Source organism: Lutra lutra, chromosome 5, assembly GCF_902655055.1.
Source record: "Lutra lutra chromosome 5, mLutLut1.2, whole genome shotgun sequence".
Taxonomy (NCBI): Eukaryota; Metazoa; Chordata; class Mammalia; order Carnivora; family Mustelidae; genus Lutra; species Lutra lutra.
Window position 1 is genome coordinate 83,159,233 of NC_062282.1, and position 144,179 is coordinate 83,303,411.

At 39.4% G+C, this 144,179-nt stretch overlaps 1 pseudogene; it reads right to left on the reverse strand.

The window, feature by feature from the left end:
* Positions 1-30,162: 30,162 nt before the first annotated feature.
* On the reverse strand, positions 30,163-96,217 carry LOC125101167 (nicotinamide phosphoribosyltransferase-like; annotated as a pseudogene).
* Between the last annotated feature and the right edge of the window lie 47,962 nt (positions 96,218-144,179).

The following is a 144,179-nucleotide window of genomic DNA, read 5'->3' on the forward strand; positions in this document are numbered from 1 at the left end:
TCTGTTGAATGATTATACGATTTTTATCCTTTCTCTTGTTAATGTGATGTATCATGTTGATTGATTTGTGACTCTATAGAACTACTCTTGCATTCCTGGAATAAATCCCACTTGATCGTGGTGGTGAATGATCCTTTTAATGTATTGTTGAATTTGGTTTGCTAATATTTTGTTGAGGATTTCCGCTTCTATGTTCATTGGGTATATTGGCCTGTAGTTTTCTCTTTTTGTAATATCTTTGTCTGCTCTCACTGTCAGTGTAATGCTGGTGTCACAGAATGAATTTGAAAATTTTCCTTCCTTTTCCATTTTTTTGAATAGTTTGAGAGAAATAAGTATTCACTCTTTTCTAAACATTTGGTAGAATTCACTAGTAAAGTATTCTGTTCCTGGACTTTTGTTTGTTGGGAGTGTTTTGATTACCAATTCAAATTTTGCGCTATTAATAGATCTGTTCAAATTTTCTATTTCTCTCTTATTTCATGGTTAGTATATTCAAATAACAGTAAAGTCAGTATTTGTGAGTTCTTTTGGTATAGGAGTTACCTATTTTTATTCATTCATTCCTGGATATAGGAATGGACCAGGTAATAAAGATAAGCTTGACTTAATCAAGCTTATATTCCAATTTGGGGAAATTACTAATTAAATTCAACTTTTATGATGTAGCCGCAAAGTAAGAATCGATCGGTCACCCCAATTTAATAGGAATTTAAAGCTAAGAAGGTTGTTACCATACTCTAATTGATTAATACCTGTCATCTCGATGAATCAGGACATGTCAGAGGAATTATTATTTGCAGCTTTAGGCATATATCTCTTTATTGTAAAAGGAAAAGGGAGAGAGGACAGGGACTTTCTCACATTTGAGACCATTTGCATGGGCACCAAAAGACCTAGATTCAGATGTTCTCTTGGCCATTAATACGTGCTGTCGTCTTGAGCAGATTCTTTCCTTTTCTGAGTTTCAGTTTCATAGAAACAAAGTGAGGCAGTTGGACTAGATCACTTGTTCTCAAAATGTAGTCATTAGATAAGCAACCTTACCACTACCTGGGAATTTATTTGTAATGCAAATTATCATGGTAAATCCCATATCTACTGAATCAGAAATTCTGGGTGGGGCCCAGCAATTGGTATTTTAACAGGTCCCCCAAGTGATTCTGATATACTAAATTTGAGGACCACTGGACTGGAGATAAAATATAAGGATTAAAATTTAAGAGCCAAACAAACCTGGATATGATCCAAGCTCACTACCACTAGCTCCATGAGTATTGGAAAGTCACCGAACCACTGGGAGCCTCTGTTTTCTGAACCATCAAATGGGAGCAATAATAGCATCTTTCCTTTTTTTTTTTTTTTAAGATTTTATTTATTCATTTGACAGAGATCACAAGTAGGCAGAGAGGCAGGCAGAGAGAAAGGGGGAAGCAGGCTCCCTGCTGAGCGGAGAGCCCGATGGGGAACTTGATCCCAGGACTCTGAGATCATGACCTGAGCAGAAGGCAGAGGCTTTAACCCACTTAGCCACCCAGGTGCCCCTAGTATCTTTCCTATTGGTCTGTTATGAATGAGATAACACATGTAAACTACACCAGGAAATGCTTGACATTTAAGTGACAATCAACATTATCACTTTTGTGATATTCAACATTTTGACACTAATATTCTAAGATTCTGTCATATTTGAAGATGACATCAAGGATACTGACTAGTCCAAAATAATGCCCAGATGATTAAAAAAAAAAAAGAAAAAGTTCCCTTTTTAATAATCTAAGTGTAGACTAAAACTGTCAAATTGCAGCTACAAATGATTCTGCTGCAAGAGGTAGTAAGCATTATTATAAACAGATGTTTCATTTTGCATCCAGAGCATTAGCAAGCCATGTCTGTCTGTGTCAAAGCAGCCTGCTCAAATCAGGAGATCCATTGGCTTGCTATCTAGACAAATGGAACCTTGGATGTAAATCCAGACATGTATTAGGCTGGTGATGATAAAATGAAATGAACAGAAGGAGAAGAATATCAATCCAGTCAGCAGATAGAAACTGAAGGAGAGATGCCAGTTGAAATGTGTGGATGTGGCACCCTCCTCTCCCCTACTACCATTCCCTTGTGTCCCCTGAACTCTGCAGGCAGCAAGATCTAAAAGAGAACTTTAGGTTCTTCACAGAAGATGTTAAGCCACTGGAGAATGGGAAGAGGTGAATGGTGACCTGCCACCCACAAGTAATTGAAAGGTGGGTTTAATATGGTATAAATCCACCTACCCCCAATAAAGGAGTCAAGTTGAAGTTTAAGTCCAGGAGAAGTGAATTCTCCAAGGTATTTTATTTTCTGAGCAAGCCTAATTACAGTAGCTCTGGACAACCAATAATTTTAGAGATGATACACAGCAGTGACTAAGATCTTAGTCCTTGGAGTTAGATAGCCAAGCACTGAATCTCAACTCTGCCATTTACAAGCTGGATGATCTTGGGCAAGTTTCTTAATAATTCTCAGCCTCATTTTTTCCTACTTCAGTTTTGATGAAATCTTTGTCTATCTATGGGTTGTAAATGAAACTGTACTGAGCCAACATGTGGATTTACTAGTTCACAGGACTGAAAAGTCCTGAAGTAGATGGTAATTTCAGGTATGGCTGGCTTCAAAGCTCAGACAATAGCTTCAGGTCTTGAATTCTGCCATGATAGTTTTAAGCTTGGTCCCCAAGAATAGGCAAGATGTCTACAGGACCCCCACATCGATGTAACTCTCACTATAGCAGAAGACAAACCACTTCTTGCAGTGGGTCTAGGGGGTCCTGTGCTTTTCTCTGATTGGTACAAGCTGTCCAAAGCAGGTCCAATGATCACACACAGCAGGAATCTGGTATGTTGATTGGCTTGGTGTTATAACACATGATCACCCCATGGGTGGCAGGCAGTGCCACCAGGGACCAGGGTCCCAGAGTGAGGGATGGGTGAATGGGCACTAGAAAAATTGGCATTATTGCAGTGGCGGAAAATAATACGTAGAGAATCCATTCCTCTGCCCCCCCCCCTTTTTTAAACTCAGTTCTTTTGTTCTGCATGCATGTTTAGTCCCTGGCTTCAAGGCATTACTGAACTCCAGATAAGTTTTTCATAAAATGTTGCTAGTGGACAACTTAAATCAGAATTTTCCATAGTGTTGTTAAAATGAACCCGCCACCTGAGAATTATGTCCACACGTCTGCATTTTTAATAAGTTCCAAAGTGATTCTTAAAAATACTAAAGTTTGAGAATCATTGAAACAGATAATGAAGATAATTTCTCCTGTAACAAAGCATTGATTTAATATATTATATTTTACTGTCACTTCCTTATGTCTGTCTATAAAGTAAAGACAATAATATATGACCTCAGCAATCTCAAAGAGCTCTTTGAGGACCAATAATTTCTTTAATGTAATTTTTTTTTCTGGTTCCTTAGAAATAGTGGTAAAATAAGTTTTATTAATTTAGCATGCTAATGATACTAAAATGATCTCTTAAATAGAGAAGTAATGCATGTCATTTTTTAAAATTATGATATTGAGTTGATAAAATCTGTGTCTAAGTTTATTCATCCATAGAGAGGGAAAAATATCAGATTTTAATGAGAATAAAATAATTCACATAAAATCCTTGGGATTTTGACCCATAGTAATGGCTCAATTGATAGTTACTCCTACTAGTCCCTTACCGTGTATTTTCTCACTTAATCCTCATAAATCCTGGTATTTATTACTGAATCTATTTACAAATGAGACTGAAGGCTCCAAGATGTTAGTTCACTTGTTCAAGATCACAGAGCTGGTATGGCAATTAAGTCAAAATAGAATTGAAATTCACAAGTATTTAGTGGATGCCTTTTAAAAACTACTCCTGATAAATTCATGATTTCTGAGTCATTTAAGGGTGTTTCAATTTTATTGTGTGGAAGGACCAACCAATAGAGTACTCTAGTTGGAATGTAGACCATAAGTCTTTATTACATCTGAGCATATAATAATACTACTGTTACTTTCCATTGTCCATCCTACCCGACTAAGAAAATAATACTGAAACTTCTGATACATAATCTTGACAGGGTATCCATGAGAATTACTTTCTTGAAGACTTCGCTCTCTGAGTTAGGGAGTGAAAGTTACCTAAATTACTCCTAAAGACTCATTTACACAACAGGAAAATTAAGCTCAATATGTTGTTTATTTTTTGCAGGGGAGTTTGTTTATTCTCAGTTGTATTTTTTGTCAAGATTTATTTGTAGACTGTTTCCATTTTTTATCTAACCAAAATTACTGGCCCAGCTATATTTAAAATATAAGAAATGTGAGCACTTGATAAGCCTGAGATAACATCTACTCTTAAGAGTAGGGATTTTTTGTGTGTGTGCCTGCTCCCCATCTTGCCCCTGTGTGCTCAGATAATCACGGATTCCATCTCACCATAACGTGTCATCTTTAACCATGCCGGTCTCCTCACAGTCTTCCACACTAGTTCACTTTACTTGTAAACTTGCCCACGCTGCTCCTCCTCCTGGAACGCTGGTCCTCCTCTGCTGCCCACAGCTCAGCCCCTCCCTCCTGGCTCTGCTCGGGTCTGACCTTCTGTAGGAAGCTTTTCTTGACTGCTCCACCCTAAAGTGATCATTCTTCTTTCTCTTACCTTTACTTTCACTTTTTCATAATTTGTGGTTCTCCTGAGAAATTGCTTGGAATTGAGCTGGAAGACACTGTGCATTGGGAGAATAAACAGGTTGTTTCCTTTGAATTGCCTGCTAGGAAGCTTAGAACAACTCTCAGGGCTGCCCAGAGTAAGGGAAAAGCCTTCAGAGTAAGCATTCTTACCTGAGCTTGGTTTCTGGCTCTGTTTCACATCCACGTGTTTTCCCTTCACACACACACACACACACACACACACACACACACACACACCCCTGACCCTTTCTTAATCATATTGGCTAATCTCTGTTTCATTTTTGTATTCTGTGTAATTTACTAAGCCTCCTTATGTAATTGTTCCAGGGTGAGCACAAATTGAAATACAAATGAACAGCTACAAGAGAGATGTCAGAAGTGTTTGTGTTGCAAGTCACAAAACATTACCCATCTTAAACTGGCTCAGCTGATAAAGAAAATTTGTTGGTTCATCTAGAAAAAAAAAATCTAGAGGCTTTAGCTGAAATTTGATCTAGAAGTTCAAATTTTGTTATTCAGTGCCTGGCCACCTTGTGAGATATTGATCTCTGCTTCCTGCAGCATGGGCTTTCTTTTCAGACCTCACCATCATGGTGCTGGGATGTTCCAACCTCTCTCTCCCCTGGGGAGCAAAATGAAACTAAGCATCCCAAACATCCAAACCTCTAAATTCATAGGCGGAAGGAAGGTTTCTTAGGATTATTTCTGTAGGATAGATAAGATGATTTTCTCTTAAGAAATGAAGGTGTCTTATCTCCTCATTTCAGATTGGGACATTTATCTTTTCTTGAGCAAATCATTTACTTCCAAGAGTATATAGGAAGTGTTACAATCACTGATTGAAAGAAATCTTGTTTAAAGTGGGGGAAGGGTGACCTTAAAAAGAAATTTGGGGGGGTTGCCTAGGTGGCCCAGTGGGTTAAAGCCTCTGCCTTCAACTCAGGTTATGATCCCAGGGTCCTGGCATTGAGCCTCGCTTCGGGCTCTCCGCTCGGCGAGCCTGCTTCCTCCTCTCTCTCTGCCTGCCTCTCTGCCTACTTGTGATCTCTGTCTGTCAAATAAATAAATAAAATCTTAAAAAAAAATAAAATAAAAAGGAATTTTGAGGTACTGCCAGGAAGTTGGAGTTAGAAGCCTGGGGGCCAGAAACTTGACAAATACTCTCTACATAAAATGTTTTGGAGTTTTCCCCATAATTGTTTTAATCATGTCTAGGTGCTAAGCATGTCTTCTGCAAGGTGATGGCAGGATCCTTAAGTGTGGGGACGGTCTTGGGCTTTTCTCATAGTTTTCATAGTAGCCAGCATAAAATCAAGCTTCCAGCTGGTACCCAGCCCACCTGCCTGTGGCCTTAGGTAAATTTATATTGTAGTTCACTTGCACAGCTGGGCTCTACACTGTATCTCATCACCATGAAAAGAGAGCTAGAGAAATTCTCCTTGGGGATGAATTTATGCCGTGGGGGAACTTCCAGGCCCAATACAATGCTGACTGTCCCAGGGACCTTTCTGTACTTGGCAGTTCTGGGCTGAGATATAATTCATTAGAGCTTGGATGGAAGATAAACAGTGTTCTCCTTGTACTTTGTCATAATTTCACGAGGAATATTTTCTCTTTTCTCTCTCTCTCTATCCAGAACCGTGAACTCAGGGATGGGGGATCGAACAACTGAGACGAGGAATGAATTAAGGCCTCTTCCTGCTTTCCCCGTGCAGATATCCTGCACAGCATCAGAAACAGGTAATGTTGCCAGATTTAGCACACCCCGTTGCATTTGAATTTCGGATAAACCACAAATTAATGTTTTTAATACAAGTGTGGCCCTTGCAATATTTATAGCAGCGATACTAGTAGTGCTAAATCAGGCAGTTTAGTCAAGACTGCCACTGAGTTTTGATGTATCTCACTTGCACGATGGCTAGCAGCTTTCCTGGTACATCAGTGTTTGTGCGAATCAGGTGTGGGGTGGAGTTCTGTTTCCATTGCTTACAGGCTACATTACCTTATGTAAATTTCCTAAGTTCTTTGCACTACAGCTTTATTATCCCCAAAATAGAGAAAATAATTGCCCCTACCTCCCAGAGTGGTTGTGAGGATTAAGTACCTTGGAATATGTAAAAGTTCAATTTAGGGCCTGGCATACAGTCAGCCCTCTGTAAGTAATAGGCAGCCAGTGTGAAGGTGTGTGTTTGCGTCGCTTATATAAACCTTTTAAATTCTGCGTAGTAATTCATTTCCCTGCCGGTGCAACGTGGAACAAAAGGATATTGATGCTTAAAGAGGAAACGTTTAACTCGTGCTGTGTTACTCACTCCACGAGTATTCATTTAGGGCTCACTTAGGACACAGCAAGCATGACGGCATGCTGGTAATAGGGGTAAAAGTGTGCACCCGGCCACTGTTCTCATGCAGCTTTGGTTCATGGGGAGGGAATATACAGAAAGATAGGCCGTGCCTGTGGGATTTAAAGATTTCAGATGGAGAGTGAGTTCACATAAACTTTCACAGATGATCTGCCTCCAAATAAACTGGTACCTTCTGAGAGAGCATTTTCTCTTCAGTGGCTTTCACTACACATGGCATATAGAGGGATTCAATAAATATTTGCTAAAACAGAAGTAGTATTAAATGAGAATGGTTTTCCATCCCTTGGTAGGCAGGGGAAAGATTGTGTAGCTTCCAAAGCAAGTAGAAATCCAGAGAATTGGCGTCTGCCTCCTATTAAAAGGTGGCCCACATCATTTTTCATCCAAATGGAAACCCTTCTAGAAAAGTGAAATAGGATGCTGGTAACAACTGGACAGAAACAACCAGCATAATAGTGGGGCTTTCACAGGCAAGGAAGAATATATGTTCACCCTACTACAAACATCACCTAGCAGCCAGTGGCTGAAAAATGTGAAGGGTTTCAGGTAAAAAATATGTATTCTCCCTTTGAACAAATACATAATTCTGATATGAACAGAGAATGTGGTTTCCCAGGTATATTTTTTTGCCATGGTCTAAGCCATGCCTAGAATTGATATTTAATTGCTTAACTTTTTTTCTGGTTGAGAATCACTAAATCATCTTCAGATAATGTACTGGGACTGCGACATATAATCTTCAGCCATCATTTCTGGAAAGAGCCTAGAGGTCACATGATCTCATGGTTCCCAAGGATATAGTAGCAAGGGTGAAGCAGCTGGGATAGAGTGAAAAGAATACCGGACTTTATCAAAGAACTGTTTTCAGTATTTGTCAATTATACCTTTAAAAAGCTGAAGGAAAAACAAAAAAGACAGCATATAAATCTGTCGGCATATAAATTTATAAATCGTATAAAGTCTCTGATCCAAGTGCTAAACTCTGGCCCAAGAGACAAATGCTGCCCAGTACTTGTAACTAGAATCTAATCGGAACACACCCACTCATCTTTGTATTATAGGTGGCTACTTGATTAGACGACAATGGCAGAATTGAGTATTTGAGAGAGAACCAAAAAACCTACAATATTTACATTTACTATCCGACCTTTTACACTAAACGTGTGTAACTCCCTGCCCTAATCTGATGATAGTGGTCCGTTTCTTCTACATCATTGTCTTCTGATTCCTCCTCCTCTTCCTTTTAGCCGCTAGTCATTGAATGCCGCACACCAAACAGCAGACTAAATGCCCCACATGCATGCATGGGTTCGCTAAATTGCTCCAAACTCCTGAAAGGGTAGAGCTATGCCTGGTAGTTGTTAGCACAGACTCTTGAAGCTGACCGTGTGCTTTGCATCCCAGTTCCATCACCAGCCAGCTCCAAGAACTTTATCTGGTTATTTAATCTGCCCACATCCTCATTGATTTTCATCTTAAACATCTAAAAAGTATGTTCCCTAATTAGCCCGTATTTCACAGCTGAGGACATTGAGGCTCCCTGAGGTTGTTTCAGAGCCTCACTGAACCTCCAAGCAGTCTGGCTTCAGAACATAAGCTTTTGAACCATGTTATACTGTCAACATAAAGCTAAAAGAATACACTAGACATTAAACGCCATTTCAAAACACAACTAACAGTGCCAACATGAGAAGCACACTGTGGTTATTCCTTCATAATTATTATTGTTCTACACTCTACAATTAGGGAAGTCCCACATCTTGGGATTGATTCCCAGCCAAATTAACTCATGATCTTGGGTCATTGTTCATTGTTGCTCAATATCAAGTATTGATGACAATAATGGTAATTGGTGTGACTTGCGTCTAGCTCATACTTTTCTTCCTGTCGACCTAATTTGGTTATGTACTTTTCAAGTTGGTTTTCCATCTGCATCTCTTTGCTCTGCCATGAGCCCCTTCCTTGCCTGACTTGGATTTATTTCACCAAGTAGAAAAAATAATCTTACTTGCATTGCTTCAGATTAGCTTCGCGCAGCGTTTGGATAACACTAATTGGTACAATTATTTATAATAAGAATGGATGTGGAGAAGCCGCTGAATTTGTTTACCTGTTGGAGAATAATTATGTCATTTACCTTCCCTTAGACCACACTTTCTAAATAATAGATATCTTGGTTTTAATGATACCCTCTTTTTACTAAATAGATCTTGGTATTTGGGGCAGGGAATTGTAGTTTACGCTGGAAGTAAATCACTAGACGCTTTGATCAATCACTTTCCCCCTGGGTGCGTAAGAGTAGCTTCCCTTAATTGCAATATGCTTGCACACCTGAGGTGGAGGCTACATATTGCTCGCCTTCTGCCAGCAATCATCACCGAAATTAAAAATGGAAAAGAACCATGCCATGCCTAATCATTTCATCTATCCTCTTGTTGAAACAACATGTTTCTGGAGGCCAGTCTTCTGTTTCTTCTCGGATAAAGGAAACTACCAATTCAGTGGGAAAATAAAATTGTTGAGCTTATGAAAACATTGAGCAATTGAGTAAATTTTATAGTTTTCAACTCATCATTTTGGGTCAAGTACCTACAACCCAAGGTTGAATCATCATTATGACAAATAATTTGTAAATAGAGAAGCATGTAGAGTGTTACTAAAAACCAGTTTTTCAGCTGGACTTTAAACTTGCATGCCTTATACTTAGTAAAAGATACAAGAGTATGCAGATATATGCCACTTTGTTCTTACCCACCGATCTCTCCCTTGAAGCCTCAGCCTCTTTGAAAGTTTACTTCTTCGTCCTTAATTTAGTAACGCATCTCTGCTCTGCTTAGAATGCCTCTCCCTACATAAGGGTCAGGAAAAATGGTTCTAAGAAGTTATCTGGGGTCCTCAAAAGGCTCATTTTATGTGTTGACCTTATTTTAAGGAATTCCTAATGGCTAATATTTTAGAACAGTTACTTCATATATATTGTCCACTTTTTAAACTCTTTATGGTAGAAAGATAAAAAAAAACAAACAAACCAAAGTTCAGTATCCCTCATAAGTATAGATCCAGAGACAGTTAACAAAACATTAGCAAATTAAGGTCACCAATATGTGCAAAAAGTATTACATCATGGCCAAAAAAATTATCCCTAGAATGCATGGTTGGTTTAACACACAAAAGTCCCTCAGTGTAGCTGACCATATTAAGGGGATAACAGAGAAAAATATATGATAACATTTAATATCTTTTTATTATGAAAAAATTCTCAGCTAATTAGGAACTGAAAGCACTTCCTCAGTCTGATAAAGGACAACTCAAAAAATCTAATACTATACTTTATGGTTAAAACAGGGAAGGTTGCCAGTACTCCTCACTTCTATCGAAATGTTATTGGATGCCCCAGACAAAACAGTAAGACAAGGGGAAAATTATTGTATGTGTGTGTATGTATATATATATATATATATATATATATATATATATGATAGATATATAATAAGTATTTAAATATTAGCATACATTAGTTAAAATGTATATAATTAAGATATATCTTAGATAGACAGATAGGACAGACATGGAGCTTGTGACCATGGCTGAGTGTATACTTAGTGATACATGATTATCTCACTTAGAGGCAATAAAGTGCAAGAGAAAAATGCAGAGAAACAAAATGAGAGAGGATTTTGAAGAATTCCCATAGTTGGCAGGATATGCCCACTCTAGAAAACTGGAAGTAATCATTGCCTCTTCCTCTTGTTTCAGGCATATAACTAATTACAATAGCAGGGTCCTGGCAATACAATTTTTTTTTCCCATGGCAATACCATTTTTAAATTGTCCTAATTTGTTAACTTTTCTCCATCCCCACTGCAGTCTCCCCATTTGGAATTTCCATCTTCTTTTGCCTTGAGAATTGGAACAGTAGTCTTCAGTATGATGCCATTCCCACATTCACATTATCTGTTACGTATAATTCAGCCTAATCACTCTTTCTAAAAGAAAATATAATCCTATTAATTCATTTTAAGCCCTTTAATAATTCTCACTTCCCTTTAAGTAACACCAAACACCTCTGTAACTTTTAGAGCTCTTCAGAACTTGATCTTATTCTTAAGCTCATCCCATATCTCTTGCCCCTTTCCTGCTAGCACATTACTCCCCACTTACTCTTAGCTCTTTCAATTCCTTCATAGTGCCCTGCACTCCAAAGAGCACTCTCCCTCAAATCCTGTCATCCATCCAGTTTACTTTCCAAATTTATCCTAACCATTGTAATATCAGCTTAGTATGAGTTCCTCTGAGACACCATCCCTGATCGCTGAAGTATGGGGCAGGTTTCCTATCCTGTGTTCTTATAACATTCTGTAGACTTCCCTCCTCCTTCAAAGGTACTTTTTGCACCATGACTGATTGTTTCATTGATACTTTCTACACTGCCACTGAAAACAGGCATTGTCTTTCTTGTTCAGCACAGTGCTTGGTACAGAGAATATACTAGTTAAGTAAATGTTAACAGTTGAGAGAATAAACGGGAAGAGAAGTTAGTGAAGGAGTGTTTGGAAAACGAGACCCTAAATCAGGGAAGTAAAAGAACTGGCCCTTTATAACATTCGTATTTGTGAAATTCTTTAAAAGCATATAAATTGCTTTTCCATGCTTCTTTTTTGATTTGCAGAACATTTTCATGCTATGAAGTGTCTAGTGTTTACTGTCTCCAGTATACAAATGTTGGAAATAGTGTCTTATCATAACCTATGCCTAGATGTGGTATACCTCAGATTAGAAACACATTTTGATTCTAAATTCATGTGTTCTAGCGAGGGTAAGAAACGCTAGTTGCTGTAACAAACAACTCAGAAGTATAGTGCTTTATACAATAAAGGTTTCTTTCTTTTAATGTTAAAGAATCAAGTGTAGGTGGAGGTACAGGAGGGCTCTGTGACATACATGCTTCAGGGACCTAGACTTTCCATGCTGTGCCTTTTCCATTTCAGGAAATGACTTCAGTAATTTGATGATATATAGGCGTCATCCATTTGGCAGGGTTAAGAGAAAGGTAAGAGACAAGAGCAAAGGATAGGTAAATTGATCATAGCTACTTAAACCATACTGTAAAGTAGCTTTTCCATTTATATGCCATTGATGAGAACTAGTCATATGAACCCCTAAAAGCCAGCAAGGTTGGGAAGTGAAGAGTGTGTAGTTGGGAAGGGAAGATGGGTTTTAGGAGTATCTAGTTAAAAAAAAAAAATATCTAGTCAGTTGCAGCCAAAATATATACATAAGATAATTAGTTCATTTATTTTTTCACACACACACACATATATATTTTATCATTAAAATATGGAATTGTTTCAAAATATGGAGAAATGTTGGTGAAGAAAACATAATCTCAAACCTCTTGAAGCTTGTATCCTAATGAAGATATACGGACTTAAAAAAAAAAAGGAAAAAATATTTTCTTTAGAGAAAAGCAGTATACAAGGAGGGAGGTATTATTTATACAGAATAGCCATACAAAGTTTATCTCTTAGTAGCTGATATTTGCAAGCGAAGCTGAAGGAAGTAAAGGAACAAGGAAGGTGGTTATAGGAAGATAAGCATCTTGGCAGAGAACAGGAATTGCAAAGGCCCCTTGGTGCTGGGTATGTTCGAAGATCAGTAAGGTGGCTCCTCTGGCTAGAGGCATGAAAGAAGGAGAGGGTGGTAGAAGATGAGGTCAGCAAAGCACTGGTTTTGCAGTTCAGGTAGGTTCTATAGACCTGAGCTGGTAAGACCTTGGAGGACTAAAATGATAGGACACATTTTCATAGTGTCACTTGGAGGAAAATAATTAGGTAGCTAGAGAACAGCCTAATAGTTCTTTGAACTGTAGTGGCTTCTAATCTCTCACCTTTTTTACTTAAAAAAAAAAAAATCAACATATAATGTACATAGAGGAATAGTCATTGTTTTTGGAGTAGAGTTCTGTGAATTTGGACGAGCACACCTAGTCATGTAACCACCACTACAATCATTACCCACCCACCCCACCCCCCCAATTCCCTTATAGAAAACTCCTCCTCCATCCCCATGGCCTAGCAATCATGGATTTATTTTGTGTCCCTGTGGTGTCATCTTTTCCAGAAAATCCTCTCAGTGGGATCAAGTGTGCAATCTTTTGAGCCCGACTTCTTTATTTAGCATTATGTGTTTAAAATTCATCTCTGCTATTGTGTGTTTCAATATTTTGTTCCTTTCCATTGCTCTGTAGCATGCTAATAAATGGAGGTACCACAGTTTGTTTTCCCACTCACCAGAATTTTTGTTTTAGTGTTGAGCAGTTATAAGTAAATCCTCTAAAAACATTAATTTTTTTGTGTGTTAATGTAAGTTTTCATTTGCCTTGGGTAAACATCAAAGTTAGGGTAATTTACTTTTAAAGATTTAGTATAACTAAGCATTAAACTACACAATAAAGTCATTCATTAGTTAACTGAATGCATATGAAGGACGTTCCTGCACAAAGTATGAAAGCTACCACAGTGATGATGCCAGGCGAAGTCCCCTTCTCTGCATAATATGGAGACACGGATATTCCTCTTACAATATATCAGACATTGTTCTAGGCACTAGAAACACAACAAAGGACAAAACTGAATTACCTTTTTCTGTCATATGAGCAAACTAATAATCAAGAGAAGAACAAGCCGTGATAGGTACCAAAAACTTAAATTTAAATTGGTAGTGGGGAAGAGGGTACCTTTATCAGAGGAGATGTCTCTGAGAAAGGCACATGTAGATAGATGCTGGAAAGATAAGGAAGAGCCATCAGTCCTAAGATCTGGAACAAGAGTATTTAGGAGAGTGGAACAGTTAGGACAGAGACCTTAGTGTGGGAACAGGCAATGGATATTTAAGAATTGGAATAATTGACAGGTATTAAGCAACCGGATGTCCGTCAAAATGCTAAGTTATTAACTTGTGTTCCAAGTTTTAGCGTAGGCTTCATTTGAATAGAAAACCTGAATTGCTGGTAAAAATGTTAACCTGTAAAATACAGAGTAATAATTAGACCTCATAAGGAAGAACGTCCAGGTATCCACGTATCAAGTCTCTCCTAGCATGGGCATCACCACTGCTCTTCTATGCTAGAAATAAAGCTGAATGAGGTAGTAGGAGGAAGCCTGCTACATGGCCGTCTGCACATACAGTGGGTATAATTTAACAGTGGTGCCTCAGTGCCTTTCACAATGGCATCTCACTTACTCTAAAAAAAAAAAAAAAAAAAGAAAAAGAAAAGAAAATGGAATAGATAGCAAGCCAGAGGTCTCAAGCAGTATGTCAAGATACTTTATAGAGCCAAAGAAAAGCTGTAAAACAAAGCAAACCAACAACCAAAAATTCACTGACAGCTAAAAGAAATAGGCTGCTTCAAGCTGCATTTTCTCCGGTTCTGTGATTCAATGTCCTTCCTTCCGCAATGTACATTTTTTTTTTCTGAGATATTAAAGCCTCATGGAGAAGATGCATGGCATTTTCATTTCAGCACAACTTTGTACCAGACTTCATGATATTTCATTATGTCTATTTGTTGTTAGTTTATATCGATGTGGCGATTGTGGGTATAACTTTATAATAGTAGGTTAGAAAAGTCCATCCAGAATGAGAACTTACTTTGGATCAGTCCCATTATCTAAGTGCTCGGAGACATAAGTGACCACAACTCAAAACACTTGTCTAAACATTGCCACCTATTTTCTGCCATTTAACTACGTGAAGATCAGAATGAAGATTCTATCTGATACATAGTGATATTTCAGAGTTGCAATCAACCTGAGAACAGAGTAATCAAATATAGGGTTAGGACTAAGGCCAGGAGTATCTTTAAATTTATGGATGTTGGTAGGTTTAGAGGTTGGTGTATATATGTATATATATTGTGAATGGGGAGATATATTGAAATTTGGACATGGGACTTTAGACTGCTAACAGGGATTTATAATCGCATGTTTAATCTTCTCAGTTACTGAACATGTGAATGGATGATGTAGAATTGGATTAAAGGAGCTCTGGTCAAGTGAGGCAGATTGAGTCTACATGTATGTTTATGCTCGTTACCTCTCAAAACACCAGGGGGAAAAAAGTAGAAGTTAAAAGACAAATAAAGATAAAAGTCTACAAAGAAAAACTGAGAGTGACAGAGAAGAGCCTGGACGAAAGAAAATTGGCCACAATTCAGTGTTAGCCCCAGAACCTCAGAAACGTTCCAGATTTGGAGCTGTGGTATAATTCTCCAGGAAAGGAGAGGCAGGAGGCTGAATTGCAAGGACTGAGAAACGATGTGAAATAGAGTTAGCTCCCCGTTTTGCCCCCCGCCCCATAGGCTCCTCCCTCCATCCTCACACACAGGCCGCCACTCTTGGCTCATCCTCAGAGGATAAGGGTTTCATTTGCTGAGTAAGTTGAACCAGATACCTTTGGATTGGCATCAGACCACATGACTACAACTTTCTGTCACATTTATTTGTGTATATTTATTTGTTTTCATGGCTGCTGATTATAATGCTACACAGATGAACCATATTTATCTTTTTTTCAGTGTTATGAAGATAGTTACCTTAAGATTTTAAATATTTGTTTATAATTGAGAACTAAGGGCAAACTTTCTTTGAAGTAATTATTAGAGTTTCTCTCTCATTTTACAGCTTTCCTCAACATAAGCACTTACTCTTGGGGTTGTCATGAGTGTTAAATGAGAAAATGTGAACAGTGTACGTAAAGTCACAGCAAATGCTACGTAACTACTTGTGTCTATTGTTTCTTTTAAATTTTCTTCCTTCTCCCTTATAATGGGCATCTTATTTTATGCTTACAGTATCTAGTCCCCCATTTTATGGTAAAAATACCCATAATTTTCTTATGTGTATCTCTCTACTTAATTGGTAATACCTGTGGTTTGAAAAGCACAGACTTTATGCAGCCACCAAGAGGTAGAGCTAAGACCTAAATCTAGCTATTCTACCCCCACAGTAAATGGTTACTGAGCTATACACAGCACAGGCCAAGCTGATCAGAGCCAATACATAGAGTTTACAAGAACTATTGAGGAAGAGAAGTCCCTTCCACAAGCATTGCTAGACAATGAGAGGCAAGCCTAGAGTCACTGGTGACCACCATGACTGGGGAGCTTGACTGAAATTGAAGCCAACAAGGAGACTGCAGAACTGGGAGTTAGAGCTTAACTGAAACCAAATGATGGCATAAATCACCCTGATGGAGCTATGCCTGAACTTTGCAGTTAGGTTAGCTAAGAAATCCCCTCTTCTTTCCTAATTCAGGTTGAATTGAGCATATGGCACTTCAAATGGAAGCATGGGACATAATTGCATTCTCACATCCACTCTGTCCTTTTAAGATACACTTGTCTATTAAATCTCTTTCCTTGCCCTTTGTACATTTTTCACTGCCCTCCTGCTTTTTTACTGAATTGTATATTTTATTCAGTTATTATTTGCCATATTTAAAGTTTTCCATTTCTGTATCCCTATACACTGTTAAATACAGCTGATAAGGGTAAGGAAATGACTAGTACTGTGACAAATCTTAGTTGTATGATTTGGGGAAATTCTTAATCATTCATAAATCCACTCTAATTAGAATTATCATTACAATGAAAGTTCTCTTGTCAAGGTTGCCGATGCCATCCACATTGTTACAGTCAATGCACAATTCCCAGGTTTGACAAATCTCATCACTTCCTCCTCATTGAAAGTGTTTCTTTCACCTGGCATCCAAGAATCCACAATTCCTGGTTTTCCTTCTGTGTCTCTGGCTGCTCCATGTCAGTCTCTTTTGTTGGTGACTCATCTTCTGGTTGTGAATGTTGGAGGGCTTAGTTCTTATACCACTTCCCCATTTTCATTTACTCCCTTGGTACTCTTTGCTTGTCTAATGGCTGTTAGTGCATCCATCCTTGCACATTCATTACCTTCTCTAAACCCAGAGTTGGGGGACACCTGGGTGGCTCCGTCGGTTAAACATCTGCCTTCGGCTCAGGTCTTGATCCCAGGGTCCTGGAACTGACTCCTGCATCAGGCTCCTGGCTCACCAGGGAGCCTGCTTCTCCCTCTGCCTACTGCTCTCTCTCAAATGCTGACAAAATCTAAAAAATAAAAATAAAACAATAATAAATAAACCAAAAAAATGAACCCAGACACCTGGGTGGCTCATTGGTTAAGTGTCTGACTTTAGCTCAGGTCATGATCCCAGGGTCCTGGGATTGAGCCCACTGTTGGGCTCCCTGCTAAGCAGGAGTATGTTTCTCCCTCTGCCCCTCCCTCTGCTCATGCTCTCTCTCTCTCTCTCTCTCTCAAATAAATAAATAAATAAATAAATAAATAAAATCTTAAAAAAAAAACCAAAAACGACTTTATCTAAGCCCAGACTTAGCTCTCTAACTGGCTACTTGGTATATCCTCTGAACATCTAATAAATTTCTTAAACTTGCCCTGTTTGAAAATGAATTCCTGACTTTCCCATAAAATGGATATAACCTACATCTTTCCCATTTCAGATTATAGAAACTCTTTCAGTTACTAAGCAAAATTAAAGTTCTCCCATACTCCTTTCTCACTCACATAAGCACTCTCCCACCCCAAGGTCTTCGTACTTGCTCTTCCTCTACTGGAAATGTCATTTTCTTTTTTTTTTTTTTAAAGATTTTATTTATTTATTTGTCATAGAGAGAGAAGCGAGAGTGAGCACAGGCAGACAGAGTGGCAGGCAGAGGCAGAGGGAGAAGCAGGCTCGCTGCCAAGCAAGGAGCCCGATGTGGGACTCGATCCCAGGACGCTGGGATCATGACCTGAGCCGAAGGCAGCTGCTTAACCAACTGAGCCACCCAGGCGTCCTGTGGAAATGATATTTTCACAGATACCTGCATGCCTCACATTTTTGCATTGTTGAAGTCTCTGTTCACAGGTCAACTATGCAAGATTGTCTTTCCTGACCATGATACTGAATACGCAGTCTCTGGAGCCACACAGCCCAGATTTGGATGGTAGCTCTGCCATTTCTTCACAGACGATGAAACCACCACACTCAGGGGCTCTGCCCAGAGGTACATTTCTGATAATGGAGAGTGCCTGTTCTTTCCTTCCAATTCAGCAATCGAGGAATTACTCCTACAGGAAAAAGATAAAATCAGAATGATCTTATGATATGCAGCACAGGTGACAACAGTTTCGTTTTCATCTTATAGAAATAGCTGCTGTAATTAAGGAAAGCTCTGCCATGAAAGTGAGCTACCCAAGATGCACACATTATTTATTTAAGGTATAATTTTCTGTCTGTTTCACAAGGAAACATGCCATGCTGCTTCTTAGTGACATGGGAGCCGTATCTTTAAAACACCAAAGTAATTCCTGACAAAAGTACACCAGTGGATTTTATCTCGCAACCAACCAAACAGTGGCTTAGGCAATTTCTATTCACAATGTTGATTAAATAAATTTGGCTCTATTCTCTTTTATTTTCCTATTTGGCATTGTAGAACTAAAAGAGGGGAAGGAAAGGGCAAACTTCCAAATAACCCTGAGTTTCTATTTTCTTTATTTTTAAAAATAATTTTAACACACACAGACATGCATTTGGAAAACTGTATAGAGAGTTCATCATGAAAACATAATCTTGAAAGCTGAATTGTTTTTATTATTTATTAACTATGTAATAGGGGTTAGGGACAATTTTGATGAAAAATGGATATCAAACCAGAGCAGAAGCCAATTTTGTGATTTTAATGTTGAACACAACGGGAGGATGGAGCCATGTGGAAAGATGAGGGAACAGCTCCAACTGCAAATTTGCATCATTCATAATGTCCATCTATTTGACACAGTTGTGTTTATTTTATTTAGTGTGTGCGTGGTATCATGCTGCAGAGAAATTAGTGGTTTTTCTAGCTCCTTTCTAAGCCAGGCAGGCCATATCCTGCTCTAAATGCATTATTTACCCAGGAACTCCCCCCACCTATAGATTCCAAAACCACTGACCTCCTTAGACCTGTCAGAGAGTAATCTCCTTTGCTGAGCAGTGCCATTTTGTAAAAAATAGAAACTATCATTTATTTAATGGCTTTCATTTATTATTTAAAACATAGATGAAAAGTTTCCTAAATAAGAAAATAGCCCTTTCTATAGAATGTTTCATTTTAACCTTCTTTGTCTCTTGGCATTTCATTCAGTTCTTTAAAATTGTAAATATTACTTTTCCACCTAGAGATGACGAAACTTAGACACAAGTAACTCAATAGTGACTAATTATTTTTTTAAGAGAGAAAGAGGGCTGGGGTGAGGGTGGGCCAAAGGGAGAGGGAGAGAGAGAGAATCTCAAGTAGGCTCCATGCTCACTGCAGAGCCCCATGTGGGAATCAGTCTCGTGACCCCGAGATCATGACCTGAGCCAAAATCAAGAGTCAGACTCAACTAAGTCACCCAGGCGCCCCAATAGTGACGAATTCTTAAAGCCAAACTCTGAGGCGTGTACTGTTGTATCTCAATATTTGTCCTTAGAAAAAAGTTTTAATTTAAAAATCCTGTCTTAGAGGGTTTGAACCTGCTTTATGTAGTTCCCATTGAAAGTTCACCCCTATATCTGGCCTTGTTGTTGATGTTGGTTATAGTGCGTTTCGATACTGACTTTTTATTCTGTTATATAACAGATGCTTTGAACATCAACTTTGCTTCCCCAGAAGTTTGAACATCAACTTTGCACAAGACACTGTACTCAACATCAAGAGGGCTTTTTATAAAGCAGTAAAACATGGGCCCTTATTAGCTCTTTCCCTTCTGGTGGTTTTATACTATGTATGTGTTCAAATAGGGAGACTCTGTTTGATCTAGGTTCTGTTTAAACCCCTTAGAATAATAAGCTGGGATCGTGGGTTGTACAGACCTAGAAGGCAGGCTACATACTATGTATCCATTCATTTAATACATAGTTCAGAGTACCTGCTATGTGCCATACAGTGTCCTAGACACTGAGAATGCACAGATAAAGCCCTAAAATGCCTTGCGGAATTCACATCACAGTTCATATTAGCATCTGCTCCAAACGGACCTGACAGGTGGGTTCTGACCTGCAGTCTACACAGATGCCATAGATAAACATTCTCAAACTAGGAAGCTGAATAAAGCTCAGCTCCTTTCACTCCAGTTTATGAACTCAAATGTACTTAAAGAGCAGAGTCTGGGGGCGCCTGGGTGGCTCAGTGGGTTAAAGCCTCTGCCTTCGGCTCAGGTCATGATCCCAGGGTCCTGGGATCGAGCCCCACATCAGGTTCTCTGCTCAGTGGGGAGCCTGCTTCCTCCTCTCTCTGCCTGCCTCTCTGCTTACTTATGATCTCTCGCTGTCAAATAAATAAATAAATAAAATCTTAAAAAAAAAAAAGAGCAGTCTGCAGTTGGAAAGCTTAATAGCTTCCAAAGTAATGGTAAAAAATAATCAAGATCTCGACTAGAATTTAACTAATCAGTTATGCCTGAGTATTGACTTTTAAAACATTTTCTCTTCTGTCTTAAACATCAGGTAGTATGATATTCTATTGGATCTATTTTTACTACACAATTTTTTGTCTTTACTCCAGAACTTCTCAAATAGTTAGTAAAGGTGGTAGCAGTGGAATTCACGCATGTTAATGTTTTTCTTTCATTAGTAGAATGGTAATTATGTTTGCTCAAGTCACAAACTGGGCTTTGTTGAAGCAGTGAAGTGTGGAAGACCTTACAAACAGGTGTTGAAACTCTGCCATATGTGCAGAAGGAGACTTGGTAATGTTTCAACATGATACCATTACATCACCAGAATAAATGATGTTTGGTCGGGTTGCCTGAGTTGCTCAGTCGGTTAAGCATCTGCCTTTGGCTCAGGTCATGATCCCAGGGTCCTGGGATTGAGCCCTGCATTGGGCTCCCTGCTCAGTGGGGAGTCTGCTTCTCCCTTTCCCTGTATCCTTCCTCTTCCCTTATGTGCTTTCTCTCCTCTCTCTCTCTTTCAAATACATAAAATCTTTAAAAAAAACTTTTTTTTTTAAATTTAAAAGAGAATTATGTTAGGTGGATTCTATTTTTAAATTCTGTTTTATAGGGGCATCTGAGTGGTGCAGTCTGTTTAGGGTCCAGTTCTTGGTTTCAGCTCAGGCTGTGATCTCAGGGTCATGGGATCAAGCCACCTGTCAGGCTCCATGCTCAGTGGGGATCCGCTTGAGTTTCTCTCTCCTTCCACCCCATCCTCCTCCACTCTCACACATGCTTGCATGCTCTCATTCTCTCAAATAAAAAAATCTTAAAAAGTTCTATTTTATAAATAAAAAAGATTGATTAGGTGACATTATCAAAGTCCCAAATGCTCAAAATGGAAAGGCCAGATCCAGTCCTGCACCTTTCTAAAATTAATCACGATAAGCATTTCCTGAGCACTTATTATATGCTTAGCGCAGAGATGAGATGCTTTTTATTAATGAACTTCATTCTCCCTCTAATAGTTTAGGAAAATTAACATACCTCTCCCAGTTTATATTCTTAGAATCTGAAACTCAAAGAGATTAACTAATTTTCATAATCTTACAGATCTGATGAAAAGTAGGGGGAATTTAAACTCAGGGAGTCTGATGCAGAAGTCCTTGCTTTCAAACATTATGATATATTGATCCCGATAACCACTGAGAAATATATCTGGGCCCAGTACTTAATAGCCTGTGGTCCCAGACAGCTATAAATAGTGGTACTACAAATTGAGAGTAGGGTTTTGTTTTTGTTTACTATAGAGCAGTGCTCGTGAGATAGCAAAGGAAGAGAACCAGTTTGAGGGGGAAGGAGATTATGTACTCATTCTGGGATGTGATGACCGAGAAGTAGCTGTGACACTTAGGAAAAATGTTGGATAGGAAGTTGGACAGATGGAATACAACCCAGAGGAGGGGAGAAATGTGAGAGATGTCCTTAGAAGTGAAGCCAAGGTCATAAGTGGTACCACGTAGGAAAAGAATAGGGAGTAAGAAAAGAAGAGTCAGGACCAAACCTTAAGGAGTCCACCTTTAAAGTCCTGGAGAGGAAGCTGAACAAGCAGTGCCTCTGGGTACTGTCATGGATATTGGTTCCCATTTAAATAAAACGGAAGGGATGTTTGGCTAACCATGCAAGTATTATTCCTATTTTTAAGATAAGACAGTGGAGGCTCTGAGAGTTGAAGTTATTTTCCTGAAGGAAGAACTAATAACTGGTACAGCTAGATTTGTGATCCAGCCCATTTATGTCTAAAGCATATACTATTCCTAATAAATCATGCAGAAAGAGCTGATATTTGTAAAAGTGCTTTGTAAGCTGTCAAAAGCTACACAAATACAGATCGCAGTTACAGTAAATTAGTTATTTTAACCATAGCCTATAAAGTTGATGTTATCTTTACTTCCCGACTATAATGTTAAAATGGAAGTCTGATGTAACAGTGAAGCAAAATTAACTGCACACACTAGCTTAGCAAATAGATCTTGTTTGCTAAATCCTGGGTACATCTTTTACCATAACCCACTGAGAATTTTCCCTTCTTGCCAATTAATAGGCTTTTGATGAGACCATTTTAGATACATCCAGAGACGTATTATAAATTTTAATTTGTTCTATTTATTTAATGAAAGTTACTGAGACTAATTCTCATTTTCTCGCAAGTGAAAACAAAAAAAGATTTCCGTTTAATTAAAATTAATGACGTTACATTAACAAAGATTCTTGAGTTCAGAGATGAGATTTAAGATTTAGTGTAAAAGGGTTTCCCAGCACAAGTGTAATAAATTGGAAGCCCATTTTGGCAGTATGATGATAATTTTCTTGGCAAATTTCCCTAGAAGCAGTGAGGAGAGACTGCAGTGTGCTAACACAGAATATGGGACTCTTTGTAGCCAGTGACACTGCTTTGGTTTTGGTCTCCTGCCTCATTTATGCCCAACCATAATATATTACTTATTTTGAAATCTTCACCTTAATGTGAATGGGTAAAAAAGGAGGGGAATATGGAATTTAAATACCATAAAATCCACCCTTAATATTGTGTCATTTTGCGCACAGTCAAGCTTTGGATATTAATGGGAAAATTCGATTAAAGGTTTTAACATAAAACCAGAAGATTAAGCAAACAGCAAAATATATTTTCTTGTGCATGCCTATTGAGTATACCCCTCGTGTAAAGCCTCCCTGGAATCCTTAAAGCTCTATGTATAATTTATTAGAAAAGCAAAAGTAAAATCTCCTCAGTGCTAAATTGCAGAAATTACTTTTCCTTAAAGTCAATGGACACAGTAAGATTTTTATTTATTTATTTATTTATTATTTTTTTTTTTAAGATAGCTGAGATTCCAGGACAAATCCGTTTAAGACTCTCTTCTAATCTAAGGTCAAATTTCACTTCACAGATACCATAAAAATTAAAAGGCAAACAAGTGAGAGCAAGCCACTGTTTTTTTGTTTTTGTTTTTGTGTTTTCCCTAAAATAAGAGGTCAGCTGGTTTGGCAGGCTGCAAGACAGGCCTCAGTCTATGTTCCAGTCCAATACAGCAATTTTGTTTGTAAAGAAATACTCTGCCTAGAAGTGGCAGATGAGGGAAAATACCCACAACGTGAAGTCAGAGACCATATTTCCCAAGAACTTCATCCACTTGGTCTTAGGTGATTTGAAAATAAGAATTAAAAAAAAAAGGAAAGTTACTGCAATGCAGGAAGAAGAATGGGTTGAGGTGGTCTGTTGAAGAAATATAATACCCGTTCAGTCAGGAAATACTGCTTTAAGGGGACTCTCTGGGGAAGTCCCCTGGGAGGAGTGGGTGATTTCTTGCTCCAGAGCGCAGAAAGAGGGAAAGGGGCAGTTTCTGTTCTCACTTGTCTGTTGGGCACGGTATTTGAGCCTCATTTTCATGGTGGTGGTGTTGGACCAGGACACAGAAAGGTGGGTTGGCCCAAGGCTGACTGGTTTTATTCACAAGCAGCAAGTTTTATTTAAAAGAATTTTTTTTTTTTAAGAACGTCTGAGATAACGCCTCCGGGTGTGTGGGGGTGGGCGGTGGGGGAGGGCTTTGCTAAGAGTAATCACACACCAAAGCTTGCCAAAGCTGCCAACATTTAGGGAGCTCTGCGACAGGGATGACAAGTCGACAACAGTATCCAGGCTTGTTTTGATCTTCCAGGACTCATCAGGCTTCGCAGCTGTGCTTTCTCAGAAGCCCTCGGACAGGAAGAGAATAATTAATTTACCCTGAGCACACGAGTCAGGTTCAGAAAGCAACAGTGGGAAGGCTAAGGGCAGGGCTTCTGGGTTGCTGGTTCCTCCCATGCTGCCCTAGGGGCCCCTTCGAAAGCAGGAAAACCGCAGGTGGTGTTGCCGTGTGTGCTCAGAGTGACTATGGAAAGAAGAGGCTCACTTGCTATGAAAGCTCTAGTTCATATTCATGTAGTTCTTAATCCAGACTTTTCCTGGAGGACAGAATGAGGAGTGTGTAATTATTTCTTTGGAAAAAAGAAACCATTTACTTCACATCTGCTCGGCACCAGGCACTGTGCTAGGCTTGTGAGAAATAGCAAAAAAACAAATGCGTAGAGTCCTTGCCCTTGATAAGATTAATTTAGGGTATTCTGCAAGGCATCAGACAATGACATGCCTGGCCGTGTCAGTAAACACAAAATATGATAGGGCCTCTGAACGAAAAGTACGAGTGCAGTGACTGATGATAGCAGGGACACTTGATTTAGCTGAGGAAGGGTCCTTTCGGCAGAGACGGAAACATAAGGAAGAATCAACAAGGCCCAGGCTATACAGAGTAGCCCAGGTAATATGAGGAGCCTAAGGAGAGGGGAGACCTCATGACCTCTAGAACCAGGAGGAAACAGAAATGATGTAAGAACAAGAAGTTAAAAGGAAAGGTGAAAGGTGTTAGCATGGCTTATGGGAACTAATAAGCGGAGGACGGAAGGGAGTTGCCTTGTGAGGAATTAATAATCCCATTTATAACTGTACCAAAAAGAATAAAATACCTAGAAATAAATTTAACCAAGGTGGTGAAAGGCCTGTCTTCTGAAAACTATAAACCACTGATGAAGGAAATTGAAGATGATACAAATAAATGGAAAATTTCTCTGTGCCCTAATTGACCTTAAGGCATCACAGTTAATCAGTAGTCATATTTCTAATACATGTGTCTTCATCTTGGACCTATTTATCCTGAATCACCTGGACACATCTCACAGTTGACTGGTTGAGAGACTTGGCACAAATGACCCTTTTGAGACACAAATCAAGTAGAACTTACCTGTTATTGTGATTACTTAATTGATACATTCGCTCTAGAGCATAGTATAGAATGTTAGAACAAGCAATACGCAAGGTATCTGGAGTTTCCCAGCTCTTCACAGAACATGCTTTTGATAATCTGTCTGTCTAGAGTGAAGTCCTGCCAGGAAGCTCTAAGACTTACCAAGCCTCTACTACCATCTGGCAATGGTATTTCAAAACTCACCTTTCACATGGTATTAAGTAGATCTCATACCTGGGGTCTTGGTAAAGTTCCTTAGGAGCACAAATGTGTTTTTGACATGTTTTTGAGCATTACACAAGTCCAGTTCCATAGCAGTAGACTGCAGACTGGTGTAGTCAGCTCTCCATAAGACCTGAGAAGGGCTGAATATGGTAGACCAGGATGGGGCTTGCCATAGTCACTTCTTATGGGAACAGACAGAAAAGTGTACTCAGCCAGCTTTTCAAAAAGTCTTTGTCGCTCTCCTAGTTGAAAAACATGCAAACTGGTATAGGTATTGCTTGATTCTGAACTCAAACCACATGTCTCAATTAATGTTTCCTCTAATTTCCTCGCCTTCTGGTAGGAAAAGGACTATAGCAGTTTCAAACCTCCTGTCAGCCATCTGCAAAGCCCTGAAGAAAATAAGGAAGGTTTCTTTTTAACCCCTACATTATGGTAAAGAAGAATTTTTCTTTCTCAGGATTTTTAGTGTTTCTTTTAACATTTTTAGGCGTGCCTGGGTGGCACAGTCAGTTAAGCATCTGTCTTTGGCTCAGGTCCTGATCCCAGGGTCATGGGATTGAGCCCTGCAATGGTCTCCCTGCTCAGCTGGGAATCTGCTTCTCCTTCTCCCTCTGCCTCCTTCCCTCGTTCATGCTGTCTCTGTCTCTCTCAAATAAATAAATGAAATCTCAAAGAAGAGGGAAAGAAAGCAAGTATTTTGATAGATGGGGAAAAAATAAGAAGAAGAAATGAAAGAAAGAAATGCTGGAGAAGCAATGAAAAAATGTCTGCTTCACTCCCATTTTAACTCTGTCAAAGAAGGAGGTTGATTTCTTGTTTGTTATTTCTGAGGGGATGAAGTGTAGCAGAGATGCTAAATGGAATAAAAGTCATTCTGCCGCTTCCTAGTTTGGAATTTGGGCTACCTTACTTGTTACCTCTTCTCTCTCTCTGCCCCCATAGTCTTCTCCGTCTTGGATACGTGGCCTCCAGAATTCAGCCAAAAAAGGAAATAGGAAGTTAGGGTCCCCATTAGCAGGAGGACATGTGAATCTACTTCCTGATCCTGGTCAGAATTCCATAAATCCACTTGTATGACACAGGCTAGCTAGAGATACCCATTCAATATGGCTGCCAGTCTTTTTTTCCATTGGATGGTCTGGGTAGGAAATTAAGTAATAGATCGGCAGGACTGTGAGGTGTAAGGGCTTTCTAGCCATAGCGATTGCCCTGGCAGACCTAAGAGTACACAGGGAGATTCAGAAGGAGAGAGATGACACTAAGAAGCAGTACTTTCTAAGGCAGTAACTTCCTTCTTATCTCCTATAATGCATGTCTTCTACTGGGACATTCTTAAGGACTGTGGACAAAGACTTTTCTCTGGTTATAAAATCCAGTAATTAAACCAAGGGATGGATAAATATCTAGAGCTTCTATAATTTGTCCCAAGGTTATCTTCTGGTGATTGCTGATACAATACCAACTTGTCTCCTCAAAAGATGTCCTACAATATTGTAAAATCTCTGCATGAACATTTCCCCCCTCCATAACTACCATCTTTAAGTACCTATTTTCAACTAGTTTTTCAAGAGTAAAATCATTTTCTCCTTCCTTCTAGAATCCTGTTGATAATACTGAATCTCTTCTTATGGAAAGAGATTGGGGGCGCCTTGGTGGCTCAGTCGGTTAAGTGTCTGACCATTGATTTCAGCTTAGGTCATGATCTCAGGGTCACGGAATCAAACCCCTTGTCAGGCTCTATGCTCAGCAGGAAGTCTGCCTGAGATTCTCTTTCCCTAACCCTCTACCCCTTTCCCTGATCTGGTGCATGTGCTGTCTCTCTCAAATAAATAAATCAGTCTATAAAAAAAGAAAGAGAAAAGAAACTAGTCTAGACAGTGTATAGCAGAATAGTTTAAATTTCAAACTCTGCTACCAGACCATGGTTCTGGTCTTTCTTAGCAACTTGCAAGGTCATATCCTTAAGCAAGTTACTTAATGTTCCTGAGTGTTAGCTTTTTTTTTTCTCTTTTGGTAGTGTTAGTTTTTTTACCCATAAATAAAAATAATTATAAGCTCATAACCAAAGGACTGTTGTGAGAGTTTAAAAAGATTTGTGTAGCTTCTAGTCTGTGATATATGCTCAAAATATGTTAGCTGTTATTAACTTTGTGTCTTCAGTGGCAGCAAGCACAGGACCAGAAAAATAAATATGTATTTGATTGTATAGAATCAAGTAAGAGATCTGCAGCTGTCTAGGTATTTAGAACACAATGCAAGGAAAGCATCAAGAAGCAGGTAAACCACTGCACTCAGACACCATGTTTTAAAAAAGATGTGTCCCTAGAGAAACTTTCACATCTTCAACTAGTCGTGAAGAAGTGTGGTCTTTCCTTCGGCCATTCCCTTGACTAGCTCCTTTTCCTCATCTGCACTGGTTTCTGTGAATGCTTAGGAAATCTCTAGACATTTTCTTTTCCTGTATAAATGTGCTAAATTTCTTTGAATAAAATCCATTCTCTTTTGTCTGTTTCCTTACGTTTTACAGAAAAACCTATAGGATTTTGTGGCTCAACCACGGTATCTGTTTAATTTGGGAGGGGAGGGATGTATTTTATTTCTGTCATGGCTTATTAGAATGATGAAAGGGTGCTAAGTGTGGATTGCACATCCTTTATTCCCTAATTCCTAGAGAGAAAACAGTTAAGGACAAGCAGAAAATTTCCTTAGACTCACCTTGCTCAGAATCCACACGGGTTTCATGCCCTTGTGCTCACTGTTGTGGGGGATGACGAGCGTCATCAGCCAGCCTTTGACCATGGTCCTAGCCTGTTCAGTCAGTCACCAACTTTACAAAATGATAGGAAACAATAAAGTCAAATTAGAGGAGAGGAAGAGAGAGAAAGGGAGAGAGACAGGAACAGAGACAGGGAGGGAGGGGGGAGAGAGAGAGAGTGACACACAAATCCAGCAAACTTTTATTCCCACATTTTGTCTACTCTTGAAGCTTATTTTATTTGGACTTCAGTTGCATCAATCTTCATTTTTAATTACTTTGTAGAAGATAGTCAATTTTTTTTTTCATGGTCCAGGTGATAAATCTTCACAGTCTGTTGGGTTTTGCAAAGTTGTAAATGGCTAATTTATTTTACATTTATTTTTCTGCCAGGGTTGAAGGGCCATATCTGACTTTGCATTTGGCACGAACTTTTAGCGCCTTTTCTGCGACAGCATTTATTCTCCTCACTGACGTTGACTCCCTCAGAAAGCTCATGAATATTAAAAGCTAGCATCTGGTAGTTGACTTTATCTTCTTGTTGTGTCATATGTGCAGAGGTACACCTCCCCAGCCCTCTGTGAGAACTGAGGAGCTTCCCCCAGATGCTGAGGATATTGGTGGCTCACGGCACTTAGCAGAATCCCTCTGTGAGTGATGTTAGCAGCCAGAGTTTCTTCCAAGGGGAGGTCAAGCCCTCTGTCTACCATCTGGACACACCCTACCCTGATCAGCACAGGCTTATGGAAGCCAGGCCCTTTGCCTCAAAGGGAATGCTTTAGAAGAACATCCCATTTCTGTGGGGTTGACTGAGGCCTTTCTTGGGACTAAATATTTCTATCTCTTTTTCAAATGTGTTGATCTTGAGAGCATTTTCAAGGAACTACTGTCTTTATAGGTTTTGTTATTATTTAGGTGTGAAGGAGATGATTGCCACTGAGAAGATAGTTACTCAGTTCTCAAGAAGAGGGGCCCCACTACACAATGGTGGGCAGCACAGGGAGGCACTGGGGTCAGTCAGGAGGCAGTGGGAGAGGGAGGTCCTATGAGCAAGAAGGGTTAATGGGATTTTCAAGCAAAGGGACAAATGAGGCAAGTTTTGTAAAAAAAAAAAAAAAAAAAAAAAATGTCTACTCACTGCTACAGAGGCTGCCCTTACTTGCCCGGTACCTGGCCCTGGGGTGGTGAGGACAGGTGGTTGGAGGTGTAAACTCTGGATTGTTAGGTTTGCTTTTAAAAAGCACACTTATGGGGACACCTGGGTGGCTCAGTGGGTTGAGCCTCTGTCTTCAGCTCAGGTCATGATCTCAGGGTCCTGGGATCGAGCCCTGCATCGGGCTCTCTGCTCAGCAGGGAGCCTGCTTCCCCCTCTCTATCTGCCTGCCTCTCTGTCAAATAAAATTTTTTAAAAATCTTTAAAAAGCACACTTGTAGTCAGAGTAGTTACTATCTCTAGAAATTGGGCAGCCCCCCTAGTGTTGGCCAAGCCCCAAATGGCAAAGCATCAGAGTACAGAAAATGGAAGTCAGGTCTGAGACAACTTCCTACGCATATATCTTCATCTCAGATTCTGTCTCCCCGGGAACCATATCTAGGGTGTCTTTCATCTTGATACCCACAATGCACGATGTATAGGCTCATGGTCCTCTGAATGTTGTAAGGGCAAATCCTTAATAACTGAGTTTTCAAAAGGAAAAAAAAAAAAGCCTTAATCAGTGGCAGTTGCCAGTTTGCATGGTGTAATGCTTCTGTCATGGGTGATTTCAAGCCATTATTGATGTCACTGCAAGTGGAGCTGAGAAGAGATGCATTCAGTCGGTCCTGAGGAGCCCGTGGGAGCTGGCTTCAGCATCTCACTGGCACATCCTTAGAGAGAAGGAAGACGTTTTTATGAAGCATTTCCACCAGCTAGGTGATGGCAAAACACTACATCACTAGGACTTCATGAGTTTTCCTCCTAATTCCTTACATACCGTTTCCCACATGTTGTAGGTTTACAACCCAGTTTTCTCCAGGGTTTGTTCTAACATAATTTGGAAACTGTTTTTGTGAAGGCCATACTTTATTTAATGATTAATGAGAAAAAGACAATGTAATTTGTTTTCACGTATTTCTTTAGAAGTCTGCACTCAAAAATCATGAAGGGTAAGAAAGACTCTTAAATCACTAAAGCTTTAAATATACCTTACACAATCTTGTTTGTACAAAAATATAAGTTAAATATAAACATAAAGCAATCATGGTAATTTTATTCAAATCTGTTTCATGTGATCTCCAGTTCTATATAAAAGTTTCTCAGTTCTGTTATTTGTGAGGAGATCAGTACCAGATTGAATTACTATCTCTTGGCATTAGGCCCTTAAAAGCTTAGTTCAACATTAATCTTTCACACGATTAAATGCATTTCCTAATTAGAGGTTACCTAAATGTTGGAGAAAACAAATGAGAAGGGCAGAATGTTCATAAACCAACAAATAGCATGGCTATAATGTATCATAGAACATAAATACATCTGTAGAGTAAGCGTGTATTACATACACACATGGATGCCTGCTTACATGTGAGCCATACACCCACGAGTGCTCACATATCGATTCATAAAGCAAGGCCTAATGGGATGCAGTTTCTGGATCATTCTTTTAGTTGTGCATTTTTTTCCCTCCCTTGCCATCCTACCCCTCTTGAAGACAGTATGGAGAAGATGATGACCAAATTCTTCAAGGTATCTTTTTCTCAAGTGTAGTAAATTTCTCTGCCATGTCCTATGTCAAGATAATCAGCCTTTTCTGGGCCTATGTTGTAATCAGAACCTGCATCCTTGAAGACATTAATCCCAAGGCTATGCAGTACCTGAAGGGAAAATTCAAGAGATGCTTTGTTAATTTCTGAAACAGAGCTCCACCAGCACCGAAGGAAATACTTTAATACACCATTTTTTTTGTTTTTGTTTTTGTTTTTGTTTTGGCTTTGGTTTATACCTTGTGCAATCTTACATGAGGTTTATCTGTACCATCCCCTTTACTAACTCTAAGATAACATGGCAGCAGCTTGTTGCCCTTTGAATTCTCAGTAACCAGGAATTTCTTACCTAAAATACCTAAACTCCTTAATATAGTGTTAAGAGGATTTCCAGAAGCAGGTCTCATTATTAGTGGTGCCTCTGTACAGTTTGATACCATTAAATGTCTTAGATCTTCATCCCCTATTGTCTCACACATATATTATAAATGGTACAGCTATCCTTGACTACAAATAGAGGCACCAATGAAAGCTATGTTACTCTGTGCAAAAGCATCTTTGTCATGGTCTTTCCCTCAAGCTGCTGTGATACTCTTCTCTGCCAATGGAACAGAATAGCCTGGAACAGGATCTTTTGTTCCATATTTTTAATTAGAGCAATCCCTGCTACTGTTTGTGTTCTTGTGAAGTTAACCAAGTGAGCAGGTGCTCCAAGCCGGTGGTGTCTTGGAAGGGGACTCCTCTGTAGCCAAAACCCTGTAACTTGTATACCAACTAGGTGATCATAATTTTCTAAGAAATATTTTACCAATACTGTCTTTTGCTTTCTAGAATTTGTAGCCACTGTGATTGGATACCAGGACTGAACAAGAATAGTCTCAATCCACCTCATAAGCCAGTAACACTCTGACTCTGTGTTTTCTACTATGAAGAGAATATTTCCTCTGGCAGTGGCAGAACCCTCAGGAACAACATTTATTTCTCTTGGAAGATGTCTGTCATGTTTCTTAAGAATGTAGTTCTATCCCTTTTCATTAGAGACACCATCTTGGGGCACCTGGGTGGCTCAGTAGGTTAAGCCTCTGCCTTTGGCTCAGGTCATGATCTTATGGTCCTGGGATCCAGTCTCGCATTGGGCTCTCTGCTAGGCAGGAAACCTGCTTTCCCCTCTCTCTCTGCCTGCCTCTCTGCCTACTTGTGATCTTTGTCTGTCAAATAAGTAAATAAAATCTTTTAAAAAATAAAAATTAAAAAAAAAAAGACACCATCTGGGAAAGTTCACTAATCTTTTATTTTGCAGTGTCTCTTCTGCTGTGCATCCTACCTAGTGAAATTTTTATTTCAGACTCCATCCTTTTCACTTCTGTAAGTATGACTGGGTCTCTTTTAGATCTCCTGAGCTTGTACTTAACTCAGTCTTTCTTTCAGCTTGTTGAGTGGATCAGCTGGAGCGCTGTCCATGTTTTATTTCTTACTCTGGGTGGTGGATACATGGTGTCTTCTTTATATTACATATATTATATTATATTACATTGGTAAATTTTACATTTCTGTTTGATGCACTTTTCTACGTGTGTATTGTATTTCAAAATGAAACGTTAGATGGTTCAAGAAATCACCCGAGCTCCACATTCGAAACATCCCCAGTTCAGATATTTCTCATCATTTCCACCATTTCTATCCCCATCCAACCCTTCATCGTTCCTTAACCTGACAGTAGTCAGCACCACCCCACTGGACTTGCTTCTTCTGTCCTTGCCTCTCCAGTCCACTTTGAGCTCATAGGCTAATAACATTGTTTTCAAATCCAAGTTGGATCATGTCATTCCTCTGCTCAAACCCCGACGGCCTCCCATCTAATTAGAGTCAAAGACTTTTTGTATCTTCTATAGCATTAAAAATGATTTCTATAGCAAAAAAATGATCCGACATCCTCTTATCTCGAACTTTTTTCTTCCAACGTGTTCCCTCTACATTAGCTACACTAGCCTCCTGCTTGCTCACCTTCCTCAGAGGCATTGCACCCCATATAGCCTATGTCCCGAATACTCTTCCCATGTGGATCCCTTCCATATTCCCATCAACTCTATATTCACATTTTATCTTTCTTTTTTAATTTTTTATTTCTTTTCAGCATTTTATCTTCTTTGTGAGACGATTCTCATTTCCTGGGTTAAATTAGTGTCCTCCCATATGCACCCATATTCGCTTTTCTATTCTTTTTCTTTTTTGTGTGTGTGTAGTACTTGCCACCATCAGTCATACTGTGTATTTTATACTCCTTTGTTCTTTATCTTCTTCAACCTGAACATAAACTTTGTAAGGGAAATGATTTTGATCACTTTTAAAAAATTAATAGCTTGATGTTTTAGTGCCTATATCATGGTCTCATGTGAAGTATGTACTCAGTAAATATTTGTTGAATGAATACTCTTAAATCATTATTCTCTACTTTCAGGTAATTTGTCTTCTTTGAAATTAAAAAAAAAAAGCCTCTATTGTTTATTTCAGTGGCTTGTACATAATGTGCAATTAATAGCTGTTTGTTGAATGAATGACTCCTTGCCTAGCTAGTGGCAATGTAGTCCTGTTTTCCTAATGGTTACAGATGGGGAGTAGGAGTATGCACTCTGATGTTCTATTCTTGGCTTTTTCTCTGACTGCATTCAATATGCATGAATATTCATTAGCTGTTTATTTTGGGACGGAAAGATCAAACACTCATTTAGTAAACATGTTGGTATGGAAAACACTGGACAAGCCACTGCCGATTAAAACAAAGACCACATATTCTAGCAGGCTCCCAAAATATGCCTATAAAATGAAATGTGTCCCTGCATTCTAGGGCATGCTGCTAAATGTGCATTTCCATATGCAGATACTGGATTCTGCCCACAGATCAGTTAATTGCCAATACAAAGCAGCCGCTGAGGACATATTTGCTTCTCTTGTAAAGGCCAATACAGTTGTGTGGGCCACAAATGAAATGCATGCTGTTGGATCTGCAGGAATAGTTTCAGAGACTAGACACAATTACCTCTTTGTCAAAATAAATTAGGGAGCTGTTGGTGTCTGTTCTAAAATCCCCCTGATTTCTCAAACAGGAAATACTGCTTGTTTTCCATGAAAATATGCTGCTGGCCAGAGAAAAACCAAAAAACTACCTTTGTACTTCAACCCTGGCACATTTGGAATGACAGCCATCATTCACCTATCTTCATTTGTGCCTGCAAGAGCCACAGAGTCCCCAGAAGGAGAAGTCATGTGATCTTGCTGCTGGGTCGCAGTGTTCCGTGGCAGTGGCACTGTCCAGTCTTGACCCTGCTCCACGTAGGGAAAAATCTCTCTGAAATGCAATGGCCGGCCCTACAGAGAGGACTTAGAAGCCGACCGATCAGTACAGACAGTCATAGAACTCTTTCCTATTTTGTGAGGATCTACTTAAAATATTTAAGAAATGTTAGAGTAGGAGTCTGATCTACCATCATCAGCAGGCCCAGAAAAGTGAAAGAAGGGACTTGTCCAAAGCCACAGAACTAGTTACTCAAAGGGTGGGATTAAAACCCAGGTCATCTGACTTCTCTTACCATGGTCTTTCCACTGTGTTACTGTCACAGTCAGGGGCCTGCCTGTTAACCACCCTGGCTCTCTGATGTTCACATTTCTAGGAAGTCACCCAAGAAACAAAAATGTAGATCTTTGGGACTTGCTTTTCAGGAACTCTAATTTGGAAAGTCAGAGGTAGAGCCTAGGAATTATGCTTGAACATGTACCCTGGGTGAATTTAGTGTAGGTAATATCAGGCCATAACTTGAGAAATTCTGGTACCTGGCAGAATACCATTAGCGAAGATAGATGGCGCATAGATTAGACCTGTGCTTATCATCTTGGCCTTGCCACTTCCTGACCAGGTGTATTTGAATGGTTTTATTTCACAGCTTCTCTGAGTCACAGTTACCTGACCTGTAAAATGAGAACTCACTAGGCTCTTGGGAGAATTGTATACACATAAGTATGTGTGTGTATGTGTAAAACACAGTGTGCCTTATGCACAGTACATGCTTAATAGATGCTAGTTACTGTTACTGATTTTCTATCATACAGTTTTAAGTATTTTTTGAGTAGCAAGTGGTATTATTGGCATTTTGGGAGAGCAACTAAATCATTTAACAATTTCATTTACACATGTAAGTAATATAGTGTATGTAAAAATATAATATAAATATATTTCCCTTTGGCTCTACCCTAGTCTCTATTGTTTCTCCCTCAGCCCCACCAAATCTATAACAGAAAATACCTGTGTGGGAGAGCAGCTATGATATCAACGAGATTGTTCATCTGTTCTTAAAAATGTTATGTTCTCTTTCCTTCCAGTGGGGCCCTAACTAGAATGGCCAATGGCATTCAGCAGGCCTGGTGAGAACTCTCACTTCTGATGGAGAGGAGATATGTTTAAGTAATTTAGACATTTCAGCGTGTTTATTCCCACCTACACTGGAGGTCTTTCGGTCCAGCGAGCTTGTCAAGTGCAGTGAAAATAGACTCAACCTAGGTTTTCATTTCTATGTATAAGCCTACAGGTTCCTGAAAAAGTCGACCGAGAGAGAAAGTAAATAAGGGCCTCAGATCATCCAAAATAGTGACTTGAGTGCTACTTTATCATCAGTTGTCTAAAATAACTTGATTGCAAAGAGTCTGAGGCTAGATGGTAGAAATAAACTCAAGTGGGACATGACATGTATGCCAGGGAAAGTGGAGATGGATGTCTGAGAATTTTGAGCAACTTTGGGGCTCTCTGAGTGCTTTGATAGCACACATCACCTGGACATCAGACACTCTGTGATTGACCTTCCACTGTTTTTTAAAAAGTCTGGAGAGAAGCTTGGCTAGAGGGATGCATTTTATTAATGAAAATGCGCCCTAAAGATCCCATTCTGGCTGGCACTGATAGTAGTGGTGATTTCAGCATTTGCAGAACATGAAAGGGTCTCTCTTTTTTTCTTCTAAAAATCCAGGTAGGGGGGTGCCTGGGTGGCTCAGTGGGTTAAAGCCTCTGCCTTCAGCTCAGGTCATGATTCCAGGGTCCTGGGATTGAGCCCCGCATAGGGCTCTCTGCTCAGCAGGGAGCCTGCTTCCCTTCCTCTCTCTCTGCCTGCCTCTCTGCCTGCTTGTGATCTCTGTCAAATAAATAAATAAAATCTTTAAAAATCCAGGTAGGGAGCATAGCGGGGGAATGCGGGACCATGGAGTTGAAGAAGGCCGGAATTTCAATACAGTTCCATACTTTCCCAATGTGTGAAGTTGGGCAGATTTCTTGTGATTTTGAAGGTTCAGTTTCCTCATCTTTAAAACAAGAGTTGGTCACTGTCCTTAAAGGGTGGCTTAGAATAATGTATGAAATACATTATTATGTATTAAATACATATATGTATATATGTATATACATATATTACATATACATATATGTAAATTATTTAAAGTGTAATTTAATTATGTAAAGCACCTGAATCATAGGAGATGATCATCAGTAAATGCTTTCTGCTTCACAGCAGGATCACTGGTAATAAAAGTATCAGAAGAAGCAGGGCACTTTTCATAACGATGTGGCCTAATTCTACTTTAATCTTCTGTCTAAACTTTGTATCTAGGTTGTTTGAATGATAGCCTACTCAAAAATGCATTTTCCCAACAGAAATAAATAAATGATGAAAATGTCAAAGAGAAGGAAGAGATTCAAAATAGTCTAGGATATTTTAAACACATGAAGACCAACAGAACAGGCCAGAGTATATGCAATCTATGCCTGTGCCTCAGACCTGTAGTTATTACTACACTTTTCGGTAAGTAGGTAGGGTCTCCATCTGAATCTGCTTTAAAAACAGATAATAAACCCCAAATGCTTTTATCAATTGCTAGAACTGTCAGATGCCAAGGCCCTGAGCAAATGGTTAGATGACTAGATTGTTATCGCTCCCTCCCCAGATGGGGGTAGGATAGAGACAAGTTCCAGGTTTCCAGGGGCCAGCTGAGCCTTCCTGAGTACACTTCACCTTCCTCTCCGGGGCCCAGCTGTCCTATTGTTCATCCTCCTTTGGACCCATCAAACGTTGCTCGCTGGAAGGACGTAAAAAGTTTAGGGTCTAAGTGTCTGATGCAATTTTGTACATCTTCTCAAGACAGTATTTTTGCGGGATTGAAGAAGAGTAAATCTCTGTATATTTAACACTCAGGCTTAACTAATGAAGGATTTAATGCATACAGTTTCAAATTTTTTAAAATAAATAGCCATTTTCACATGCACATCCAAAACTGCTACACTGTATACTTATTTATAAACTGCTCTTACATACTGAGCAATTCATTTCATTATATTTTTACATCGTAATTTTAATAGCTATAAGTTATTATATCATGTTACCATTCTGAACTTGGGTCTCCTAGTTGGAAAGGTAATTGTTCCTAAGATTTGGCTTCTGAGAGCTAAATAGAGGTTAATATTTTCATAGAGTAATACTTTGAGAATTTCATGACAAATTTCTTAACGTTATAGAAATAAAATTGCCAGCTCATACGGTATGCAAATTTTTTAGAAGTGGTAACATATTATCAAAGTGAAGATTCCCATCCAAGTGAAAGAGAATGAACACTTTCCCACTGTTCCTGTCACGGGGTACCATTATTAAAAGCAATCTAGAGGACATGTGGACTCACAGTACATTTTTTTACCCGATTATGTGGCCGATCTGTGGTAATGATAGAATATCATTGCCTGCTCTGTTGAAAGGCTATTTTGTCCTCTGTTTTGTTGCCAGTGCTGCCCCTCACAGCTAGAGTCGGCAGCTGTGGACATCTGCAAGCTTGCTAAGAGTGCCGTGAGAGTATGGTGAAGGAAACAGGCTTCTCTTTCCCTCTGTACTAACAAAGACATAATTTAACAGTTTCTGAGGGCCAACGCAGTGATGCAACCCCAGTGGGTTTCCTTTAAGAAGGAAACTGCATGTTCACGTCTTTCTATTTTAACAGTGCAATAAACACTTACAAATAATGTTGCGATGCTGCTAGAAATAGAAGGATTCAAAGATAGGGCCTGTACCAAATGTCAGTGTGTACAAAAAATCCAATCACCATTATGATCAGATAAGGCCTCTTTCTCCCTGTGGGCAATAGGTTGTTTTTCAAGAAAGCTTTTTTTTTTTTAAAGCTATGAAAAGCAAAATAAATTCTTGCTTTATTTTTATCTGAAATACTTACAAAACCATTTTTTCCCTTCTGTAATCTGAAGTGGGAAAACCAAACTGAAATTGCCTTTTTTGTTTTTTAATGGAAGTGCATATAATTAACAGTTGCCCCAGGTGGTCCTATAACTTGGAGATACATGGTTTGCTTTGGAGGCCTCCGTTTTTACAGAAACGATCTGACAGGGGTAATTAGATACAAACTGTAGCATCATTTCCTCATGAAGTAATAGGAAAATAAGACATCTAAGTATTAAAGGCATTTGGTCTCCATTCTAGGCTCTTGTCTCTTCATATGAGGAACCCTCTTCCTTAACCATCTCCATCCCACACACTGCTTCAGTCACCATGGATTTGACAATGACTGCAAATGTGTATCTCTCAAGCAGAAATTCTCTTTTTAGCTCCCCATAAATCTTAACGTCTCATCTGGTAGTTCCCTAGTGCCCACAGAACACGACAAGTCTGAAATCCATAAGCTTCTCCCTGAAAATGGGTCTTCTCCTACCCTGCCTGAGTGTAGCAAAGAGTAGTAGACACCCGATCAGGAAGTCTCATCCTTTTCTCTGTCTACATCTCTTAAATGCATCCATTTCTTCACGGCCCGCCCTTGTCTGGATTCAGCTGCTGCTTCTGGTACCTGCATGGGCCTCCTCCCTACAAGCCACAAGACACTGTAGTTAGTACCCTTGACTCCCAGTCTCCCTCCCCTGCCCCTTCCCTGCCCTTTCAAGGGTCTTCTCCTAAGAACACTGGGAGTAGTCTTCTTAGACCTCAAACATGATCATGTCACTTCCTACTTAAAGTGTTCTAAGGAATACTCATTCATTGGTGTTATTGAAAAATGTCTTGACAAGACCTGCTCAGGCATGGGCTTTTCTGCCTATTTTACCATTCTTATTTTTCATTATTCTCTGTTCATTTCTTGTGCTAAAGCCACACTCTCCTTCTTTTGGTTTCTCGATCGCATCATGCTATCACCTGACAGAGGCCTTTGCACACCTGCCACACAACTCCCCCCTACATACACACCCCTCCCCCCCAACCCAGGACATGCTTGTCTTACTTTCTCTTCTGTTTATCTCTTGTCACTCTTCCATCTCTCACCTCCAGCATCACTTCCTTGGGAAAACTTCGACCAATCATTCTAGGAAAGATTTCTCTAGTCTCTGCTTTCACAGAATTGCATTTCCTTCCCTCATATTACTTAGGCCAATTTTATAATTACACACATGTTATTTGGAATTATTTGATTAATGTCTGCCTGTGAGACAGAAGCTCTGTGAGAAGGTGGCCTGTATTAGTTTACTAGGGCCCCTGTAACAAGTTAACACCAAATGAGTGGCTTAAACAACAGATGCTCATTGTCTTACTGTTCCAGAGGCTAGAAGTCTGAAATCAAGGCATTGCTAAAGCTGGTTCTTTCTGAACTCTGTGACGACAGGACCTCTTCCTGGCCTCTGTCCTTGGCTTAGAGTTGGTCACCTTCTCCTTGCGTCTTCACGTCGTCTTCCCTCTGTGTATATCTGTCCAATGTCCAAATTTCTCCTTCTGTGAGGATACTGGTTATATTTGATTAAAACTTACCCTAATGACCTCATCTTAACTAATTACACATGCAGTGGCCCTATTTCTAAATAAGGTCACACTCTGATGTACTGGGGATTAGGACTTCAGTACCTAAATTTTGGGAGATAGAACTCAACCAGCAGCAGCGGCCACGTCTGTCTTGTCCAGCTGCGTGTCCCTAGTGCTCAGCGGTGTCTGAATCATAAGTGAACAGACAAAGGGTATTTCTTAGCATTCATGCAGTGACAATTATCAGAAGCAGGGATTAGATCCTTAACATGGCAGGATAATTCCTGTATTATTTCTCCTCTTCCATCTTTACCATAAAATTTTCTTTAAAAAAAAGAGAGAGAGCAGGGATACATTCAAAGACAATTTTTTAGTACAACATCATGTAGCTAAAATGGTTACCTGAACTCAATGATGTGACTGTACCAGAGAGACTGGCCCTTTGTGGGAACTCAGTACATTTTTATGTAAGAGAAATGGGTGGATGGAGACAATGGCAGAGATGGGGAGGAGACACTATTCCCAGTGGCTTTATGGACTTGAAAACACAGCCTGGAGAATGACCAGAGATGCCTGCTGTTCTTCATGCCTGAAACACCAAATGTGACATCGCATTTTCCAAAGATAGCCGCTGCAAATCTTCCTCCCTGTGCTCTTCAGCACTGTGGTTTTGTCATTCCCACACAAGACAGTCTGTCACTCCATACCATGGAAACTGGGCAGGCTTGTGACTACCTTGAACAACACAATGTGGCCAAATGGACACTGTGCCAGTTTGTGCCTTCACCTGGCCCAGCAGTTTTCATTATTTTCTCTTGAAAGTCAAGCACACGTAAGAAGTGTGACTCTCCTAAGATCACCCGTTGTCAGAAGACCAAGCCTCATGGAGAGGCCCATGGAAGAGGCCAGACTGTGTGGAGAGAAGGAAGGAAGACGGGAACGGTGGGAGGGCCAGATCTGAGTAATGAGGCCATTGTGGATTCCAGCCTCACTGAGCCTGCCCCATGACTCCCACCCCAGGGGCTGTCTGACTGAAACCTCACGAGAAACTGTGGAGGCAAACGGCCCTGCTGACCTGAGTCTCCCCTCAGGGCTGGTGCACAGAATATTACATTGTTGTTTTAGGAGGGTCAGTTTTCGGGTGGTTTGTTACGCAGCAGTAAGTAAGCAAAAGTGTCCAGTAAATATAAAAGCCTTGCATATAGCAAGTCCTAAATGCCTTCTTTTTGGTGAACGCATGCACTTGTCTCCAGGGTCCAAAGAGAATGGAAGGAAAGAAAACAAAGAAAGGGATCTTTTGTGCAAGATGTGAAAAACCTCCTAGTGCAAGTTTCCTGTCAGAATGTTTTTCTTTTTTTTTTTTTTAATTTATTTATTTGATAGAGAGAGATCACAAGTAGACAGAGAGGCAGGCAGAGAGAGAGAGGGAAGCAGGCTCCCCGCTGAGCAGAGAGCCCGATGCGGGACTCGATCCCAGGACCCTGAGATCATGAGCTGAGCCAAAGGCTACGGCTTAACCCACTGAGCCACCCAGGCGCCCCCAGAATGTTTTTCTTTAAAAAGCCTCCTCCAGGGACGCCTGGGTGGCTCAGTGGGTTAAGCCGCTGCCTTCGGCTCAGGTCATGATCCCAGCATCCTGGGATCAAGTCCCACATCAGGCTCCTTGTTCTGTGGGGAGCCTGCTTCTCCCTCTGCCTCTGCCTGCCACTCTGTCTGCCTGTGCTCGCTCTCTCTCTCTCTCTGACAAATAAATAAAATCTTAAAAAAAAAAAAAAAAGCCTCCTCCACTGGAAAGCTTTCAAGACTCTAAGAGAGCTGACCTTAAATGTTTCTTTCCACTGTCAGGTCAGGCAACCAGCTTAGACCTCGGGGACTGCAGAGTCTTTATGAGGGAGTTCTGGATAGTGAGAACGAGAGGTGTGAGATAATTTCTTGGTTGGCAGCTGGAAACTGAGAATTTCATTCCTAGAAAGTGTTAAGATTTGAAGAGAAGGCATTTAGGCACTTGAATTCAGTATCTCATTAAAGTGGTACCCTCTTCATTGCCCCGCCCCTACCCGAAACCTCCCTCTGGATCATTTCGCTAAGTGGAGCGTTTTTATATAACTAATCCGAGTGATGAACAATCTGTCGTTGGAGACTGACCACAGGCAAATGAGTCAGCCTCGAGTTGCCTTAATTTTCACTTGCCGGAAAGGCCGGGGTGATAAAGAGAGGTAGTCATTCCTTTATCGATCAGTTTTACATAGGATTAAGAGAGCTTTATGCATCAAAGCAGACCCTTGCTTGTAGAAATAAGCAAATCTCAGATTTTAAAATTAAACAAAACAAAACAAAAAAACCTACTTTCACACCTAAATGAAAAATTGTCCAGGTATGGGAAAAATTGTTAGGTTAGAGCTCTCAAAATATAATGCTCCATCCTTATGTGTACGGACACATCACCACAGCTTTATTGTACATCCATACCCTTACTCATACCTTATGCACACACACACACACACACACACACACACAAGTGCACACATACACACATCTTTTCAGAGGTTAGACCTCAACTTTTCTAACAACCCTCACATAATCCACTTCAAATCTCTTTTTTGTCTTTTAAAAATTATATCAGGGGGTGCCTGGGTGGCTCAGTGGGTTGAAGCCTCTGCCTTTGGCTTGGGTCATGATCCCAGGGTCATCATCCCAGGATCGAGCCCTGCATCTGGCTCTCTGCTCACTGGGGAGCCTGCTCCCCCCCACCCCCGTCTGCCTCTCTGCCTACTGGTGATCTCTGTCAAATAAATAAATAAAATATTTAACAATAAATAAATAAATAAATAAAAAATGAGACCAGTTCACCTATTGGTAGTCAAGAGCCATGTAATTTACATTATTTACATCCAGACTGGGTAGTGTTCAAAGGCTATACCACACGTAAACATTTACAGGATTATGTCTGGAGAACTGTAGAAGAGCTTGTAATTTTCCATACACACACACACACACACACACACACACACACACATTTTACTTTTGAAAACCTGGTAGACTAAGCATAAACTGTTCAACTATAGTCCTTTATAATCTAAGCCTTGTCGTCAACCAGACCATTTTATTACTGTCCTTTCTATCTCAGAAATCACCAACATGCAAATGTCTACCCTAGGAAAATACTTAGAATTGTCTGCTGTTTCTTCACTATAAACGTGTAATCCTTTAAACGTTTTGGACTAGTGGAACACCAAGGCCCAACGGGAGTTCTGTCATACCACATGTGAGTGATTAAGAAAATGAGCTTATTTAAAGTCCATAGTCTCTCATGGTTCACCGTGGCAGGTGGGAGGTTGGGGGAACCAGGTGGTGGGTATTGGAGAGGGCACGGATTGCATGGAACACTGGGTGTGGTGCAAAAACAATACTGTTACGCTAAAAATAAATTTAAAAAATAAAAAAAAAAGAAAATGAGCTTATTTAAAAGAAATAATGATTATTAGTGGACAAATCAGTGGCGGTTTCATAGGCAGGTATTCTGCAAACTTTTTGGCTGCATCTTTCTATGGCTGAATATATATTCTCTTAAAGCAGTACATCAGCAAAATGTACATACATACCTATATGTGTACATATATACATATTATTATCTATATTCTAATATTATTATATTACTACATATATTACTACATATTACTATAGTAATCTATTACTATACATATACATATATATGTATAGTAACCTTTGCAACACATTCTTGGTCATTTTCTGGTACTCTGTGTCTCTCGTTGCCAAGCTTTAGAAGTACTTTTTCTTTGTGCTTTAGACATGGTGATTCTGGACTCTAAGGGGTGTGAGGAGTACTGAGAAGACCTTCTATAGAAATATTAGACATTACAACCCACCGGTCTGGGAAAGTTTTGTTCTAAGATTGTCCCATGTTCCTCATCTGCATTTCTTGCATTCCAGTGCTATGTAAACTAACCTGGGCTGCACCATGCATTCTGAGGGACCTGGTGCCTGGGCAGTTTCCTCTTACACTTAGCTGCGTAAATAATCCATCTCGGACATGACGGTCAAGGAGAAGACTCATGACCAAACCACTGAAAATCAAACCTCTTTGTCAGAGGCTCCCAGGCAGTTAAAGAAGATGGAGCAGTCTCTAAGAGGTCTTTCTGTTGTTGTCTTTCAAAGAGAATGGGAGACAGAGGGTGGTCTAGCCCCAGAGTGTAACTGTGGCAGCCAGCATAGCCCTTAGGAGGGTGGGAGGCCTTGGATAGATAGATACGGTGCTCTGTACCTTCATCATTTTCATCAAGGAAACAGATCTCAGTGCTGCAGACCTGAGCAAACAGGAACTCTCATCCTCTACCGGTCAAGCACTCTTCTCCTTCTGACCATTTGTTGGTCCTAGTAAGTGTATCCAAAAGAAGTAGCAGAAGTTTATAGACTTAAATTCTAGAAAGTTGTTCTTGGTTTTACATTTCTTAACTTCACTGTGCACATCACCTTAATGAGATAGTAGAGAGGAAGCCGTGAGTTTTGACATCAAAGAAAGTAAGATTTGAATCTCAACTGTGTCCTACTTGCAAAATATGGATAATAATGTTTTCCCTAAAGTAATGTGCTTTTTGGACTGAATGTGATGATACTCAGAGGGCTCAGCACATATTATAGTTTAATGAATTACTAGAATTGTTGATTTTCACTGGTCTTACTATTATAGGGCTTATAATGTTCTTGTAACAGAAAAAAGTATTTCTATGGTATCAACAACACCAAATTACCTGTAAAAACATAAAAATTTCAGTAGTAAGAGATATTACTTTTAAAAAAAGAAGTAAAACTACAGTTTTCCCAAATATAAAAGTCTGTATTGTTTTCTAATTATAAAGCTAATATATGCTCATCATAAAATTTAAAATTATAAACAGTTAATATGGTAGAAAGTAAACATCTCTTAATTGTATACCTTCAAGACTTGGGTTTAATCTTTCAGATTTATATAAATGTACATTCACACATACATGCAGGTATGTGGACCAAGATTTTTTACTCTTCTTTGGCTGATCCAGTTTAGCTCTACAGTATGACCTAGAGATTTTTATATGTCATCACACAGAGCTCATTATTCTTTTTTTTTTTAAAGATTTTATTTATTTATTTGACAGAGAGAGAGAGATCACAAGTAGGCAGGCAGAGAGAGAGAAGCAGGCTCCCCGCTGAGCAGAGAGCCTGATGTGGGGTTCGATCCCAGGACCCTGAGATCATGACCCGAGTCGAAGCCAGAGGCTTAACCCACTGAGCCAGCCAGGTGCCCCAGAGCTCATTATTCTTAAATCCTGCATAGTCTCCCAGTACTTTGATAAACTATAATTTCATATATTATAATGCTGGACATGAAGATTATTTCAAATTTGTAGCAATCAGAAATTATGATAAAATGAAAGGTACATGCTAGAGAATGGCTACCCATTTTTCTAATCTTTTAACAGAATTAATAAAGTAGTTTCAGCCGGATTGATATTAAAATTCTTTTTATATTAATAATGAACAAGATAACATTTTAAACATCTTAAAGCCACTTAAATGCTAACACATATCTTAAAGGCCAGAGTGTTCTTTGCCCACATCACAGCAAAAGTTTAAGCACATATTTGCAGGATATATCTTGAAAGAGAGAAATGTGTCAAAATGAGATAAACGAAGATATTTCAATGACATTTACCATCAGATGAAGTAGACATTACCATGGATGTAGGAAAAATGGAGGCACTCGAGGCATTTATTTTGGGGATTTGAGGAGAAAAAGTGACTCTACCCAGTCTTAATGATAATCAAAAGAAGAATGTGGTATGAGAGGGTCACAAGTAAAAATGAGTTGCATTGTGAGAAATGGTTTTGTTTGCTTTTAATTCTCACAAATAGTGAAATACATTTCAGAATGCATGACAAATCTTACAAAACAGACAAGGTATCAGAAACTGACTATAGATAAATACTGTGCCAGTTTTCATTTTAAAAAATAATCACTTTACAAACTATAAATTAGCAAACCTGATTCTAATCACAAAGAAAAATTCATGGATAGCTTACTCACTGCCAGACTTGTGAGTGTACGGAAAACAAAATGGTGTCCACTAGACACCCATGGGCGCCCATAATGAACAAATCATATTATTAATAGTCTAGTTTTTAAGTTTTTCCAAATAGGCAGATGATAGGGATTTCATCAATACAGCTTAGCAGAAATATCACCAAAAAGTTTTGACAAAGTCATGCTTGCTCTGCTGTGGGTAAGATGATGTATGAATGACCAGATTTTTAAGCTCTTTAGAAGAATGACTCTAAAGTTATTCCTTAATGGTTTTTCTTTATAAAGCTTTCATCAGTTACTTGGATAAAACCAAAAGTGAGCTCTATTTTTTTCAGATGACTCAAGGCTAGGGAGAACAAATGGGTACAGAAACAAAACTTTTACAGAGTGATTTGAAACATGATTAGGAATTAAAAGCAAAAATCATAACCTTGAAATCTCACAGTTGATTCTTACAACCAACTTCCCCTTGCTTCTATCATGCTGTTGAATTCAATGAAGGACATAGTTCCTGTCCATATGATCACACAAAATTTGAAATAACTGGGCTACAGTTTTAAATCCATTAAAAATAAACTGTTCAGCCTTGGGCAGGTTAATTAATAATTTATCTTGGAAATAAGATTGAATTCCCAGTAATACTGTTTATATAAAGTAAAATGCTGACTTCTCTTCATTTTTCTTCTCCCTTGTTCCCATCAGAGTATTTATTGAAAGCCAACTTTAAGATGGGTGCTATGCCAGATGCTATAGATATATTTTTCAAAGATAAGTTAGACAGGTGCCCTGCCACCAAAGTTTAGAATTACATAATTTTGATTACACGGTTTATTATATAGATGAAAGACTTAAGCATAAAAGAAGATTTTTTATTTTCCATTTTTCTACTTCCCCTAACTGAGGTCTTTTTGTTAAGTTACCGAGACTGTTTTGTTTTGAAGATTTATTTATTTTATAGAGACAGAATGAGAGAGAGAAATGATTTTTAATTCTTTCATCTCCGTTCTTCTAGTTATAACTTTATATCATGGAAATTTTCAAACATACACAGAAATAGACAAACAGTAAAATAAACTCTTATGTGTCCATTGTATACCTTCAACAATTATCAACAGGTTTTGCTTATAAGTAATTCTTTTTTTTTTTTTTAAAGATTTTATTTATTTGACAGAGAGAGAAATCACAAATAGGCAGAGAGGCAGGCAGAGAGAGAGGGGAGGAAGCAGGCTCCCTGCAGAGCAGAGAGCCCGACGTGAGGCTTGATCCCAGGACCCTGGGATCATGACCTGAGCCGAAGGCAGAGGCTTTAACCACTGAGCCACCCAGGCGCCCCGCTTATAAGTAATTCTTGTTGGTTTTCTTAGCTGGTTTATATTACCATTGTTTTCCCCTCTAAATACTTTTATGCTTTTGATTACGTCTTTGACCCAAAAACTACTGAGGAGAGACAGAATAGTAAAGTGGTCAAAAACACACACACACACACACCCCGCCACCCACCCACCCACCCACCCCTTTCCCCTCCACACACACATTGTAATTAGACAGCTTGGTTTAAATCCCACATATCCAAATTACTAGCTGAGTAGCTTGGCACATCTTATGTAATCTCTTTCTTGCCATAAGCTTATTCGCCTGTAAAATGGTAATAATAACAGTATCTATTTAATAAAGATTTTGTAAGGATTAAATGAGCTGATTAAGACAAAAATCTCAGCATGCTGCAAGTATGTAGTAAACATTCAGTAAATGTTAGCTATTATTATTCTGATTTCTAAGTTGTTCGAATTGATTTGTTTGTGCTGGTGTTATTAATTTGTGGCTTTACGGCATTGATTATGGAGAAAGTAGGCTGCAGCATGACTTTTCTTGATTCTTGATTTATTGATTGAAATTATGCTTCTGGAATAACACAAGACAGTGTTTTGCAAATATTCTATGGGTCCCTGAAAAGAGGGTCTATTCTTGGTTTATAGAGTAGAGAAATTCACTGGATAGCTATAAATCAGCCTCAATAATTATTTTATTTCCTACTTCCACATTTATTTAAGCCTATTTGATCTTTAAAAAACTGAAGAGTCTTGGGACGCCTGGGTGGCTCAGTGGGTTAAAGCCTCTGCCTTTGGCTCAGGTCATGATCCTAGGGTCCTGGGATCAAACCCCGCCTCAGGATCTCTGCTCAGTGGGAAGCCTGCTTCCTCCTTTCTCTCTGCCTGCCTCTCTACCTACTTGTGATCTCTGTCTGTCAAATAAATAAATAAAATCTTTAAAAAAAAATTGAAGAGTCTTTTAAAGTCTCCCCTAATATACTTCATATACCTCTTGACACCTGCCACCTTTTTTCAAGTAACCAACTAAATTATCTCAAGGGTGAAGACAAGTCACTTTCTTGTGTGCCCTGTTCTTATCTGTTGGGTGGCACTGGTTACATGCTGCAGGGATTTGCCAATTCCATTCCATTTGTCCGGAGCTCCCTTCCCACTTCCCTTCCCTTGGATAAAAGCAACACATCTTAAGTTCCCTGATGTCCTCATATATTAGGTCTTGGTTTTAAGTGTTCCCCGTAGCATCCTGTGCTTTCCTTTCTTATCACTTCTGTGATTATAGTTCTATAGTTCTTATTGATGACATGTAGAAGTCTAGCTACCTCCAAGTACTGTAAGTTCATGAATGGTGGCGTTGTCTCTCTTGTTCCATGCAAAGCACTCTGCACAGAATCTAGCCACGGAAATTTAGCACCCTGGCTTTGAGGCTGAACAGCGGCGTCAGAATTCCTCTGTTTAAAGACTAACTTTGCCATTTGCTAGCTGTGTGTCTTTGGGAAAGGCAGTTAGCTTTTCTGGCATTGGTTTTCTTACATATAAAATGGAGATGGTTAACAATCATCTTATAGGATCGTTATGAAGGTTGGAAGAGATGCGTTTATAAAACAAAGCATTGGCAGCCATGTTCCTAGGTCCTGGGGATATGGTGATAAATGAGACGGAAGAGGTCTTTGCTATCATATGTTTATATCCCAAGGGGCGAGTCAACAGAGGGAAAAAAAATGAGACAAATATTCAAGTTAAGGAGTGGTAAGTGAAATCAAAAGTAGAAGGCAAAGAAGAGGAGGAAGAAGAGAAAAAGTTAGCAATGTCAAGAGCCCGAGTGGGTTTAGATCGGTGGTTAATATACGTTGAATATTTGGGGATGTCCTTTCTGCAGATCTGGTATTTAAGCTGAGATTTGAATGGCAAAAAGGAACTAGTTATATGAAAAACTGAGGGAAGAACATTCTAATCAGAGGGTTCAGTAAGCCTCTGCCATAGAAATGAGATTTGGGTACCTGGGGACAGCAAGAAAGCTGGTATAGTTGGAGTACAATAAGCCACAGGGAAATTATCATCAATTTTGCCCTGTAAACACTACAGTGGGCAAGAGAGGGGAGGCACTTAAAATCCTGACCGGCCCATAGCAGGCACTCAGCAAATGGGAGCTGCTAGTGTTGTCATGGTCATGGTTTTAGTTATTGGGAACAACAAACAATGTCTGAATGAATAAATGAACATTTGAATGGAAATGAATATGATTGCTCTCAGGGAGGATGAAAAAACTGGGTCACAGGATCATTAAGGAACTTAACAAAGCCCACAGACCCTTTGCCTACTGCAAACAGGTCGAGCTTGGGGATAGAAAGGTAAACCTGATTTTGCTTTGAGGAACCAGCAGTGAACCATCACATGAAGTCAGAAGAGCCACCTGCTTTGAAGGAAGTACAGCTAAAATGGTGTATTTGTTGAGTGGATGCAGGATGTATTGTTAGTCATTGAAGTTCACTGTAAACATTTCTAGTGGAAGTTTGTTGGGATAGCCTAACTTTAACAGTCTTCATCTCTTCTCTGTTGGGTAACATACCCCGCTTTTCTTCGGAGTTACCCTCTTTCTGTACTCAGAGTACTTGTGATGTTAGTGGTACAGTGTCTGGCTGGGGTCTGGCCATTTCACACACTTGCATGTCTTACGGACAAGGTCAAAGACTATATGATACAAACTTATTTTTTATCATAAGCCAATTCTGGACCTTTAGATGCAACATTTGAGGGAAATATTCTTTTCCACTGGATATTGTTAAAGTTTTCTGTCCCCTTACAGCCCGCTATTCCTGGTCAGGCTGCTTGGAGGAATGAAGAGATAGATAAGACGGAGAGTGGTGGGCAGCAAAGCAAAGTCTATTGAGCAAGAGTATAAAGCTCCCAGAGAGGGAGGGGGCCTGAATGGGTTGCCCCCAGAGTTTCTAAGTTTAGGAGTTTTTATGAGCTCTTTTTGCAGAACTTTCTTAAGCAATCAGGGTGTGCTGATTCGTGCCCATGAGGGCTCTGGTCACGTATCTGTCTACCTATTAGGTCAATGTCCACAAGCTGATAGTCTATTTTTTTTTTCTTGCTGACATCCAGGAGCTTAGGTCTTAACTGCTCCCCTGGCCCATGATATTGACAAATGCTTTTGTGGTGGATTGTCTTATTTTAGGACTTTCTGAAGAGGTCATTTCTGCAAAGGCTACAAAGCAGAATGTCAGCGCGGTCCTGTCTAAGCTGCAAACCAGGAGGATGTCAGTGCCTTTTTATTTTAGCTTCCTGGCTCCATATTTCCTTGTTGGGGACCCTGGTCCTGACTACCTAGCCACCCAACTAACTCCTAACAATATGATATAATCGTGAAATTGGCAATGACTCTGTGGTCTCAAAAGCTTCAGCTTAAAAATGGAGGCAGGGGGGCGCCTGGGTGGCTCAGTGGTTAAAGCCTCTGCCTTCCGCTCAGGTCATGATCTCAGGGTCCTGGGATCGAGTCCCACATCGGGCTCTCTGCTCAGCGGGGAGCCTGCCTCCTCCTGTCTCTCTCTGCCTGCCTCTCTGACTACTTGTGATCTGTCTAATTAAAAAAAAAAAAAAAAATCTTAAAAAAAAAAAAAAAATGGAGGTAGGAATGAAGTCAAGCCCTAAACACGGAAGTACCACCAAACACGTTGGTGAGCGCCTACGTATCACCTTGCCTAAATGCTCCTAAACACTCCTGTATTATTGATACAATAAATTCTACTTAAGCTCTTCTGTCACAACAGAACAAGTCTCTGTTGGAAGAGAGGTTTTAAAAGATGGGTAATATTTAGACATTGAAACGAAGATTAGGGAAAGTGTGAAAAATACCAAAATCATGCTAAATGCTGAACAAATGTAGAATGGCTTTTTATATAACCTGTCAGATGTGGCTTTCCATATATGGGCTTTGGGAGTTGATTATTAGTTTTTCTTAACAGAAAAGGTATGGGTGGGCCTTCTACAAGTTAACTCTTGTATCCTTTCCCTTAAGTGCTTTTCCTTAATACGCCTCTCTGCTTACCCTAGTCACTTAAAAACTTTAAGAGATCATGTCAAGGCAAAACTTGCATCCAACTGAAACAGGCAGGGTAGGCTTTATTCAAGCTGATTGCATTAGGTGGGAGAGGACAGAGCTGGGTTTGAAATAAACTCTGCTCAAACAAAACAGAAGGGTTTTAAAAACTACCATGGGGTGGGGGTTGTTTTAGGCCACCTGCATTTGCTAATTGGCCTTACCAGAGGAGAAGTAAACATGATTGTATCTTCATGTATCTTTTAAGCTAGGAGGGAGGGGGGCATCACAGTTGGACCCCTCCCCCACCATGGACACTCCCCAGATGCAGGCAAATTCCCTCAATGTTTACATTTCAAAGGCTCCTAGGCCCTTGTGAAAAACAATCCCAAGCAGCAACAGTACAAAAGATTTGTCTCTTGAAGGAACAAAGAAAGATTTAGAATTACAGGTTTTCTAAAGAAAATGGTTCAGGAAAAGGGAGGTCAGCAAGAAAATGCCTGTTTGATTGAGTTGAGGGAAATGTTCAGGCAGTCTTGGTCCACTAAAATGAGATGCCCTGAACATTTCCCCTGAGCAGTATCTTTGTGTGCTCAGCTAAAGCAGCTACATAAATGAATTTAGCATCTTTTTGGATTTGCTCACATTAAAGCTATTGAAACTGGTTCCATTTCCCTCGGAACATAAATTGAGCCCCATCCTGGATGCAGCTCTCTTGCAGGATTTGACTGGTTACAGAGACATTTTGTCCTCCCTGGACAGAAATTTCCATACCATCCCTACCTGTGAAGTTGAGAAAGTAACTATTTTGCATAGCAATTGCAAGGACAAGAAAAAAATAAATAAAAACATGCGCACCCACACATACACACACAAGTGTATAAACAGTACACTTACAGTAACTGTAACAGTTACAGTACAGTACAGTAACAGTTACTTACAGTAACTGACACCTAGTACTCATTATTTATTTTAAAGAGTTACATTTTTAATTAAAGAGTATAAAGAACTGTGTGATTATTGAAGCAGAGGTTATATACGGAGGTCCCTGGGCTGAATTTTGCTTTGCTTATTGTACGGATGCATGTTTTTTGGTTTTATAGATTTAGATTAGTTGATAATATTTTTAAATTAGAGGATTCCACAATCTAAATTGAACTATTTCCTTTTTGATGGATGTTTAGATTGTCTCCACATTTTTGTTAATGTAAACAGTGCTTGAACATGACTTCCTTTAGAGACCATTGAGTGTCTCCCGGGTAGATTCTTTGATGTCAAACTGCTAGACAAACAGGGAACAGGCATTTAACATTTTAAGGGGTATGACCAAATTGTCCTCCAAAGCACTTAAACTGATCTACAGTCCCACCAGCTCATGTAATGGTTCCTAGTTCCTTGTAACTCCTTTTAGGTTTTATACTGTTTTTTTCCCAATTTAATATATTAAAATTTTATTTCGTTGCTTTGTTTTATACTTTCTTGAGGACTTGTGAGGCTCACCTCTTTACTTAAACTTTTGGTGGTTTGCGTCTCCTTTTCTGTGAATTCTCTGAATCTGTTCTTCAACCTTTCTGTGGAAAACTCCAGATTTTTGAAATGCTCTTCTCTTGTGAAATATTCCCCATCTTCCCACCTAAGTCCTCTCCAACATGGTCCTCGTTAATGACTTACATCGTTGTTTTGGTCAGTTTCTTCCCTAGATCTATAGGGGCCTATTTAGCCGGAGCGGCCCCACCTCAGTTGAACAGCCATTTTGTTGTTTATGCAGTAAAACTTAAATTGATCCTGCACCCCCCCCCCCCAGGGGGAACTTATTTAAAAGCAAGTCCAGGAAACCAGTCCCAGGTAACAAAGCCCAAATACAAGGGTGGGTCAGATCAGGTGGAGATAACAGCCGGAATGCAGGGATGAGTCGGTGGAGACATCCAATCAGTAAAGCGCGCAGACTGTCTCCCTAGCTACCAAGGAGTGTGGGCCCCGCCTTTTGGGCACCAATTCTCACCAAGGTGATAGGCTAGTTCAAATGTCTGCTATAGGGTAACTTGTAATTCAATTGGTCACTTATGTGTGACCTAGCATGACTGTGCATATGTCTCTGTGTGTTACAATCTCATTGGCCACCTGTGTGTGGCCAGGCCCAACCACATGGCCTTTGCTTTATAAAAGTTAGTCTGTGAGGCAGGGAGGGGTCGTGCTTTCTGTAAGAGGCGTGGCTCCGGCTGGTTAGTTTGATTCTCGATGCTTGGCGCGAAATAAAAGCTTTGCTTGACCTTCGCTTTGTATCAGTCTCGCTCCTTTAATCACGGACCCATTATTGGGGGACCCAACACTGGGGACCCAACAGATCCACACGGCGGAATCTGTTTCATCCTTAACACATTTATCAGATGACTTTCATAAATGTCAGTGACGCCTGCCAGCACAAGAATACCAAAAAGAATGAAGTTCCTGGATTTGAGGGACTAGGTTAATAAAACAGAAGAGGTGGGGGATATGTGGGAAAGAAGCATTGCTGTCCTCTCCATTTTGAGGAGAATAAATCTGAGGTATAGTAAATGTTTGTTCAGTGACTGAGTACAGGGCAGCTTTGGATAATGGATTATTTTACAAATATAATCAGTCCACATTCTTGTATGCCTCTAATCAAATTTGCCCTTAATGACAATGAGCTGATTCCGGGGCCTGCTTGCTCTCATTATGTTAATCCTCTAGGAGAACGTGTATTTGATGGAGCACTTCAAAGTGTTTTTTGTAAGCTTTTTCCTTGGTCACCCTTAATGCCTTGGCTGATGAAATGAGGGAGAGGGGCTGTGCTTGCCTGCTTTTAGTTTGTTAGTTTGTTTGGTTTTCCACCTCTGTTCCCAAGCCAAGCCAGTGAATTTCCTTTCCCCATTTTGCACTTTCCAATTCAAAGAGAAGAGGGGGAAAAAATAGAATATCGAGTTGTCAGCAAACACTCTGTCTTAAATAATTGAATAACAAGCACTATTATCCCAAAATACCTCCAAAAAAAGATGTGCAGCAGATAAAGAGGAGAACAAAAATCTCTGCCTTCTACAGGGCAAACTAGGTGACAGGCTGAAACTTCACATTCACGACAACGTGCAAAGCACAATATCCACATCCATGCTTTATATATGCTTATTTAACACCGATGGCAGATGCAAAATAGACCATCGTTTCTGAGATGCTTCATGTCTGCATTCAACTAATAGGCCTGGAGAATACATGCGAGCGTAGTACGACTCTGTCTGTCTTCCATCCCAGGATTTAATCTTTTCCATTGCTTATTCAATTGGAAACTAAGTCAATTTACAAAGTGAAGGGAAAGAAATAGCCCATCCTTGAGTGGATAGCTTTGGTTTAAGTGAGAATTGTTTACCCTGGGTTATCGAAATGCTCCATTCCGCCCTATTTTAAATAACTTTCTGCGACTTCTCCTGGGACAGCATGCCAGTTTCAAGACTCGCCTATTAGGAAAACCTTGCTGATATTCAGCCTAAGTCAACAATTTCTCTTTTTCTCTAATTGTTCCTTCTCTCTCTCTCTCTCTGGCTCCTTGGTGACCCGCAGTGAGTGTAAACCAGGGAGGCTCCTGCTACCTTTCACTTTCTACCACTTCCCGTCTGTTGATTTCCATCTGAAGATTCACCCTTCTTCCCATGAAACTGTCCTTTCCTCGTGAGATGTCTCATAACATATACTCTTATTAATGTCTTTAGAACTACAGAATGGTAGCGTTCGAAAGGCTTCGAAAGGCTTATGGATCTCCCCTTTTCTATTTGTAAATGAGACAGATGTAGTCCAGGTATGCCGCATGACTGACCAGCCACGTGAGTAGCTGGTGAGAGGAGAGCAAGAGCTGAAGCCTGAAACCCTGGGGGTAGAACCAAAAAAATGCCCACAGGGTTCAGGCACGTGGTATAAATAAGTGAAGTGAGTTGGGCGTATGACCATAGTTGGGGGGTTGGCTGGTGAAGCAGGGATGGCCTGGAGAGCTATGCCCCGTGCGAAGGAGGCAGCTATTAGTCAAAAATCACTTTTGTCAAGTATTCTGAGCCTGCAGGAGAAAGCTGGATTCGGGATTGTTGTGTGAAACACCCTGACTTTAAAAATATTTTCAATTAAGATCACATTTGACCCTGAACAACATGGATTTGAACTGAGTGGGTCCACTTACATGCATATGTTTTTCAGTAAATACACATACAGTATTGTGAATGTATTTTCTCTCCCTTATGATTTTTTTTCTTTTCTTTTTTTTTTTTTTATATTTTATTTGTTTATTTGACACACAGAGAGAGAGATCACAAGTAGGCAGAGAGGCAGGCAGAGAGAGAGGGGGAAGCAGGCTCCCTGCGGAGCAGAGAGCCCGATGCGGGGCTCGATCCCAGGAACCCGAGACCAAGACCTGAGCTGAAGGCAGTGGCCCAATCCACTGAGCCACCTAGGCGCCCCGATTTTTTTCTTTTTAAAGATTTTATATATTTATTTGTCAGAGAGAGCACACAATTAGGCAGAGCAGCAGGCAGAGGCAGAGAGAGAAGCAGGCTCCCTGCAGAGCAAGGAGCCCGATGCGACACTCGATCCAGGACCCTGGGATCATGACCTGAGCCGAAGGCAGTGGCTTAACCAACAGAGCCACCTAGGCATCCCTAATTTTCTTAATAATGTTTTCTCCATATACTTTATCATAAGAATACCATATGTAATATGTACACAAAACATATGTTAATCGACTATTTATGTTATCCTTAAGTCTCCCAGTCACCAATAGGCCAGTAGTAGTAATGTTTTGGGGGAGTAAAAAGTTACATGCAGATTTTCGTCTGTGCATAGGGTTGGTGCCCCTAGCTCCTGCCGTCGTTCATGATCAAACGTACTTTAAAATACTCTGCAGATAAAGTAAGTTGATTGAATCCAGCCTTCAGGGCAGTAGTTTACAAATAATACTACAGAATTTCATAGGATTTCTACATTTGTAGAATGATATTAAGAACTAGAAGTATCCTGATACTTACAAAATCCACCTATCTGAGTTTATGGCTGTGGAAATTAAAAACAAAAGGAAAAATATAATAGCTTAAAGTATTGGTCTTCCAATCCCATGTTATGACCACGTAATGACAAAGTAGACTTCCCTCCCCCCCTCACTTTAGCCTTGGTTCGTGTTCTGCTTTGGCTGATTACTTGTCAGGCAGACATGACACTGTCGGAACTGGAAAGAGCTTGTATGATTGAGCCTGGTCTTTTGCATTGCACCTGTTGGCAATGGGTAAGATGTGCCTTAGCTAACCCTGGCTCAGGGAGGATGAGTGACCTCTGGAACAGACCTAGACTCACACAATAGTTTAGAGCCAAACCCAGGTGAGGTCAGCCAAGATCAGCCAAACCCCAGCCAAATGCTCGGATGTGTTCTTAAGGAAGAAAGAAATACTTGTTTTAATTTATTACAAGTGTATGGTTTTGTATCACACAGTAATAGCTAAGTTATAGATTCTCAGTAACTCATTACACAGTTGAAGATACACAGTAAGTAGATGGCAGAATCAGAATTAGGTCAGGGCTCCAGAATGTGGATCCAGTGTATTTTCTACTCTGATCTCTGATCTTTCTACTCTTAAACTCTCTGATCTCTCTGTCACTTCCTCCGTATTTCCTACAGTCTATTTGTCACACTAAAGCTGGCAAAATGGGGCTGATCTTTGAGTCGTCTTTGCATAATTTTCTTGCAGGAATGATTTCAGTCTTTGTATACACCTACCAGAGCTTTGAATGGAGTTTTGAGATTTCCAGAGAGATAAATGAAAATAATCTAGCTTGAATGCTGCTAGACAATTAAGTTTTGCACAACCAGAATTTGAATTTACATGAAATTAAACCAATCTCTGTGCAAGATGGAGTAGTTCAGAATTACCACTAATTTAATTGAGGTTGCTTAAATGGCTTGTAATCGGTATGATTGTTGCCAATTGCTTGCATCTTCAGCAAGGTAATCAGAACCCACTCAGCAATTTCTACCTCCAAATCAATTAAACTGTAAAACATATCCTTTATTTTAAGAAAGTTTATGGTTTGGATTTTACTTTATTTACAGTTAAGTCTTTATTGCATTCTAATTTACATGCCTAGAAACATTCATATAGTTTTTTTTTTTTTTTTTCCCTTCAACTCTTCATTCATTTTTCCCAGTAACAGATTCTGTGAAGATTATGCCCTCTTTTGGGCTACCAAAAATAATACCAGCCTCTTAGGGTTGTGACCAGGTATAAATTGTTAGACATGCATATGCTCACAACAGCAGTAGGCATATTGTGAAAGCTCACTATTAGCAACATTTTTTTCTTGCTGTTGTTATAATCTGCTATTAGGCTTACCTTTCTGGTTCCACCCACCTGTCTTGAAAGTAGCATTGAGGAGAGCCTGGGTGGCTTAGCCGGTTAACTGCCCGCCTTTGGCTCTGGTGGTGAATCCAGACAGATTCTTGGGATCAAGCCCCACGTGGGCTCCCTGCTTAGTGGGGCAGCTGCATCTTTCTCTGCCATTCCCCTTCTTGTGCTCTCTCTGTTTTTCTCTCTCTCTGTCAAATAAATTTTAAAAATAAAAAAAAATAAGGTAGCTTTGCTAAGATTTAATAAAGATGAGCTTGGGTACATGGCTGTGGAATAAATTTCCTACTCTCACCCCTCATTGATGCCAAAAACCACATGGACATGAGTAGCTCCTTGACTATGATTCTAAGTGACATCCGTGGCCCCGGAAATGTAAGTGATGACATTTACCTATCAGAGGTGATATGAGTGACAAGAAAGGTCCATGAGAATTAGAAGATTCTCTTTTGAAGAATTTGAGAAATAAAATATTCCCCTGAGAGAGCTTAATATTGTTCAAGACAGTGCCTCTCAGACTTGTATGTGCATACAAACTCTCTGATGATCTTGTCAAAGTGCAGGTTCTGAGTCATTTTTTTGCAATGGGGCTCGAGAGTCTTCATTTCTAACAAGTTCTGATGATGCCAGTGCTGATGGTCTGTGGACCACGTTTTGAGGAGGTAGTTCTCAACCCCAGTGTGCATAAAGATCACCAGGGGCACTCATCGAATGCAAATTTCATGGACTCTCCCCCAGGGACTTTTACACAGTGGATCTAGGAATTTCCATTATCGAACAAGTCCCTGAGCTCAAGAGAACACATTCTGAGAAATGGTCTCAAGGCCTTGAATCTGTGGAGGGGCAGGTGCCTCCAGGATTGTCACCTTCTAAGTCCTGAAGTTGATCTTCAGAAGAATGTTTTTACAGATGGCTAATCTGTTGTACTAAATTAACAAAAAGAGGGAGAGAGAGAGAGAGGAATTGTGGTTTCATGTGTAAGCAGTTTTAGAACACTAAGTCAGTAGTGTGAAAATCTCTCTTTGGTGCAGGCCTTTCAGCCTCTCGCATGTGATCATGTATATAAAGATATTCCCCACTTGTTATTTCTGAGATGCCAAACATCATTTCCCAGAAGAGTGTTTTTAGAAACACGACTTGGGAAGTGCCACCCTTAACTGGTTTGGCTCTGCTGCTCCTTCCTGAAGAGAGAATAAAATGAGCAGTGGCTGTTCAAATGCTGGGCTCCAAATCTGGGAAGATTCCTGGCCCGTAGAGTTGCTGCTCCAATGAAACGATTTTCTTTCGGGACAGTGGACTCTCACGGACAGGATTCTCCAGAACACTCTCAGCTTTCTCAGAAATGTTGTCGAGGATGTTTGTGTTCATACATTAATGTTTAATTAATAATCTAGAAGGTGTTTTCCTAGGTGGGGCCCTGTGTATTCCTCTTAGTGTCAAATAGGCATATCAATTCAGATAATGTCAACAGGAGAGGACAGAGACTGTGAATGTACAGGGTTCCATGTGGGTAAGCAACTTTTTAAAATGATTTCTAAATCAGAATGTATAAAGATTCAGTGGATTTATTTATATACCCATCTAGCAGCACCCACACACTTATTCCACCTTCTGCTTGTTAACAAGGTGATGTCTCCATGTTTCTTTCTAAAGCTAATCCCTTCACTATGTACTAGACTCCAGCCCTGTCACCTCCTCGAGGGCAGAGTTCCAGAAATTGTCCTCTCTCATTCCTACATCATTGTTTTCATTGGCTCCTAAACACATTGTTAATTCTGTTACCTTGAAAAATAAAAACTTATTTGCTGTTTCCCTGTGTTTTAAAATATTCCTAAAAAGTCACCTATACTACCTCTGTCTCTAATGTCTTTCCTCAATTGTTTCCTAAGCTCACTCTAACTGTGCTTTTCCTCACTGTGCAACTGAAGCTACTTTTGCCAAGATCACCACTGGTCTACACTTTGCTAATGACAGTGGACAGTGATATTCTCATCTTATTTATCAGGAGCATTGGATATATTTGATTGCTCTCCACTTCTTGACATAGTATTCAGAACATCACATTCTGGATTTACCTCCTATTCCATTGGTGACTTACTTGCAGTTCCTTGGAGAATTTTTCTCCTTTTTCTAATCATTTTAATGTTGAGTGTCCAGAATCTAACTTTCCCTTCTTCTTTCTCTCTTCGTTTCTTTTCTCAGCTTTTCTCAACTTTTCTCAGCTTCCCTTCTCTTTCCTTTCATTCCTTTCCTCCTCTTCTGTATATATGCTCTCTCTTGGTGATTCTTATCCTGTCTCACAACTTCCAGTATTTTTGGTATATTGCCATTGTCAAAATTATATCTCTGTCCCAGACCTTTCTCTTCAACTTCTCATGCTTGTATCTAATTGCTCATCATCTGCACATGGTCCCATAATTCAACCTATCAAACCAAATGCATCCCAAACCTAACACCTCACCATACCCTTCAAATCCACTCCACCCACAGCCTGCCACATCTTAATTGCCTCCAGTGGCTTCAGCCAAAATGCTTGATGAATCTTGACTCCTTTTCTGCCTCTCATACCCAACATCCACTCCCCCAGAAAATCCTAATGGCTCTAACTTAAAAATATCCACAAAATGGCTACTTCTCCACACTCTCATTCTCTCTCACTGACACTATTTCTTTAGGCTCCTAACTGGTCTCCTTGCTTCTCTCCTTGTCTCTTACAGTCTAGATTCAACACAGCAGCTACAGTTATACTGCTCTGGAAGTCAACTTGTGTAGCTCCTGTGTTTAAAATTTTCCAATAGCTTCTGATTTTACAGAGTAAAAAGAAATGGCCTGAAAGACTCTATGTGGTCTCATTCCCACATCATTCTTTTCTGAACTGATCTTGTAATGCTGGCACTTTGGACTTCTTGGTATCCTTCAAACATGCTGCACACATATCTGTCTTAAAGTTGCTACACCAGCTCTTTCCTCAGTCTGGAACATCCTTGTCCTAGTTATCCACAAAACTAACTTCCTCGTGTATTTTATGTCTTTACTAAAAGATTACTTTATTATTAAGAACACCATTTAATAATAATAATAATATTACAATAAACACTCTGTTTATTGTTGCAAAGCATTTACCATCTGTGGGACTCTTGGTCAGCCTTAGCATTATATTCTTTTCCTAATTTCTATTCCATTCATCACCTTATGCTATACAATCTAATTCTTATTCATTGTTATATATTTTTTTAAGATTTTATTTATTTATTTATTTATTAGAGAGAGAGAGAGAGAGAGAGAGAGAGAGCGGGTGGGCACAAATAGGCAGGCAGAGAGAGAGGGGGACGCAGACTCCTGGCTGAGCAGGGAGCCCGATGTGGGGCTCAATTCCAGGGATCATGATCTGAACCGAAGGCAGATGCTTAACCATCTCAGCCATCCATGTGCCCCTTATTCATTGTTTTAAATCAGCATTATTGAGTTATAATTTACATACAAAAAAATAACCATTTTAGTGTGCATGTTAATGAGTTGAAACAAATGTATATGTGCATTCATATATATATACCATCTCTGTCAGATTTAAAACTCTTCCATGTTTTCCCCCCAAAGTTCTCTTTGCCTTTTCCCAATTTCATCTCACATCTCCCACCGGAGTCAATGTTTGATCTGTTTGATAGAGTTGATTTTGTTTTTTATATAGTTTAATATAAATGGAATAGCACAATATGTGGTCTTTTCTGTCTAGCTTCTTTCATTCACCATGATGTTTATGAGAAGTATTCATGTTTTGTATATCAGTAATTTATTCATTTATGCTATTTAGTAATATTCCATTGTGTGAATTTTTAATAGTTTATTTATACATTCATTTGTTGTCCACCATTTGGAGTGTTGTCAGGTCAAAGCTATTATGAATAAAACTGCTATGAAGATTTTTGTACAAGACTTTCTGTAGAGGTATATTTGCATTTCTCTTGTGTAAATGCCAAGTATTGGAATGCTGGTTCATAATATAAGAATGTATTTATTTTTTTAAGAAACTGCCAAGTTGTTTCAAAAGTGATTAGACCATTTTACATTACTACTGGCAATGTATAAGAGTTCCAGTTGCTCTATATTTTCACCTTTACTCGATATTATCATTTATTATCACTACCATTTTGTTGCTCTAATGGTATGCAGGGATATCTCTTTGTGGTTTTAATTTGCATTCTCCTTCTAACTAATGATGTTGAACATCTTTTCATGTGCTTAGTGTGTATTCATTTATCTTCTCATATGGGGTGTCCAAGTCTTCTGTCCATTTTTTAAATTAGGTTGTTTGTCTTTGAGCTCTAAGAGCTATTTATAAATCTTGGGTGCAAGCCCTCTGCCAGACAGATACATTTGTCATTATTTTCTCCTAGAAATGAGTTGGAAGGCAACTGAATGGCTCAGTCTGTTAAGCGTTTGCCTTCAACTTAGGTGATGATTCCAGGGTCCTGGGATTGAGTCCTGCCTTGGAGGGGGGGGTGGTCCCTGCTCAGTGGGGAGTCTGCTTCTCTCTCTCCTTCTGCCCTCTGGCTCATGCTCTCTCCCTCTTGCTCTCTATCTCAAATAAATAAATAAAATCTTAAAAAAAAATAAACGTTGGGAAGAGTAATGCAGTCTGGGATAGAATTGAGGAAACATAAGCTGACTATCTTAAACTAAAGACCTATGATCTTGAAGCCTTTCCTTGAGTGTTGAGTTTTAAAAACCAATATTTTACTTCCCTGTCAGAAAGCCTTGTTCATTTGTTTGCTCGTTTTGGCCACTTTGATTCTTCTGCTCAGCAAGTCAATATGTAATTATGCCAGTGCAAGTCTGCTGGTGATGCCTTCAAGCCAGTCCACCCTAATATCCCCTTACAAAGCCTCTTCATTAAAAAGTAAGTTATCTCAGAGATGATGGCGTCTCCTCAGGGTATAGAATATCCATCTTCTTTTAACTTTTGCAAAATTGCAGAGTAAGGAAGAAATCTTCAGGACAGTGAATCCATTTCATAAAATGGCTCCCACAGTACCTTCCCTTAAGATGCTCTAGGCAATATCAGCATTCCATGGAGGCTCCAGGTCACTGGCAGTATCCCCAGTAAGATTAAGAGTCTCCGCTGAATGAATGTGGAAATAGACAGTAGCCAAACCATACTGAGTTTGTCTCCATACTAGAGTAACATACCAGATTTGCTTTCTAAGTTGAATTTCTTCAGTTGGATTGAGTTGTCAGAGTGGAAAAGGAAGGAAAAGATACAATTCAAAAGTTAATGAAAAGAGAGTAACTGCTAATTATAGCATTGAACGAAAACAATAGTAAATGCAGAGAACTTGCCAGCTCTGTATCACTATATTCAAAACTAAAGACAGTGCCAAATAGTTAGTAGATACATATATAATGTTTGTTGAATGTCATCAAGCTAAATTTTGACTAAATTTTGACTAGGCACCAGTCACTGTAGGATCTTCACAGATACTATTCCATTTAGTTCTTACTCCCCTGAACAAAGCATGCATTAGGCAATGTTACTTTAGTTTTACAAATAAGAAACTTGAAGTTCATAAGGTCAAATTACCTGCCCCAGTTCACACAGCTGTAGAGTCGAAATCAAAACCCAGACTCTCTAACATGTAACCACCATGCAAAATTACCCCAAAAGTGAAAGGGTAACATTAACGTTTTTATTTACTGCACTTAACAGGGATTCTACACACTTATAAGTGCATATACACACAGGGTGCCTGGGTGGTTCAGTTGGTTAATAAACAGCTGCCTTTGGCTCAGGTTATGATTCCAGGGTCCTGGGATCAAGCCCCACATCAGGTTCCGTGCTCAGCAGGGAGCCTGCTTCTCTCTCTCCCTCTGCCTGCCTCTCTGCCTACTTGTGATCTCTATCTCTCTGTCAAAATAAATAAATAAAAATCTTTTTTAAAAAAGTGCATATACACATAACACAGCACTATTAAGTTTTGTACATAAAGCCTGTAAAGTACCTAACTTTCTGAGTTTCTTTGTATACAGTCCAACTTAACAAGTAGTAAGAGCGTATTTTTAATCATGAGTCAGTCAAAAACGTCTATTAAGTACCTATTTTACTCTTTGCTTTTGGAGTAGCTATTAGAAGGAATGTATATACATAGATATATATACACATACAGGGAGACAAGGTCTGCTACACCCAGAATGACATTTTCATATTACATGCTTAGGGTCTGGCTTCTTTCTTGTAGTGCCCAATAACTTATAGCTACCACAGTTTTATTGTTTTCTTAATGATTTTATTGCATATTACTAATGCATTGTGATAACTCAGTACCATTAAATGTGTATATGTGCATGAACTTGTTTGGAGGGCACAAAATAGCTAAAAATCTCTGATTTCCTGTACCTTACATTATAGTTGGGGAAGAAGATAATATACAGAATGTATTAGTAGATCAGATGGCATTTTTACATGAATAAAATAAAAGGAGTGGGAATATATAAGAAGTAATGAAGAGGAGGGTTCCATTTTAGTCCAAGGTCAGAGAAGACCTTACTAAGAAAGTGATGTTTCAAGATTTAAAAGAGATGAGAAAAGAAATGGTATGCATTCATAGAAAGCAACATCCCAGACAGAATAATTCAGACTTCAAAAAAGAGGTCCCTCTGGTGATAAATGCTTGGAATTGTCAGCATATAAAGAGTATTTAAAACCAAAGGATGGAATGAGGTTGAATAAGAAATGAGTGAGATGGAGAAGTCCAAGGACAGCCATGGAGGCTTTCCAATGTTGAAAGGGCCCGAGAACAGAGCAGCAGGAGTGGCCAGTGAGAGAGGTGGAAAATTAGGTGATAATGGTGGCCTGGAATCCACAGAACAAAGTGGTTTGGGGAGGAAGAGATGATGGAACACAGTTACTGTCTCCAATCTCCCCTTTCCAACCCATTCTCCGTAATGTAGTGAGAATGGTCTTCTTAAGTGAAAGTCTTATTGTATTACATTCTTTCTTAAAATACTCTGTGAATCCACATTGCCTATAAAATAAGGTTTAGTCTGCCTAACCTGTCTTATAAAGAGCTTCAGAAACCCAATTCATTACTTCTCCAATTTCGTCTCTTACTACATCTCTCTTTAATTTGTTCATTCAGCAAACTTTCTAAGTACCTCTTACGTTCTAAGCACTCTTCTGGATACTAGGCAGAGAATAATATGGAAGGCAGACAGGATCTCTACCCACATGGAATGGACATTTTGTAGGGTGTGGGATGAATAGAGAGTAAGTAAATAAATGAGTAAATGAGGTAGATAGTTCCCTGCTCTCTCCCCAACAACAGTGGAGCTTGAGAACTTGACCAAAGTGCTCAGTTGGTATTTGTTGAATGAATGACTGAATAAAGGTGATTTCAGATGGCAGTTGGTACTATAAAGGAATTTGGGAGGGAAAATCATTGGCAACTGAGAGCAGGCTACTCAGTATGACCACAGAAGACATAAGACCTTTTATTTTAATCTCTAGCCATATGGAACTTCTTTTAGTTTGTTGAGGATACCCATGTTCTGTTCAGTCCCTGGGGTTTTGAAGATCCTATTCTTTTTGTCAAGGAATGCCCTTTCCCTCCTTGTTCTCATAGCTGGTCTTTGCCTAGCTAATTCTGACCTTTTCTAGTTGAGCATTAAACTTATAACTCCTCTAAAAAGCTTTCTGTATCCATCAACTCTTTAAACTAGGTTAGGTGCTTCTTGTAATTGCTTGAAGCATTCCGTCCTTAGCTTGATGGTAGCTCTTACCTTGCTGTATTTTCACTGATAACCACGCATAAGAGGAAATCGTAGAGAGGGAAGGAAACTGCTATGATTAATTACGGATGTGGTGCTTTTCTATGGTTTGACAGCAGAAGAAGTCAATGCAGGCTGGTTTCTGCACTGGTTGTGCAGCCTTATACCTTTCATGGTACTTTGTGTATTGGAGGACTTTTTTCCCCCTTAACTGCCAAGCACAGGCAACTAATTTATCTATTGGCTTCTTCTCTTTGTTTACTTGTTTATAACTGGCTTTATTCCAAATGATCTCTGACATAGAACAAGCATCAATGCCCATCAGTACCTATCAAAGCAGAACTGTAACATTAGTACGCCTAGGATTTACATTTTGATTTTAGAGAAGGAAAATCCTTAATCCTTTGTCTTTCCAAGTGGTTTTAAACTTGTATAGGACCATGAGACATTTTTGTTTGTTTTGTTTTGTTTTAAATCTGATGAATTCTTCTCCCTAAAAGAAAAAAAAATGCATATTTCTCTCTTTCCACACAAAATTTTATATGCAAGTTTTAGGGATTTACCGACCCCAGAAGCTGTTTATGTTTAAGATCCCCTGATAGATCTCAACCTTTAAGCTTGAAAGGCAAGGAAACTTGGTTTTGCAAATTAGGGTCATTAAAGAAAGAACAGACTTTTGAACTGAAAGGTCATGCTGTCATTCTGGTTTGGGAAAGGAGATGGACATCCCAGCTCTACCTGGATGGTAGAACCCATGAGTTATGTATGTGCTAATGGAGCCTATCCTCACGTCTTCTAGTGGGAGGAAAGATAAAATTGGTTCTCTGCAGAAGAAGACAAGGGGTCTCATCCACCCAGCTGCTGAAAGACAGGCGAGGTGATGTAGGCTGTAACAGGAAGTGCTTCCAGGACCCTCTGGGAGTTCAGCCAGTAAAGACAAGTTGATTTGACTGCTGACCCACTTGCGGTATCAAACCACCCAGATTCATTCAGGCAGCTCATGAGATAATGAAGTGTGAGTTTAAAATAGCCTGAAATACATGAGAACCTGACACTACATTTACTAATGGAGATGATTTATGGTGTCACATTTAGCAATGTTTTGGTCCTGACAGCACCGTTTGTATTCATCTTAGCATAAGAAGATCAGAGAGCAGGTATGTAACCAGAACCTCAAGTATTCTGAATGTTTGCATTTGTCTGTGGTTGAGACTTTTAAAGTGGCTTGCCTCTGAGAAGCAGGAGGAGGAGAAATGTGCTTTTTATTAAGATTTTTGGCAAATAATTGCATTATAGGAGCACAGTCTTTTAGGGTCAGCACTTTGTATCTAATTACCAGTGAACATAACGGATGGTTCCTCTGACTTGTCATTTCTGCTCTGCAGGTACTTAAGATAATCCTCTGTAACTTTTCTGGTTAAAGTGAATTTATTGCTGGCAAAAATATTCCTCGAATTGGATGCTGTCTATGAAAGGAGGAACACAGTGAACATGCCCACCGGAAATTGGCTTTTCCCAAACTACTTATTCATGAAGGAGCGCTCTCCATAGCAGGAGAGGCCCTTAAACAAACAAACAAACAAACAAACACGCTTCATCAGCATAATTTTTATCTTTTTGCCCGATCAGTGACAAAAAATGACTGGATTGGATTTGAGGCTTGTAAATGCCAGATGTGTTTCTGCTACTGTCTTAATGGATTCCCCATGGAGAGTCATTTAAACCTCTTTGGGCTTTCTTGCTTCAGTTCAAATGCCCATTCTGTCTCTTACTGGGGCAGAGAAGTCAGTCTGAGCCTCAGTTAGATTGTCTGTAAGAAGGAAATGCCATCTCTCTCGAAATGCTATGAGAGCTTAAATGAATCATGTGGTGAAGTACTCAGAACTGAGCTCAGCACGAAGCAGGGACTCAGCTGATTACTGTTATTACTATTATCTCAAAGAAATGAATATATAGAGAAGTAGATGAATTGACCAAAGAAGAGAGAAATTGAAATGTTACTTAATTTTTATGATTGAAGTCCTGAAAACTTGGTGTTGGAACACATTCCATGTCAAAATAGGAATTTTTTTTCTTTGACTTGATTTTTTTAATGAAGGAATATTCCCATGAAAGACTGTTGGGCTTAAACTTCAGTATTTCATTTATGATAAATTATTCTCCTTTCTTGTTTTCTGTTGTAAACATATAATGTGAATTGTTTGCTCTAATTAAATTAAGCTGGAGGAGCTAAGCAGCAAGGATCACAACTTTAGCCCTGGAGCAGAAAGAGTTCTAACTAATGTGGTAATAAGAAAAATGCCCCCCCCCCACCGCCCACTGTGGCCACAGGTATCCTGTCCTAGTTTCCAGAAACTGGGAATATGCAAAGTTCCATGGCAGAGAGAAATTAAGAATGCATAGGGAGTTAAGATTGCTAATCAACTGATAAGGAATTTTTCCTGAATTATCTCAGTTGGTCCAGTGTAATCACTAGGGTCCTTGAAAGTAGGGAAAGGAAGTGGGTGTGGAGATTCATGGAATATGTGAAAGACTGGACTCACCTCTGCAGGCTTTGATGATACAACAGGCTTTGACAATGCAAGAAGGGAGCCGCAGACCAAGAAACGCAGAATAGCTCCAGAATCTGGGAAAGGACAAGAAACTGATTTTGCCCAGAAAATCCTTTCCTCCAGAAAGGAATACAGCTTTGAGGACACCTTGATTTAAGTCCAGCGAGACCTCTATTAGATTTCTTAACCTTCAGAATTGTAAGAAAATAGACTAGTGTTGTGTAAGTCACCATTTGCGGGCATTTGTTAAATCAGTAAAAGAAGACGGTTAAAATTCACAACAGTAATTATGTCTGATTTATAAACAACAGAGTGGTCTATGACTTATATGTGTAAGTCTTCAAACATGATTTCACATATTTTTGAATACGGGGAGATCTTTGGTCGTTGACCTCATTGACCGCATTGCACAGAGCGGTGGTCCAGAGCCGTGAGGATGTTCTTAGAGTAACTAAGGCAACAAATGAAGCAACAAATGTGGCTTGACTTTGAGTTCTGTAGTCTGAATGTTGCCGTCACCCTAAAATTCATGTCGATATCTTTTTTTTTTTCCTAAGGATTTTATTTATTCATTTGCCAGAAAGAGAGAGAGAGAGAGAGTACAAGCAGGGGGACTGGCAGCAGAGTGAGAGGGAGGAGCAGGCTCGATCCCAGGAACCCAGGATCATGACCTGAACCAATGGCAACCGCTTAACGAACTGAGCCACCCAGATGTCCCTTCGTGTAGGCTCCTTAACACCCAGTGTGATGGTGTTAGAAGGTGGAGCCCTTGGGAGGTACATGGGTCATGAGGGTAGGCCGCCCATGAACAGGATTGGTGCTATTACAAAAAAGATGCCGTCAGCTCCCTCGCCCCTTCCACCATATCCAGATACGCTGAGGAGTGAGCAGCCCTCAATCATGACGGCGCTTGCATCTCAGACTTCTAACTTCTAGAACTCTAAGGAATAACTGTCTATTGGGTCTGAGCTTCCCAGTCTGTTGTATTTTGTTCTAGGAGCTTAAATGGATTAAGACACTAGGCCAGTGGAAGTAATAAGAATGGATCAGATTCTAGATGTATTTTGAAGTTGAAGCTATCACTTTTGGTGGGCAGATGAAATGTGGGCCTGAGACAAAGGAAGATCAAATGTGACTGCAATATTTTGGACCGGACCTTCAACTGAGTTACTGTGGGTGGAGCAGCTTTCCCAAGTAGAGAGAAGTAGAAGTTAATGTAATTTACTTCATTTTCATTTTTATTTCTATGAATTTCATTTTACTTCTGTTAGCCAGTAAGAAGCTACGAAGGTTTTATTTTATTCTTATTTTTTATTGCAGTAGAGTTGAGATGAATTTTTATACTAGATTCAGGTGTAAAAACATAGTGATTTGACGATTACATACATTATAAAATGCTCACCAGAGTAAGTGTAGTTACCATCTGTCACCATATGGTTATTACAATATCGTTGGCTATATTCCCTAGCTTGTAATTTTAAAACTGCGACCTATTTATTGTACAGCTGCAGGTTTATACCTCCTAATCCCCTTTACCAATTTTATAATCTCTCAACCCCCTTCCCGTCTGCATTTATGAGTCTGTTTCTTTTTTTGTTGGTTGGTTGGTTGGTTGGTTGGTTGGATGGTTACTTGCTTTTGATTTTTAGGTTCCATATATATATAAGTGAAATCATCTGGTGTTTTGGTTTGTTTGACTTATTTCCCTTAGCATAATACCCCTGGGTCCATCATGTTGTCACAAATGGCAAGATCTCATTCCTTTTATGGCTCATTAATATTCCATTGTATATAAATACCACATCTTCATTATCCATTTATCTGTTGATAGACACTTGCATTGCTTCCATAATTTGGCTGTTGTAAATAATGCTACAGTAAACATAGGGATACCTTTGTCTTCTCCAGTTAGACTTTTCATTTTCCTGAAGTAAATACCCATAGTTGTATTATCTGTTACTTTTATCTTTAAATTTTTTAAAAGATTTTATTTATTTATTTGACAGAGATCACAAGTAGTCAGAGAGACAGGCAGAGAGAGAGGGGGAAGCAGGCTCCCCGCTGAGCAGAGAGCCCGATGCAGGGCTCGATCCCAGGACCCTGAGATCATGACCTGAACTGAAGGCAGAAGCTTAATCCACTGAGCCACCCAGGTGCCCCTATATTTAATTTTTTTGAGGATAAAAGTCTATATTGTTTTCCATAGTGGCCGTACCAGTTTACACTCCCACCAATGGTGCCTGAGGGTTCCCTTTTTTCCACATCCTCACCAACATTTGTTAGTTCTAATATTTTTGGTACTAGCCATTCTGACTGGTGTAAGGTGACATCTCATTATAGTTTAGATTTACATTTCCCTGATGATTAGTGATGTTGAACCTCTTTTCATGTGTCTGTTGGCCATTGTGTGTCTTCTTTGGAAAAATGTCTATCCAGGTCCTCTGCTCATTTTTAACTGGATTATTGGGGGATTTTTTGGCATTTTGTGAATTCTTTATTTGTTTTGGATGTTAACCACTTATATATATCACGTGCACATATCTTCTCACATTCAGCAGGTTGCCTTCCCATTTTGTTATGGTTTCCTTTGCTCTGCAGAAGCTTTTTAGTTTGATGTAATCCCAGTTGTTTATTTTTGCTTTTGTTTACCTTGCCTAGAGAGACATATATATCCATAAGTATGTTGCTAAGGGGAATATCCAGTGGAGTATTATCTGTATTTTTCTTTAGGAGTTTTATGATTTCTAGTCTCAAATTTGGGTCTTCAATCCATTTTGAGTTTATTTTTGCATAAAAGTAAAAAAGTGGTCCACTTTCACCCTTTTGCATGCAGCTGTCCATTTTCCCAGTGCTATGTATTAAAATGACTGTTCTCTCCCCATTGTATACTCCTACCTCTGTTGTCATAAACAACTTATTTAATCAAGAGGAGGATGGTAATTATACCACATTTGCTCAACGAGTTCGTATTGATTACCTCCTGCAGTGGTTCTTACTGCCTAGCTCTGTTCCAAGTGCTTGAGAATATAATAGTACATAAATCCCACCCTCTGGATGCTTTCATTCTAGTAGAAGAGGCAACAAATTAAGATAGGTCATGGTCTTAGTCTATTTAAGTTGCTATAATAGAATACCATCAACTAGAATGGCTCATGAACAATAGAACTGTATTTCTCACAATTCTGGAGGAGGGGTAGTCAAAATCAAAGCACTGGTTGATTCATTGTCTGGAGAATAATCAAGCATGGCTTTATTTCTGGGATCTCAATTCTGTTCTTTTGATCTATGTGTCTTTGTTTGTGCTACTACTATATTGTTTAGAGGACTATAGTTTTTTATTACAGTTTAAAATTTGGAATTGTTATACCTCCATATTTGTTCTCCAGTTGTCCATTAAACCAGTGGGTCTTTTGGTCTGGTTTAATTTGGTTTGGTTTTTGTTTTAGTTTTGGTTTTTTTTTTGTTTGTTTGTTTTGTTTTTTTTATTCCACCCCAGGTTGAATCTGGGGCCCTCAGTGCTACCCCTCCCAACTACAATTTGTAACATTGGAGTGGGGTTTCCATTATTCCTGTGTCTCCATTTCTCCTGCCATTCTCTGTCTAGTTCTATCCTTCACTGTGCAAACATAGGTGTAGGTTTTGTGTGTCCATGGAAGGAGGTGAGTTTAGATCTTTTTTCACTCCTGTCTTGGGTTTCTCCTCTGGAAATATAATTTTAGAATTATCGGGCTTGAAATATCTAATAATACCATAATAGAGAGTCAAGTGGCTGTTGGTTATGCATGGCTGGAGTTCTAAGTCTGAAATAGTATGGACTTGGGAGTGTATAACATGTTGTTAATGTTTTAAGTCCTAACACTAGATCACCTAAGAAGTAGGTAATGCAAAAAGATTCCAGAATTGATTCCTGAGTCATGACAACTTTAAAGGTCTGGGAAATAAGGAGAAATAGTCAAGGAGACTCAGAAATTTTGCTGAAAGAGATAAAAGAAGAAGCAGGAAGGTGTGTGATCCCTGAATCCAAGTGAAGACAGTGGTGATTCTTTTTCTTACACACTGCTTATAAGTCAAGTGATAGGAGTCCTACCTGTAGTCTCAGGTATGATTCTTCAATAACAGTGTTTCTCTACCAAACCACTACTGACATTTTGGACTAGGTAACTTTTTTAAATAATTTTTTATTATTTTATTAACATATAATATATTATTAGTCCCAGGAGGACGAGGTAACTTTTTGTTGTGCGGGTTTATCCTGTGCACTGTAGAATGTTTAGCAGCATCGCAGGTAACTATGCACTAGATGTCAGTAGCACACCCCAGGCTGTGACAACCAAGAACGTCTGCAGACATTGCTTGTTTACTTTTCCAGACCAAGTTTGTCCCAGTTGAGAACCACTGTCATATATCATACATTCTAACTTACATTATTCTCATTTATTATCCCTTGCCAAGTTGGAAGCCTCGCAGGCTACAGAGGAAAATCTTGGGGTTAAGGCAGAGCTGATCCTCTATCAGAAACACCGCAAATCAACAACAGAAAGCCAGCAGCCTTTACTCTAGACAGAAGGGCAGACCATCCATTTCATGGCTGAATAGCCTTTCAATGATAGCTTGATTAGCATCATTTTCTACCAGGGCATCTTGGAAGCACTTCTCACAGTCACTAACGCGACCAACCTTCAGGGTAAAATGGAAATCCTCTGGCTTGATTTTGTCATGCAATTGTCTAGACTCCGAAGTGCCTAATTAACTTTGTTTCCTTGGTGTTTCTGTGCCTGGAGGACCAGAAACAGAAGCAGCTCTGCATCCTAAAGAAGAAATTTCTAGTAGGTAATTAGAGCTACTACTATCATACGAGTGACCACCAAGGTAGAAAAAAACTGAGGACACAGAAGCTCTTCAGGATTGTGGTCAACCCATTTCTGAAAAGGATAACCTCTAAAATGGAAAGAGAAGCAGATATATAATAAGGAGGGAGGCACCACATAGCTGCACATCAAAGAAAAATTCTCATATGCATAGGATAAAATGAATACTATGAGGAGGAGGAGGATAATAATTGTACCACATTTCCTCAACGAGTTCATACTGAGTACCTCCTGGAGTAGTTGTTACTGCCTAGCTCTGTTCCAAGCATTTGAGAATATAGTAGTGCATAAAATAGAAAAATAAATCCCGCCCTCAAGATGCTTTCATTCTAGTAGAAGAGGCAACAAACAAGATAGGTCATGGTCTTAGTCTATTTGGTTGCTGGAACAGAATACCATCAACTAGATGGCTCCGGAACAAGAGAACTGTATATCTCACAGTTCTGGAGGAGGGGTAGCCCCAAATCAAAGCACTGGTAGATTCATTGTCTGGTGAGTCTGCTACCTGCTTTATAAATGGGTGTGTTCTCACTGTGTCTTCTCGTTGCAAAAGGAGTGAGGGAACTCTGTGCGATCTATTTTATGAGGGCGCTAATCCTGTTCACGTGAGCTCCACCCTCCTGACCTCAGTGCCTCCCCCAAGCCCCACTGATAAACACCATCACATTTGGCATTAGGTTTCAACATATTAACGTGGAGGCGACACAAATATTCAGACCAGAACAGTTATAGACTGATAATGCTAAAGAAAAAAAATCAGCTTGGGAAAATATCAAATATTGAAGGAGTTGATATTTTAGTGAGGATTATCAAAAGGGTTAGGGGATAGCATTTGAGGCAGAGGGAATAGCGAGTCCCCACATGAGCATGCCTAGGATGGTGGAGGAAGAACAGGAAAAGCAGAGTTGTTGAAGAGAAAAATGGACAAAAGTCAATAGAACATGAGATAAAGTCAGAAAGTTAGTGGGATCCTGGGGAATGTAAAGCTTGTAGCTCTTGGTACTTCACAGTAAGAACAGGAGCTTTCATGCTGAGTGAGATGGGAAGCCAACAAAAGGTAGTGAGCAGAGCAGTGACCTGATTAGGTTTATATATTTTTTTAAAATTTTTAAAATTTTATTTATTTTTAAAGTAGTCTCCACTCTGGGCGTGGAGCCCAACATGGGGCTTGAACTCCTGACCCCGAGATCACGACCTGAGCTGAGATCAAAAGCCAGATGCTTAACCACCTGAGCCACCCAGGGGCCCCTTGGTTTCTATTTTAACAAGACAGTTCTGACAGTTATTTTGAGAAAAGATGCCCAAGGAAAGGGCAGAAGTAAAGAGATTAATTGGGACGAGTCCAGGAAGGAGATGGTGGTGCCTTGAATCAGACTGATGGCGGGGGGATGGTATGAAGTGGTCAGTGCTGTGTATATCTGAAGGTACAATAAGTAATGTTTTGCTGTAGGAAGATACATAGGTTTGGGTAAAAGGAGGTAAGGATGATGTCAAGTATTTGAAAAATTGGGCTCTGTTCTAGACCTGTAAAGAAAGAGAAATTTCAAGTAAGCAGTGAGATAAAGGGGTCTGAAGTTCAATGGACATGTCTGAGCTGAAAATAAGATTTGAGAATCATCGGTATACAATGATGATGAGAAATACAGGGTTTTTCTTCTTCATGTTTGACCTCTTTGGGTAGGCTTAAGCTACTGTGCCAGGCAGGTACCACAATAGCCAAAAACCCAGGCTACTTTCAGAATGGGAAACATAGTACAGGACAAAAGAAGCAGGTTCTCCATTAGAAAAGGGAGAGGTCTGTATATGAAAGGAAAAAGACTTCTAAGATGTAATAATCAAATGCAACCTATGGAAGTTGTTGAGATGCTGAATAGAGCAAACCAAGTGCTAAAAAACAGGCATTTTTGAGAAGATTTTTTTGGGGGATTTTGAAAGTGGACTGGGTATTTGGTGATCTATGGAATTATTGCATATGTGGTTATACTTGGTGTATTATGCCTATCTGTGCACTGCACATATGATCCATTGTCCCATCCAACTTACAGAACACAAATTCAAAAACCAAAATATTATCAAGAATTTGAAGACAGTGACTGAAAAGCATTAAACCCCAGGAGCAGGACGCGTCTGGACGTGGGCCCTGTGTGACGTTTCAGCTCAGGAAGCAGGCCCTGCTCACATGTTCTAGAGCTTGTGCTGACATGTCTGGCTCTCTGAGCCTGGGCTAGACCTCCATTTTCTCATTTGTCACACGGAGACAGAGCCCAGCACTGACCCAGGATCTGTACTCAACAAGGACCATGTGGATTTAACAAGCCAAAGTGAGAAACTGACAGTTTTTGAAGGAGGAAGTAGTCAGCAGGTTTTAAACTTGTAACCAGCACTGGACTGCTCAATGTCTAGAACTTTGTACATTAGTATCAGGAAAAAAAAAAACCCTGTAATTATAAATAATATATCACCTCAGGGTCTTAATGATGTTGAAGTGTTAATTTAAGTATAAGTATTTGAAATATGTTAGACTTTTGTCTTTGTTTTGGGACTGCCTGAGCTTCTGTTATCCTCCAGGAGGATCTGAAGGGAGGAATTCCCATTGACCTTTCCTAGCTGGAACAGTGTTAGCACCTGGCATTCACTGAGCATCTACTGTGTGCCAAGCCCAGCATGTGCTCTCTTCCACGGGCGTTCTCTCACCCACCCTGTGCATGGCTGTTTCAAATATTGTGGTTTGGTTCTTTCTTAAATTCCAAGTGAGAGCTGCCAGATGAGCTCTATATGGAATGTATTTTACTGAATATAGGCTGTACCTTTATACTAAGACAATTGCTTATTTTTTTTTAAAGATTTTATTTATTTATTTGACAGACGGAGATCACAGAGAAGCAGGCAGAGAGAGAAGGAAGCAGGCTCCCTGCTGAGCAGAGAGCCCGATGCGGGGCTCGATCCTAGAACCCTGGGATCATGACCTGAGCCGAAGGCAGAGGCTTTAACCCACTGAGCCACCCAGGCGTCCAAGACAATTGCTTATTGTTTATGTCGAACTCAAATTCAATTAGGCATCCTCCTCCCAGTACAGTGCCCACTGTTCTTCCCAGACAAGAGTAAAGGCATTTTTTCTTCCCCGTTGATTCATCCTTTCCCTAAGCGTTTATCACCCATTTATATACAGGTGTGTGGATATGTTTGCACGTGTGTGTATGTTGAAAGAAGAGAGAAATAGAGCATAACATCTTACAAATGTTTTATATACCAGTCATGCTGCATAAGAGTATCAGAACACTTTTCATTTTATTAAAATGGCTTCATTTTTTTCCAAATGATTGCATAGAGTCTACCGCTAACATCAATTGTATATCGAAAACATCACCAAAATTGCTAGAAAGAAAAGTAATTTTCTCTATTGCCTCTGTCGGCATCATTGCAAAGTAAGGCAGTGTAACTAACCTACGAGGCTGTTTAGCAACCTTCCATGAAGTTATATTATTTGTCCTTAGAATCTTTATGGAGAAATAACTGTATGAAAAACACAAGCTTGAAGCGAAGGGTCCTATCCCAGGAATGGACATCTGACACATCAAGGAGCTTACTTTACTGACAAATCTTTTTTTTTTTTTTTTTTAATTTTACTTATTTATTTGAGAGAGAGTGAGTTTGAGCAGGGGGAGGGATGGAGTTGTGAGGAGAGAGCATGTCAAGCAGACTCCCCTGTGAGTGCGAAGCCCGATGCCAGGCTTGATCTTAAGACCTTGAGATCATGACTTGACCTGAACCAAGAGTCAGACCCTTAGCCAACTAGGCTACCCAGGTCCCCTAACCAATTTCCTATTTGAAAAGGGCTGTAGTAGGACCACAGACCATCTCCCAGGTGAAGAGAGGTGCAGGTCAACTCATTTAATTAATCTGGTATGTTAAAAAAAATTGAAAAATTGAAGAAATCCCAAAATAGAGTTTCACAAATTACAATTAAATGTTTACATTTTACAATTTAACCCTGAAAATAACTTGATATCATTGCATTATTCCCCACTCAAAAATGCAGGATGTATTTTTACAACATTAATTCATATTTTATTAAGAATTCTGAGGTCCTGGAGAGTAAAAGCACTCATCTGGCCCTGGTACCCGAAATTTCCAGCTTGAACTCTGATGTGAACTGGTAACATAGAGTCCCCTTCTCTGCTAGCACTTTAGTAAATCCCTATTCCCTGGGGTGATGGGGAGAGCATGCACTGGGTCATCAGGGGATTTGAGCAAGATGATGAGAGAGTACAGATGGGTGTGAGATTGCCTCCAGATGAGCCTTTTCTTCCTTGGACCCCGTGCTGATGGCATCTAATGAGCCATCCTGAAACTAGCATTCTATTGACTTTGGTGCAAGAAATTTCCCACAGTCATCCTTCAGAAGAAACAGATAATAACCATTTATCTTACAAACATTCCTATGTTTTCTGTCTCTCTAACTTGATTAATAACAAAAGTGGAATAATTAGCAAGAGTTGTTAGGCCGCTACTGTGTTCCAGGGTGCCGTGTGAAATACCTTATTGTAATCTCTTTAATTTTCACAAAAAACTCCATAGCGGCTGGTTAATGAATGAATCTTGTGACATCAAGATTTAATCCTGATAAGAGTTGATCTTTCATTTTTATTTGATTAAACATATTTAGGTAGAAGATGAAACTCTTTGCTTTAGTCCCTGAAAACTGAGTTGAATTAAGCTACTGATCTGGATTCATGAGATCAGTTCTCAAGGGTGACATTAGGGTGTTGCTGTCACTGTTTTTTTTTTTTTTTTCTTATTTCTGATTTTTGTGACATTGTAGGAAGCTGCTAACCATGTGCTTAGTAAGCTAGTTCACCATCCATGTTGCATCAGCCCTCAGGCACCTCCAGGTCATTTCCTACACACACACACACACACACACACACACACACACAGTGCTTACATAAGACCCCCTTGCAGAATCTCATAGGCTTTATAGAATAAGAAATGCAAATGTAGAATCACACTGTAACTCCTTGAATACTTTTCCTTAATAACTAACCTTACAGACTGTCAGACTCCAGAGTGGCATGGGCCCTACAGGAAGATCATGTCTCCTGAAATACTTAGTATCTTTGACTAAGCTACCCAAGACAGACGGACAAGTAGCCCTCTCCAGGCCATTCTAGGGTCTAGTTTCCTTGGTTTTATTAAAGGTCTTTCACATGTTTCCCTAGGTTCCTGGCCAACAGGGGTAGCAGAATCTTTCATTACTAGATATGCAGAAATAACACCGGTGTGCCAGGAATTACAGATCAAAGACCTACTAGCCAGATTTGACCTCCAGATAGACTTTTGTTTTAGTTTTTTGACTTTCAAAGTGACTTTTGAAAATGAATTGGGATCTAAACTCAGGTGGTATCACACAGACACAAATGCATGTATAGATATATGAATAATGGGTTTGGATTTCTGCTTCTCTTCGTTAAATTCGAGGTTTTGGCATCGCAGGGTTTGCTTTCTGGCTTACCAGCAGTTGATGAGAACTCATGAGTCAGATCCACTTTATCCTGGGCAGGCTTTCTCTATTTTCCATAGTCCTCCATCTTTCTTGTCCCTTGACACTGGGGACGAGTGTCAGCTACCAGATATCACAGTACTAACATGCTTCCTTTGGAATGTTAGTACAATATTGGAAGCAATATACCCAAGTGTTTGTATATCTGTGGCTCCAACTTTTATTTAATAATATTAGGTATTTATTCATGCCAGATACAGATAATGATAAAAAGACTCCTCTTCCCCCATCAAAGCTCTCAATCCTTTGGGACAGATTACATACATAAATACTTCAGTTACGATAACGCATGATCTGTCTTCAGTAACAGCTCATTTAAAGATATGCGAGACTTTGTCCTGGACACAGAGGTGATTTGGGGAGGGCTACACAGAGTTGGTGGTATTTAAACAAGATTTTATAGAAGAAGTAAGACAGCAAATGAAGAAGGCGAGATAATGAAGTGGGAGAGCTAGGTTCTCTTCTCACAGAGTCCAAGAATGAATCCCACAGACAAAGGGGAGTGAGTAAAGCAATCGAGTTTTATTAAGCAGGAATACAGAAAAAAGGCTCTGAGGATTGAGAGGAGTCCTGACAGGGTTGCCAACATGGACCTCCCCTGATAGTCTTTTCTTTGGGACTGACCAGGGAGCTTGTGGCCTTCACATCCTTGTGATGTCTTGGTTTGCTGGTGATCAAATCTTTAATGGCTTACTTCTGATCTGGTTATTCTTTGTTGGTCACAGGTGACTATCAAAAACAAAACAAAACAAAACAAAACACCCCCTGCCCCCCACCAACATCTAGGGCAAGGTGGTCTGGTTTGTTTCCTTGTTTCTGGTTTCCTTACGCTTCTGCATTTCTGGGATTTCTGTGAGCCTGATCACTTAGCCCCCTATCTGTCTCTCCCTACCTAGCCCCACCTGTCCTTTTTCCACTAACACACTTTGTATACAAAAGTCAGACATGGAAGGGCATTTGTGACCCAGATGTTTGCTGGGCTCTTACAGGAGGCTGAAAGGAATATTGAGTAGTAAGGTAATGGGATTAAATTTTGAATGCCATGCTCAATAATTTTTGAATTGCTGTCAACCATTACCAGGGAAGTTACTGTTAATAAGTAAAATCTGCCATGCTTCAATATGCATCCATTTCTCTATCTTTGAGTTTCCAAGGATTTTTCTTTTCTTTCTTTTTTTTTTTTTAAAGATTTATTTATTTATTTGACAGAGAGATCACAAGTAGGTAGAGAGGCAGGCAGTGAGAGAGGGAGAAGCAGGCTCCCTGCTAGGCAGAGAGCCTGATGTGGGGCTCCATCCCAGGACCCCGAGATCATGACCTAAGCTGAAGACAGAGCCTTAACCCACTGAGCCCACCCAGGTGCCCCTTGAAATTTTCTTAATATCTTCTCAAGCTATATCTATCTATATCTACTATATCTATCAGACTCCTTATTTAATTTTAAAAAATAATAGTATATTCAGAATATGGACAGAGTATATATTAATAAATAAATAAATAAGACAGACACTCCAGTAGAAAAGTGGACCAAAAAAACCCCAAAAACCCCCAACATATAGTTCATAATTCACAAAGAGAAAAATCCTAGTAGTCAATAAAAACGTGAAAATAAAAATGTGGTCAACTTTTGTTAGTCATCAGAGAAATGTAAATGAGAGACAAAATGCAGTACTTTCCTGAACACACACAAGAATGACAAATGAAAAAGACAAAAAAACCACCAATTATCAGTGAAGACATGGAACATCCAGAGTTTTCATAAACTTTTGGTGGGAGTGTAAATTGGTACAACAACTTGAGAAAACTATTAAGCTGTATCCACTAATGTTAAACATATGCATAACTTGACCAGCAGTTCCACACCTATGTATGTATCTAACACGAATGTGTAAAGACAAGAATTTTCAGCAAAACACATGAATATACTGTATTAGTGTACAGTTTACAATACCGCAAACTGGAAATTACCTAAATGTCTATCAACATAAAATGAGCAAATACATTTTGGTGTATATACCCAGTGGAACGACAAGTTGTTATATAACATTCAGCAAATAACAATGAGTATCAACTAATTGTGGAGGGCAGGGGTGTGGCTGGAGGGGGCAGGGGGTGGAGTTCCAGAAGGGTGAAGTAAGGAGCTGGATGGAATCTATTCCAGCAAAACAGCAATTTAATTAATGAAGCATTTTAAAACAAGCAATCATTTAAAGTCTTGGGGAAATGTGCAAGGGCCACACAGTAAATGAAAAAAACAAAATCCGTTCATGAAGATCTACAAATCTCAAAACAATCAGAGCTATGCATTAAGCCTTTTTTTTTAAGATTTTATTTATTATTGGACAAAGAGAGAGATCACAAGTAGGCAGAGAGGCAGGCAGAGAAAGAGGAGAAGCAGGCTCCCTGCTGAGCAGAGAACCCGATGCGGGGCTCGATCCCAGGACCCTGGGATCATGACCTGAGCCAAAGGCAGAGGCTTAACCCACTGAGCCACCCAGGCACCCCTAAGACTTTTCTTTACACATCTCTCCAGCTAGTGTTGAGGAAGCTACCCCAGGTGCTCTATTTCAGGTAGGTAGAGGCTAAAAGACCTGAGTTTTCTTTCCTCCTCCCAGCCTTGCTGGTCCCCATCAGTGCTCCATTGCAGAAGCTTCGTTACAGGCAAACATGGATGGCAGAGGTCATAGGGTCTTACCTATCTTATAGGTAAGTCTCACTTATAGGACATAAGCTCTACTCAGCGCAGCAGGTCAAGAATAATGGGACCTTGATTGTCCTGCCCCAACTTGCTTACAGGATAAATGTTCTGTGATGGGAGGTAGAGGTGAGACGCTTAGGGGCTGCCATCACTACAGTGTTCGCACACAGAGTAGAGGGTCATTCCAAGAAAGCAAGTCACCATGTCCAGCTCTACTGCATGGGTATAGGTTTCTGCCCAGGGAAAAAGTCAGGGCCTAAGGAAGAAGAGCTCCTCGGTTCTCCTTGAGGGAACTGACTTGACTTGGAATGAAATGTTGAGAACTCCATGAATAAGTAAGTTATCAACAAACATATAATTTTGGCAGAAATAATAAGAGGAGGATGTTGGCTTCACGATACAAGCAAAACAGTAGGACATCCAGTAGGACATCCATAAGTCACGAAGAAAACCAGGGAAAGGGAAAGCTAAGAAGACCCCATGGATCATAGCAACTGTAGGGGTCAGGGAGGATGTCCTGGAAGGCACGAGGCTGAATGCACACAGGAACATTAATATCAGGATGTGGCCAGATTTGAAAGCTGCCCATAGACTCATCAAAACCGAATAGAAATCTTACTGTCAGGTTGGGCTTAAACCTCTGACCAAACACTGACTGAACTATAAGCTACACTAACCAGGGGCAACTTCTAGAAATCCAGGCTTAAAAACAAATCACACTCATCCTTGTGGTTCTGGAAGACTGTGTCCATGTCCAGGCTGTACCCTCTCAAGAAAGATCAGAGAGGAAACCTTCAAGCCCTAATCCCTGGCTGAACCCGAAGCAAAACAATGCACACTTCATGAACTGTGAAAAATAGCCCGCTAAGTCACAGAGACCTCAAATGGTAAAGGGTGAAAATCCAGTTGTTTAAAGGAGTGTGACTTATTTGACCAATAAGTGGCTTAAAATGACCCAGGGGTAACCCCAGGCACTCAGACTAAAAGAAAGCAAGGAAAGAGTAGTCTAAGTGCGTACACTATGAAGAATATGAAAAGAGACCTCTCAGGAGGGGAGAAAATATTTGTTCATGACATAGCTCATTTCAGTATCCTCTTACAACACATTAAAAAAGACCAAAAAAGAAATAAATTCCAATTCAAATGCAAGCAATGTATTTAACAAGCATTTCTTTAAAAAAGAGAAAAAAAAAGATATATAACTGGCCAATAAGCCCCTTAAGGGATGTTCAATGTTACTAGTCATTAAGAAAATGCAGATCAAAATTACAAGGAGATCCTGTTTCATACCCACTAGGAGGACTTTACTACTAATAAAACAAAATTGTTGCTGGTAAAGATGAAGAAAAGTCAGAACTCTCCCACTTCTCTGGTGCTAAGATAAAATGCTACAGTCACTTGGTAAAAATGCTGGCAGTCCCTCAAGATTAAACATAAAGTTATTATATGACACAGCAATTTTTTCTCTAGTTGCATTTCCAAGAAAATTGAAAACATGCATCCACACAAAATTTTGTGTGAGGTTGTTCACAGTAGCATTATTGATAAGAGCCAAAAAGTTGGAAACAAGTAAATGTTCATCAAAGAATGAGGTGATCGAGTGTGGAATTTCCATACAGTAGAAAATTTGGCACCAAAAAGGAGTGCTAAAGTAGCCAGTCACAAATGATTCCATTTGTATGGGTCTATATCGGTCTCTAGAAACAAAAAGTATGTTAATGTTTCCATAGGTGTAGTGGGTGGGATGTGGAGGGGAATGAGAAGCAATTGCTGATGGGTATAGGATTTCTTCTTGAAAGGACATGTATGCTCTAAAGATAGTCATTGAATTATATTCTTTATATCAGTGAATTTTGTAGTGTGTGAATTATGTCTCAGTAAATGTTTTTAAAAAGGTAGATTATAGTTATGTTGTTAAATATTAAAACAGTGACAGTGAGAAAAAAAAAAAAAACCAGACATACTGAAAATGTAGACAGAATAATTCCTTCTATAGGAAAAAAAGAAAGCAAGAAATAACAGACAAAGCTGAGAAATATGGTTAGAAGTCAGGGCAGAAGTTGTTCTTTCAGGCGTAGGGTAGTAACTAAATGGACATGGGAAGGATGCCTCTGAAAGACTGACAATATTTTTACTTTTTTTTTTTTTAAGATTTTATTTATTTATTTGACAGAGATCACAAGTAGGCAGAGAGGCAGGCAGAGAGAGAGGAGGAGGCAGGCTCCCTGCTGAGTAGAGAGCCCGATGTGGGACTCGATCTCACATGACCCTGAGATCATGACCTGAGCCAAAGGCAGAGGCTTTTTAACACACTGAGCCACCCAGGCGCCCCGATATTGTTACTTTTTTATCTGGATGCTAGTTAGAGGAATCTGCTCCACTCAGGACAGTTCATCAGGGGACACATTTATGATATGTACATTTTATGTTTGCACAATGTACTTAAAAAAAAAACTTTGTTTTAAATTATGGAGCTGTAATAATTTTAATGAATAGAAGCCAACTGTTATTGTACTATGAATTCTCACTTCTGTAATTTTAACCAAAGAAATACTGGTCTGTGGTCCAGATCATTCCATTTCATTCATTGTATTTTTATATTCTTTCTTTGCTTCATTCCCTTAGCAAATACCTGTTGAATGCATGTGCAGTGCAAGGCCCTGGGGAAACAGCCACCTCTTGGTTCCTCTGCCTACATGAGATTTACGATATATCAGGCTGGAAGACAATAAAAATTAATTGCATGTATAATGAATATCACCAAAAATGTGTCAGGCATGATGAGAATAGATAACAGAAGCCTTGCCCTGTTTGGGAGTTCCAGGCAGAGTTATTTGAAAGAATGACTTCTGAGAGTAAGTGATAAGGATCAGGAGCTTCCCAAGTTAAGAGAGGGGGAAAAGCATTCCAGCAGAGAGTAGACCTTGCACCAGGGCCCTAGAGCAGGAAAGAGGCTGGCACTTCATGGAAAGTAAGTCATTTAAATCTTTTTTTTTTTAAGATTTTTTAAAAAATTTCTTTATTTGACAAAGAGAGAGATCACAAGTAGACAGAGAGGCAGGCAGAGAGAGAGGAGGAAGCAGGCTCCCTGCTGAGCAGAGAGCGGGATGTAGGACTCGATCCCAGGACCCTGAGATCATGACCTGAGCCGAAGGCAGAGGCTTAACCCACTGATTCACCCAGGCGCCCCAGAAAGTAAGTCATTTAAATGTTGAGTGGGAGGGGGATTCACAATAAAACTCCAGAGAGAACCTAAAAAATGATTTCTAGACATTTACCAGGAATAAGGGACTGCAGCAAAAAAGTCTTTTGAACTTGCTCTCTGTCCCAAATCTTGTTTAATTTCTGTAGTAAATTTTCTGTAGTGTAACCAGAAGAGTCTTCATGAAATAAAAATGTAACTACATAATGCTTCACCTCAAATTCTTAATGACTGGTCCTTAACGACTGTATATTAGCCTCTCTTCTCACTTCTTTCCTACTGGCTACATTCTAGAAGTATCTTTACATCTTCAAAGGCACTCTACTCTGCCTTGGATTTATGTCTCTGTACATGCTGTTCTCTCTGCTTCCAGTGCTCCCCATAATCCCTTTTTTCTGCTTATCTTTAAAGATTCAACCTTGGTGCACCTCAACCATGCAGGCGACCCTGGTTTCTTAAGTCTGTGGTTAGGCATCCAACCTTGTTGATCCCAAAGTACTTAGTAAACTGTAACACAATTGTCTCTTTACTTGGCTTTTTTTCCTGAATATACTGTAAAGACCTTGACAGCATGGATCTCCCTTCCATATTCATCAGTGACTCCAGTTCTTTCCTCAGTGCTTAGCGCATACAAATGGTGATACAATTTTGTTTCATTAATGGACCACTGTCACAATGTAGTATCGGTCTTGCCCAGAAAGTACAAGACATGAGTGAAACTTGGGCAGTTTTCCCAAGTAAACAGAAAGGGAAAACAAAACAAATTGTATCTTGAATTTGTTGGGTAGGTCGAATAATGCTCTTTACCCCCCAAAATCCATATCCTAATCCTCAGCCCTGTGACTGTTATCTTCCATAGTATAGGAGACTTTGCAGATATAATGAAATTCATGGGCTTCGTGTGGGGAGATGATCCTGCATTATTTGTGCAGGTCCAAGGGGATTTGTAAGAGAGAGCTAAATAGGTCAAGTCAAAGAAGGATACATGATGACAGGAGAATCAGAGATGGAGTTATGGCAGTGGAAACAGAAGAAAGAGAGACAGAGACAGAGACAGAAAAACAGTGACTGGGAGAAAGACATTGCAAGATGCTCTGCTCTGGGGTTTGAAGATGGAGGGAGGACACATGAGCCAAGCAGTATAGGCAGCGTCTTGAAGCTGAGAAGGGCTGGGTAATAGATTCTTCCCTAGGGCCTCTGTTTATATAATAAAGCCCTACTGACACCTTGATTTTAGGACTTCTGACGACTGGAATTTATAAGATAATACATTTGCATCTTTTTACCCTACTAAATTTGTAATAATTTATTATAGTCACAGTAGGGAACTAATACAATGTATTTTAGTTTTTTTCACATAATGGCTATTTTAGAAAATTGTGGATGAGGACAGAAAGGGGATATGGATGAATGTAATTCCTATTTGGGATCTTATGTGCTTCTTACTGAGTTCATTTTATTTAATTAATTAATTTATTTATTTATTAAGATTTTATTTATTTATTTGAGAGAGAGAGAGAGCACGAGAAAGGGAGGTTCAGAGGGAGAAGCAGACTCCCTGCTGAGCAGAGAGCCCAATGCAGGACTCAATCCCAGGACCCTGGGATCATGACCTGAGCCGAAGGCAGACACTTAACAAACTGAGCCACCCAGAGACCCCGCTGAGTTCATTTTAAATACATCTATCTCCGTAGTTCGTTGGAAGAGTCATTTCAAACAACATCTTGCCTGAGCGTATATTTTTTTCTGGAGCAGAATACAAAACTGGAGTAATTACATGCCATTGAATATACGAACTTTCTCTCTCTCTCTTTTTTTTTTTTAAAGATTTTATTTATTTATTTGACAGAGAGAAATCACAAGTAGGCAGAGAGGCAGGCAGAGAGAGAGGAGGAAGCAGGCTCCCTGCTGAGCAGAAAGCCCGATGCGGGGCTCGAACCCAGGACCTGGGATCATGACCCGAGCCGAAGGCAGCGGCTTAACCCACTGAGCCACTCAGGCGCCCCTCTTTTTTTTTTTTTTTTCTATTGCAATATAGTCGACCCTCATTACATTCATTGCAGGTGAACAGCATAGTGATTCAGCAGTTCTGTATGTCGTGATTATCACAGTCATAGCTACCATCTGTCTCCATATAACCTTTTTATGGGGTCATTCACTTGATTCCCAGTGCCGCCTCTTTCGTCCCTGTGAGTTATTCATTCCGTAACTGGAAGCCTATACCTCCTCTTCCTCTTTCACTTGTTTCTCACCACCATGAGCTCCTTGTATTTATGGATCTCATCCTGCTTTTTGTTTGTTTTGTTCTTTAGACTCTACATAGAAGTGAAATTGTATGGTGTTTGTCTTTGCCTGTCTCTCTGTCTTATTTCACTTTAGCATAATACCCTCTAGGTTCCATCCGTGTTGTCACAAATGGCACGATCCCATTCTTCTTATGTCTGGGTAACATCCCATTGTATATGGATACCACATCTTCTTTATCCATTCATTAGTTGTTGGACACATGGATTGCTTCTGTGTCTCAGGTATTACAAATAATGCTGCAATAAACATGGAGGTGCATTTATCCTTTCAAATAAGAGTTTTATCTTCTTGGGCAAATATTCAGTAATAGAATGACTGGATCATATGATATTTCTATTTTTAACTCTTTGAGGAAACCTCATACTGTTTTACATAGTGGCTTCACCAATTTACAGTTCCACCAGAAGTACACAAGTGTTCCCTTTTCTCCACATCCTTACCAACACTTGTTATTTTGTCTTTTTGATACTAGCCATTCTGACTGGAATGAGATGATACCATTGTGGTTTGATTTGCATTTCCCTGATGATTAGTGATGTTGAGCATCTTTTCAAGTGTCTGTCAACCATAGTATGTCTTCTTTGAAAAAATATCTGTTCAGGTGCTTTGCTGATTTTTTAACTGGATTTTTGTGTGTGTATTGAGTTGTATAATTTTTTAATATGTTTTGGATTTTAACTAGTTACCAGATGTATCATTTGCAAATATTTTCTCCTGTTGAGAAGGTTGCCTTTTTATTTTGTTGATGGTTCCTTTCACCGTGCTAACACTTTTTATTTTGGTGTAGTCCCTATAGTTTTTGCTTTGGTTTCATTAGCCTGAGGTGACATATCTAGTGAAGCATTGCTAAGGGGAATGTCAAAGAGATTTTGGCTTACATTTTTTTCTAGGAGTTTTATGGTTTTCTGCCTTAAGTTTAGATCATTGATCCATTTTGAGTTTATTTTTAAGTATGATATAAGAAAGTGCTCCAGTGTCATGTAGCTGCCAAGGTTTTTGGTACCATTTACTGAAGAGACTGTCTTTCCCCACTCTGTCTTCGTGCCTCTTGCCATGAATCTGTTTGCCATACAAGCATGGGTTGATTTCTGCACTCTCTGTTTTGTTCCATTGATCTTTGTGTCTCTTTCTGTGCTAGTACCATACTGTTTTGATTATTATTGCTTTATTGCATGTAAGATATAGAATATCTTGAAATCCTCTTGAAATCTGGGATTATAATACCTTCAGCTGTGTTCTTTTTTCTCAAAATTTCTTTGGCTTTTGGGTCCTTGGTGGTTCCATGCAAATTTTAGGGTTGTTCTAATTCTATGAAAAATACTACTGGTAGTATAAAAACTTTTATATACCATAATTCTTCTTATAGCATCATTTATATAGGAGAAAAACTAATTATGTGTACAAGTGCATCAAAGAGATTATATTGTTGCAAGGATAGCATTGGGACAAGATGGGCCCAAGTTTCTCCTTTTGATTGTATGAATTTGTGTCCGGTATATTCTAGGCAAATCAAGAGGAAGACTGAAGCAGTTAGTAGTATCATCAGAATTTCATGTAAATGGTAGTTGACATCAGTGTACCACTTATTTATAAGTTAATTGCATAGTTCCATGAGTCCAACTGGCATCAGGGTTATATCATATGAAAAAGAACAGAGAAAATAAGATCAGTCACTGTCAGATTCCTCAAACTAAGTACTATTTTTGATCTCTTATTCTCTTGGCAGCAACATTTGATCATTTGCAAAAAAACATCTTTAAACCTTGAAATTCTGTGGACTTCCTCTTATTCAGCTGTACACTACCAGCATCAGTAGACACTGCTTTACTCCAGCCACCCTGTCCTTTTTTAGATTTATAAGGTATTTTAAGTCAACATGTAACATGCCTATTTTAATAAAGCATATTAGGTCACCATTGGAATTTTCTAATAGCTCCTACACTTTTCTTGCCATCAGCTATTCACTAAATACACCATTAAATCTCATGTTACATTTCATTGTTAAAACCCCTAATAATGCTTTTTGTTAAAAACCAGAATGTGTTGTGCTCTGCCCAAAAGTAACCTAGTATTATTTCCCATAATAACTTTAATTGGATTTTAGCTCTTTACTTTTTATGCTTCACTGTAGATTTTATTGGGTTTAATTACAAATCCATATGTATTTGTTAAGAAGTGCTGGTTTGATATTTTCCAGTGACAACTACATTTTATTCAAAGAAAAAAGGTATTAGAATAAAAATTGCAAGAGACTAACCAATTGTATGAGATGATTAATTGAATTCCAGATATATATGCATTTTTGATGAATGATTTCCCATAGCAAAATGACTTGAATGGTGTGTCAGGGCACCATTATTCATTTTAATAGGTTTGCACAAAGTGCATATCACCATTATTATAGATCAACTGTGAAGATGTGGATTTCATTCTACCTTCATCCATTTTTAAGTCTGACAAACTTTGTTCTATAAACTTGGAGAAAGAGAAAAATTATCCTGAGACTGTGAAGTCCTGAGATTGGTTTCACCTACTCTATGAAAGGAAAATTTTTGATGCATAATTCTCATAAATACTGTGTTCAGTCAGTATTAGATACTTACTAGTCCAGATTTAGCTAATGATGACTGTTGGTGGTAATGAAAGCTACAGTGAGGTGTCTCTCCTCCACACTCCACCCTAAATTAGAAATGATTCTTTAAAGTCATGAAAGTACCCTATTAGTTCAGTGATACATTTGTGGCAGCAAATTAACATGATTGTGTCTAACAGTTTGAATAAAAGTTTTCTTCATATTCCTAATTCAGGACTAGAAAATGTTAGGTAAAAGCAAATAATAGGGCGCCTGGGTGGCTCAGTGGGTTAAGCCTCTGCCTTCAGCTCAGGTCATGAACTCAGGGTCCTGGGATCGAGCCCTGCATTGGGCTCTCTGCTTGGCAGGGAGCCTGCTTCCCCCTCTCTCTCTGCCTGCTTCTCGGCCTACTTGTGATCTCTCTCTGTCAAATAAATAAATAAAATCTTAAAACAAAAAGCAACTAATAATAAGAACAACAATAAAAAATGCATCTATGACTTGGTCTGAAAAAGTAAATGAGATCAAAACAAAGATTCGCCAGACATGAGGGATTATCAAGAAATCTTTCATCAATACCCACAATGAGCCCTGTCTGTAAAAGTATGAGGCTAGGGAGGATACTTTATATCCTCAAAGTTGACCTTTGAGCAATGCAGAGGTTAGGAACCCTGATATCTGCACAGTTGAAAATCTACATGTAATGTTTCACTCCCCAGAAGTTAACTGCTAATGGCCTATTGGTGACTGGAGGTCCTACAGATAACATAAACAGTTGATTAACACATATTTTGTGTATGTATTATATACTGTATTTTTATGATAAAGTAGGCTGGAGGAGAAAATATTAAAATCATAAGGGAGAGAAAATACATTTGCAGTAGTGTACTGTATTTATTGATACTAAACTTTACATCATTTGTTTACAAAATAAACTGTCAGTACCTACATCAATATTGACTTACATGATACAAAACACTGTAGATTACACATATTAACAACAACACACGACAAAAATGAAAAGATAATATAAAAAAGAAATTCATATTTATTTATTTATGTAATGATCCATGCATTGATAGCAAAGAAGCAGCAATATGATTGCCTTATGGTAGCCTAATGGGACCAATACATGTGCTTCATGGTAGCCTAGCCTATACACTAATGAATGTATCATAAAAATTTTATGGCATATAATATTATAGTTATATTTATAATACAGTACTGGAAACATTGTTACATTTTTAAAAATCATTTGTGATGATAGGTTGATACCCAGTTGCTCCAATTACCACAGAGACATATTGTATGGTAATGTAATTCTTTGAAAGCAAAGTTCTAAAGCAGTAACAAAACTAGCACATATATAACACATATAACAATTTTATATTGACTTGTCACTCATCTTATGCCTGTGTCTGGATAGGCTATCCACTTCCATCCAAGTCCTGCCCTTGATGTTCTACACACTGAATACTTAGGTGACGATGTCCTATGGTTCTTGCAGTAGGGTGAGTAGATTTCCACATGAAGACTCTACGTTTATTAACTAAGTTCATTAACTATACAACCTGATGATTATTTCCTATTCATTAAGTGGATATGGATCACCACAAAGGTCTTCCTCCTTGTTGGTTTTATTTTCAGGAGGCCGAGGAGGGGAAAGAAGAGGGGTAGGTCTTGCCATCTCGGGGCTGCGGAGGTGGAGGATGGAGAAGAGGAGGCAGGAGAGGCACTCAGTGTAACTTGATGGAACTACCTTATAATTTCTGCCTGACTTTTGCTTTTCATTTCTCTCAAAATGTTTCTGTAGAGTTCCAATCCTTCTTCCACTGTTTGTTTAGTTCAGTGCCTGTATCATAAAGGGTCCATGTCTTGAGGCACCTGGGTGGTCAGTCAGTGAAGCCTTCGGCTCAGGTCATGATCCCAGGGTCCTGGGATCCAGCCCCTCATTGGGTTCCTTGCTCAGCAGGGAGTCTGCTTATCCATCTCCCTCTGCCCTTCACCCCTCTTTGTGCTCGGTCTCTCTTGTGCCATCTCTCTCAAATAAATAAAATCCTTAAAAAAAAAAAGTCCATGTCTTAAAAGAAGTCCAAAGTAGTTTGAATAATCAGAACTTTTCTACTCCTATTATCAACTGTCAGTTTGTTTTCCTGGCACTGCTTCTTCTGTGTCTTCTTCCTCATTGTCTGGCACTGCTTCAGAAGCACTCATCTCCAGCATATTCCTAATTCAGGACTAGACACTGTTAGGTTAAAACAAGTCCAGCAAGTGTGTGGTGTCTGTTAGCTCTTGAACTTCTACAGGATCCATATCATGGAACCCTTTGCCATCATTTTTCCCCTCATATCCGCAATCCCTTTCCTAATCTCCTTGATTGTGTCTGTTAAAAATCCTGTAAAGTCATGCACAAAATCTAGACAGTTTTCTCCAACAGGAATTTATTGTATTGTGCTTGACGGCCTTCATGGCTTTTATTTTATTTTTTTATTTATTTTTAAAATATTTTATTTATTTATTTGACAGAAAGAGTGAGCACAGGCAGATAGAGTGGCAGCAGAGGCAGAGGGAGAAGCAGGCTCCCTGCTGAGCAAGGAGCCCAATGTGGGACTCGATCCCAGGAGGCTGGGATCATGACCTGAGCCGAAGGCAGCTGCTTAACCAACTGAGCCACCCAGGCGCCCATTGAGCCACCCAGGCGTCCCACTGAGCCACCCAGGCGTCCCAATGGCTTTTCTATAACACTGTTGGCGTCTTCATTGGTGGAGGATTACCAGATTTTCATGATGTTCTCACTGCCAGTGTTCTTTCCCATAATGTTGACAATCCCTTCCACAGAATGCGTTCTGTAATAAGCCTTAAAGGTTCTTGTGATCTGCTGATCTAGATGCTAAATTGCAGATACTGTTTTGGGGACAAATGGACCAACACCTTTGGTGTTGAATTAATGGGATTCTGATCGGTCAAGGACCATATGTGGGGGGGGGGGGTGCGTGCGCGCGCACTATAAAAGGCAGTTCCTTGCTGACAAGGTACTTCCTGTCTCCAGGGACAAAACATCAATGGAAGCAATGCAGAGAAAGGATTCTTGTTGTCTCTGCCTTCCCATTATACAACCAGAAGACTGGCAGTTGGTGTCTATCTTTTCCTATCAAGGCTGGACACTTAGCAGCTTTGTAGATAAGGACAGCTCTGATCATAAACCCAACTGCCTTTGCACAAAACAGTAGAGTTAGCCTATCCTTTCCTGCCTTCAATCCTGTGCTTGCTTCTCTTCCTAATAAATGTCCTCTCCAGTATTTTTTCCCCCCAAATAGGGTACTTTCACTGCATTAATAACCTGTTGCAGGCAGATATCCTTTCTCAATGATTTTCTTTATGGCATCTGGGAACTTGTCTGCTGCCTCTTGGTCAGCAGAAGCTGCTTTTCCTGCTATCTTGACTTTTTTTTTAAGCCAACTCTTTTTCTAAAATTTCAAACCATCCTTTGCTAGCGTTAAATTCTCCAGCTTTAGATCCTGCACTTTATTCTTGATTTGAGCTGTCACATAAGGACCTGGCTTATTCTCTAATCATATTAGACTCTAGGTACGCCTTTCTTGTAGCAATCCTGCACCCATATAAAAGCTACCTTTTCGATACAAGATAAAAAATATTTTGCACCAAGTGCAAGGATTTTGCACTTGCTGGAATAGCTGCAGTGACACCTTCACAAATATCCTTTTCATTGTTTTTTCAAGAAAAAGTCTTGATTCATTTATCTTGAGGTGGAGGACGAGTGCAACTGCAGACCTCAGTGTTCCATACAGAGCAAATGATTCCACTTGTAATATCATAACTTTTCTCTGCTTCTTGGGAGCACCTCCAGCATCACTAGTGACACTTCATATGGGTCTCACGGTGTTATTCACAGTCTGTAGTATTATTGCATTAAACACAGTGAGAAATACACAAGAAGCACCAGACATCACTTTTCATGGTCATAGACCATTTACTGGAGAGACGAAATTCTCTGGCAGAGATAATTAGAGTCACACAGTGCTTTGAGCAAATCCTTACAACAGTCGAACCTACCACATTAGCAACAGGAGTATCTACAGAGTACTGATTACAGTAGTACTACAGTTGATTATATAGTTAATTTTATACATTTTTTATTTAATAACATGTGAGTACATTTGTCCTTATCTTTGACTTTGGAGGGCACCATATAGTTACGGTCTATGCTGATACATGTGAAGTGTTGATAAATTTCAACTTTTTATACCAGATGTGTACATACTTTCTGATAGTAAATGATGAGTATCTACATGTATTTCACTCATTTGTGACATACCTTTTTCTTAATGTTAAAAAGATTTCTATGCTAAGCAGTTTGTCTGTGACTTTTGTGAAGTCCTAAATCTGCAGAAACTTTCCTAGTATAGTTATTGAAAACAATCCATGTATAAGTGGATCCGTGCCATTTACACCTATGTCTGGCTTTTTTGTGAAGGTTGTCCTTTAAGTAATTATATTGAATGTGGGAACCATTTCATACTGTTACTATAAGAAGATTTAAACATGAGGCAATTCTGACTCCATGCTCTCCAACTAATATTTTGATCATTTGGCTTCCCATGAAACATGTCTATAGAAGAAAAATTGTGCTGTTAAAACTAACTCAAGCATTCTATTCCCCTTGTGGAAACAGGGTTTTGAAAATAATATAAGTTACCACCTACTTCCTCCCCTCATTCTCAGACATAAGCCATTTCACAAATTCAGAATCACTTGAATGAAAGGGAGTCCAAGACTCAGTATGTCAAATATTTCCCCCATCCTTTGTCAAAGGGACTTATAGCTATTTCCAAGGGAAAGGGAAACACATATTTGAGGAATGATGACATATGGGCTTTGAGACTCTTTTAATCACTTAGGAATTAAACTTCCACTATAGTTCACCAAAAGAGTACTATCAAGTTAGATAATAAAGTTTTTTCTTTAGTACGTTTCTTGGAGGGCCAAATGGGTTTAGGAAGCCAGACAGTGGTCATTTCTCAGTTCCTGAACACACAGTAGGGGCATATATACTTGATTGTTATATGAATCCCTGCTTTCACTTCCCGACCTATGGGGGTGAGACCTAGTATGGTAGAAATGACCAATGGGAAACCCTACAACTGCCCCACCACCCAGAAAACATGCACACATACAATCACAAAATAGGAAGTCAAAAGCAAGGTATTGCATTCCCAGAGAAATTACAGAGATTATTGGCAGTATCAAAGATACAAAATATCGAGTAGTGATACCTACAACATTTTGCTTACCTTTTTGGCCTCTGCCACAGACAAGTCTTAGAGAATTAGGTTGGATTCTCATAGATTTAATCGGGTAGTGACTTCAACTTCAGCTGCTATTCCAAATATTGTCTGTTTATTAGTGTAAATCAACAGAGACTCTAGCCTCTAGTTTGCAACTATTGATCTGGCAAATGCCTTTTTGCTTTATAGCAATTAGCGAAGTCAGTCAGGTATAGTTTTCTTCCACTTGATAGGGATAATAGTTTATTTCACGGTCTTAGTTCAGTCTCATCTGTCTTTTTGTCAAAATCTAGCATGCAGGAATCTTACTCATTTTGCTATCCCACATGGCATCATATTGGTCTGCAAATGGATGATATAATGTCAATCAGATCTATTCAGCAGTAATAATATGGTAAGATACATGTGTGTCACAGAGTAAGAGATAAAAATATAAAAATATTCAGGGCTCTTTGATCTCTCTGAGATTTTTAGAGGTTCAGTGAGTATAGGGCATGGCTATCTACTCCCTCCAACCTGAAATATCATCTACACCTTTTAGTTCTATTAATAAGAAAGAGGCATGATACCTAGAGGATGTCTGTAGATCCTAGACAAAGAGCCACCATTTTGAAAGTGTTTCTTCAGTCCATTGATGAAATGATCTGTAGGATTGGCTGTTTAGAGTGAAGTCCAGGGAAAGACAAGGGTTTTCAATTGGATCAGGCTTGATGACTTAAGGTATTCAAGTGTGTGTTACTTATCAGGATGTTTTCCTGAGCTTCTGGTAAACCCTGATAGGATAATCATAATACGGATACCTAGAGGTTGGAGAGAAACATCATAAAACTGTTTTTCTTTTGAGACATTGTTCTTGCTAGTTACTGGAACTGGTAGAAAGGAATGTGTAATAGTTGGATAATTCTTGTATCTGATTCTGCAACCTAAGCAGACCTTCCAGTCATTAACTGGGTGTTTAGTGCTCATAAATTTGAGCATGCAGATAAGCTCTATTTTTCCTTTTTTTTTTTTGAGAAGCTCTATTTCTCATGACCCTGAAGGTAGTATCTGTAAGAAGCCACTCTGATATATCCTTAAAGGTACAAGCAAGTTATGTGAACTATTGACTCTGACTTTCTTTGCATTTACACTTACTACATTGCCATCTCTCCATTAATACACAGCTATGGTCTCATAGAGGTTTTCCTCCATCAGATTACTAAGGGAAAAAAATTGAGCTCCATTACTCAGTATATGGCATGATATGCTGCCATTGGCTAAAGACACCCAGCTGTGGCATTAAAACCCCACTCAGCGGTGGCCCTAAGCAATACTATGGAAAGGAAACATTTCCAGTGAGCAGAACACGGAACAGTGCATTTTACTGAACACTTTTTCCGGAAAGAGAGATAGGCTGAAATACAGTCTATAACGATACCTAAACAGTGGCTGACAGTTTGATAAGATGGTCAGAGACTTGGGAGAAACAGGATTAGAGAATAGTTTATAGATAGACCCCTTGAGATAGGCATAGAGTGTGAGAATATACACATCTCACCTGAGTGCTGATCAAAGGCTATCGCCTTCATGGAATCATCTCCATACTGTTGAAGATGTTGAAGATGACTGTCTCTGGACACCATGCATAGTCTTTTCCCAAGTATTTAGTGCTTGATCAAGGGGGTTATGAATAAAATGGCTAGGGCTCCGTGGACAGAGACGTTGCCTGGGATTTCCCTCACTGTGACTGAACTGGATGCCAGTGGTGCTGAGGGCCTAACCTGCCAGCAACAGAGACCAGTACTGATATATCACCGTTTATCTAGTGACGGGTTGCTCACACAAGACCACTTTCATCATGATTTTTCCCAACTGAAATAAACACATAGTACATGACCCGCCCCCACAGTTAACAGTGTCTCTCCTAACACCACCCTTACGGATCTATTAACACTCTCTTCACCATCATGGTCTCATACAACATCATTGCTTCTCACAGGAGAACTTACTTTACAGCAAAAAGAAGTCAAACAATAAGCTCAGTGCTTGTGATTTACTTCTCTCTGTACACCCATCATCCAGAAACAACATACCTGAGGGAAATGTGGAAAAGTTACCTAAGGGCTCAGCTGTAGAGCTGACTGGATAATGACGCTTAGGAGGGAAGGAAAGCTGACCTTGTAAGTTGTGGTATATGCTTTGAACCCGTGACCAGTGCCTCTTAATCTTTTCCATCTAACCTAGAGGTTGAAATACAAGAAGTTCCTTTCATTATTTTGCCTAAAGGGCCGTTTGCAAAACTTGCATTTTGTTCCTGCATGCATGTTTCCATGCCTTTGAGCTCTGTGGAAGAGTAGAGTGGTAAACGTTAATAGAGGGTCAAAGTGACCTATCAGAGTCATAATTTCAATGGATGAGATCCTTGAGGAATGAAGATTTGAATTACCCCACATAAAAACAATCATGGGCAGCTAAGACGTTGGCTGTGGGTAAAAACGGGTAGTGAGAAAAGGAAGTTTTCATCTATAGTTGTTTCTGTTTTTCTCAATTGAATTCTTAGTATTAAAATGATTCTTTTTGATTTTTGACTTAAAATTTCATAAATAGGCCACGTCCAGAAACACATGAATGCAGAATACTGCCATATATACTAGTATTTGAGTCCTTCACTGGTTCGCCATGTGAACTGTGTAAAATGAGAGCGATAAGGATACTACCGCCTATCCCTGAACCCCAATCCTGTTTTCCTATTCTGGAAAATGAGATATTTAGATTAGATTATGTCATATATATATATATATATTTTTTTTTAAAGATTTTATTTATTTATTTGACAGAGAGAGATCACAAGTAGGCAGAGAGGCAGGCAGAGAGAGAGGGAAGCAGGCTCCCCGCAGAGCAGAGAACCTGATGCGGGGCTCGATCCCAGGACCCCGAGATCATGACCTGAGCCGAAGGCAGAGGCTTTAACCCACTGAGCCACCCAGGCGCCCCATAGATTATGTCATATATTTTTGTGCAGCTTTAGGATTTGATAGAATTTGAGGAGTATGAGGACAAAATCCAGTATAGTAAAGATGACTGCATTTTCTTTTACCTCACGTTAAATCCCCCTGGTACAATTTTCCCCTTCGTTCCTGAGGGAGTTTTTCAGCTTTTATCCAAATTAGAATTTTCAGAGCTAGAATGCCAGCCAGCTTCCTGAAACTAATTGGGAAAAGACTAGATGGTTGAACTTTGAGGTTAATACAAAGTGAATGAAATTCAGCACCTGTGTTCTAATCCAGCAATGTGCCTGACAAAGAAAGGTAAAGATTCAAACAACTGAGTAAATCCATTTAAAACAATGACTATTCATTTTTGCATCTTTATTAGCAACCAGTGTAGTAGGTTTCAGAATGGTTTGAAAGCTTCTTAAGTAGTTTTTATTAACTGTGGGTGAGCACATGAATAAGAATGGAATTAGGCAGGATTGAATAAAGCCAAAGATCCAGTTCCTGAATATTTTTACTTAAACCAGCACATGGAGCTCCTTAAATGCTGGTTAATTAGTTCGTTGACTGACTTGAGACTTGTCATATGAAAGCATCATAGGAAGGGAGGCTGTGGACAGAAGTGCACTTGTGTCCCCACTCTGTTTTTCTTTGGGTTTAGTACCCTGAAAACACAACTCTGTTGTGCTCACTTTCCATATTTCTAAATAATTTACACTCTGCATTGTCAAGATTCAATGAGATATTGCCACTCTTTAGTGATTTCTGTAGTGCTGTAGTGCCTGGCATCAGAGATCAGTTAATGGGGAAGTGGGGAAATCTTCCTCACCAAGATTTCAAAACAAGGCCAAGAGTAGAAGAAATAAACTTGATTTGAGTTAGGAGAGAGTTTGAGCTGACCCTAAAGTGCAGTTGTTTATGGTACCATTAACCCGAGATGGTAGAAGTACAAATGAGGGCCAATGGTAAATAAGTCAAAATTTAGTGCCCCCACTGGTGGGAAAAGAGCCAAATGGGATAACACCCAGAAGCTCAAATAGCCCTCAATTATCATGTAATGGTATGTTCATCTGCAAGTAGTCACAGAAAATACAGTATATTTTGGAAATAATTTTCAGGTTTTATTCATAGGTTTGGCATCATGTAGAGACTAATCAAGCAAACTATAACCCTATTTAAAAATGAATACATTCCTGGCTACAGCAATGAATAAATACTAGAAAGAAATGAAGTCAGTATTTCTCCTTTTTTCTCCCCTTGATCCAGAGGGGATACTTGGAGATCTAAAGTAACTTGCCAGTTAATTGGATATTAGCTGAGCATTGAGTTTGGAAATAACAGTCTTACACAACTATTCATAGAATGATTTTTATTCTCTAATGTCCTAGAGGTTCTCTGGCTAGTTAACTGAGCTCAGCCAATTAACCTGCATCCCTTTTTACCTCTACCCAGCCTGGATGGAAGGGGTAGTGTACCAATGTTCAATTATGGACTTCACCCTCCATAAAATCTAATTCCGGTATAGCACTGTGAATTCAGACCTGTAGATAATTCACATCAGCTCACGTTTGTTTCTGTTCATTTGATGAATAAAGCAGTTTCTAAATAATTTAGTTGTCTAGAGTAAAAAGGAAGAGTTTATCTTTAGCATCCTTGCCCACTTAGTGTTATTTACCTACCAAAGATATGAATTACCAATTACAGACTATTTTATTCTTTTCCTTACCAATTTTAATATAATTATATGTGTGTTTTCCGGGTTGGCTTTCTTGATTTGTTTAGGATTTGTGAAATTGAGCGCTTTAAAAAAAAGGCGGGGGCAGCGGGACTCTGAATCTCATCAAGGTTATAAATGTGGCGTTGAGTAAGAATTGCTCTGTATGTATTAGCTATAAATATGTAGCTAAATAACATCCGTACACATCTCAGGAATGCTTAAACTCTTCAGCTGGTGCCTGTGTGCACATGACCATCAGTATTAGCCATAGCCTCATTATACCACAATCAGTGAATCTGAGGAAACCAATTATAGAATCAGTGAAGTCAGACTGAAGGGGAAAAACTGAAACAGTGTTTCATTTTTGAAAAAAAAAAACACAAAAAACCCCAGCCAATGTCTAATTTATTATGCATCTGTACATTCCTGTGAGGTAAATTGGTTTTGCTTTGTTCTTGCGTTCCTAGAATTCATTCAGGAAGGTAGACAAGAACCAATAATAAAGTACTGAGAACTCAAAAAAAAGAAAAAAAAAAGTTTTGAGAATTGTCAGCAGACTTTCCAGGTAACTCTCTCTATATTCCTGAATAACCAGTCAGCTTGTGTGTGAAAAATGGGGTTTCATGTATGCTTCAATTCTATGTCAGCACCCTGGGAAACAGACCAGACAGTGTTTATCAATTTAGTAGTTATTTTACAGGTACCTAGGCAAATATTCTGGTGTGATTGTAGGGTCTCCAAATAGTCATCAAATTACGTATCCCGTATTCAACAAACATGTATTAACAATATGTGTTACTTCTTTACCTCTCAGAGCTGGGGGAATAGCCATGGTCAGTCAAATTAGACTGAGTCCCTCCTCTAGTGGGACTTAGATTCTAGTCAAGTAAAGAATTTATTTAGGAAAAACACTAAATTGTGTTAGGTACTACAGAGGAAGAGGCCAGACAATGTTGTTTAGCTTGAGAAACCAGGGTGGACATTTGAGGAGATAAGCTACATTCAGTAAGTTGTGAGCCATAGAAAAATCTAGGGAAAGACTTTCCCAGCATAGGGTACAAAATGTAAATGTCCTGACATGAGAACTACTTCGTATCTTCTCAGAACAGCAAGAGGAGGTCTGAGAGTAGGTTTGAGCTGGTTATGTACATGAGGACCTTGGATTTTGGTCTGATTCTAATGGGAATTCCCTGTGGTGTTTTAAACAGGAAATTAAAAAAAAATAGACAGGGAATTGAATGTAACATTTTCCCCATTTTAATAGTTAAGGTGTAGTCTACCCACAAATTTACCTTCTTGAAAAGTGTATAGTTCTGCTTATTTTGACATAACACAGGTGATCATGTCATCACCACCATAATCAAGATAGGCAGCCGTTCAACCACCCAAAAGAAAGGACTGTTTTCCCTTGTAGTAATCGCCACCCCCACTAAATCTTTGTATCACCACTATCGTTTGGCCTTTTCAGAATGTCCTATTATGGCATTATACAGTATGTAGCCTTTGAGTCTGATGTCTTTCACCTAGCGTAATGCATTTGAAATTCATCCATGTTGTTGAGAGCATCAGTAATTTGTTTACTATGAATTGTATGCTGTTAAATACATGTATCACAATTTACCCGTTTCCCAGTTTTTCCCGAGTTTTTCCCCTATGTACCAAGTAATCTGCTTTAAAGGTCCTCATACAGGTTTTTGTGTGAACATATGCTTTCATTTCACTTGGGTGAATACAGAGAAGTAGGATTACTAGTGTGAATGACAAGTATATGTACAAATGTCAGAGTAGTGTCATCACTTTGCATTCTCATGAGCAGTGTCTGAGTTCCAGGTGTTTTGCATTTTCATCCACACAGAATTTTGTCTTTTTTTTTCAGTTGTTGCCTTTCAGAATTTGTTTTTAACATATCACTGTAGTTGATGAATGGAAAATAACTATATTAAGTAAGGATGGAAGACAAAAACGTGGTGAAGAGGTTTATTGCAATAGTCAAGATGATGGCTGGCAGGGTTGTGAATGAAGATGGCTGTGATGGAGATAGAAAGAAACACCAGTCTGGGGTTGTAAGTTGAAGGTGGATGAGGAAGGATTTGATAAGCATTAGACATTAGGTGTGAGGGAAAAAGAGGAACTGGGGCAAGGAAATAGATGGAGTCCACAGATGAAGAACAGATTTGGAAATCAAGAGTCTTCTTTGGACATGCTGTGTTTGCGATGCCTCTTAAACATGCATGACAAAATGTCAAGTAATTAGATAACTACAAAACAAAGTTCAGAGCAGTGGTCTGAGCCAGACATAGGAGTTGGAGACTTAGCATTTAGGCATTACTGGGTCTTTGTGATATTTAATATCTTTGAATAGAATAAGATTGCCTAAAGAGAGTTTATGTGTCATCACATATGATGTGTCATCATAATGATTAGAACCGAGGAAGAGAAGGAGGAAATTGCCACAGTAACCAGTAGGAAGTGGTCAATGTCAGTAGAATTCCACTGTGCAATTTTATCATACAGTCCTTTTGGCCATTGTCAAGTATGTAGACAAAATGTATACAAGTACAGATAGCGTGACATTATGTAGTTCTCAAGAGCAATCCTCAGATTTTGGTGGTGTGTGCTTGCGTGTCCTTCTTCATCCTCATCAAACAGTTGTTGAAGTTATTTTTAAAATGAATGAAGAAATGGCTCAGTCACAGAATGAAAGTCAGTCAGTCTGAACTCCCATGGACTGAGCTCAAAAACTTTTTGGTAGGATGACTAAAAGGCAGACCTGAGTAACGAGGTTGACAGCTTCAACACCTGAATAAAGACTTATTCATCCTCAGTGTTTCCACAGCACAGAGAACATCGTAAAAGTAATGTAAATTGTAAAAATGGAAGTATTGGTGTTAAGCAGGTTGGATTCAAACACCCTGTCTGCCCCTCTAGAATTTCAGTAGAGCCCCAGGGTGATATTTTTATACTCATCAGGTCATATCACATTCCTATTCAGAATCCTTTGACTCTCCATCTCCATAAAATAAAAAGTCCTTACAAGGTCTGATAATACCTTTCCTATTTGGTGTGTTCCCATTACCTCTGATGTAGCCTTCTTTTAGATATCATACATGTACCAATTACAGAGCACAGTAGACATATTACCACCTCAGATTCTTTGAAATGTTGTCCCTTCTCCCTGGAATGTTCTCCTCCGTGGCATCTTCATGGCTCATGCCCTTACCTCGTTTAGGTCTGCCCCAAAGAGTCTTCTCAGTGATCCTCCTTCCTCTACCCTCTATAGGATTATAGCATTCCTCAACTCACTTTCTCTGTCTGACTTCACATCAGCTGACACACTACATATATTTATAACCCAAATGGGTTTATGTGAATAAATATGAAAGATATAAAATTTAAATATGTATATAATATAAATATGTATATTTATATTTACTGTCTTTCATTACCCACTAATACATAAACTCCCTGATGGAATGAATTTCATTTGTTTATTTACTGCAGTATCCTCCACGAACCAGAAGAGAGTTGGGCACATAATAACCATTCAGGAAATATGTGTTGGATGAATGAGTTAAATAATATACATCAGTCACTACACACAGTGTCTACATTTAAGACTACTGCTAGTGGTAATGTGGCATTATTAGTGTTAGCATCATTAATAGTTTTTTTTTTTCATCAAATTCCCTAAATGTCAACTGGAATCAAATTCTGTGACATCAGTGTACATCTGTCTTATCTGTCTTTACCGGAAACTAAGTAGTTAGATTTTCAGTTTGGCTACCTTGAGGTCTAGGAAATCTCTCAGACCTGGGAGTGGCTGTGGAGCTGGGAGTGCACCATGAGCTGTGTTTCACATACCTGCTTCTGAAGGGTGTTTCTCTCAATGTGTTGTAAATGAGTTGGGCTTGCAGAAAACAAACACACGTGTTTTGTATAAGACAGCTAAAAAACCAGGTGTTTCTAAGACAGTGAAATTGAATCCCAGAAACAGGTGTGTTATGTCCCAGCCTCTTGGCCATTGATCTTAGTCGTTTCCCCAACCCCCCAGTTTTTAAGAGGTTCTAGCTTTCACACTTCAAGTGTTTCCCTTGCAAAGACTGGAGTGGGGATGCCTGGGTGGCTCAGTCTGTTAAGCATCTGCCTTTAGCTCAGGTCATGATCTCAGAGTCCTGGGATTCCTGGGATGGAGTCCCACATCAGGTTCCCTGCTCAGTGGGGAGCCTGCTTCTCTCTCTACTCCATCCTCCTGTTCTCTCTCACTCTCTCTCGCTCTCTCAAATTAAAAAAAAAAAAAAAAAGACTGTAGTGGATAAACGTGCTGCTTAACAAAAACAAAAGCCTTGCCATGAAAGAAAATAATAATGTAAAGGCTAGGATGTACAGTGAGCTAGGCATTCTGCTAGGGTCTTCTGATTGATCATATCTTGTCACTCTTAAAATCCCTCTATTATGGCCTGATTAGTGTCCTTTTATTTTTTTTTTTAAGGTTTTTATTTACTTGACAGAGACACAGAGAGGGAACACAGGCAGGGGGAGTAGGAGAGGGAGAAACAGGCTCCCCGCTGAGCAGGGAGCTCTATGAGGGGCTTGATCCCAGGACCCTGGGATCATGACCTGAGCTAAAGGCAGACACTTAACAACTGAGCCACCCAGGTGCCCCGATTAATGTCCTTCTAAAATGTATTGGTTGAAGTCCTCACCGCCAGTACCTTGGAATGTGACTGTATTCAGAGATAAGGTCTGTAAAGATGTGATTAATTTAAAATGGGTTCTTTAAGGTAGACCCTAATCCATTATGACTGATATTCTTATATGAAAAAACTGGGGCACATGTCACCAGGAATACACACACACACACACACACACACACACAGAAGAAAGACTATAAGGGGACACAGAGAAGACTGCCGGCTTACAAGCCAAAGAGGCCTTAGAAGAAAATCCTCCTAACAACTTGACCTTGAACTTCTAGCTTCCAGACTACAACAAAATAAATTTCACTTGTTTAAACCATTTAGCCTATGGTGCTCTGTTCTAGCAGCCCTAGCAAACTGATACACCTTCGTTCAGATAAACACTATTATTAGCCCCCTTTTGAAGGTGAAGAAACTGAGACCAGAATGGTTAAATGACTTACCTAAAGACACTCAGCTTGCAAGAGGTAATGCCATGATTGGCAACCAGTATGTCTGGCAAGAGCCCAGATTAGGTAGGAAAGGCCCAAATATTGGCACAAACACAACCTGGAGGCAAGAAGCAGCAGCAGAGGACTAGATTCCGAAGGCCAGTGTCTGACCAGATGAGATGATTGTGGTAACTTCCTGGCAAGATTTTAGGAGAGGTTCAGAAGGAGAGATCCAATGAACCGCTGCTTTTGCTGGTTACCTTCTGCTTCTCCTTGCAGTCATCTTCCGTCTCAAGCCCGTTTCTCACAAGGGCAAAAGGAAAAATAGATTAGAGTATATTTGTTTCTGTTTTAATTTCCTACTGCTTCTGTAATAAATTACCACAATTATATTGAACAACTCAAATTTATTATCTTACAGTTCCAGAGGCCAGAAGTTCAAAATGAGTCTCAGTGGGGCTAAAGTCAAGGCGTCAGCGTGGCTTATTCCTTTGGGAGCTTCTAGGAGAGACTCCGCCTGTTTACTTTTCCCGGCACCTGGATGCCACCCCATTCCTTGACTTCTAAAACCAAAAGTGTTCTTCAAATGTCTCTCTAACTCTTCTGTCCCCCTCTTCTACTTTTATGGACTCTTGTGATTTCATGGGTCCCCCTTGGATAATCCAGGACAATCCCCCTATCTCAAAGTCAGCTGGTAATGTTAACAGTTCACAGGTTCTAGATATTAGGACATGAATATCTTTGGAGGGGTCTTTATTCTGCTGGCTACAGCTTCTATCTAAAGGAAAAAGGCAATTTAGATCTCAAAGTCACACAAGCATAAAAGGAAAACATAGACAGGGTACATTCTGGAGCTGATGGGATGGGAACTGAAACTGGCTGAGTAGAGTTCCCAGTAAGGTGCGGTGGCGGGTCAGGCTCACAGCGGAGGAGATACAATCAGTAAGGAGGAAGATGGCAGGGCCTTGGGAGCTGCCTGTGACTGTCTCCCCCCAACCCCCAACTGTACACACACTAAAGGCTCTATGTTTTCAGTGAAATTAATTACCTCTGTCTTCAGGTATGATAATACTACCCAAAATAAGCCAATTCGTACATAGCATTTTTTTGGCCACAGTGATCAGTTCGGTGTTGGCCATATGGCTAAGATGGTTAAGTCAGAGCAGAAGCCAGGACTTACGTTCAAAGGCTGGAGAAATAGAGAAGAAGTTTGACATAGACCAAGAAACATAAATCAGGTAGTCTCGGGAGCTCTTGGCATTCCCCTGATGACAATGAGGGAAGTTGGTCTTAGGATGGCGCTAACTACAGAAAGGGAAGCCTAGACAGGAAACAATGAAATGGGCCCTCATTGTAATTCTTGAAATGCTAAATCATACTCTTCCTGAGATTTAATCTTCTTATAGATATTTTTAAAATATGAAAAATTCCATTTTTTTTGTTCCTTAAGGCAGTTTGAGTTGGAAACTGATAAATATTCTACAAAACCTCAGTGAATACATCATTTGGGAGATGTGATGGCACTGGGAGCATTTAGATGTAGATAGTTAGTCCTGAGAATTCAGTTTTGTTCAAGTTCGGATCTGAGGGTTTTTATCATATCGCGTTAACAATACGTGGAAATCATCTCTGCATTCTACTAACGTTGTACCTTTTGCTTCTATGTAACCTCATATATTTGATATTTTAAGCCTAACTGTTAATAGGAAAATTGGGATCAATAGATTTTAACTTTCCTTTCAGAGTTTTATACTCTAATTACCCTCTTTACCATGGCCATGTGATTTTTTTTTTCAGTTTCCCCTTATTTCTCCATTGTTAATTAGGCCCTTCAGTAAAACTATTTCAACAATTCATTGCTTATTTCTGCAAAGATTTATTGAACATCTAGTACATGACTCTTGTACCAAGCACTATTTATTCTATTATGGGTTCAGGGCAAATAAGTCGGATAAGATTCCTACTTCTATGAAATTTCTATTCTGGTAATGGTAAAGACATATAAATAGGAAAAAAAAAAGTAAATGAAAGTAACTTTATTTTTTTAAAGATTTTATTTATTTGACAGAGAGAGACGCGAGAGAGGGAACACAAGCAGGGGAGTGGGAGAGGGAGAAGGCAGCTTCCCACTGAGCAAGGAGCCCTATGCAGGGCTCGATCCCAGAACCCTGGGATCATGATCTGAGCCAAAGGCAGATGCTTAACTACTGAGCCACTCAGGCACTCATGAAAGTAACTTTAAAATGTAAGTGCTATGAAAAAATAACTTCCTTGTAAGTTGCAACAATAAAAATGTACAAGAAATCAACCCCAAATTGAGTAGATTGTAGAGAATTTGTTTTTATCTGGGATTGGTCTGGGGTTCAGGTAATTCGAATGGGTTCATTGCAATAGCGTGGCTTCAGGCTCTAGGGACTGGCATAGCTCTGTCTTTCAATGCCAGAGGCACAAAAAAGTAAGTAAAAACAAGGGAGGTATTTTAGGTTTTGTATTTGGAAAGGATAAGCTCTTATACCCATATACTATTGGCCAAAAAACGCATATGGACATGCCAAAGTCAAGGAGCAGAGAGAAATCCTGCCTGAAGATGAAGCTTTGGAAACAAAGAGGTGCAGGGAAGATGAATATTTGGGCCCAATATTTCAGTTTATCACACTCATATGATGGAGGATGACTGGAGTGAAGGGGGCTACTTTGGGGGGAGTATTTCGGTGAAGACATCTCTGAGATGAGGTATGAATGAAGAGGAGCCACGTGAAGAGATAAGGGGAGAACATTTTTGTAATAAATGACTATGAAATGGGAATAGTTCCAGAGTTGCCTAATGATGATGTTCCTGATCCATCTATCACTGAGCTGCTAACTCTGGAAACAACAGGTGAGCCCTGGCAGTGTTGGGGCACACTGCTCTGAGTCGTGAATCCCAAGGAGGGTGGACAAATCAGAAGCACAGCTCCTGGTTGGGTTTGCCAACATTGTTGCCCAATGAACTCAGATAAATTCATGGCAAGAACAGCTCAAGAGAGGAGGGTTTGGAAAAGAGAAAGGGAGAAATTTGTTCCAGCTGGGGGAGGTGACAGGCTCAAGTCTTAACAACCGTCCTCTCTACCAGCAAGATGGACACCTACAGTGTTCTAGGGAGAGACTGGGGGAGGTACATGCAAGAGAGCAGGCAGGGAGCACGTGATCATGGGTGGAGGTCATATGTGTTCAGCCCACGATCATGAGCAGGGAAGTGGCATGTGGTTGTCTGGGCATTCCATTGTTATCAGGGCTTTTCTGGCCTGGTGGTTCAAACACTGTGACATTGCAAAACATCTTCCTCTATGCCTCAAGAAAGTACAATAAGAAATAAGAACAATGGAGGCTTCTGGGTGGCTCAGATGGTGAAGTGTCTACCTTCAGCTCAGCTCATGATCCCAGCTTCCTGGGATCAAGCCCTTCTTGGGTTCCCTGTTCTGCAGGGAGTCTGCTTCTCACTCTCCATCTACTGCTCCCCCTGCTGTGCTCTCCTGATCTCTCTGTCAAATAAATAAATAAAATATTTACTTTATTTTATTTATTCATTATTTTTCTTAACATAAAATGTATTATTTGCCCCAGGGGTACAGATCTGTGAATTGTCTGGTTTACACACATCACAGCACTCACCATTTCACATACCCTCCCCAATGTCCCTAACCCAACCACCCTCTCCAACCATCCTCCCCACTCCCCTGAGCAATCCTCAGTTTGTTTTGTGAGATTTAGTCTTTTATGGTTTTGTCTCCCTCCTGCTCCCATCTTGTTTGATTTTTTTCCTTCCCTACCCTGCAAACCCCCCACTCTGCCTCTCAACTTCCTCATATCTGGGAGATAATATAATAATTGTCTTTCTCTGATTGACTTATTTCGCTCAGCATAATACCCTCTAGTTCCATCCACATCATTGCAAATGGCAAGATTTCATTTCTTTTGATGGCTGCATAGTATTTCATTGTATGTCTGTGTGTGTGTGTGTATGTGTGTGTGTGTACCACTCTTCTTTATCCATTCATCTGTTGATTGGATCTAGGTTCTTTCCATAGTTTGGCTGTTGTGGAAATTGCTGCTATAAACATTCAGGTGCATGTGCCCCTTCGAATCACTACATTTGTATCTTTAGGGTAAATATCCAGTAGGGTGATTTCCGGGTTGTAGGGTAGCTCTATTTTACTTTTTGAGGAACCTTCATGCCGTTTCCAGAGTGGCTGCACCAGCTTGTATTCCCATCGACACTGTAGGAGGGTTCCCCTTTCTCCGCATCCTCACCAACATCTGTTGTTTCCTCACTTGTTAATTTTAGCCATTCTGACTGGTGTGAGGTGGTATCTCATTGTGGTTTTGATTTGTATTTCCTTGATTCCGAGTGATGTTGAGCATTTTTTTCATGTGTCTGTTGGCCATCTGGATGTTGTCTTTGCAGAAATGTCTGTTTATGTCCTCTGCCCATTTCTTGATTGGATTATTTGTTCTTTGGCTGTTGAGTTTGATAAGTTCTTTATAGATTTTGGATACTAGCCCTTTATCTGATATGTCATTTGCAAATATCTTCTCCTATTCTGTCAGTAGTCTTTGGTTTTGTCAACTGTTTCCTTTGCTGTGCAAAAGCTTTTGATCTTGACGAAGTCCCAATAGTTCATTTTGCCCTTGCTTCCCTTGCCTTTGTTGATGTTTCTAGGAAGAAGTTGCTGCAGTTGAGGTCGAAGAGGTTGCTGCCTGTGTTCTCCCCAAGGATTTTGATGGATTCCTGTCTCACATTGAGTCTTTCATCCATTTGAGTCTATTTTTGTGTGTGGTGTAAGGAAATGGTCCAGTTTCGTTCTTCTGCATGTGGCTGTCCAATTTTCCCAACACACTTTGTTGAAGAGACTGTCTTTTTTCCATTGGATATTCTTCCCTGCTTTGTCAAAGATTAGCTGACCATAGAGTTGAGGGACTATTTCTGGGCTCTCTATTCTGTTCCCTTGATCTATGTGTCTGTTTTCGTGCCAGTACCATACTATCTTGATGATGACAGCTTTGTAATAGAGCTTAAAGTCTGAAATTGTGATGCCACCAACTTTGGCTTTCTTTTTCAACATTCCTCTGGCTCTTCAGGGTCTTTTCTGGTTCCATATGAATTTTAGGATTACTTGTTCCATTTATTTGAAAACAATTGATGGTATTTTGTTAGGGATTGCATTAAACATGTAGATTGCTTTAGGTAGCATAGATGTTTTTACAATATTTGTTCTTCCAATCCATGAGCATGGAATATTTTTCCATTTCTTTGTGTCTTCCTCACTTTCCTCATGAGTACTTTATAGTTTTCTGAGTACAGATTCTTTGCTTCTTGGGTTAGGGTTATTCCTAGGTATCTTATGTTTTGGGTGCAGTTGTAAATGGGATTAACTCTTTAATTTCTCTTCTGTCTTGTTGTTGGTGTAGAGAAATGCAACTGATTTCTGTGCATTGATTTTATATCCTGACACTTTACTGAATTCCTGTACAAGTTCTAGCAGTTTTGGAGTGGAGTCTTTTGGGTTTTCCACATAAAGTATCATATCACCTACAAAGAGTGAGAGTTTGACCTCTTCTTTGCCAATTCGGATGCCTTTAATTTCTTTTTGTTGTCTGATTGCTGAGGCTAGGACTTCTAGTACTATGTTGAATAGCAGTGGTGATAGTGGACATCCCTGCTGTGTTCCTGATCTTAGTGGAAAAGCTCTCAGCTTTTCCCCATTGAGAATGATATTCGCATAGATGGCTTTGATGATATTGAGGAATGTGCCCTCTATCTCTACACTTTGAAGAGTTTTGTTCAAGAAAGGATGCTGTACTTTGTCAAATGCTTTTTCAGCATCTATTGTGAGTATCATATGGTTCTTGTTCTTTCTTTTATTAATGTATTATATCACATTGATTGATTTGTCTGAGATGTCTATCTGGTCAAGTGTGTCATTTAAGGCCTTTATTTCCTTGTTGATCTTTTGCTTGGATGATCTGTCCATTTCAGTGAGGGGGGGGTGTTAAAGTCCCCTACTACTATTTTATTATTGTTGATGTGTTTCTTTGATTTTGTTATTAATTGGTTTATACAGTTGGCTGCTCCCATGTTAGGGGCATAGATATTAAAAATTGTTAGATCTTGTTGGACAGACCCTTTGAGTATCATGTAGTGTCCTTCCTCATCTCTTATTATAGTCTTTGGCTTAAAGTCTAATTGATCTGATATAAGGATTGCCACCCCAGCTTTCTTTTGATGTCCGTTAGCATGGTAAATTGTTTTCCACCCCCTCACTTTAAATCTGGAGGTGTCTTCGAGTCTAAAATGAGTTTCTTGCAGACAGCATATTGATGGGTTTTGGGTTTTTATCCATTCTGATACCCTGTATCTTTTGATTGGGGGCATTTAGCCCATTTACATTCAGGGTAACTTAAAAGATATGAATTTAGTGCCATTTTATTGCCTGTAAGGTGACTGTTACTATATGTTGTCTCTGTTCCTTTCTGGTCTACTACTTTTAGGCTCTCTCTTTGCTTAGAGGACCTCTTTCAATATTTCCTGTAGGGCTGGTTTGGTGTTTGCAAATTCTTTTAATTTTTGTTTGTCCTGGAAGCTTTTTATCTCTCATTCTATTTTCAATGATAGCCTAGCTGGATATAGTATTCTTGGCTGCATGTTTTTCTCATTTAGTGCTCTGAATATATCATGCCAGTTCTTTCTGGCCTGCCAGGTCTCTGTGGATAAGTCTGCTGCCAATCTAATATTTTTACCACTGTGTATGTTAAAGACTTCTTGTCCCGAACTACTTTCAGTATTTTCTCTTTATCTCTAAGACTAGTAAGTTTTACTATTAGGTGATGGGTGTGGTCCCATTCTTATTGATTTTGTGGGGGTTCTCTGTGCCTCCTGGATTTTGATGCTTGTTCCCTTTGCATATTAGGGAAATTCTCTGTTATATTGCTCCAAAATACCTTCTGCCCCTCTATTTCTTCTTCTTCTGGAATTCCAATTATTCTAATATTGTTTTGTCTTATGGTTTCACTTATCTCTTGAATTCTTCCCACATGGTCCCATAGTTGTTTGTCTGTCTTTTGCTCAGCTTCTTTATTCCCCATCATTTGGTCTTCTATGTCACTAATTCTCTGTTCTGCCTCATTTTTCCTAGCAGTAAGAGCCTCCATTCTTGATTATACCTCATTAATTCTTTTTTTTTATTTCAGCTTGATTAGATTTTAGTTCTTTTATTTCTCCAGAAAGGGATTTTATTTCTCCAGACAGTGTTTCTTATATATCCTCCATGCCTTTTTCGAGCCCAGCTAGCACCTTCAGAATCGTCATTCTGAACTCTAGATCTGACACATTACCAATGTCTGTATTGATTAGGTCCCTAGCCATAGGTACTGCCTGTTGTTCTTTTTTTTTTTTTTTTTGTGGTGAATTTTTCCACCTTGTCATTTTATCCAGATAAGAATATTTGAATGAGAGAATAAGATACTAAAAGGGTGGCAAAGACCCCAGAAAAATGTATGCTAACCAAATCAGAAAAGACCCCAAACCAGGGGGAGAAGAAAAGGAGTAAAAAGAAATTTAAAATAAAAAATATATATATACATATATATAAATTAGATTGGTGAATAGATTAATTCAATAATTAGATTGGTGAATAGCCACCCACTTGATTTTGGGTGTATTTTGGTCTCCTAGAAGAAACGACCTCCCAAAATTTTAAAGAAGGGAAAACTTTTATATATATAGAAAAATAAGGGTAAACACAATGAAGGGATGGAATATGACTGTAAAGATGAAAATTTAAAAAAAAATTTCTAAAAAAGAATTGGTAAGATAAGTTGGTTGGAAAAAGAAAGAAGAAAAAAAAGCGGGGTGGGGGGGAGAGAATGTGCTCTGGCTGGAGACTAGAACAAACCCCTGTGCTAGATTTAGGGTCTATTTTGATCTATTAGAAGAAATTGTATCCCAAAATTTTTAGAAAAAAAAAAATCCTTTATGTGTACAAAAAATAAGGTTAAATATAATGAAGGATAAAATATGACTATAATAATGTAGGTTTAAAAAAATTTTTTGGAAAGATATTGTTAAGATAAACTAATTAAAACATGTTAAAAGAGGAAAGAGGAAAAGTTAAAAAAATTAGAATAAGAAAAAAAATTTTAAATTTAATTTAACTTTGCAAGACTAAAGGATCATGAGGAGAAAGCCATGAATTCCATGCATTACTTTCCCCTGTCTCTAGAGTTCTGCTGTTTTCCTTGATCAGTGAGCTTGGTCTTGGCTGGATGTTCTTGCTGATCTTCTGGGGGAGGGGCCTGTTATAGTGATTCTCAAATGTCTTTGCCCGAGGCAGAATTGCACCACCCTTGCCAGGGGTCAGGCTAAGTAACCTGCTCAGGTTCACGCTTGGGAACTTTTGTTCCCTGAACACTCTCTGTACCACTTTGGAGGATGGAAATGAAAATGGCAGCCTCCCAGTCTCCATCCCGGAGGAGCCGAGAGCTCAGGGCCCCACTCCTCAGTGCGCCTTCGGAGAAAAGTGCTCAATCCCTCCCATCTCCCTAGTCTCCAGCTGTGCTCCACGCTCACCTGGCCTGTGACCAAGCAATTCTGTCTCTGACGCACGCCCCCATTTGGAGTCTCCAAACCCAGCAGATTCTGTCTCCAGAGGAGGAAGGTGAGTCTCCCCGGATCTGCCACTTGGGTACCTGCTCAAAGAGCAATGGTCCGACTGTGCCACGGATCACAGTTTAAGGTAACCCCAAGCTGAGAGCTCACTTCTTGGCTCTGTCTCTGTAGCCAGTTTCCATGGTCTGATGCCAGTGAGCTCTGCCACACTCAGCCTCCCTCGGTCTTTCAGTGACCCTGCAGGTCCCAAGACCATACTACCCCTGCAAGGGCTCTACCCCCCACTTAGCCTCTGGAGCCACATCCCTCAGTGGAGCAAACTTCTAAAAGTTCCGATTTTGTGCTCTGTTGCTTTGCACCTTGCCAGGAGCTGGCCTCTACCCCCTCGGTCTATCTTCCTGTCACATTGGATTCACTTCCCCGCACATCCTAGTTTCCAGAAAGTGGTCGATTTTCTGTTTCTAGAATTGCTGCTATTCTTCTCTTCGATCTCCTGTTGAGTTTGTAGGTGTTCAGAACGGTTGATAACTATCTAGCTGAACTCCTGCGACCTGATGTCATTTCAGTCCACTACTCCTATGCCATCTTGCCTCTCTCTTCAATAAATAAAATATTTTTAAAGTTTTTTAAAAAAAATTATTTATTTGACAGGGAGAGAGAGAGAAAGTGCACAGGGTGGAGGAGTAGCAGGCAGAGGTAGAGGGAGAAGCTTAGCAGGGAGCCTGATGCAGGTCTTGATCATGACCTGAGACCAAAGGCATTCGCTTAACCAATTGAGCCACCCATCCCCAATAAATAAAATCTTAAAAAAAGAAAAAAAGAAAAGAAAGAAAGAAAGAAAGAAAAAGAGAGAAAGGAGAACAGTGGGTTTCAGTTAGAGCATCAGTTAAGTAGTCTTGTCTATTTCTCATTTTGACTTGAGGTCTAAGTTGAGCAAGTGGGCTCGATGACAATGGGAAGGTCAGAGTGGTTGAAGCATAGAAAGCATGAAAGTGTTAGAGAAGACGTTAAAGATGTAGGCAGAGGCCAAATCATTGAGACCCTTGTAGTTCACATATTAAAGTTGAATTCTGTTCAAATTATAATGGGACCCACTGGAATATTTTAAGCAAGGGAAGATAATAGTATGAATTACATTTTTAGGATATCATCTTGGTTGCTATATAGAAAGTTAGTCTTAGGGGCAAGAGAGGAAGCAAGGAGAAATTTTAGAGATTATTGCAATGTTCTAGGTAACGGACAATAGGGTTTACACTAAGATGGTAACAATAGATACAAAGAGAAGTGTACTGATGATGCAGTGTGTTTTGAAGCCAGATCCAGTAAGTCTTGTTGGTAGTAGGATTGCAGTTGTTCATCGGAGTGATAAGAAGTAAAGGGAAAAAATGTCATTTGGAAACTGGTTGCCATTTATTTAGATAAGAAAGAGTTGTTTGTTTGTTTTTTTGTACATGTGAAATACTTTTATAGTTCTAAACAGGTAATATTAATGTAAGTTTGGTTTTCTGTTTTGTTCTAACTAACTTTGGTTAAGTAGAAGATATTTCAATGGCTTGTAGGCTTTATTTTTAAAGTTTCTTATAGAAAGATCTTCCTTCAGAAATACAACCTAGAACTCTAGGTGACAAGCAGATAAACAAGACAAATTAAAATTTGTTAGTTTCGGCTCAACCATGCACATGGATTTGGGTCTCTTGACTTTGTTTCACTCCAATTGTCAAAGTAAATGTGCTGGTCATCAATTTAGCGTGATACAGTACAGGTCAGGAATGTCAAGAGAGACAGAATTGACATATTGCTAAGAGGCTGTACAAGAGGGCTACAAAGGCAAACACAACCCATTTTGTGGGAAGCACTAAAAAGTTCAACTGTCTATCAGAATTCTATAAAGGGACAGCTACACCAGAATAATATATACTTCGTATTAGTACCACCAAAGTCCATGCCATTTTAATGGGCTAATTCTAGATAAAGCACAAATGAGCCCCAGGCAGCAATGAGAAATTAACCATGAAAAGATGGGACAGGGTGTTTAAAAGGCAGTTTTTAAGATTCACCCTCTGTCCCAGGGGTTTAATGGTCCAAATTAAAAATTAAACACAAAGAAATGGATAGGAAAATATACTTAGAAAACACTTTAATGGTAAATAAGAACCACAGAAATGTTGCAGTGGTCAGCAAGAAGTTGCTAAACTCCTTATGGCTGCTGGTGACTTGTCTGATTCCAGTAGCTCTTCCTTGTCTAAAATGAGGGGTGTCTTTAAGCAACAAACACTACCCATACTTTTCCACTGAAATTTATCAGAATATTCATCCCATGAAATGTACATTTATAAAGTTATGAAACTTTGGCATTCTGCAATTTTATTTTATTTTTTGTGTAACAGTTATGCTCATACCTAAATGGCACCAAAATACTAACATTAAAGGAAACATCTTAAATAAAAATGTGTTTAATCTTGTCAAACTCACTTCTCATGACATTCTAGATTATTTGGGGGGTAGTCATCTTGGCTCTTCATATGGGTGGTGGTTTTGTTTGGTAGCTATTATGAGTAACTGAAAACTTAGAGCAATGAAAAAATTTGAGAAAAATAAAGTAATAATGACTAATTTTTAAAAGATTTTAGTTGTTTATTTTTGCCAGAGAGATAGAGAGAAAAAGCATGACCAGGGGGAGGGCCAGAGAGAGAAGCAGACTCTCTGCTGAGCAGTGAATCCAAAGAGGGACTCCAATTCCAGGACCCTGGGATCATGACCTGAGCCAAAGACAGATGTTTAACCGACTGAGCCACCCAGATGTCCAATAATGATTAATTTTTAAGTACCTCCTTGAGTGCAGTCCTGGGTTAAGCTCTTGACATAAATTATCTCCTATTACCCTCATAAAATTCCAGTTGAAGGGATAGAAAGGAGTCATGTTGGAGGAACGACTCCAACCATCATGCTCCCCATTCACTGTGCAGCTAAATGTCAATCATTCACAGTGTTCAAGGAACTCATAGAATTCTAGTTGCCTTGAGCTCAAACTGAAGACCTTAGATCCAGCTCTCACCATTGGTAAGTCATTTAAATACTGATCCCCTTTCCTATATTTGTAGGTATGTAAAAATGAACCTGATCAATATTTCTGGGGTATCAAATATGTTGTAGTGAATTAGGGTCATCTGGTAATGTAAGACAAAAAGAAGTAAGAGTGACTTGGGACTGACCTTGACTGTTCGCCAAAAGTCCATTCTCCATGGACTCAGTCTCTGCTTCTGAGCTTTCTGGCCCAGGTCATCTCTTCACTTCCCCACTAAGAATGGAGTAGGTAATCAGAGAAGTCATATTGTTTCCTTCAGTCAAGTGGATCCTCTCTCAGTCATTGGGATGCTCTAAGAAATGGTGCCACACTAGTTGCCAGAGAACAGTTTCTTTAGTTAGGGATGCTGGCTCATTTACCACCTCTCAGAAGCTGTGTGGATAAAAGTGAAATCAGAAGGCAGGGAATCCTTTCATTATCCATATCTAGTGACCAAACATTCCTTGGGTTCTAAGGGATGCTGTGAGAAAGAAGACTTATCCTATGAACTTCCCACGTCACATAGGCCAACATCCCTCTGCCATTAAGCATAATTTTTACTAAACTGAAAGATTCTCTGAATTAAAAATCTGATGCTTCCATTGATCCTCAGGTCTTCTCCCTCTCTCTCCTGCTGCCTGCTCTCTGTGTTTTAAGAGTCTGTTACTCTCCTGTCCCTCTTGTTTTGTATTTCTGTGTGATTAACATAGTGTACCAAACAGGCTATAGTCTCCCAGCATCCAGGCAGATGTTCAAATTCAGTGAAGACTGCTGAGTCCTGTGTATCCTTCCACAGAAGGATAATAGACAAATACTTAAAGCCAGAAAATGAGGAACTTTATCAACTTTATCAGAAGAGAAAAAAACACGAGGCCCATTGAGTCATGCAAAGGGCAAAACTCTGCATAGATAGCAGTGGCTCTCACAGATCGATGTTTCTGACATCATTACGTGATTCACACTTGCCTGGGGACTTTGAAGGTCAAATGCCTTAATCTGGGATCTTTTGTAGATCTATTACAGGACAGGAGAGAGGAGCTTCAAAATGTAGTGTCCTGTCCTCCTGCCCCTCCAATATCCAGCATATAAGAACAAGTTTTTCTAATCATGAGAATATGGAGTCTGTGGGAGTTGTTAGAAAATGTGTGTCGATGATGAGGTTTTGTAGGATTTCACATCACTTTGCCTGACCTCTTGTGTTCTTAGCTTAGCTTACACATAAAACACATATGTGCTGTAATTGTGAGTTGGGGAGGGCGTCTCGTCTGGGCCATACAGGCCACCAAAGGGATGATGAGGCAGCCAGTGTGTGCCAAACACTCGAATGAGCATTGATTCTTTAATCCTCATGTAAAGGTTGTGAGGGAAAAACAGTAATCCCCAAGGGGAGATGAAGCTGAGCCTGGGTGAAGGTAAGTCATTTATTACAGCTGCAGAAGGGACATGGTTCAAATCAGAAGTCAGGAGGGCCTGATTCCAGAGCCGACCTACTTGCCCTACTTTTTGGCTTTTTCTCTAGTCGTTAATGTCTCAGGGACTTGCTCCTTCATCTCACTTGTGATTCAAGAAAAAAATCTTTTTTAAATTCTTTTTTTTTCTTCTTTAAATTCTTTTTTTTTTTAAAGATTTTATTTATTTATTTGACAGAGAGAGATCACAAGTAGACGGAGAGGAAGGCAGAGAGAGAGAGAGAGGGAAGCAGGCTTCTTGCTGAGCAGAGAGCCCGATGTGGGACTCGATCCCAGGACCCTGAGATCATGACCTGAGCCAAAGGCAGCGGCTTAACCCACTGAGCCACCCAGGCGCCCCTCTTCTTTAAATTCTTAACTCAAAAACTTTATGGAAAAAAAGAAGGAATGATGGAGGGAGGAGAAGGAGGAAGGAGGGTAAGAAGGAAGAACATAAGGAAAGAGAGAAAGAAAATAGGTTCTGTGGAATGGAAATCCACTATAGTGAATACGTAGAGCAGCCCTCTGGGTGCTGTGGGTTAGAGTGGTTTGGTTCTTATCTGATTCCTCCCTGATGAATCTCTAAGGTACTTATGAGAATTTCCTAAGGAGCTAGTTTGGAAATTAGTAAGATCGGGTCATCTTGGGAACAAAAGCTATCTATAGACAGAACTCTGTCAGCTCAGAGAACTGTACAGGTGGAGCCATGAATTTGCATTAAATGTAGAGAGGACACCATAGTCATTCATTTTTGTGTTTCCCCATGTTGTTTTGTAGACAGGAAAAATGGCCATCTAGAAAAGGAGTTGGCAAACTAGGACCCAGTGGTCACATTAGACCCACATCTGTTTTTGTATGGTCTCCAAGCTTAAGAATGCATTTTTTATTTTGCAAGGGCTATAAAAATTAACAAAGAATGTGTAACTGAAACCATGTGTGGCCAGAATGCCTAAAATACTTACAAACTAGCCCCTTTCAGAGAAAGTCTGCCAATCCCTACCCTGGAAGACTTGGCTGTGATTTCTCTTTTACCATTGCCCAACTCAGCAGTGACCATTTCATGATGAAATGGTGCCATTTCATGCTGCCAGCAGTGCCTCTTTTGCCACATCTCTTCCCTGGAGGTCGGCAGCTCAATATGCTTAGTAGTGGGTTCAGTCTCTTGTCAAATCAGATTAAGCTTCTGGAGGTGCTAGGCCTGGTTTCCTCAGGAGACAAGTGTAGGGATGTACAGAGATGAGTTCTTCCCTAAGGATGTGGTGTTTTCAGGCTGATAAGATACTCAAAAGATCTACTTCCACCCCCTTATCATAGTTGGACAGCTAGTGATGAGTCACACATAATACTTGGGGAAAAGCTAGACTGGGACCCAAGTTCTCTGGATGCTGTAAAACAAACATTTATTGAATATATCTCTATGTGCCAGAAATTATATCATATATTGAACATGAGATCATGAAAAAAAAGACAGATGAGGTAGATGGCAAATAGGATTGATTTTTGGAATAAGTCCAGTATTTGCATTAGATCTTCTGGGAAGAAGACACTGAAACAGAGGTAGGAATGCAAGAGGTTTACGGGGGTGTTGCTTGCAAGAGGTAAAAGGCGGGGGGCACTGTGTTAGCTTCCAGACTAAAATGTAGATGTGATTCTTGGGAAACTGAAAAAGAAACAAGAGTGAGCCAGGGACTGTCTCATACTGTGAGACCATCTGGCTGAGTCTCAGCCAACATAAAGGAGGGACCCCCGGTAAATATGACCCTTTGGAGGACCTGGTTACCCAACGTACATAGTCATTGCTGGAGCTCTCCGGGAAGGGCGTGTCCTTTCCTCAGCAACTATGGTGGATACTGAGGGTGGTATAGATATTAAAAAAAATAATAAGGGGCGCCTGGGTGGCTCAGTGGGTTAAGCTGCTGCCTTCGGCTCAGGTCATGATCTCAGGGTCCTGGGATCAAGCCCCGCATCGGGCTCTCTGCTCAGCAGGGAGCCTGCTTCCTCCTCTCTCTCTGCCTGCCTCTCTGCTTGCTTGGGATCTCTCTCTGTCAAATAAATAAATAAAATCTTAAAAAAAATAATAATAATAATAAGCTAGCAGTGCCCTCCATGGGTGCACAATGAGTAAACTCATGGAGATACAGTAGAATGGAGGGAGGGAGAGAGGCTTCATGCAAAGCCTCATGGCCAAATCTCTTTCTCCCTCTGATGTGTCAGTCCAAAAGTATTCATTATTCATTCTGTCAAATAAACATTTATCATCGCCTGGTAACCTCTTAAACATTTCCTAGGAAGGGGGACCCATGAAGTTCTTAATACGTTAAAGTAAATGAATCATCCATATTAATTGTCTCCATTATAAGAGAAAAAGGTATATTGTGAGTATTGGAGCCCTATTTCCTAGAATTAGAAGAAAACCATGCTTATCTAAATCAAGTCCTTCCCCCATTTTACTGAGAATTTGAAAATAATGCATATATAGTTAAGATGGAAGAACATGGCAAGCCAGAGATGGAAAAAAATCACAAATTTTAAACTTTACAGAGAACTGTTAGCTCCACTGTTAGTTCGATAGATAGAATCAATAGTCTATCAATTCATTAATTTATCTCCATTCCTATACCCTGGTCCAAGCCACCATGATTTCTCCCCCAACTTTTTGTGTTAGCTTATCCACAAAGCAGCCAGATGACTCTCTTAAAATCTCAGTCAGACTGTGACATTTCTGCGCTCAAAAAGTTCCAACAGCTTTTGTGAAACTCAGAGTACAAGTTAAAGTCCTTAGCTGGCCTGAAGAGCCCTACACACTTCTGCCCCCTTTACACGTCCCACTTGTCTGCCTCATTGCTCACTCGGATCCAGGCACACTGTGTCCTTGACTCTTCAAACTAGAAACCTCTGTATAGCTAATCCTTCTCAGAAGTCTCTTCCCATAGTATGTACAGTTGGTTTTCCTTCTTACTGTAAGATAATTAAGACTTAGAGAAGAGTTACAGAAAAAGTACAGAGCTCCCATCTATCCTTCACCCAGGTTCCCTTCATCTTAATATCCAACATGACCACAATAGAATAACCAAAACTAAGAAATTAATACTGGTATAATACTGTAACTGACTTATTGATATTTCACCTCTTTGCCCACTAAGTCCCAATTTTCTGTTCCAGGGTCCATCCCATTTACCAGTTTACATTTCACTGTCATGTCTTAGTCTCCCTCTCCTGGCAACAATTCCTTTGTCTTTTTGTCTTTCAAGACCTTGAGGTTTTTCTTGCTGTTACTGTTCTTTTTTTTTTTTTTTTTTTTTGGAAAGAGAGAGGGGAGCACGCGCACCTGTTGAGGGGGAGGGGCAGAGGGAGAGAGAATCTTAAGCAGGTTCCATACCCATTGTGGAACCGTTGTGGCATGGGGGAGCTTAATCTCACAACCCTGAGATCATGACCCGAGCTGAAACAAGAGTTGGACCCACTTAACTCATTGAGCCACCCAGGCACACTGAAGGCCTTGAGATTGCAAAAGTAATTTTGTTAAACAACTGCCAGTTATTGTGTAAAGTGCCCTCCATTGGGCATAGTAGGTATTTCAGAAGAGGTACTTTTCACTATTTCACTTCCTTTAGCTCTTCACTCAAATGACACCTCGGTGAAGTCTTTTCTGACCTTTGCATTTAAAAATATAACTCCGTTTCCTCCAATGCCAGAGGCTTTCTTCCATCATTTCCTGCTTTACTTTCTTCATCTAATGAAGATGAAATATTCTTTACTTCTTAATTATTTCTTTGTATATGGTCAGTCTCCCTTTAATAGCATATTAACCCCATGAACGCAAAGACTTCTATATGGTTTGTTCATTGCTCAGTCCCTAGTTTCTAAAGAAGTCCTTCACACATGGAAGATGTTCAATAAAGTTTTGTTCAAAGAACTCACTGGGAAAAGAACTCACTATTCTCAGGAATCCAGGAAGCAAAATGAGCTTCCTACAACGTTAGAAATGGTATGCAACATGACATAATTCCAAGGTTTTGGAATAATCTAGCCAAGAGACTGGACAAGGTGTCTCATGACGCCTCACACTGAGATGTCAGTTTTCTTTGTCAGGGTAGTCGGAACTCTTATTTAAAATATATTTCTTGCTGAGCTATGAAGATCCAAATTTATATGCTTGGATTTTTCTACTTTTTCCTGAAAAAAAAAATTGGTAAAATTATGGAAATGAAAACCTCTTAGCCTTTATGACTACTCTAGTTTGCTCAGTAAAATGGATTTCAGACACAGAAACATTTCACCCTCAAACAGGGCCTTTCAAAATCATTCCCTGACATTTTCACTCATGCAAGTGCAAATGCCTCCTGATTCATGGAGATTTGAAGCATGTTAAAAACCCAGGCTGTTCTCAATTATGCCGGGCTTGCTATTCCATCAGCAAATTATGCAAGACTATTTTTGCTCTTCTCCTTGTTCATCCCACTTTTAATCCTAAAAATATTGTTAGAATTTCTACCCTAAGTGGGGAAAAAAGGTAAAAGAAAGTAGACAAAACTTGAATCTGGTAGTTTATTTTTTTTGCCTGTGACCATCTAAGATGTTGAATAGGGGAAGTTCTGTGAGCTAGGAGCCTCGGGAATTACCTAGAATTTCACTGGCTAGGGCCAAGAAGAAGAATGAGGTAAGTGAAAAGATGTTGGATTCTAACATGAGATATTCTGAAAATCATCTCCCCTCCCTGAGCGTAGATTTCTTTATCTACAAAGTGAAGCATGACCCCAGTTTACTCACTAACTTATTCACTGAATAGACATTTATTGAGTCTTACCATGGTCAATCCCTGAGTGTATATACATGAATTCTGAGTGTATATACACAATTCTTCTCCTTAAAGGTTTCACAGTTTAGGAATATAGGTACTCAGAAAAAAACAATATTATATGGTAGTATGATAACATTTATAAAATGAAAATATACAAGGAGCCATAGGATCCCAGAGGTGGGGTGGCCAGGGACAACAGGGAAGGCTTTCTGAGTGAGTGATGTTTGAGTGAGTCTTAAAAGATGACAAAGATTGGCTAAGTGAAGGGAACTAGGGCAGAGAATGGAGGAAGATTGTAATTGGAGGGAACAGCAAAGTAACTTAATAAACATTTACTGGTACACACCGTATGTAAAGTACAGACTAAAAGCTAGAAATAGAAAAGTAAACGGACATGTTGATTTCCTTCATTAAACTGACATTGTAATTGGAGGGACTTCAAAATTAATTATTCCAGGGCAATCATGTTAAGTAAGGACCATGAAGGAAGGGTGGAGTCTTATAAGATATGCTTTTAAGAAGAACCAATTAAGGAAAGGATTTTTTTTTTTTTACATTTTATTTAAGTCTTGAAGGATTTTAAAGTACAAATCAGTAACAAATTAACTTGGAAATGGGAATAGGGGACCAAGGGAGGGGAAATGTTTCAGGCATTGGTAATGACAAGACCTGATTGGCTTTTAAAAACGTCACTCTTGTCACTCTGTAGAGAACAGATTGGTGACCAATTAGAAGATAACCCACAACAGTCTAGGAGGCAGTGACACCCCAGGGACTTATGAAGACTATCAATGGTGGAGTAAGAGAGAAATGTCTCAGATAACTTAGGGAGATGTGACATTGAGATAAGGAGGAGTAAACTGAGGGATTGCCAGCACAAAGATGATGAGATCAGTTGTCAGTGTATTGAGAATGAGCCATTTGTGAGACAGCCAAACTGAAATTTAAGAAGGAAGATAGACATGGATATGTGACCTTTGGGGAAAAAGAAAATATCCAGAAGGAAATAGAACCTTGAGTGGCATCAGGGTATAAATGATGGATGTTTCTCAAGAAGAGATTATGGAATGAGAAGAGCACAGAGTGTAGGACCAAGGCTTGAACACTGCCAAAGTTAAAGGGTTACGTTAGAGGTGGATGAACCCAAAAAGAAGTTAGAAAAAGGACATATTATGAAACACTAAGGTAGTCTAACAAAGAGGTTGTCATCACTGGAGACGGAAGAGTATCCACTGAATATAGCCAAGTGAATGTCATTGGTAACCTTCCCGAGAGCTGTTTCCATGGTGTGTCTAGGGCAAATGGCATATTGAAAAAGACATGAAATAGTGTGATGAAATTAGGAAATAGGGCAGGGGGAGAGAATGGAAGGCTATTAATTGAGATAATGTACATAACAGCCCGTCTATATATTTCAATTGTATTTACCCACTCTGTCCCTTAGTCTCTTTGAACATGTAGGATTATAATACATATAGGTAATATGTACCCCTGTATTAGGTAGATAGGTAAGCAGGTAGGTAGATAGCTAGCTAGCTAGCTACCTAGCTAGATGGATAGATAGATATCAACAATTTGGACCCTAACTTAAAAGTAAACTTAAAATGGTAAACCATTCTATTGCTTTTAGATTTTTCATTCTTAGAGAAATTGTGTATATTTTTTAATATCTGCACTCCGCACTGACTGAGCACAAAATGAAAAGATTTGCACCTCTGTGTTTAGCAGCTTGGAAGGACACTAACTGCTTTCTCTTGTAGTTCCTCTATTTTTTCTGTACCTGCAAGACCAAAACTAGAAGCTGTCTTCCAGCTAGTGTTGTGGTGTCGCTGTGAACAGAATGAGGTCTGCTTAGACTAGAGTTTGTCAGGGGAACTTGGGCATACCATGACTCAAGGAACCAAGCTCATTATGACTTATCTGGAGTAACTACCTGAAGTAGCTACTTTGGATTTCCAAGTGAGAGACTTATTTTCTTTCACATTAATCCCAGATATTGCTAAATTAAAGCTCATCAACTTTTGAAACTTCCTTCTTTTTTTCTTTTTTTGGCATGGTTTTCAATCCCTTTTTTTTCATGCCTTCACTCTTTTTAAAAATGAAGTGTTGTTTAAATTAACAGGGGCAAATCCAAAATACACAGTTACAGTCAATCATGGCAAATGCAACCATGTAACCCATACCAATATGGAGGTTTCCTTCATTTCCTCATTTTCCCCCAGAGCATCCAGATCCAGGACTCCTTACAAATAGACTTATGAATTATATACAGCTTTTTATTAGAGCAAAAGAGTGCTCAGCATTTTATTTTTGAGAATATAGTTTTTCTGCATGTCAATAGCTGAATAATTTTCCATTTTCTCAATATATGATAATTTGTTTAATCATTTTCTTGCTGGTGAACATTTGTGGTTTTCTTTTTCTTTTTTTTTTTTTTTTTTTGAATTTGTGGCTTTTATCTAGAAAGCTACTATGGACACTCTTACTCCAATTTATATGGGGTCATATGTTATTTCTCTCAGGTAGATACCTGTCAGTGAAATTGAAGGGTTATCGGGAAGATACATACTTAACTTTAAAAGAAACTGACAGTTTTCCAAAGTAGATAGACCACTTTATACTTACATCAGCAAAATATAAGAATTTTTATGTTCTATACCTTTGTCAATATATACAGGATTTTGTTGTGTCAGTCTTGCAATTCTGCTCTGTGTAAAGTGGTGTCTCATTGTGGTTTTAATGTGTAGTTAACTGATGACTAATCTTCTTGAGCACTTTTCATGAGCTTACTTGTTATTTGTAATATTTATTTGTAAAGAATGTGTTCAAGACTTTTCACCAAATTTTTGTTGGTATGTGAACTGCAGTTATATAATTGAGTTGTTAAAGGTCTCTTTATAACCTGGATAGAAGTCCATTTTCAGAAATAAGTGCTATGAGTACTTTCTCTCAGTATGTGGCTTGCCTGTTCGTTGTATTTAATGATGTCTTTGATGAACAGAAATCACAGAAACCAGAAGATAATGAAAGACATCATTAAAGTGCTTAAATAAAAGAACTATCAGTACAGAATTCTGTGTTCAACAAAAACATTCTCCAGAATGATGGCAAAAGATAGATATTCTCAGATGAAGAAAAATTAAGAGAAGTGTTGTCAACAGAGTACTCCATAAGAAACAGTGAAGTAAATTCTTCACGCTAAAGGAAAATGATGAAGGGGAAAACTTGGATTTTTACAAATATAGAAACAATAGAAATAGTAAATATTTGAGAAATGAAAAAAGTAAAAAGAGAGGTTTTGCTCTTAATTACTTTAAAATATATGTAATTATTTATAGGTGAACTTGAGGAGATGCAACATGGGGGGTTAAGGGGGTAGGAGAAGAATAAATGTAACAAGATGGGATTGGGAGGGAGACAAACCATAAGTGACTCTTAATCTCACAAAACAAACTGAGGGTTGATGGGGGGAGGGGGGTTGGGAGGGGGGGTGGGGTTATGGATATTGGGGAGGGTATGTGCTATGGTGAGTGCTGTGAAGTGTGTAAACCTGGCGATTCTCAGACCTGTACCCCTGGGGATAAAAATATATGTTTATTAAAAATAAAATTAAAAAATATATATGTAATTATTTAAAGTAAATACTGTCACATTGTCTTCTGGAATTTTCAACATATGTCAGTGTAATTAAAAGGACAAGTAGAGCAAAAAATTCACTGGTGAGAGGAATAAAGGAAACTCTGTGGATGCCAAAGTTATACACTGTCTATGAAATAATATGATATTATTCTTGGTAGATTGTGAGAGGTTATGTAGATGTATAGTAATCCATAGAGAAATTAGTAAAGAAAAGCAAAATTATAAATAGATAAAAAGTCAGTGAATACCAACAATAGCAGAATATTCTTTCTTCCCAAGTACATATGAAATATTCTACACATTCACACACAAACACACACAAACACACACACTCACACACACTGGTAAAGAAATTCAAGACTTAAATAAATGGAAAGATGGAAAGACATACCCACATTCATAGGTAGGATGATCTAATATTGTTAAGATGTCAATACTACCAAATGATCTACAGATTAAGGCAGTCCCTATCAAAATTCCAATAGCCATTTTTATAGACATATAAAAACTGATTTAAAAATTCATATAAAAAATTCATCTGAAATTACAAGGGGTTTTAAGTAGCCAAAACAATTTGAAAAAGAATAGAATGGGACTCACGCTTCCAGATTTCAAAATTTAAACAAAGCAACAACAATCAAACGTGGTGCTGGCAGAAGGATAGACGCATAGATCAATGGAATATAATTGAGAATCCAGAAATAAACCAGCACACTTATAGGCAATCAATTTGCAACAAGGATTCCATGACAATTCGATAGCAAGCATTTTCATTATACATAAAATGGTTTTTAAAACCATTTTAGAACTCTCCATATTTTCTAATTCTGCTTATGTCATTATTGCCACTTTGTGAGTTACATGGCTTTGTGTATTCATTTACATTGACACATTTATTGTCAAAAAGTTGTTTGTTATATTCCCTTGCTAATGTTTTAATGACTAGAAGATCTAAATGTCATCCTCTCATTTATTACTGATACGGTTAATTTGCATTTTCATTCTCTTTGTTTCATCAGTCTACCTAAAGGTTTATCAATCTTATTAGTCTTTTTAAAGAATCGACTTTAGGTTCTCATAATCTTTGTCGTTTTTTCTGTTTTATCAGCTTTGTGCTCATCCTTGTTTTCCTTTCTTTTGTTAATTTTGTTCAATTTTCCAATCTTTTATCGTATTTTGAAGATGCACACGAGTCATTAATTTTATATCTTTTTTATTTAGTACTTCTTCCTGATTTAACTTAAATCCACAAATTTTGATATGTTATGTTTTTATGTTCATCTGTCATTTCATCTGCACTTTCAAGGAAATACTGTATTTCCTTCTTCACAGAGAATGAAATCCAGAGAAAGGGGGTTAAATGACAAGGCCAAGACCCCTTACCTAGGAATTCACAGACCCCAGTGTTAAATCCAGGCCTTTCCACTATGTCAAGGCAGCCTCTCCACTGCACAGAACCATTCCTTACCTCTGTCTGAGCCTGCCTTTTTGACATTGACTTACATCTACTTATAGTCTTTGTTGAAAGGACATACATAGGCAGTGCATCAAGGTATCTGTACAATCTGTTCTGTTTGAATTTGAAACTATAGGTGTTTCTCTAGAGAGAAATCAGAAAGGGCTGTGGCTTTTCTTGAATTGTTCTCATTAAGATGCAGAACTTGTTCTACAGAATTCAAATTGTAAGGATAGAGACGACGCAACTGGGAAAGTCACATCAGGTAGCACCAACATCCTAAATCAGAAGCAGAAAAAAGCAGAGGGGATGCTTTTGATCATAGCACATGCACATTAATAGGAAAATGATAAAGCCCTGTAAAAATATCAGTTTTGTATGTCCCTTTTCCTACACCCACTTTTTAGAAAATCGTATCTATTAATAGCATCCTGGTTCTGGAAGAAGGATTGATTTAACCACCTATTTTGACTTTGAAACACTACTCTAGTAGTTTTCCAAGTTTTTTTTTTTTTTTAAAGAAATATGTATTGAAATTTTTAGAGATTTTAAAATCTTAGAGGAACATGACTTTCAACTATTTGTTAGAAAAAGCTACGCAGTGTTTCCCTTAGTTTACAAATGCGGAAATTTTTCCCATGAGAGAAGGAGAAATTTATCCAAAGCAGTGATCTACCTAGGGTTCCTGATCCCAAGTAGCATTTGTGTGTTTCTCTCTCCTTCTGTCCTCCCCTCCATCTGTGTGTGCACGCGTGCACACATGCCCATGTGTATGTTTGGTGAGATTATGGGTGCTTCTTATTTTCATCCTTTCAGTTATACTATTAACTAATTTTTGGCAATGAAAATACTTTTGTATTAGGAAATAAAGCTTGCTTTTTATTTATTTGTTTTTAAAAACTTGAGTTGGTAGGTAGGGGCTGAAATCAGTAGCAGCAAACAGCCAGGGAGTGGCGGGAAGGGAAAGTTTGTCACTGCTCACATTGAGCTGGGCTTAAACTCTGGGAAGTGAGTTGGGGGGGCTCTGACGATGAGCTCTGCCCTCCTTAGCCTAGACTCAAGAGGAGGCCTAGGATCCCCTCAATCTTCAGTTAGAAGCCAGATCACCCAGGAAGCCTCCATCATGTTCTAACAGAAGCGCTGTGGAATGTGAGTCTTGCCTCAGCCACACTGCTGCTGGTGGGCTCTGATCACACAACATGTGCTTCAAAGGCACATCTTTCCCTGAAAGCCTGACCCCAAATAGTAGTCTCCTTCTCTTATACCTAACAGTGGACTACTTGCTAAGAAAGGGTTGGCTTTTTCTTTTTCCCTTTAACCTAGAGCCCACAAGAAACCTTCTCATGGATGTTGCTGAAGGTACATGAAACAAGGGCTTAATTTTCTTTGTTGGAAGTATTTCAAAAACTTATTTGGAAAGAAAAAACTAAGAGATAGAGCCAGCCCTGAAAGAAGCAGATTAACTGATAATTAGTGAAGTATTTCGGGTCAGTTCAGTTTGACACATGCACTGTTGAGGGCCTGCTGGGTCCAAGCACTGCTGGAGAGCAGGGGAACAATAATATGTTTTTGTTCTAAAAATTCCAAACCCAAACATCCACAGGCATTGTGTCGCTCTGGAGCTAAGTGCTTACAGAGACATCATCTCCAGGTTTCCAGCTGTCATGATCAGCACTCTGTTTGTGGAATGCTGAACAAGTGCATTCATTCCACAGGCATAATGTGATGTCACCACAACTGATTACTAGCATCTCTCTACAAAGGGTGTAGGGAGAGGACAGGGATGATGGCAGGTGAACAGAGGTGTGTATATTACTGAGAACGAGAAGGAGCCACATAATTATGATTGCTTAGAGAATAAAGTAACCAACTACATTTCACCCAGAGCCTCTGAGATCCTCAATTTGCTTCAACTTGATGCACTAAACATATGCCTCTGAATAATTTAGGTCCTAACACTTCTCACCTGAGGGACCTAAAACAAATTTAAATGTGGATTTATTCAAATACGAATCCATACACATGAAATTGCACCCACACATCTTACTAAATAAAGACAATATATAGTATGTTGAAATGCAAGGAAGGGGGCATTTTACAGTAAAAATACATATATGAAAAACAATTTTATTTGTAAATAATATTTATTAATAAGTGCGTTAAAATGAGCAGAACACTATCACTATTATGGACAACTGATCCAGTTTGGGGAATATCCTAGATATCTCTCATATATATTTTATAGATTGTAGGTCATATATAAAAATTATATACAATATAATACAATACACAATACAATAATACAATACACAAAGATGAAGGAAAAGATTTTATGCAAGTGCATATAAACACATTTTGCACCTATGAGATTTTTGCCCACTGACTTTCTACTGTGAGTGATGCCATAATCACTCATCATTGATGGAATTTCTTTCTCCCTCGATTCTAGAAACTGTATGTGTGAGCAGAATTTGAAATCCCTTGAAGAGCCTTCCTGAGGAGGACAAAAGGGCTGGAAATCATTGAGGAAACACTCCCTCAGAATTGGTAAGATTTGTCTCTAATAAGGGACATTTAATACAAATGTATAGAATTCTTTTTTTTTTTTAAGATTATTTATTTATTTGACAGACAGAAATCACAAGTAGGCAGAGAGGCAGGCAGAGAGAGAGAGGAAGGGAAGCAGGCTCCCTGCTGAGCAGAGAGCCCGATGCGGGGCTCGATCCCAGGACCCTGGGATCATGACCTGAGCCGAAGGCAGCGGCTTAACCCACTGAGCCACCCAGGCGCCCCCAAATGTATAGAATTCTTTTTGAGAATTGGCAGAAGAGGTGCTTGTCACTGAAGGGAGATCCCCTGTGAGAAAAGAGCACCGTTCCTGGCCTTTGTGGTGCTTGTCTGTGCAGGACGCCGCGTTGAGAGACCAGCACTGTCTCTCAGACTGAGAGCCGCTGTTTTCAGTCACTCCACCACAAGGCAGTGTGTCAGGGCGACTTCCCCCCTGGGGAATGGAAGCCAAGCCCACCCATTCCTTCTCCATATACCCGAGTCTGGGTCACACATGCTCCCAATTTTCTTGGATTATTTAGGGAGACTGAAGACCCTTTGAAAGGAGATGGTGAGTTTTCTGCAGTTAAGGTAGGTGGGAACTTCAGCAGTGAATTGGGTAAAATATAAGAGATATGACTGTATTTGTTCCCCACGTTAGGGCAGCACCGTCTACTGGATAGAAATGGGAGGAGTCTCGCGGTGTTTGTGGCCCACAGAGGCACTGAGGAATGTACAGAATTCACTATATTTGTGATTTTGCAATTGGTTATTAGAGAAATGTTAGTATATGTGGAAACATTTTATTGTATTTAAAGGCTACAGAGTGCTATCACCATAATTTACCTAATCAATTATTTATGGATGTGTGTTGCTATCTACAATTTCCCTATTCTAATAATGCTGTAATGAGTATCCTCTCACATATAATATCTGTGCGCATTTTCTACTTCCTAAAGATACATACCTTGAAAAGGGATGGATGTATAGAAAGCAATTCACATTTAAAAATTGATACCCATTTCTCCTTCCCTGCCTCTGATACTCAGTACCTTATGTTTAACTGAAAAAGAAGTATTTGGCTGATGTGTTGTTGGTTTTCTTTGTTAATATGGCCAAGTTTCGCATGTCCCCTCATTCAAGCCAGTTGTCTGTGTGTGTCCTTATGTGTGCAAATTGTGAAGGAGGGAGTCTGATGGCTGTTGTAAACACTAGCAAGTTGTTCACCAACACTTTTTACCTCTTGGCTACCTACCTAGACACCACATTTCCCATCTTTCCTTGCAATTAACTTTGATCCTAGGATGGAGTTCTGGACACAGGAAGTAGAGGAAGGAGATATCATTTTGAGGTCTGGTCCATAAAAATCTCCCACGAGAATCACCATTTTCTTTCTCTTTTCCAGTCTACCTGCTACATATGGAGTTCCATGAGACTCTGGATGATTGTATAAAGTTTAGCCTCCCTCCACCATCAGTCTTTCCATCCCACCAACCTACTTCAGATAGTGGAAGCCTAATTTTTATTGTATTGAGCCATTGGTTTGGGAATTGTTTGTTTTGTTTGTTTGTTAGAGCAGTTAGCCTATCATGACTACTACACCTGCTGCTTTCCCTAGGTATATGTTTTGATCCCTTCTTCAATGTTGTATGTAGCCACCAATCTGACTTGCTTTATTTTTCACAAACCATTTATAAGTAGGATGGATCAAAGCAAGTGAATGTATTAACCCATGTATAATACATTAACCCACGTATTATATCTGAAACATGAACCTAATTGCCATGCAAGGTGAATGGGAAGCTCAGAACCATATAGAAACACTAACTGAAAATTGGCGTATGGCCTGTCCATAGCAAGATTTGGAGGTTTGTCCACAGATATGTAGACAGGGTATTTGGTATTAGTGGCATCTTGCTTGTGACTTCCAGAGGCTGCTGGATTATAGGGGAGGTCTCCCTGGAGCCAAATTGGTCAGGATACGTGGTGGGGATTTGTGGAATGTGAAATATAGCCTATGGTGGAAGTCTAGAAACCAGCTCCCATACTGTATTTGCCTCTGCCATGCTGTGATCTTGGGAAAGTGACTCTACTCAGGAGATGAATGTCCTCTTGTATAAAACGAACCAGTTGAAATAGATCTGAGGTTGCTAACAGTATATATCCTGTTTATTAACTCTGATTGATCACAATTTCATGCATGTCTGTTGAAAAGATTCTGAGGCCACATCAGGACTCAGTAGAAAAGCGCCAGAGCGGGGGACTTAGGGTGGTCTCTGTATTGTATTTTGTCATCTGTATTTACTGAGTCTAAGAGTCTAAAAAGGGCATTCAGTATTCATTCCTCTATTTCAGTTTTATTTCATTGTGTCTGGTCCTGGGGGAAATAGCAGAAGGCTACAGGTTACTATTCAGGGTAAGACTGAGAGCTTTTAAGTTTGACAAACCGAGTTCAAATCCTTTCACTGCAACTACCTTTGTTGGTGAGATGGGCTCACTTACCTCATCTTTACTTGTCAAAATAAGATCTACCCCAGAGGTTCTTATGGCAATGAAAAGAAATGCTCCATATGCAAGTTTGGCATAAACCCTGCCACATGGGAAACATTCCACATGGCCATAATGCCTGAGGTTATCCGTGGGAATGAGAATATTAAATATGACAGAATGAGGAGATGGCCTGTGAGGTCTTATGACATTCTCCATAAGCATGGCTTGTGGATGGAGAATTGAGAAACTCGTCTTCTGGCCTTCAGGGTAGGACCCCAACTTTGAGATCCTGATGCTTCATTCTGCACTTTCATATTGCATTTATATATTCAGATCCTACTGGAAGAAAGTTTTGCGAAACATTTTAGTCATTTTCTACCCTATGCTCTCCTCTTAAAGTCTTTGAAAATTGTATAAGCTTCCAGTGACTACCCTAATACATGGATATATCCATTCAGCTGCCTCTGAGGGAGATCAAGAGGTCTCTCGATGAAAGACAGTACCCTTAAAGGTATATAATGGAAGTCTGTACAACCTCAGTTTTTGTCCCATCCCCAAATGAGGTCTGATAAAGGAACACCTGCTATCACTTTGGTATCTAGAGAGAAAACACACATACACACCAGAAACATGTCTTACCCTACAATTAAAAATCCAATATTTTCTTTCATCTTTCAGCATGTTCTTTTTTCCCCCCTTGGTTGGTTTGTTCGTTCATTGTTTTTTTTCTTTAGAAGGCAGAATCAAATCAGCTTTTAGTGGCCCATGGAAGGAAAATTTTTACCGCTTTGCATGTTATATTTTGCTGAACCAATCAGTTCTCAACAACGAGGACCTAGGAATTCCAAGTCTGTAATGCACCCAGCTGCCAGGTGTCGAGCTTGTACTGTGTGCTCAGTAATCAAGTAAGTGATATGACACAACAACCTTATGAAAAGGTACTGTCTTCATCTTATCTTACCAAAGAAGAAAATGAGGCTTAGAGAAATTAAATTACTCCTTAATAGCACACAGCCAGTAAGGGGCAAGGCTTGTCTGTCCCTACAGTCTAAGCATTTGACTATCATGTACATTTCTCTTCCACCTTTTATATTTTTTCTGCTGAATCCACATAAAATAGACATCAAGAATAAGGGCTTATATTGAGTGTTTATTGTGTTCTGTACAATATTCTGTATTATTTATCCTTTAATTCCTTTTACTTCTACCACAACCTTCTGAATTATGTATATCATTTGTCCCATTTTATAGATGAAGCTACTGAGACATGGAGAAATAAAGTAACTTGTCCAAGATTATATAGATGAGTTAATAATATATCCAAAACCTGTACCAAGTCATTGGAACTGCAAAGCCCATGCATTTAATCACACAGGGTACCACCAGGAGTAGAAATGCATGGAGACTCCTTTGTTCCTTCTGTTTGAATCTCCTTAACATACACACTGTCTTGTATTTTTCCATTCCCAGAGAGGATAGAGTATTTCAACACATTCTGTGTTTCAGTCTTATTAATAAAAAAAAAAAAAAAAGAGTTTTTTTTTTCTTCTCTCAGCAGATACACTGTGGAGATACATCTATTTTTGTGAGTTTATTCCAAATACACAAAGGCAGCAAACATTATTTATTTATCTCAGGAGAAATTTGGAACTCCCAGACCTGATAACCCTCCAAATGTCCCTCAGGTACAAAGTTCGAAAGAAAAAACATTTTGTTATTTTTGACTGACTCTCCATTCCTAGAAGTCTTGCTTTTCACTCCCACGTGCCCTCACTCTCGGCATTGGCCAACTCCATGGCTTTTGTAGACTATTGACTCATTGTAATACACAATCGCGTTTCCTCCTGTTTAATTCAGAGCAAAGTATGCACTCTCCAGTCTTTCTTCCATCTCTGTTTCCATTTGATTTTCGCATCACATACAGATTTGCTGACTCCATAATCTGTTTCTCATGAGGTAGGACACATTTGTAAATGACCAAGGACTCTACTAAGTGCTCATAGGACAACATGCCTATCTTCCACCGTCATTTGAGATTCTCCTGGGATTTATGTGCTGAAACTCTTACTGCCCCACACTGGGGTTCATCTTGCTTAAATTCTCCCAACAGCCTTCTCTTTACCTATCACAGCAGGAACTAAAAGCATTTTGTTGAAATGGTAGGATAATTGAAGAATCAGAATGTTTTTGTCCCAATGTTAATAGAGTCTTAGGATTCAGTGGCAGGAATGAATAATATGGAATCAGAACTACTCAGTTCTATTGTGACTGTCTAGTCATAAGATTTGGCTTTTTTCCCTCAAATTGGAGATAAGAACACCTGTTAAAAATGCTTCATGGGGTTTTTGGGCAACTATGTTCAGTTATGCATGAGAAAGGATTGTGGAGTTATGAAGGGTTCTGGAAATGGAACCCCCTCCAAGCAAGCCCCACACTTGTCAGCAAGGACAGGGATCAGGCAGGACCATAGTCACCAGACTGAGCTGCCATGAACAGCTCAAGCTGGCTGACAAAAACTATCACTGGATACACAACATTTACTGAGCACTCATTACATAGAAGCTATTTCACTTGGTACAAAAAGGACAGAGGGGAGTAAGATACAGTAAATCAATCAAAGCATGCTTATTGAAACCTGTTACCTGCTGGCCATGGTAATAGGTCCTGGGCATACAACTGTGAAAGGCTATGTAGTATAGACTACTGGAAGAGGAGCAAACAGAAATTTAAACATAATGAGGTGGGGGGAAAGGTAGAATATTCTAGGGCAGCACCTTGAAGGGATATTTGATTCTGACTAGCAGTAGAGAGGAGGGCTTCACAAAGAAGGTACCTTATACAGTGATAACCAAAGATCGTTGTATTCATCTCCTAGAGTTGTTGAGAAGTCCCATGAACTGGGTAATGTAAAACAGCAGAATTATAATCTAACAGTCCAGGAGGCTAGAAATTGAAATCTAAGTGTTCACAGGGTAGGTTTCTTCTGGAACCCTCTGGGAGAGAAGCTGCCCCATGCCTCTCTCCTGGCTTGTGGTGGTTGTAGGCAATCCTTGGTATTCTTTAGCTTGTAAATGCATCATCAGTCCAGTCTCTGCCTCTATCTTCACACTACTTTCTTCTCGGTGTCTCTGTGTGTCCTCTTCTGTCTCTTAAAGGGACGTTCTCATTGGATTTAGTGTCCATCCTAACCCAATATAATGTCCCCTCAGTCTTTATCTGGATTACCTCTGCAAAGATGCTCTTTACAAAAGAGGTTTTATTCTGATCTTCCAGGTGGACATGAATTTTAGAAGGACATTATTCAACCCCCTACAAAGGAAAAGAAACTATTTTAGAAAGTAAGGAACAGAAGGGCATTCCAGACAAGGAGAATAGAATATGTAAAGTCCTAAAATGATGAAAGAATATGGCGTGCTGAAGGAATTTTTTCTTTAAATGTGATAGTGGCTAAAGGGGAGAGGGCTAAGGGACAGTTGAGAGAAACAAAGATGGACAGAAGGGTAGGGTCTGTAAGCAGAACAATTAGGACTCTTTTCTGGGAGTAATGAGAGGTGATATATGTTTCAAGGAAAGGATTGACATGATGTGCAGTGTCCCAAAGAAATCACACTCGCCTTGGGCAGAGAGTCAAATGAAGAAACAAGAGGGCAAGGAGTCTAGCTGGGAGGTTGCCCTAGGGGTGGAAGTGAGTAAAGATGGTAGCTTGAGTCACAGGAGTGGCTGTGGAGAGGGAAATAGAAGACATATTTGAAAAATAATCAGAGATTTCATTAAATAAGACTTACAGGACTTTTCAATTAAATAACAGTTATAACTGTGTGAGGTAATAGATGTTAACTAAAGTTATCGTGATAATTTTGTAATATATACATATGCCAAATCTTTATGCTGCATTCTTAGGACAATTTTGTATGTCAGTTATGTCTCAGTAAAACTAGGGAGAAAATAAGAAAAAAGAAAAAAACAAGACTTGCAGGGATTAATGAGAAGGCACAGAAGTACAGATTTTTATATGCCTTAATTTTTTAGGTGTCTTTTTCCCTCCTAGTAGCTAGCTAAACTTCAGTTGATGATGGTGACTGTCCTAAGAGATACAAGTGTTTATTTTTAAAAGTAAGAATATTAGTATATTTCCCTTAGATTTTCTTGTGTTAATTAGGACTCATTTGCTTCTAAGCGATAGTAATTGAATATTAACTAATGTAAAAAAACAAATAAATGAGAGAATTATTTACCCACATCCTGAGAAGTGAGCTATAGGCTTGGCCAGATCTCAAGATTCAAACACAATATTTGCATTTTCTCTCTCTCTCTTTCCCTCAGTTCCATTTTTTTTCATCTTGGCTTTTTTTTTTTTTTTTTTCTTTTTAGAGTTCACCCATTCATTTGACAGAGAGAGTTCACAAGCAGTCAGAGAGGCAGGCAGTTTGAAAGCGGGAAGCAGGTCCCTCACTGAGCAGAGAGCCCTGACATGGGGCTCAATCTGGGATCATGACCTGAGCTGAAAACAGAGGCTAAATCCACTGAGCCACCCAGGCACCCCTTGGCTTTATTCTTATACAAGCTCTTCCTCAGATGGTGGAACAAGACTGTTGTAGTTCTAGCTCACAATTCCTTTATACTTAAAATCTCCCAGAACAGAGTGTCTCCTCCACTCACCTTGTTCATTGCATTGGAAAAAATCTAATTGTCATTGTTTCTGTTCCTGCACTTGAGTACATGGAAGATTCTGTAGGCCTAGATCTTGTGCCAAAATTTAGGAATAAATAGGCCCATTTGAGCCTCATGGACCAAGCAGGTTACTATGGAATGAGTTAGAGGTTCCCCAAATGAAGGGCAATGAAGCACACAAAAATAATAACAAAAGTAACAGATACTCAGTACACATACTGCCATGGTTCTCAGCAAAGTAATTGTCTTAAGATAATATTCTGAATTCATTATTTATTCCATCAGCCTTTATTATTGCCTAATTCATCCAACCGTAGATCAATTAATCCATCTATTCACTACAGGTTTATAGTGCCCACCATTGAAAAGAAACTAAGGGATTAAAAGCTGAATAACATGTGATTTTTGTCCTCACATAGCTTATGATCCAAAAGGGAAAGCAAATACTGCAAATACATATTTGAGTAGGAATGAAGACACAGAGACACTAACGTATTAATATAGATCAATTCATTTTTTGTTCAGTGGATGAATGAGTCAAGGAATGAACCAAATCTGCTTCATTAAAATATTTGTTTTCAAAAAAGGGGGTGCTTCATAACTTCTAAGCAAGTCAGAATGAAATAATAATGGTATAAAACATGAGCTGCTAAATATTAAATGGGGGGACAATAGTTCATTTGGGAGTTCAAGAGCAATGTTGTGGAAAAAGTGACATTTCATTGGGAACCAAAGAACGAAAAATGTTTCAATACCTAGAAGATTATTCCAAGCTGGGGGGACATGACAAATAAAAGGCAAGGAGGTATGAAATTGCTTCAATAGTGGAAGAAAATAATGGGTGACTTTTATGGCCACAATATAGGATACCTAGAAGATAAGAAAAAGGGCTATAACATAACCAGAAAGAAGGTTTGGAGACAAGTTATGGAGGATCTTGGAATCCAGACCAGATAATGTGAACTATTTTCCATAGTTCCATTGGAGCCACTGCAATTTGATGCGCAAGAAATTGAATAATCTGTGAAATAATCTGTGTTTGAAAGTTAAATCAAAGAAGAATAACTGGTACTCACTAGTGCCATGGCCCCCAAAGTCATCTCAACTCATGTGACCTTTCCATTTCTGAGAATCTGCAGAGAAATTAGGCATTTTTAAATATTTAAGAACTATTTTCTCTGAAGAAGAGAGACTTTGACTTTGTGAGCACTTTAGTAGTAAAAATTATTTCTTTAAAACTGTCACCAAGAAACCAAGCCTCTCTGATTATGTGGCCTACTTTGCTTTGATGTATTCAAGACTTGAAGTTGCAACAAGGTCAAGGGACACAGAATCATAAACACCTTCATGTTTATACCTAATGCCATTGGGGGAAATCTCCAGACCCTTTTAGCACTCTCAGAGCTTCTGTGAGACATTAAATAAAACTGCATTTTAGCACTCAGTTTGGGACTATGTTTGCTCCATTTCCACCTCTGTTATACATGCCCTTATTCCTACTTTCTTTGTCTTAAAGAGAGAAATACCAAGAAATTTATGTTTTAAGGTATAGTGAAGGTATTTTGAAAAAAATAATTACACTTTGAAAGAAAGTGAGAAAACACTGCAGATTTTATTTTTTTTCCTAGTTGAGACGTGTTCAAAGGCACCAGCATACAGTTGTTAGTTGACATAGACATACGTGATGCAGGACAGAGTCATTAGAGCCATAAACTCTTGTAGAGTGGCATTTCTCCATCTGCAGTGGTGACAACATGAGTCATAGAACCACACCACCTCTTCCCTGAAGACACAGGCAGCCCCCACGTGAGATGTGATCCTGTTGCTGGCAAGTGGGATGTGAGCGATAAGCCCTTTGAATGTAAGGCATCATTTCTCACTTTGGAAGGTCTTGCCCACACAGCCTCCCCTCCCTGGCCAATCCCACACATTCTCACCATCACCATAAAGAGGAATTGACAGAGTGTTAAAACAAGAGAAAACTTTGTAGACCACTGCATTCTTTTTTTTTTTTTTTCTCCCATGGGGAAAATAAGATCAGTGTGAGATGTCATTCGTTATTGGTCACTACTCATAATAAATCTACCAGTGCTGAAAGGTATAATCTTTTGCATGGAATGGACTTTTATAGTTCATGAGCATCTTCTGGCCTAGTCTTACCTCGAATTCTCACAGCAGGTGAATGTGGGGGTACTGACCCCCTCATTTTATGGATGAGGGAACCAGAGCTCCGAGGAATTAAACTTGCTCATCAAGAAGCTAGCAAGAACTCAGAGTTAAGACTGGAAGTGTGATCTTCTGCGGATTGGGCCACAATTCTTATCTCTCTACTTTCTTGTCCCTGACATGATTTCCACAAAATGTCCCTTTTGCGATGTTTGTTATGAAGAAAGATTCCAAGGGAGAATTTCAGAAGATTTTTCTGAGCACCTAGGAAATAAAAAACACAAGTTTCCTGTAAACGCAAGACTCTGTACAGGAATAAACATGGTATGGCTATAAGTACCGTTTCTGTCCCAGGAGAGTTAGGATCCAACTGGGGGCAGCAGACAAGCACACATGATGAAAACCGAGAGCAATTCAGTGCGAGCCACAGTTCCGTGCTGAGTGCTTATGGCAACATTTAATATGGGACTTGAGAGAAGTGTGTGGTGAGTGAAGGTTGAAGGAATCTGGAAAGGCCACAGTTTAGCCACACAGAAAGACAGAAAGCTGGGACTTTGGTGGCACATGAACCCAGCACTACCTTTTACTACCTATGACTTTAGGTAAAACCATAGAAGCCTTTTGAAGATCCATTTCCTCATGTGTTATCTCCTACATCTTAGGGTCATGACAAGAACCAAATAGGATGAAATATCTCAAGTTCTTAGCATAGGGCTTGGCACAGAAATATCTCTAAGATTTTAAGAAAGATGTGGAATTTAGACTAGCCTGGCTGGATGGTTCAGATGTGAGGGGCTGCTCCTCTTGGGGTGTGTGCTGGTGAGGCAGAGAAGCAGCCACCCATCTCTGTGCCTTGCTCTGGCACCCTGTGTGGCCACGAGTTTGTGTGGGCTGACTTTGGCAGTCTTGGAGGACACGGACATTGAGGTGTGAAAAGCTCTGGGCCAATTGTCACACCAAGAGCATCGATATTTGTAAAGGGTGCTTTTAGAGCTTAAGAAGGGCATTACTTCAAGTCTGGGTTTGTAAAGAAAAAATCAGTGGATTACTCTGAGGCTAAATATGAATACTCCTGAGGCAGTGATAGCTAAAAACACAAGATAATCTGGCTGCTCCTAGAATGCCAAAATTTTCCCGAGAGATGTGAATAAGTCTCTAGGGCAGGATCTTATTTTTTCTGCAAGGGATCGCTTAGGGAATCCTCTTGGTCATACTACTTGCCATTTACCTATCTATTTGATGTCAGTGAATTTGGCCATGGATAGAGATAAGGTAATACAAAGCCCGCAGGCTGTGGCAATGAGTGGTTTACTAACCCAAGCAAATGCCTTTCGGGGGAGAGTGCAACCCTAAAAGCCATTGGCAGAAGTATGGTTAGGAGGCTGGAGGGTTGTATATATCTGGTAGGGTGACTGTAACAAGTGCCGTAGATTGGGTGACTTAAAAACACAAAGTCATCTTCTCACATTCTAGAGGCTTAAAGTCCACCACCTAGGTGTCTGCAGGGTCGGTTCGTTCTGAGATGTCTTCCCATGGCTTGTACGTGGCGCTCTTCGTAGCTACACAGTGTTCTCCTTCTGTGTGTGTCTCATTTTATTAGAAGGACACCAGTCATGTTGGATTAGGGCCCACCCTAAAGGCCTCATTTAACTTAACTACCTCTTTCTGTATCCAAATCCAGTCACTCTGAGGTCCTGGGTGTCAGGACTCCAGCACATGAATTCAGAGAGCACATAATTCAGCTGGGAACAAGGAAGTTTAAAAAAGCATTGTCGATTCCCTTGGCTGGGCAAGAAACAAACACTTGAGGTCATGATATTTGGGGAAGAGACAGAATGGGAGAAACAGGAGAGGGCTCTCATCGGTGTGACCACAGTCTGGGCCATCTGGAACAGCAGTAGCCGAGAAGGAGCTCCCCGTCACAGAGGAAAGATGGTGAGCTCAGCGGGCTGTGCTGCCCAGCTTTCCATCACAGTCTTCATCTGAATTGATATGACTTTATAATATCTTCACGTTTCAAGTAAAGTTTATGATCCACAGCAACTCCTTTGTCTCTTGTTAGTACTGTCTTAGGAATAAAGGAAGGGACTATGTCACTGTTTTAAAGGCAAAATAAAAGGAAGAGAGTTTAAAGGACCAGGGAAGGTAGACAGAATGTCCAAAAGTGATGGGAGGGACTAGAAGCAATAGTACAGAGCAAGAATGCAGAAAGCCAGCCAGAACATGGAAGCACTCCCTGGAAATACTCAGAAATACTGGGAGTAGTGGGAGGGATTGCATGTCTTTTCTTTTTCTTTCTTTCTTTTTTTTTCTTTCAGTATAATTGACACACAGTGTTATGTTAGTTTCAGATGTACAACATAGTGATTCGACAATTCTGTATGTTATGCTGTGCTCATCTCACATAGCTATACTCTATCACCATACAGCATTGTTGGACTAACTTTGACTGGGGTCGCCATGCTGTACCTTTCAACCTCTGGGACTTATTAATCTCATAACTAGAATCCTGTGTCTCCCTTTACCCTTCACTCAGTTTGCCCATGCCCCACCTCCTTCCCTTCTAGCAACCATCATTTTTTCTCTGTATTTATAAATCTTATTCTATTCTTTGTTATTAATTCATTTTATTTTTAAGGTTCTACATATAAATAAAACTATATGGTATATGTCTTTCTCTGTTTTATTTCACCTAGCATAATATCCTCTAGGTCTATCCACATCATCAAAAATGTCAAGATCTCATCCTTTTTTACAGCTGAGTAAAATTCCATTTTATAGTCATGTAGAATGGAGTCGACTTATTTTACTTTGTATGAGATTTACCTTCTGTATAAAAGGTTTTAAAGGAGAAAACATGATTTCTTTATAAGTACACAAAAGAGGATGGGGGGATTAAAATGTAGACGTTGACACATCAGTTAAATAGCCTTTTGTTGTTATTGCTTTAAACTATGAATTTCACACAGTGTTTCCAGCTCCTAAAAATCGTTTTCTTTAAGCCAGTATTTTTAAAAGATACTCATTTATAATAGCTTTGGGGAGCACAAGCAGAGCTAGGAATGGAGGAGAAATGCGTGTGAGAAAAATCATAAGAAACTGCAGCGAGCCCCAGGGTGGGTAGGTCTAAAAGGTTTGAGAATAAGGATATGAGGGCAAAACCAAAATCTGAGGAGGTGACTTCTCTCCTCAAAACCTCCATGACTGCCCATTTCGTTAGGATGAAATTCAGTCTCCTCAGCACAGCTACAACCTGCTTGATCTGGTTTTGTCTGTCTCTGCAACCTTACTGTGTACCATTGTTTTCTTCTGGAACCATGATGCTGGCATTCATCTTCCCCTTCCAGTGCGCCAGGCTTGTTTTTGCCTTAGGTCCTTTGTCTAGGACATTTCTGCATCTGCATTTCATTCTCTTCCTTCAGCTCTTTGCAAATCTTCCATTTCTTGTCGTTCAAATCTCATCCTGAGAGCTACCATCATTGGTAAGGATTCTTTAGTTACTCTATCTCATGAAGTCAGACTGCCTCCCCCAGTACCATTGTACATCATTTCTCATTACTTATTTCATATTTATTTATTCATGTATTTTATGTTTATGTCCATTTGTATAGAAGATTTTTTTTAAAGATTTTATTTATTTATTTGACAGACAGAGATCACAAGTAAGCAGAGAGGCAGGCAGAGAGAGAGGAAGGGAAGCAGGCTCCCTGCTGAGCAGAGAGCCCAAGACACAGGGCTTGATCCCAGGACCCTGGGATCATGACCTGAGACAAAGGCAGAGGCTTTAATCCACTGAGCCATCCAGGCAGCCCTGTATAGAAGATTTTTGAGGGGAAGTATCTTACTTTCTTGTCCTTGGCTGTGTCCCCACCAGAGGATATCTATGTTGAACGAATGAATGAATAAATGAATAAACAAATGTCATCATCATCACTCCTCTGGGACATAGCATCCAGACATGCTTAAACCCTTCTATGTAAATTGGAAAGACAGACATTAAAACGGTCATCTTCGATCAAATATTTAATCTCTTCCTTAATAAACTTTTTTTATCAGAATTACTTTCCTTCTTCCCTCTAAAAAGAAACTTAAAAATAATTTACAAATCCTAGCCTTACTGGGCTTGAAAAAACTACTGAAGAATATGGTCTGGGGTACCTGGGTGGCTCAGTGGGTTAAAGCCTCTGCCTTCGGCTCGGGTCATGATCCCAGGGTCCTGGGATCAAGCCCCGCGTCGGGCTCTCTGCTCCGCAGGGAGTCTGCTTCCTCCCCTCTCTCTCTGCCTGCCGCTCTGCCTACTTGTGATCTCTGTCTGTCAAATAAATAAATAAAATCTTAAAAAAAAAAAAAAGAATATAGTCCAGTTGTCCTACTTGGTACTTCATATCCACTGCTTTACTTCCACTAAGAGGTTTTCTCTTATCCACATGAATGCTTCCGTGACCCTTCCTGGCTTATGCAAGATAGTCCAGTTTATCTTCTGACAACTTGCAGTGTTTGTGTTGCTGCATATAGGGGAAATAAACTTCCTTTTAGTCTTTCATTCATTCTCTCACACATATTTATAAAGTAAGTGTCTTACCATGTGCTCACCATGGCACTAGATCTATGAATGAATATGAGGGCACAATAGAGTAATATTGTGTTATAAGAGAGGCCATCTCTCCCTCCACAGTGTTCAGGGCAGCTGTAAAAAAAACAGGTGTTGTGTGCACAATTGCAAGAAAAGCACTAGACAAGAGGTAGATGGTGCTTTTAGAACTAGAAACTGAGGACAGAACTTAGACAAGAAAGGAGGCATGCTCGTGATGTCTAAAGAAAGAATAAGGGTTAGACAATGC